We start from the raw sequence: 111,788 nt of genomic DNA, 5'->3' as shown, positions 1-111,788 counted from the left end.
TTCTTGAACGAATTCACAGAACGAATATTAACACTCTTAAAACAGCTTTGGCTGCACCAGAGCTGGCCTGGCTTCTTGAGATCTGCAACTTCTGGACCCAAGAGCAAAAAAAATTTCAAAATCCTATCCTCAAATTAAAATAATAAAAAAAAAGAGGAAAAAGAAAGGGCGAAAGAGATCCAAAAGATTCCAAGTGTAAGAAACCCGCTTCGTGGATTTAAACAAAGACAAATAGTTCGACGCACCCCCAAAAGCTGGAAGGAGGGGGGACAGAGCAAGCTTCACGGAATTTTTACCCCCGGGTAAATAAAAAGAAAATATTGTAAAAAAAAAAAACCTAACATGGTGATGACGTGGCATGTGCCAAGTGACAGACTCCGGTGTTTTTATAAAAAGAAGCCGCTAGTCTGACGGTCTGACAAGATTGTAAGTTATTTCTGATCGTATGATTTTTAATTAATGAGTGTTCTATGCAAAACATACGATGATGATGTGTAACTATGCGGTTGAGATTGTGCTGTCACTAGCACTACTATCGGGGAGAAGCATTTTCCTTTATAAAAACCTAATTATGAAGCTCAAGAACGGAGATTAAGCCTCAAGTTCCGCCCACAAGTATTTAATCATAGCTGTGGTTATTATAACCTGCTCGGACTACTTCTGCGTCATTGACTGACAAGTGAGGCTGTTTCGAAAATTAATTTCTTACAATGCGGCGGGTTTGTTGCAATTCCTAAATTATTCGGGTATAAACTACATCTTAATCATAACACATTATAGATTTAAGTGATTACCATAATCACTTTCCGATTATCGGCTCTAACTTGATATCGGAGCCAAATGTATTGGCCTCGGTGTTCGTGCGAACTCAAGTTCTGCTGTGGAGACTGTTAGGTTTACATTCTTGCTCGCCTAGAGCCGTGCCGATTGCACGTAACGTCTGTCGTGTGAATGGCACTGCCCAAGCACATTCTATCCGTCATTTTAGTATTGTACTTGCGTCCGCCATCAATCACGTCTTCGAGACTTGGAGAAGTCGCCGTCGAGCTTGAAGTCTAATTTTAGTCTAATGGATGAAAATTTTGATGTCGAAGGATTGTAAATAATACATTCCATCTCGATTGCACATTCCATCCGTCATTTAAGGATGTGCACTTTTTTGCCTTTCAGGACAAATTTGATCCAAATTCCTTAAAGCTATATTCAAGAAGAAAAAGCTGTCTCGAAGTTGAGTTTCCTCTTTCGATTCTATCTTGTAAATGATAGGTTATCGAATTAGGAAAACATATGAATCCATCTCGATTGCAATATGTGTCTCGCTAAAATTCACACAATTGTTTTACTTACTTTAATGTTATCCTTTCTATCTTGTCATTTAAATATTTACGTGATGAACTTTCATTACACAATTTCATGTTCAAATAGTAATACTGAAATGTGTTTTTTTGGTTCTAGTTAGTCAATATTTATTTCGACTAATGAAAAGTACTATGGAACAATAAAACAGGAAAAAAAGGAAAAAATTTCAAAAAATGGCCCGAAGTCCTCTCATTTTTTCAAATAAGGGTCTCAAATGAACCCTATTTCAAATAAGGGCCTCAAATGAACCCTATTTCAAATAAGGGCCTGAAGTATCATCATTTTCTCAAACAAATGTCCGAATTGAATATTATTTCAAATAAAGGTCTCAAGTGGCTATAAAATATCAAAAAAGAGCCTAATTTTAAGGGCATTTTCGTATTTTCTTTTATTTGATTTTCTTTTTATTAGGCTTTTCTTTTTTCTGTTTCCTAAAAAATTAACAAAAAAATAATAATTTAAAAAGAAAAAGATAACATACACAGGCGACTCAAGTTTTTCTTTCTCAAGTTCTTCTTTCTTTACCAAAAAAAAAAAAAACATACACGGGCGGGAGGGTTGACCCTCCCGCACGTGGTCGCCGGCCCACCGCCAAGGGGTAGGGGTGGGGGAGGGAGTGGCGAAGGCCAATAGGGTTACCGACGTCTCGACGAGGGCCTGCGGGAAGAGGATCGGGCCCTATCCCGGATTTGGACGGGGGTCGCTAGCCCCCACCTTAACCGAGGGAGGGCCGACAACCCTTGCCTGATCCTAGGCGTGGGTCAACGACCCACACCTAGGTTTGGGTGAGGGTCGCGAGCGCTCACCCTCTCTCGATTTTCGCGAGGGCCAGAGGCCACCGAGGCGCCGAAGACCTCGCCGACCTTCATCGCCCCCGCCAACCCCATACTAGCGGTGGGCCGGCGGCCACAAGCAAGAGGGACAGCCCTCCTGCTTGTGTGGATGTTTCTCTCTTCTTCTTTTTTTACTTTTAAAAAACAGAAAAAAGGGAAAAAATAGAGAAAAAATGAATAGAAAATCAAAATGGGATATAACGAAAATGCCATTTAGGGCGGACCCTTTTTTGAAATACTATGGCCACTTCAGGCCCTTATTTGAAACATATTATGCAACTTCGAGCCCTTATTTGAAACAATGTTTGCTTGAGATCCTTATTTAAAAAAACAATAGGACTTTGGGCCTTTATTTGAAATTTTCTAAAAAAAAAAAAAATGTAATAAGCATTCACACATGATAAACGTTGTCTAATGAAAGTGTTGCCACATTTATTGTTAGTCGTAATCAAATACCCTTAACAAATTAAGAAACGTTTTAGTCAAATAATCGCTCAATATTTACATGCTTTTATAATCTTATATCAACGGAGTGGTTAAGACGACCCCTTTTTTAAAATGATAAACCTTGATCGGGATTTTGTCTCCCTTAAGAAGGAGATACGCATTGACTTATCGGTTCATGACTTAATAAGCATAATCTCTACCGTTTACCTTGCAATAAAGTGTGTAATCAGATTTAGCTCCCATTGGTTAGCTATTATAAAATATCATGATTAACAAATATTATGCATGCCATGACTAGATAGCACATGGAAAAGAATTTAACCCCCTAGGTTTTTTATTTATCAACGGGTTACAAATATGGATATCATCCGCTATAATGGTTAAATAAGCTTGCATGTTGGTTAACTTTCATAACTTGTAACTCACGTTAATCAGAAGAATGGCTGGAGAAAATTTTGTCATATATTAAGGGAAATATGTTCTCGACAGAAGGAAGTGCATGACTGATTACGCATCTTGTGATTTCTCTAAAGGAACTGCAATCGAAATAATATCTAAACTAAAAGAACAATAACAAAAAAAAAAAAAAATAGCACAATTTCCGGCGAACAATCAATAAATCAAATTCTAAACCATAAGGATATTATTATCGTTAGTGGTACTGACTAATCATTGGGAAGAAGATCGACTGTTTTAAGGTCATCACGAATCCGTCTAGGACGTTGCATCACCGTGCAACTCGATCTGGAAATCAATCCAACATCTCAAACGTCACGAAACTAAACATACTCGATACTTCACACTTTCTAAAAAAACAGAGTTTCAACTACGCCCGACGACTTGACTAATCCCTTTAATTTAAAACCAGGAGTAGCGAAGAAGTAACATAAGCAAGGTATCAATGGCAAAGAAGGTTCATTGTAAGACTTTGATGGTTTAGAAAGCGTTGACTCGAGGACTAAGAAGAGCAAAGTCAAAATGGTTGGCGTTGAGGAAACAGAGAGATTGAGCTGATTGATAGTCAATGTCTTTCATTAAATTATTGGAATGCATTTTATAGTTTCTCAAAGCAAGGTCCAATTAAATGCCAGGTAAGTCGGAGTCGGTACCCAATTAATATCTAGTAGTTCTTTTTCACCAACCATTGACGCTTTGGCACGTCGAAAAGCTCGAGGAAACTACACAACAACCAACGGATTGGTTTCCCTACTAGACAAACCTTCGACAAAGAGTTCAAAAGCTTCTTTCAATTATTTTCCCCTTTTCTTTTAATTTTCCTGATTTTCCGTGTCGCCGATGTGCCACAAATTCAAGTTGTTTTTCAATTCGTTGGATGAACTGTATGAAAAAGTTCATCCCTCTATTAAATCAAGTTCAAGGATAATATTGAATATTTTCATATAGCTCATGAATTAAATTGAACATGTATCAAAAGTTCATAAACCATGTTGAACAAATTAAAAGTGCATGGATTACATTATATATTAGGCTAAAGTTATGGGAACCATATTGAACAAATTAAAAGTTCACGGGTCACATTGATTATTGTGTCAAAGTTAAGGAACCATTTGTGTCATTTTCTCTTATTATTTTCTACGATGCACTATTAAGATTTCTTATCTATTTGCTTTATCTCACATAAACGCTTAATCAAAATTGCTCTCTCTCTCTCTCTCTCTCTCTCTCTCTCTCTCTAAATTTAGATGATCCTGAATTTGACGACTGATCGATGCACAATGATTTTGTGATTAGTTGGAAGAGGCCGTAAAGTGTGCCGCTACGACACCTTAATTTACCAATTTTAGAGGATTTGTTAGGCAGGAATAGTAATTCATTGCTCAGCACAAATGCATCGTTAAAACACTAAGAAAAAAGAGGAAATTATGAGCTGGACATGGACGTGTGTGCATGCATGCATGAAGGACACATACGACACAAGCAATAATCATAGCTGTACAAGGAATGTTGTCAAAGAAGCAAACTACTTTAATGTCATAAAAGAAGCTAAGCAAATTATGTGATTCATAAGTATTAAAAATGGACATGCAACTTAATTTCGAAGAGCAAACCAAAAGTTTTAAATCTTGATTGCATTTTTCCGTCAATCATTGGAAGACAGAAGGACTCGATTGCACCAGTTCGTCGAGCTTTTCAAGACCCGATTGTAGTTGTCGAAGATTTCTAGACTTAATTGTACTTTTGTGACAAGTTTTAAGATCTTCCGATTCGCTCTTATTCCTTAAGAAAAAGGATATGGAACACGCCTGACCGAACTGAGTGGCTCTTCTCTTCTCTTTGTCCTACAGCTAACGATGGAAGCGTGAGGGGAAAGTACATGGGAGAGGTTGGGATTGCAAGGTGCATTTGGGGATGACATTGGCAAGAGACGAGAGAATCGAAAGGAAAGGAAATAAAGTGGAGAGTTTGGTAGCAAATTTCGCAAAGTGTTGAAACAACTTTTCCTCTAAATCACACGAAGGAACACGTTTCAATCTGTGGAAGATTTGCAATTGCATCATCTTTCTTCTCCCTCTTTGAATATATTCCCTTCGAACAGTTCCACTTTGTCCTCGTCAAGAGCTTTTCGGTCCCGCACTGGTTCATAAGCTTACGTCTTTTCACTTTTAACTTCAAGGCGAAAAAATATCATAAACTTCTGGGGTTCTATTATATGTTTTTTTCATAGTTTTCTCATATGTGACTACTATCATACCAAATCTAATGACCTTATTACACGAGCAACCTTCTTCAGGTGGCATTTTGGCGTGATTTCAAGTTAAAAATTTGACTAACGGTGAGCACCGAGTCCAGTTCAACACGGGAATCAAACCGAACCAACCTCCAATTCCCGGTTCCGCAAACCTTGAAGTGGCTCAAGACCGGTTCGATTCGTCATTTCGAGCCTGAAACCGCCGGTTCCACCTAGGAACCAATTCAAGTTCCAAATCAACTTTGAAACCACTTTTAGGGGGAAAAAATGCTCTTACAGTGATTAAGAGTCGAGTAATGTTCATTGACATGAATAGATATCAACATAACCACTTTACCAACAAATGCTTTTGTAGTGAAATGGTACGATTTTATATTTTATTATTATTATGTGGTCTCTTACCTAAAATAAATGGGATGGTTCGCAGTTAAAATGGGACGAAGTTTGGCTAGAACCGCGAACTAGATCGAAACCGGAAGTTTCCTTAAGAGCCCAGTTTGGTTCCTAGTTCCAATCTTATGGAACCAGGCGGAACCGATCCACTCCGAAGCGGTTTCCCTTTAACTTTCATAGAAATTTGTGCAACGATGTCAACTACACGAGCTATATAATCTTTTTTTTTTTTACACATCTCACATTTAATACCATTAATATGAGCAGCTTTGGTTTTTGCAGTTATTAGGTCTATTACCAGTGTAAAGAATTTTCATGCATTCATAGTTGGATTGATGCCACGTGTACTTGCAAATCGTTCCGTAAAATCTAGTTCATCCATGTGTAATCCCTCCAATATTGAATGTGTGAAAAAAAATTACGCCGGCAATAGATCCGATATAATTTCAACTATGAGATGTGAAAATGTGTTAAAAAAAAAAAGTTACACAAGCTATATAACTGATAATAATCTTATTCATAACATAAAATTGGTCATGGGGATGAATATTTTTACTGCTAATGTTCCACTAGAAAATTCTTTCTTTTTTATTTTTCAGCAGTGAATATTTGTACTGCCAAGGACCCTTGTTCCGTACAAACGTTTCATCAATCACTCGTGCATAAAGGGAGCTTGTTGAAAACTTTGACTTAATGCTCCTTGGAGTGCTCTTCAAGCAATGCATAGAATCCAGATGTTTGGGAAAGGAGCATCATTATCGTAAATTCGTAATTGTTAAGTAGGGACTTCGAGGGTACTTACCAGTAGTTACGTCATAAAAGAATTACAATTTCCAATGAACTAGTGTAATTTTCTCGGATTATGAAGATACCGGACTAAATAGTATTATAAAGTGTGCTTAACCAAAGCTCAAACGTCACTATTAACACTACACGATTGCACGTTGACCGTTGAGATGTGCAGCAGAAGTCACGATATCTTCACTCGGGAACACCTCGAAAAGGGAGATTGGTTCCGAGCTCACCAATGCATCTAATTGGACTTAACTTCACTCGAAAGTTGAAAGCTTTGAATTATAAGTTAATTAATATGTATATATGCTGCTCCATATCATATAAAATTTCTAATGCGAGACCTCTATAATATAACTCACTCGCCTCAATGTTGATTAGTACATGCACGAAAGCATTAGTTAGATTGAAACATGCATAGTGATCATTTAATTAAATCGTCTCAAGGCAAAAAAAAAAAAAAACCGAAAATCAGCAGTTTCCTATTTTGAAACATCTTCTAAGCAAGGAGAGTTTGTCATTTTCAAGTCACCGTCTTTCTCACGTTATAACAAGTCTATGAAAATGTTCTTTTATAATGGTTAACAAGTGCCCTAAAAGCACTCTTTAAGAAAGACACTTTTTTTTCTAGTTAAAAAAGACACTTTTTGAAAAGTATATTTCTTATATATTAACATCTCCAACAATTAGTACACATGTTACGTTAGAATTTCCCTCATGACGAAATACATTTCACCAAAATTCCTTCTTCGATTTTAATTAAAAGGAAATGGGTTTTGTGGCGACTTTGGACAGCAAATATCACAACTAATAAGAGAATTGACAACTTCAATCCAAACAAAACGATACAAAACGTAAACAGTACTGAAATTTAATCGATGACAATTCTTGGAAAGTATAGCTACTTTAATGGAACCAAACGTAAATAAACTAGATCGGAATTTAATCGACGATAAAGTTTAAGAACGTAAAGATGCTATGCTGGAATTTAATTGACAATGCAAGTTTGGAGATTAAAAGTTCATTGTACGAAAGTAGATATAACCGAAAGATAGTAAATTTATTGATTTGTGTGGGGGAGGGATCTCGGTAGATGATCGATGGTATTATAGTGTTCATGCTATAACTGCCCCTGAGCAGTTTTTCAGCAGTTGTATCCATGTTCCTTCGTATCCGAAAATTTTTTACCCTTGCTTTTACGATGCCATGATCTCGTATCCGAACGGCCATTCCTTCAAAAACGTGCGCTTGTGGCTCTACGACTTCGATCGATTTGATTTCTCGTAATTTGAAACTCACAGTCGTATTCTGATGCCCTTTGTGCCTTCGACTTTACCCTAACGCCTCGACAATCTATCAATCTCATCAACCGACACTTTCCTCAATCTTCGTTAGCCATACATCGTCGTATATCGACGATCAATAGGCAGTAATCACCGGTGTGGACAAATACTGATGTCTATCGTTGTGGTCGTCGGCAAGGGATCACATGCTCGATAGTATTCACGTTCTAATCACGTGTCAACCCACATCGATAACTTGGCCACTTTTTGGTGCAAACAACACCAAAACAAGATCATTTCCTCTAGTCCTCGTATCAGTGCCGTGATGTGCAGAAAGTTACCAACTTAAAATTGAACATTTTGGGGTGTGAAACGAAAAAATCAAGGCAGAGCGACTTTTCTTTTGTTTTTTCAGACGGAGACTTTTTCAACATTGCAAGAGGAGACAACTTACATTAAAGAGACATCAATGCGTTCTCGACACTCCGTGGATAATCAATAATTAACTGATCAGTCACTTAATTAATTAATTCGCTTCCTAGGACAGAGAAAACGTAGGATTTACACCCAAGCATGAGCCCCCGTGCCTGCCGAAGAGCATGATCAATCGCAAGTTCATTAACGTGGTCGCTATCTCGCTCGATATCGTTGATGTAAAGATTCCTCTGAAACATTTGAAAATAGGAATGATGCTTAATATTTTTAGCAGATTTTACTCATCTTTACACAAAGTACAGAGAGAGAATCTCACCAGTTCCAAGACAAAGGAAGAAAAATCATAAGTTCGCGGTGTTCGAACACTTCACTTAGTACATCGTACGTAAACTTACTAGAAGCAAATGCGAGGCTTTATGGGATCAAATATTAGTTGAATGTGTGGTTTTATTTAACATTTAAATATTATATCACTCCCCCTCACGCTTATAGTGGTCTTTTTTGCGTAATACTAAGCGCAGGGATATTTCATTAGGGAAACATAAGGGCTTGAAAAAAATTTGAATTCAGAACCTTTTGCTCTTATACTATGTAAGATTTGTAGGACCACTAATACTTGTTATAAAAGTTTAAACGCTAAATGAAGTGGTGGTTTAACATTTAAATATTCTATCACGAAGAAAAATCGCTTTGCTTACTTGTCTGTAGTCACCATGTGAAGTTCTTATGGCCCTCCAACACGGATGTTTGTCTTCAGCCAAGCACCACAAATCAAACCTCAAGCTTTTGAACTCCGCAGTCTCTCCACTTCATTTGCAGAGTGCATGCACACATAGAGATGAGAACAATAAATAGAATATGGATCTCTCATAAGTTGCCCCTAGCCCTAAATATCGCGATGCTTAGGACGTGACATTGTGGTATGTAATCAAGTAATGCCGTATCGAGTCGTAAGTGCAAATGAACACTAGACATAATTACGAAAAAGTACACATTAGTCCAATCATTAGTAACTCCATACACAACCCAATTTTAATGCATTCCAAATCCGACCTAACCCATCTATTTGACATCTTTGAAATTCAACATTAGGAGCTGGCTTATCGGAGTTCGATAACTATTTTGTACATTGCATTTTAGGCAGTTTTCGCAACGTGGTAAGAACTATTTTCGTTGCTTGCAGGAGCTGTACACACACACACACACACACACACATATATATATATATATATATATATTTGCGGGCAAATTGTGAAATGTAAAAGTGAGATAATTGGGGTTTTGGCTTAATATTTGTATAGTCCGTGTGAGAATATGGAAGAAGGCAACCATCCAACCATGACATTCTCACGTCTTATAAAATTGCCCCACGTATTTCTATTCTGTGTACTCTCATCTTTTATATGTAGACAAAATTGATTCCTGTAACAAGCGAAGATCTCATCTGTATGGTTTGTTCTCTCTTATGTATTGACAATTCTCTAAGATTGTTTTATGTAACTCATTACTTTGGATATAACTTGTTATATGACGTTAGGAGTGCGCAGCAGAAACTCGATATCTTTAACCAGATAGATCGCCAAGAGAAAGCCCAAATCCGAGCCCGTCAACATATCTAGTTGGACTCATCTTCATTCAAAAGCTTAAATCCATAAATTATGGGCAAACTTAAATATATTAAGCGATCCGGACCACATTGATTATTCAATGTAGAACTTTTCTAACACAATTCACACGTGCATCCTAATAATCTCCCATCACGTATGAGCTCCAGTATTAGGTTTGCTCTACCTTAATTCAAATATCCTTTTGCATCAACTTATCTCAATGTGAATCTCTAACATCAATGGCTAACTTGGGATTGCATAATCTATGGTCTCTATCTCGCGTCACCGGACCAACTGTCTATGGTCTCTTCTTGTCGGACCAACCATTATGGCAATTTTTCTTTCAAAACAAGCGTCGATCATGAGATTTCTTTCTTGAGATGTCACCAAACACCGAAATAGATTAGAGGCTCACCAATCAACCACTAGCTCTGATACCATTGTTGGGAGTATGCGGTAGAAACTTGATACTTTCAACCTAGGAGATCATCAAGAGGGAGCTTAAGTTCAGGCCCGTCATCATAACCAGTTGGATCCACCTTTACTCAAAAGCTTAAGCAAATGAGTTATAGGCCAACTTGAATATATTAAATGCTCCAGACCATATCGGTTCTATGATATATGACTTTTCTAATACAACTCACACATTTATCCTAACATATGAGACGGTAGTGATAAAATTTATTGTTGAATTCTTTTAACTCTTCATTAGTCTTATAATTAAGCAGCAAAACTAAGATGATTTCAAATCTCTAAACCTTGTAATGAAGTGTTTAACCCCATTTCGATCTCACAATTGGTATAAATTAGCTTTGTCGGATGACGAGCAATTTAGTGGTTGGTTGTTTTTACATAAAAATTACCAAAAAAATCCTGAATTTATGCAATTGTGCAAATTCAGTCTTGAATTTTTTTTCGCCAATTGAATCCTAAATCATTTGTATTTATGCCAATTCAATTCATCTGGCTAACTTTGGCCAACAAACGCCGACGAGGTAATTTTTAATATTTTTAAATTTTTTTCTTCTCCTTCTTCCTCCTATTAGTTGTCGGATCAGCAACCGACTAGAGGCGATGGTCAACCGCCTTGTCATCAATGGGCGAGCTCAACCTAGCCCAGCCATGCCAAACTCGGTCTACGTGACATCCGGAATTTCACTTAGCCAATTAGAAGCGATATTGGTACTAGAAATTATTTGTTTGACATTAATTGGAATGTCTCACGTGGTTAATTGAGGGGCAATAGTGCTAATTGAACCTCTAGAGTGAAAAATACCAAGAGTGCAGTACAATTTATAGCTTAATTTGAGGTTTAATGTCCATAATTAAATTACTAAGGGCAAAGTGGACATTTTTCCCATTATGGCCAAAAAGCGCCCTCCATATCCCCATATTTTTACCTAATTTCACCTTATGATTACCCCATAGAACCATCATGTCATGCCACCCATTGTGCCTAATGGGAATTCTCACTTGTTTCGCCCTCTCACTCAATCTCTCTCTCCCTCTCTCCCTCTATGCCTGCTAAAAACCTCCCCCCTCCTCACTCTCATTTTCAAATTCACTTACACTTTCATCTTGCTCTAAAAAATACTCTCAAGAAGCTGCAAAGGATTTCGGTTGTTCTTGGATTAAGGCAACTCTTTCATCTTCATCTTACATTGCTTGATCTTATGGTTACTTGATTCGGGATTTGTTTGTGACTTGGTTAGACTTAACACATATTGAAAATAGAAGTAATATGATGCTTATGGGGTTGCATGTGGTCGGTTTTTGTCGCAACCTAAAATTGGGAAAACCTTACATTAACGGATTATCGGGTTAATTAAATTAACTAACATAACTTGGACTCTCCCAAGTCATGCTGAATCGCAACTTAAGTTCAATTTCATGTAAAATTATTAAATCAGAGCCATCACTAATCGTTTTTGATAGGTCGATTAGAAATCTAAATAAAATAGTGGGAGAACTATTTTATTTTTGTGAACTAGAAAAAATGAGTCTAGAAACCTGGTTACATTAATTTAGAAAAATTGATGCCCTTTCGGTACCAAATTTCATGAAAAATCCCTTTTGATTGATAATGTGACTTGAATGAATTCCTTTTGGGTTTTCTTTAGAAAAATGCAAATGCAAGCTATAATAAATGACATTGCAATATGCATGAAACATGGCAAAGTATGCTCTAGAGTATATGATACGCAAATGCCAATGAATTTTTTTTGTATTTTCGGATTAAGAAGTGATTATTATGAAAACATGCCATAAAGTGCAATAACATCCAATTTTAATTAAGAAAATGATTTTTCCAAGTCTTAACTTATGTTAGATGTTATTTACAACATAAAAAGGTGTTTCTGACATGTTTTACATAAAAAAAAATAATGAACAAAGATAGACAAAAATACCCCTAATATACCTTAATTTCGATTATTTTTTGATAAATTCGCTCATATCCAAAGATTAGGGTCAGAGTAGAATTTTATCTGCTACATACTTTTAGATTCAAGTCAACATGCAAATAGAGTATAGAATAACATCATCCCTTAATAAAAATGGTAGATTATGAAATTCCATACAAATTACCATCCCTTTCTATAATATCATGGCTAAGGAATGTAATTTATTTTTTCGAAAGGTCTAGGCATAAGGGAGTATATATTATGGGTCTGTTTGTTCATGAATGTGCAAACTTTGTAGTAAAATAAAACAATCAAACAAACATGACCAGATAAGAGTGAGAATCAACCAGAGTTGTGATTTTCAAAAAATATAAAGGGGTGGCCGAAAATTGTGATGTGAGGTTCACTTTCCCCAACCAAAGTTCAATTTCAACTTGAGAAATTATCCTTTAGGATTTGGAAAAATTATTTCAAATAATTCTAAAAAAAATATTGGATATTATCCAGTTCAAACAATATATTTTCCAAAGGTTAGATAACATCCAATACTTACCAGATAAAGCCATCCAATCGACTCAATGGTCATGAGATAATAATTCAAAGTAAAGTTCATTCACAAATCAGATATTATCTAATTCAGTTAATTAGATATTATCCACAACAATGAAATGCCATCAAATAATCAAAGGATAGATGCAATTTAACCAATTCAAAGAAGGAATCAAGAATTGATTATAAGGAGACTTTCACTCCAAGATCGAAAATAACTTCTGCTCGTACTCTGTTGGCTGTTGCTTTTGTCAGAATCTGGCCTCTCTATTAGCTCAATATGAAGAATTATTTTCTTTATGAGGATCTTCTAGAGGAAATCTTTGTGCATCCACTACCTGGTTTTGCCTATGCCCTTGGTCAGATTTGTCGTCTTTGGCGACTCTTTATGGCCTCAACAAGCACTGCGTGCTTGGTTTAAGAAGTTTATTGTTGAAGTACATCCGGCAGGATTTGTTCAGAGTGGGGCTCATCATGCTATGTTTGTTCATATTTCGTCTTCTGGCTATATTATCCTTCTTTTTTAAGTGGATGGCATAGTCATTACCAGCGATGACTCTGATTATATTGCACATATCAAGAGGCATATTCGGCAACATTTTGCCATGAAGGATCTTGGTCCATTGCGTTATTTTCTCAAGCTTGAGATTGCTCGCAATTCTTGTGGTATTCTTCTTTCTCGGTAGAAGCATACTGTTGATGTTCTCTCTAGGGCTGCTCTTTTTTATTCCCGTACCTCGATCGGTCTTGTTGAGTTGAATTAGAAGCTTCGCCCCGACGATGGGGAGCCTCTTTTTGATGTAACTAGTTATCAAACTTTGTTTGGAAGTCTTGTGTATCTCACTATTTCACGGCTTGCATTATTTTTGCAACTCTCGTTGTCGATCAGTTTGATGCTGCCCCTATGTCTACCTATTATGTTATTGTTTTGCGGATTTTGTGCTACTTATGGGGTATTTTGACGCAATTTTTATTTTTCTGTCCTCTTCTCCTCTCGAGTTGCATGCTTATTTCGATACTAACTCGGGCTTCGATGTAAGTGATCATTAGTTCATCACAGGATTCTGTATTTTCCTTAGCGATTCTCTCATTTCTTGGTGCACAAATCTCGCGCTTCTCTACAAAGTTTGAGTATCATGCTATGGCTGACACTACTGTTGAAATTGTTTGGCTTCGACATTTGCTTGCTAACATAGGCGTTTCACTCCAGGATCTCACTCCTCTGTATTGTGACAACAAGAGTGTTGTCCATATTGGGGCAAATCCTGTCTTTCATGAGTGCACCGTGCATAGTTTTGGTTTTTCTTTAAATATCTCCCTCTCCCATAGATTATTAGTCTTTGGAATTCAAACGATGGGCGACGGACAATCAAACTCTCAATCGCGTGCCAATAAGAAAGGATGAACAAGAATCGCAAAAGAAAAGAAAAAATAAAAATTTATGCAACACACATTCGATTGAGTTTGGCCACATCAAATCACCCGTTGTTGTTGCGACAAGGTTGGGGAAAAAATGGATCAAAAGGCAATGCCCAAAAGGTGGGAAAATCGCCTTCTATTAAAGGCGAGCTCTCCCAAACCCTTAAATTGAACAATATTGGACTCATTTTAAGTTTCAATTTAGCTTAAAATATTTTATGTAAATTGAGAGTGCCACTAGCCAATTGAGGTTGGCTAGGAACGAAGTGAGACACGGGAGGATTTCTTACCTCCTACGCAATCAAAGATTTTATAGGGTCGAGAACTTGGTTACACTAATAATTTCTATTGGTGCATTTTTGGTACCTTTAACTTGGTTGGTATGTTCATCTAAGTGATCCAACAGCTTTTGTTATCAACTATGAACCCTAAAGGTCTTTCAAGGATCTATCTGTTCACTCCTTGGATTTGTTATGGTCCGAAGGATTGTCCTAATCATTCTACTAAAACAGACAAATCACGGGACAGAAAAATAGTATAAAAGAAATGCAGTCAATTGAACTGTGAAATTATGAAAGAACAAGTAAAGATTGAAATGTAATAAAGTAATCCGATATAAGTCCGGCAAAAAATATTATACGGCCTTGTTATTAAGCCACAAGATAGCAAACCCATGAACTTATTTCAAATCAAATTCAATTTTCAAAGCAAACTAATTTTCATGTATCTAAACTAGAGAAAAATCATGAATTTTCCTAGACCATGTGTATATCATCTAAATGAAACTAACCTAATTCTAATACTAAAGTCTAACAACCTAATCAAAGGATCTTTTTCTACCTATTTTTTTATATTTTTATTCTCAGAATTTTTGTTTTTATTTGTTTTTTTTTATTTCTAGTAAATGGAAACTCCGGTCGGGCCCTTGCTGCCGATCCGAGTATGCGGACCGCATTTGGACTTTGCGAGTCCGGGCTACGGACACAAGTGGAGCTTTATCACATTTTTTTTTTAGAGAGGTACTAAATGAAGTCTAATTTATCAAGTCTAATTAAGCCCAAAACTCACTTGTCCGATTATCAACAAAAATTAAATGCATATGTATCAAACCAGATTAAACCCAAATCTCACCCATGTTAAGCTAAGCCCGTCTTATTGTTTCCTTCTTTTCCATCATTTTCCTTTTTATCCACCTTTATTCATTACTTCCTTTTAGTTTTCCTTTGTAAGCTCAGTTTATCATTGTCGCGACCTAAATTTTCATCTAGGCTAATGGATTATTAAGCTAATTAGTTTAATTAACCTAGCTCAGACTCTCCCAAGTCCATACCAAATCGCAACTTAGGGGTTCACATCTTAACATGCAAAATATCTAACTTAGAGTGGCCTCTAATTGGCTTACAAGGTAAATTGATTAGACACCTAAGTAAACTAGCGGGAAGACTAATTTACTTCTACGAATTAAGATTATGAGTTCGGAAACTTGGTTACGCTAGACTACTCTAACGTCCTTTCCGTACCATTTCATTTTATGAAAATATTTGATCAAGCAGCTTGATTGATTTTAACCTAAGTCAATAGCATAGGTTATCATGCAAGTGCGCAATCAATTAAATGAATACCCAGAAATTCAAGATAATATGCGGGGAGCATGCGCCAGACAATTATTCACTCGTTTGATTTTCTATTCATTTAACTTAAACTATATGCAATGCATGAATTTTATTCTAATGCAACGAATTAACTAAATGCTAGTTATCCTAAGCTAATGCATATGAAATTAATTTACTTAACTACATGATAAACCTAGATGACATGTAATTAAATTAAACTACTATACAAATGATGTTATGGTCTAACTAAATCGATAACATGATGTAAAAATTAATTAAAAGACCTAAGCATGCGATTCTATATGCAATGTTTCCTATCATGCAATCTATATGACATGGCAAGAATGGTTCATTTTTTATTTTCGGATTTATTACTGACCTAAAATCGACTATGCCTAAAAGATACCTATTTTACATATTTTGGGATTTAAATTGACCTAAACCCTAACCTATTAAAGATAAGTTATTTTAGGTGTGAAATTCTACTTAGACATGCATATTCTATCCTAGAATGCAATCTAATTTAAATATGCAATCTAATCTAAGTGCAGTAATTATCTACATGTGTCGCTACCCACCTTGATCTCTATGTATCAAGTGGTGGGCTAATGGATTAATAAGCCTCAAGGACGAGCTTAGCTCGAGCCCTCCCAGACCCATACCAAATCGCAACAAAAATATATCAAATTTGGTTTTAGTGTGATCAGCGACATGTGTATGTATACATGCATAGGAGTCGCCACCGATCTTTGAGGAAGGTAGACCGCAAACCTTATTGAGTGCTTTGGAGAAGCCGATCGATTCTATGCAGCTAGAAATTTTGGTTTCAAGGACTTTTTTACACTAATTAGACAATTAATGCCCTTACGGTACCTAACCGCTTAATGTTCCTAAAGCAACCATGCATTCCGCTTATCAATCAAAGCCTATCAGGTATTAAATCAATGCTAAATGATCATGTATAATAGTTTTATGTTATTTTCATGCAATTACCTACTTAATTCTCACCCTAGTACCTAGGAAAGCAATCACTAGGCAATTAATCAAAATACAAAGTTGTTATCAAACACTCAAGTGTTTACGGAAGCTACTTACTAACCGAAAAGTAAACATGCAAGTCAATCAATATAGGTTACAATCCCAAATAATCGAACCCAAGACAAGATCGGGCATACAGCAAATTGAACCGAATTGGACATCGGTTATCCTCCATCGTGAAATAAAGGCCCGAAAATACAGATTAGCCAAAAATGCGGTAAAATTCATTTTTTGAATTTTCCAAAATTTTCTCAATTTTTTTGGAAATTTTCTAATTTTTTTAATTTTTAATTTTTTTGTGATTTTAAAAAAATGTTTTTTTATTTTTTTTTAAATGAAATGGCGCCATTTCGGTTGCGCCTACCCAAGACCCAAAATGGCGCCGTTCGCCCGCCCCAAAAACGTCGTCATTTGGCATTGTTGGTTTTTCTCTCTTTCGGGCATTTCAGCAAACACCTCACCCGTAGAAAAGTGTCAAGAAATAGCCTTCGGAGGAGTTTTCATGGCCTACAACCCTTGACCTTGAGCACAACAGGCGTGTACTACTACATAGAGAAAATAATATTAACTAAAAAAAGAACAACTAAAATGGGCAAAATCACAACGAAAATCCACCCTAAAGTCGCGGGTCCGACATTTTCAAAAAAATTTGGGTTTGAACCCGGACGAGCAAATAGGTTGCACGCTAGATTCAAGCTCCGATATTTCTCACATGCAGCAATACACAAAAAACATATCAATTCAAGTGAAAGTACGTAACACAAGGTTCCAAAAACATCCAACGGCTTGGGAAATTATCAAACGAACGCCTCAAATCGGCCTTTGAAAGTGGCTTACACACATGTGTGATGGGCCGAGGTTTTCCTGGCTAGACCGGTCGATCTTATGGTCGGGAAGATCCCAAGACTTGTTGTGTCTTGATCCTCTAGGATTTGACTAAGCTTTTATACTACTTTTTAGAATATTCTCAGGGGCGGACGATATTGTATTTGTCCCTCTTTTTAAAAACTTACTATTTAATGTCGGTGGTTAGGAAGATGGGAGGTACGATCTTAGCCATCGGATGAGATAGAGATCAACGGTTGTAATCCAAAGCCCTCTACTATATAAAAAGAAGTTACCATTCTCATTTGATCCATCCATTAAATGAAATACAAAGAAGTTCCTCCCAAAGTCTCTCTCCCTAAGAAATCTCCTCTCCGTAGACGATATGGGAGAAACATTAAAAGCAGGCTTGGCTTAGGCGCTCCAACGATACAAAGGAAGCCTAAGTCATCGCGCGGATTAACCCTCAAGAGTCGGCTCGTGATAAGTGGTATTAGAGCAACATAGAGACAAGCTGTTCGTGAGGTTGTAGAGCATTAAACTGGTCGAAATAATGTTAAACTTAGATGTGGATCATGCTGATGCCGTGGATGCAGAAATTCCCCATGAGCAAACCTCGTAGGAGAAAGCCCGAGGAAAATCAAAAAGAAGAGAGGCATCATTGGATGCATTGTCTACTCTCAATGAAAAGTTCGAAAAGATGAAAACCATTGTGTACGACCTCCTCGATGGCCTTGAAGATGCGAAGGAGCAAATCGGAAGAATGGATAGGACGATTCGTGCTGACTTCTCCATCATTCTCAATGGAGCAAGAGCCCCACTACAAATGAAGGATAAAGCTTTGGAAGTGTCGGTTGAAGCTTTGAAGTTGGATGTCCAAGAGAAAGAAAAATCCCACCAAGTCGAGATAGAATCAACGAAGGTAGAGATATAAGAACTCAAGACGGAGTTAGTCTTGTGCAAAATAAGCATCGCGAATGGTGCAAACACCATGCAAACGGCGCCAAAGATAGAGGTGCCAAAATCAAAAGAGTTCAAAGGCGAACAATCCGCCATGGAGGTGGATAATTTCCTCTGAAGCATAGAGCGATACTTTGAAGCCATTGGTATCCTCCGAGATGAGATGGCCAAAGTACGAAATGCTTCTATGTTTCTCTATGAAAATGCTTTACTGTGGCGGCAATTCATGTACGATGAAGCCAAGAAAGGCGCATCAGATCCAATCCATACATGGAATGATTTTGTAAGGGAATTTCGGGATCACTTCTATTCCAAGTTCGTTCCACAAGATGCCCCGAATGAAGCTCCATCACCTTGAGCAAAAAGGCACGATCCGGGAGTATGTGAAGGAGTTCACCAAGCTCAAACTCCAAATTCCCAATCTTGGGGAGGAGGAGGTTCTCGGAGCATTCATGGATGGACCGAAGCCGTGGGCACAACTCGAACTAAAGCTAAGAGATGCTCGAAGCATCACGAAGGCAATCTCCATCCCCGAGTCTCTCACCGACTTCTCCAAAATCGATTTGTCCAAGTCCAAAGGGAATGGATGGCAATCGGATTGAAACATGGATCGCAAGGATGAAGAAAGCGATTCCAACGGTGGTAGAAAAGACCATGGTGAAAAAGAAAGGAAGTGAGTGGAAGGACCGTCTAAACCTCCCTACCAACAGTGGGGAAAGCAGCCCCAAAACACCTATAACAGCAATGGAGACAAGTTCAAGAATCCTTCGCTGTCTCCTTGCTTCATCTGCAAAGGTCCTTATTGGACCCAACCGTGTCCACCGAAGAACAGGATCAGCACACTCATTGCTAAGGAGGGTGATGAGGAGCCAAAAGAAACATAAGAAAGGGTAGTGCGACTCGGAGGTATTAGGAAACTCAACTCCACACGAACTTGATCACCGCCAAAGAAATCCTTGAGTCCGGTGAGGCTATACTTCGTGGAAGTCAAGGTACGAGACAAGCCGCTCTATGCCTTGATTGACACGGGGAGCGACAAACCTCTTTTTCTCGAGCGAAGTGGCAAAGTGGTTAGGACTTCGTGTCGATCCCATTGAACGATGGTACAAGATCCTCAATTCCGATGACAAGCCAGCTGTTGGTACTGCTAGAAGCGTCCCCGATTCAAGTCGACGGATGGAAAGGAGAGGTCGATTTCAAGGTAATATCGCTCGACGATTATGACCTAATTCCGGGCATGGATTTCTTTGATAGCGCTAAAACGATGGTTGACACGAGAACCAAGTAAATCATCATCACCGATTTGGAATACCCATCGATCGTGACCATGTTCACTGGGGTGAAAGAAACGGAAAACATCAACACAATCCGACTCGTGGTCAAGAGTTGAGACGCTGAATGAGTCAAGAAGCATGAAGACTCGACTTTTGGAGAAGCCAAAGGAAGAGTGGGAGTTGCCCATACAAACAAAAAATAGCATACCGATCAATGTGCTGTTCCCGGAGGTGGAAGACATTGGAGCTGCTAAGACAAAGAATGAGTCATTGATGACTCAAGATGCGCTTCAAGTCCGAACAAACATCAAGTCTCAAAGCCAAAGAAGAGGCGTTCTTGTGGACAAAAGAACAAAAATCAGAAGAAGCCGTCAATCCAGGAGAAGAATGTGAACGGCAAAACAAAGATCCACCCCGAGTTGGGGGCACCGAGGACGACACTCAAATGGGCGGGGGAGAATGTGATGAGCTGAGGGTTTCCTTGCCGGGCAGTTGATCATATGGCCTAGAAGATCCCCAGGACTTGCTGTGTATTGGTCCTCTATAATTTGCCTAGTATTTTCTACTACTTTGTAGAATATTCTCAAGGATGAGCGATATTATAATTGCCCCTCTCTCTAGAACCTTCCTATTTAATATCGGTGGTTAGAAAGATGAGAGATAAGATCTTAGCTATCGGATGAGATAGAGATCAACGGTTGTAATCCAAAGCCCCCTGCTATATAAAGAGGAGTCATCATTTTCATTTGATCCATCCACTAAACGAAATACAAAGAAGTTCCTTTTAGGTCTCTTTCTCTAAGAACTCTCATTTCTCTACGAGATACGGGCGAAACATCAAGAGAAAACTTGGCTTAAGCCCTCCAACCATACAAAGGAAGCCTAAGTCACCGCGTGGAACGATTATCAAGAGTCAACATGTGACACATGGATGACACTAGCCAAACATGAACTAGTGGGGATCGGCTGAGCTTTGGCTCAAGTTGCAAACACTTTCATGGTCCATGCAAATGTTTAAAGATTAAACCAAGATGATCTAAACATCATTTCTACTCTCATATAACGTGCATCAAGCTCACTAAGATAGGTTATGCATGAAAAGGGGCACAACAAGACAAACATGTAGTGCTCTTGAAACCGGTTCAACACTCGGGAAAATTCCAATCTCTGAAATCAGTTCTTTGGGCTGGTTTTTCTCTCAATTTTTCTTGATCAAAAATTGGTCTAACTATAGAAATAACACATCCAGGATACTCACCTTGCTTCCTAGTTGATGTATCACGCAGATCTTGGGCAGAGTAGCCAAAAAATCATCTCTCAAAGTCACACAAAGTTGGCCTCTTCAAACTGGGAAGTGGGGGAAAGTTGTGAAGACGAGAAATTTTCGTATTAAAAAATATGAAATAAAGTAGTATTTCAGGAATTAATATATAAGTCAATGGCAAGTTAGTTTGATAAAGGATAAGGATGAATGTCTCTATCAACTTAATAGAAGCATAGATGTCATTTTCAAGCACTAAGGAATAAGATAAAATTTCATTAATAAAGTATTATATCTTGAATTGACTAAGAAGTTTTTTTCAATGCTATAAAAAAAATAAAAAATGGCAAGAAATTTGCAGAATCGACAAGATAACGAATTGATTGACGAGGAACACGAGAGGGACAAGCAAGGGTGACGACCGGTCCAGGACGAGGCACGCTATATTTATCTTCTAGAAGTTAGCTACTTAGCAACATTTTTAATGGTCCACCTAGCCATTTTCTAGAACCTAGCTACTTTAATATATATTAAATTCTCATTAGCTCTCCGGGCTGATGAGAAATCGGTTCTCCGGGCTAGTTTTTCTCTCTGTTTTTCTTGGTCAAAAGTTGGTCTAACTATAGAAATAACACATCTAGAATACTCACCTTGCATCTTAGTTGCTGTGTCACGCAGATCTTGGGCAGAGTAGCCAAGAAATCATCTCCCAAAGTCGCACAAAGTTGGCCTCTTCAAATTGGAAAATGGGGGAGAGTTGTGACAATGATAAATTTTCGTATTAAAAAAATGAAATAAAGTAGTATTTCATGAATTAATACATAAGTTAATGGCAAGTCAATTTGATAAATAATAAGGATGAATGTCACTATCAACTTAATATAAGCATAGATGTCATTTTCAAGCACTAAGGGATAAGATAAAATTTCATTAATAAAGTATTATATCTTGAATTGACTAAGAAGTTTTTTTCAATGCTATAAAAGAAAAAATAAAAAATGGCAAGAAATTTACTGAATGGACAAGACAACGAGTTGATCAACGAGGAACCCGGGAGGGACGAGCAAGTGTAAACCGGTGCGGGACGAGGCACGCTCGACCAATGACCGGCACGGAAGGTGCTCGATTGGCACGTACCTGGCTAGCACGTGACCGGACTAAGGCACATTCGTCGGCTTGCTTGATGTGGGGCCGCCACGCTCAGGCCACGCCGTTGGTTGGCGTCGGCCATTGCCGACACCAATTGCTCCATCCTCTACTCTATTTCGCTCCATTGTCTACGAATAGTTGATTGTTGATGTTTTTTTCCGGATCTAGAAGATTAATTAGGTTAGGTGCTTACGAGATAATTTAATTAAGCTAATGAGAATTTAATATATATTAAAGTAGCTAGGTTCTAGAAGATGGCTAGGTGGACCATTAAAAATGTTGCTAAGTAACTAGCTTTTAGAAGATAAATAGGTAGACCAATAGGATGATGTTAGGTAGCTAACCTAAAACTTAGGGTAACACATATTAAATATAGAGTGCTAAGTAGCCTAATCACTAAAGGATAAGTAGCTAGCCATAATTAATGATGATAAGAATCATTTGCCTATAAATTAATAATGGTCCCCCATTTTGGGACCACACATCATCATCTTCCCTCTTCCCCCTCTCTCACCGACCCCCCCCCAATTGACCTCTCTCTCTCATGCTACCAAACCACCGCCGGCACACCGCCACACCGCATCACTTTCACACCGTCACCTTTTATTTTCATCTTGCTTTCTTATTCGCCTGTTTGCACGTTGTATAGTAAACTACTGTTGTCCAGGCATAGGTAAATGGGATTACTAATTCTAAAGTGTTAATGTTTGTTTATTGCTTGATGAAGTATTACATTGAAAGTGTAATTACGTGTGCAAACATGTATGCATTTGCATCAAGTTGCATTGATTGTACTTCGATGGAGGAGTCAAGGATGCCAAGTGAGACCGAGGATGAAACCAAGGCGAACGAAAGAAAAAACTAGGTCGAATCGAGCAACGACCGATCTGGACCGGCTAGAACCGAGTCCGGCCCTTTGGACCTCATCCGATTTTGGTTTGGTTTGGCCCTAGGCCCATCGGCGCCTGGTGGGTCGGCTCGGGTTCCGCCGAGCCGACTTCGTTAGGCGTAAGATGGCTCAACCGGTCTCTTGCCCATCTCACTTCCATCAATCCAATCCCATATATTTTTATGTTAAGAAAAGATGATAAACAAACAAGTATATGCGGAAGAGTGTGTATGCATGCAAACATGAGAAATGAATGCTTACTCATTATCGCCCAAGGAGCTACAAAAGCCAGAGTTGGCTTTTATATGGGAATTACGTGTCGTCAACAAGGGTCCGAGTTGGCCTTGTTACGAGAAATGATTACGAGTCGTCATTTTTTGTGAAGGTGACAATGCAAAGGAGACATCGTCTTTTCCCAAATGACGTTGAGCCTATGAGAAAGCTTTCCCGAGTAACGACTACAAGACTACAAGATTACAAGAATGACCCGACGAGCTCATGGCCCTTACGAGCAAACAAGTTACATAATAGAATCGATGCACATGCATACTTGATATGTGTGGTACATGTCATTTTTACAATGGATCACGAGATAGATTTGCATTACCGTCACCACTGCGTTGAGTATTGGATTGATATTCCTACTTTAGGCCTAGTAATTTCATTTACCGGGCTGTTAGCTCGTCCTTTTACTATTCGGGAAACCGAGATGGATCCGCCATATGACCTACAATTTGGTATGCCGACACACCAATAGGAAATAGTTGATGTAGAGATAAATGTGGTATATTCTAGAGTCAATACTACTGTTTGGATGGATATTAGTTTAATGGTGCAGCTTCCCCTTACTTTTGCCTCTCGGTTCCAATAAGTTAATGGTAGACTCTTCGGCCCTATAGGTAACTTTGATGTGCCACCGGGTTTTCGGAGTGAGATGACACCATAGGTCGGTGCTCGAGTCATGATGAGGAAGGAGTCTTAGTAGTCTAGCAATAGTATGGAGAAGTACCATGGTAGTTATCGAGTAATCTTCCCAAATTTGGAATGTACATAGAAATCGGAAGTTATGATGTATTATAAAGTGTATGAGACGCTCATGTATAAACATATTAGTATGTTTGTAAAAATCTTGAAAGATGTTATATTTGTTTAATCAGGTTGCCTACCGTTACGCTTTCGCATCAAGAGTAAAGGATGGTAGAAAATAAGTTGAAATATTTAAAATTTGAGCTCGTGGGGTGGTGTGTCCGGGACGTCACAACTTTTGTAGATGAAGCTCATAAACAATTTACTCCAAACAAATCATTAATTTTATACATCATGTATAATCAAGTCCCTCGGGCACAATATCTAACCAGATTCAACCAATGTAGGGTGCATTTGGGAAGAGCATTCCCAAGAGGCTTTGGGTGTCCAAAGCCCTTTGGGCCAAAGTTTTGGTGTTTGAGAAGATTTTTCAAAACACCTTTAGGCCAAATATCTACATTCAAAAAGCCAAAAGCCCAAGGCAGCCTTGAAGCCGCCTTGGCTTTTTGGCATTCTCGGCATGCTGCCTAGAATAGCTAAATGATTTTTTTATTTTGTCCTTTTTGTCCTCAAATATCTTTATAATTCCAATGTTGCCCCTTCCAATATAGAAACCCTACATCCGCCTCTTTTTGTTTTACCGGATCCGAAGCCGCCTCCTCCTCCTCTCTTCGTCTCTCTTAGGTATACTCTCACTCCATCGCTCGCTCGCTCTCCATCTCCAAATTCGTCCGATGCTTCGGATTTGGCCTGCATTTCTGGTGAGTTTTGTTGTGGATTCTTTGAATGATTCTTCATCATGCTTCGTTTTCTCTCTTATTTTTGGAGAATTGAGGAGATCTAGTAGTAGCTCTCAAGTTCTAGTTTTGTGCCCTTAGTTCTCTCTCGTTTTCTTTGTCCTATTTGGGTTGCTTGATGATGGACTTGTGGTTGGTTACGTAAATATGGCCAATGAAGGGGTATCGTGTGAAATGGGTCCGAGTAATTTTCCACTTTGACCCGAAACGAAGAACATGCGAACCTTTGAAATCGTGGAAAGTTGAAGTTCTTGGGCTGGAATGAGAGATTCCGAGGAAACCCCGCAAAGTGAAAGAGGGAGAGGAGATTTTTATGGACTTTAGATGCTCCATTGAGAAATTGGTATTGGAGGTTTATTTCCGAGGTAGAATCACCTCTCACTTTCGTTGTATGCCTTTGTTTTCGGCAATTTGCAATTACCCCGAAAAATTTCACAAGTAAAAAATAGGTGTTGTGCAAGTGGTCCAGTGGTGTTACGTGTGTATCTAGAGTGTGGTAGAGTTATTGGAGCAACTTATTAGTTATAGGACTCACATATTGTTTAATGAGATTGTAGCTCCTTGATTCTATACTTGTTAACACTTGTTCCGCACCTTTGCTCTTATCTTTTCGTGTTGACAATAGAAAGTAGCTTTTTTTTTTTTTTTTGGCTTTGAGTTTCATATTTCAATTTAGAGTTAGTGGTTCATCGGTTCGAGTTGATAATGGGAAAGAAAGCGAAGAAGAAGCCTTTATGGATTTTTTATTTTTTTTTCTTGCATCCCCTGCCTCTAGGGATGTATTTCTTCATGGCAAAGTGACCCTTAGTAAAAATCTATCTAATTTATTTGCATCTCTCAAATGATTGTTTTCATTTTACTAGAAGATGGCAAGTTCATCAAAGAAAAATGCATTTTGGGGCCCGGAAGATGTAGAAACTTTTTGTAAGTTGTGCATTGAACAAACTGTTTGAGGAGCCGAGGGGCAAAAAGTATGACAAAAATCAAATGAAGAGTAAGTGGGATAATCTTAAGGAAGAATACAAAAGATGGAGGAAATTGCTTCTCAATGAAACAGGACTAGGATGGGATGCAAGGAAGAAGACCATAGATGCAAATGATGAATGGTGGGAGAGGAAAATTAAGGTGTTTATCTCTTATTTTATTTTTTTACTTTTATGCAAGTTCATCTTTTATGATACAACTTACAAAAATGTTCGATTATAACAAAAAGATCATAAGTTTAAGGCTTTTCGAACGAAAGGTACGCATCAAAATCTTGAAGTGTTATTGGATAGAATGTTAGGGGAACAGTTGCCACTAGAAGTGTCGCATGGAATCCTACACAAGGTTTAATCAATAATGAGGAGATTGAGGCCCCTCAAGTTGATAAGGGTGATGGTGCTGGATCTATTAATGATAATTTAGAGGATAATGCAAGTGAAGATATTGCTTGACCAAGTCCAAGTAAGAGCAATAAAAAAGCAGCGCATAGGCAAGCCGGAGGAAAGAAAGGATAAAAGTTGATTAGACCTGCGAAGTTAGCATCACAAATTGATAGACTTTGCTTAGCTGTTGAAAGTAGGAGTAGTGCATCATCTCTTGCAAGGGAGTTTGATCCTTATAAGGAAATTATACAAACATTGAAGGCCATACCCGAGATTAAGCAAGAACGAAAGTTGTATTTTCACTTTGCTGAGAAGAAAGACAATCGCCAGATCTTCATGAACTTGGATGGAGATGAAGAAAAAGTGGAGTGGCTCAAGTTCAAGTTGGAAGAGCACAATAGTCGTCACTAGGATGGTAGCTTCTTGTTTGAACTCTTTTATATTCTATTTTATTGTAATGTGAGACTTATTTGCAGTTGGTATGATTTGCACTCTATTTGCACTACGTATGAACTATATTCCAATTTGTGATCTAATGTGAGACCTGTTTTTACTTGGTATTCTTTTGGTTGAGTGGATTTTACATATATATAATGGATAATTTCTATTTATGAATGATTTAGATTATCTATCTATTTTCTAATTGTAACTCTATATTTTGTTACTTTGAACAGTTATTATGAATGATTCTCCCGAAGGAGAAAATCATGACAAAGAGGAAGAAGAATATTGACAAATTGTGGGAGTCGATCGGGCTGCAGTGGCTTATCGGGCAATGTACGGGTACAAAGGACCCTGTATGACATCTTCATATACAGGAAATAAATGGTTAAAAGAGTCGATGGGCAAAGATGATAATCCGATAATGTGCTATCAAATGTTTAGAATGGATAGGATTGTGTTTAATAGTTTAATGCATGATTTAGTAACGAGTTATGGTCTTTAAGGATCTAGGAATATCGATGTAACAGAAATGCTTAGAATATTTCTTCTTATTTTAGGACATGGTGTGGGTAATAAGTTAGTACAAGAGTGCTTTCGGTACTTCGGGAAAACCATAAGTAGGTATTTTAGCTTAGTATTAGATAAAGTATGTGCAATGGAAAAAGATTTGATCCAACCATCTAATCGGCAATTTAGGGAAGTTCTAGAGAAGATCGGGAATAATCGATGATTCTATCCTTATTTTAAGGTATATTTCACTTATGAAATATAAATGTAGAACTAAACATACATTTCGATTATACAATAATATTTTCATTTTCGTGTTAGGATTCTATTGGGGCTATTGATGGCACACATATTCCAGCAGTGATATGTACGCATGATCAGATTCGTTTTATCGGTCGAAAAGGAACACCGACTCAAAATTTATTGGCGGTGTGTAATTTTAACATGGAATTTATTTATGTTTGGGCTGGTTGGGAAGGGCAAACTCATGATGCTCATATCTTCTGTGAAGCTATGGGGAGACATGATGTACAATTTTCTCATCCTCCTCTAGGTTCATGAATTAATGATTTTTGTAGAGTAATATGTATACATATGTCTACATTGATTGAATTTACATTACATTTTGTAGGTAAATATTATTTAGTAGATGCTGGATATCCAAATCGAACAGGTTATTTGGGGCCATACAAAGAAGTTAGATATTATTTGGCAGAATTTCGGTAAGGTCCCACACCTATAGGTTATCGGGAGATATTCAACCGTGCTCATTTCTCGCTGCGATCAGAAATTGAGCGAGCCTTTGGTGTGTTAAAAAAGAAGTGGAAGATTCTAAAGCAAATGCCAAATTACCCGTTTGAAAAACAAGTGAAAATTGTGATAGCAACAATTACTTTGCACAATTATATACGGAGAAACGTCGTCAATGATACACATTTTGCAAGAGCTAATTTGTATCTTGATTATGAATATTCAGTTAATCTTAATGATATAAATGAGGGGACTAGCGCTTCAAATGATAATTTATCTTCCGGCATGGAACTTCTACATGATCGAATAGCCATGAGTTTAGTAAATTTTTAAGGATGCTTGTAATTTTCAATAATAACGTAAATCTTGTATCGATGTATATGTAACTATGTTTATTATAATGGAAGTACTCTATTTTTAATTGCGAAAGAAGTCCACTTTGATATCATTTTTTTATTTATAAATTTGTTGATACGTCTCTATCATATTATTCTCAATGCAAACATATAAATGTGGCCGTCATTGTTTTCTTTTTCTCATTTCAAGCAAATTAAAAAAAAATCTAAATAGGTCACATTAAGTGACTTTCCAAATATATATTTACCAAATAGCATTTTCTCGAAAGTCTTTCTCAAGGCACTTTTCAATTATAGTTTACCAAACAGTTTTTGCATTTCACTATACTCCTTCAAACTAAAGGTATTTGCATTTTTTCAAAAAATTTCCCCAAAAGTCTTTCCAAACGCAGCCATAGTAGTAAGTGAAAGCGAAAGTGTAATGTGGACCCACATAAATACCCAGTGTGTGCTCAATACAGTGCATGGACTAACGGCTTATTCGTTTAGGATTAAATAAAAGCAAAAGCATATTATCCAAATTTCAAAAATTCATAGACAATACACATATGAATCTACGTAAAATTTAGATTGTGCGAAAAGTAAAATGTAAAAGACTATCCGTGTATGTCGTAAAATTCGATTAATTTGTTTTCTAATGCTCATGTAATATCACATTAACTGGATTTGGCTGGATTTTGTGCCGAGGGGAGTTTGCTTTTCTCTCCCTTCCATGGGAGCTTCCTCCCTTGATTCAATCAGAGATTTTTTTTTCTAACCAGTTTATTGTGCATCCAGTCCTCCATCATTTTACATCACCCCTCTCTGTGTTTCTACCAACTTCACAACACGCCGCTATAACTTCTTTTGTTGTTGCTCCTGCTTTCACTCAAGTCTCCAAGAACATCCCTCCGCCGTGGCGTCTCTAGCATTCTGTCGTCTCCACCACCTCACGCTTCACCTCTGCTGCAGCAACATTTGCGTCGTTTGCTTTGTCATTGGTCCCTTCTCCAGTGCTTGTCGAAATTTCCTCCTTGGTACTGACCACCTGTTCAACAAAATGCTTGAGGTTAGTATTCTTCCATTTAGCGTCTCTTAATAATTACGTCGCTTAGCCACCGGGTTACAAATGAAAATTTTGTGTTGAAACTGTCGAGGGTTGGGCACCCCCTTGACAGTTCAAGCTCTACGAGTCATGGTAGCCCAAAAAAGGCCTAATGTGATATGTCCTTTGGAGACTAAGAATCAAGAACCAGTTGTCCATCGTTTGAGGAGACAGTCGAATTTTCAATTCAGTTTTGTGGTGAATCCAGTTGGGATGGTGGGGGGACTAGCTATTCTATGGAATGGTTTAGTTTCATTAGAGGTGGAGTCAACTTCAAAGGAAATGATCAATGTAACCTGCGAAGACCTTGATAACAGGAAAAGAATGAAAATTACCTTTATCCATACGCCAAATGATTTCAGAGAGAGACTGATTTTGTGGGATAGATTGAGACAAGTAAGCTTGATTGATGATTTACCGTGGGTGTACTTGGGGGACTTTAATGAAGTCATGTCCAAATGGGAGAAAGTTGAGGGTCGCATGGCCGTATGGTTGCGTTCAGGGATTGCCTAAATGTTTATTCCCTAATGGAAGTTTAATGCAAGGGATGTGCGTTCACCTGGATGAATAATAGAAATGAGGAGAATTTTGAGAAGGAAAAGTTAGACAGAGTAGTTTGTGACATGGTATGGAGACTTAACCTTCCAGAAGCCAAAGCTTATGCCGTTCCAGCAGTAGGGTCAGATCACAGTCCCTGATTACTGTCCCTCTGTGCGCAGCCCATTAAGAGGAAGAGAGAATTTTGCTTTTAAGCTTTCTAGGCAGAAGATACAGAATGTATGGAAATCATCCTAGAGGCATGTATGTCTCCTAATATGTATAAGGCAAGCTCAACTGAAAAGTTACGATCAGTATCAAAAGCCTTGGCAATTTGGAGTAAAAAGAAATTTTCCAATAACCATCAAAGGATTGGGAAACTCAACCAGGAAATCCAAAGCATTATGAACAGTAACAGCCCGTATTATGATAGAAACAGAACAGATTGCATTAAAGAGGAACTCGAAGACATCTGGAGACGTGAGGAGATGTAGTGAAAGTTGAGATTAAGAATTAATTGGCTGAAATGGAGGGACAAAAACACGAAATACTTCCATGCCACTACTATTCAGAGGAGAAGCAGAAACAGAATCTCTATGCTGAAAATCTCGGATGATGAGTGCGAGATGCTAAAATAATCAAACAGGAAGCTATAAACTACTTCCATGAGCTTTATAAATCAATGGGCCCAAGAAATATTCAACTTGTGCTTGATATCTGCCCTTGTATTGTTTACACCGAGATGAATGAAGCTTTAACAGCAGAGATTACCATTCAAGAAGTATATAAGGCAACCTTTCAGCTGGGATCAACCAAAGCTCTAGGCCCGGATGGATTAAATGGTATTTTCTTCAAGAGCCATTGGGACGTTATTAAAGAGGATGTTTTTGAAGCTGTGAAAGGTTTCTTTAGCTCAGGTATTCTAAATCCAAACTTGAATCAAACTCACATCACCCTTATTCCTAAAGTTCCTAATCCAGAAAAGCTTGAGAACCTTCGCCCTATTAGTCTTTGCAATTTTGTTTATAAGATCATCTCGAAGATCATGGCTAATAGACTAAAGAGATGGACGCCTAAGATCATTTCAAAGGAACAGAGGGCCTTTATAAGCGACAGACAAATTCAAGAGAACATTTTCATTGTTCAAGAGGTGTTGCACCAGCTGAGGGTTAGAAGTCGAAAGAAAAAGTTTCAGGCAATCCTCAAATTAGATATGCAGAAGGCATACGATCCAGTAGAATGGAATTTCCTGGAAGCTTGCATGATTAAGATGGGATTCAGTGACAAATGGGTAAGCTGGATTATGCAATGTGTTACAACTGTCTCTTTCAGTATTAAATTGAATGGCGAGCCTCTTCCATTTTTTAAGCCGACAAGAGGCATCAAATAGGGAGATCCTCTTTCCCCTTGTTTATCCTTGTGGCTAATTTTTTTATCATCTTTAATGGAGAATGTAGTAACAAATGGCAGCATAAAACGAATTAAATTGAACACTTTCTGCCCAACTTTATCTCATCTTCTGTTTGCAGACGATTCCATATTCTTCTTAGATGGAACAGTGTTGGAATGCCAGAATATTTCAGCCATTCTGAACCACTATTGCTTTGTTACAGGACAGGCGGTAAGCCTGAATAAATCTGGCATTTGTTTCAGCAAGGGATGTGCTCAATCTTTGAGGGACAGTATGGCGAGAGAATTAAGGATACCTGAGATTAGCCATACAGGCAAATATCTCAGTATTCCCTTAGAGTGGGATGCTTCGAAAAAGAATATGTTTGGCTGGATATTGGGCAGAGTGAATATGAAATTAGAAGGCTGGAAAGAGTATTTGATATCGAAAGCAGGAAAGGAAGTTTTAGTAAAAATAGTTGTTCAAGCTCTTCCTCAATATGCCATGTCCATCTTTAAAATACCAATTTCAGTGTGCAAAGCAATTGAGTGGAAGATTGCAAATTTCTGGTGGAAAAACAATGATTCCAAAGTTGGTCTTCATTGGAAACAATGGGATATTCTGAAGATGAGAAAGGAAAGGGGTGGCATGGGCTTTCGAGATCTAATTCCTGTCAACAAAGCCATGCTGGGTAAACAAGCATGGAGATTGGCTCAAAATCCTGATTCATTATGGGGGAAAGTGTTAAAAAGTATTTATTTTCCCAGACAAAACTTCTGGAGAGCTGACAAAGGTTCAATACCTTCGTGGGGGTGGCAAAGTCTATTATCTGGCAGGGAGGCTATTTCTCAGTCAGTTATGTGGTCGATTGGCAATGGAGAAAAAGTGAATATAGGGAATGGCAAATGGTTGAAAAGAGGTCTGATTGGGGGTCCAGAAAATAGAAACGATCCTGTAATGATTTCTGAATTAATAAACTTTGGATAGGAAGCGTGAGATATCCAAAACCTGAAAGATCTCTTTGAGGACCATATTATTCAGGAAATTCTCACAATCCAAGTCAGACCGAAGAGTACAGTGGATAAATTATGCTGGATAGGAACAAAATCAGGTAATAAAGAATGGCTACAATCTACTCAGAGATGCTGCAGAATGAGAGCAAAGATCTGAGAATGCTTCTTCTTATCTCCAGACCCCCATATCATTATGGAAAGCCCTATGGGATTTGCAGATTGACTCCAAAGTTAAGATCTTTCTTTGGTCTTTATGTCAAAATGCAACACCATCAAAAGAAAATTCACGGAAGAGGAAGATTGTACCTGAACCGGTGTGCTCTATTTGCCGGAACAAAGCGGATTCGGTAGAACATATCTTCTTACTCTGTCCTTGGACTCGCTTCGTCTGGTCTGATCCTAGCTTGAACATCCAAGCAAATTGTCAGTGCATCTCTCAGTTCGAAGTCCGGCTGCAAAAATTCATGGAGACAAAAGCTAACTTACCGGCTTCGAAAAAGGTGGCGGCAGTTCTTTGGAATATTTGGAAATCGCGCAACAACTCAACGTTTCGAGGTTGTAATCCAAATGCTCTTGAAACAATAACCTCTGCAAATCTTCAATTATAGACCTTCAGAAAGTGGAATACCCAAAAAAAATCAATTATAGACAAAAGCCATCCTCTTTGTCTTTGGCTTCCGAAGTACTTTCCACTTTAACTCGTGTACTATTGAGTCCTGATTGATCTGGTGCAAGCATTGATAAGCGGAAGTGCAGATCAGTTCAACTGGGAAGATAGACTACTTGTTATGGACTGTCCGAAGCTCTTATCAGCCCATCCATAAATCCGCCTGGCCCATTGTCTCGAGGCTTCAATTACAGTTGCGGATTAGGTCGCGAAATCTCAAGAGGCTAAATTAAATTGTCTTGCACAAAATTGGCTTTGTTCCCCACCCCGAGCCCTCTGGGCTTTTGGAGTCTGTATGGTAACATTTGTGTTTCTGGAAACATATTTGGAACGGAAATATTTTGTTGTGTTTCTGTTCTCGACTACGATTTTCGAGAACGAAAACGCGTTTGGCAAGTACAAAAAAAAAAACACTTCTTTCATCAAAAGGAAGGATCTACAACCGCCGGCGGCGGCGGCGGCCGCTTCAACTCCTCGCCGACGGTGGTGAGCGTTGGTGGTTTGCACAAGCTCGCCCTCAAGTTGTTTCTAAAAAGTATTTCAAAACTTAGAAACAAGTTTTTTTTTATTCTCATTTTTGTTTCAAAAGTGTTTTCGGAATACTTTTAGAACAATTTTTTATTATACGCGTTTATATTTCCAAAGTATTCCGGGAACACTTGAGGAACAAAGACATTTTTCCTGGAGTGTTATCATACATACCCTTAATCTATCCGGATGCTCCCGAGTTTGGAGTTATATGACCATACCCAACAGTAGCCATCCGAAAATGACGTAAATTCTGCTTTTCCTATTATCGTCCCATAAGTTAAGAGAAAATGTTTTTCTTCCATTCATCTCAAGAAATACCTTCGAATTTTACGTCTCAAAGTTCAAACGAAACAGTTTAAGGACTTTATTCAGGTCCATCGAAACAAATTCTTTTCCGACCAAAAAAAAACAGAGGAGTGAATTTGAGAAATTGGAAAATACGGGGATTTGATTAAAAAGTAAATAAAAACAAAAAATTTCGAGGATGATAATCTGACAGGTGACGTGGAAAACCCGCAAGCAGTCCAATCAATAAAGCCAGAAACCCTAGAACGCGCCTAGCCCGCGGTAGAACCGGATAAGCAGAAGCCACGACACTCGAAGAAGAGACGCAGAGGGCGAAGCACAGATTCAGCGAAGCAAAATGGAAGATTTGAAGAAGAGAAAGCTCGACGAGGCCGCTGGAAATGGCGATTCTTCTGATTCCGAAGAGCACCTCCGTTCGCTTCTCGAGCCCCTCGCTAAGCCCCACCTCGTCGAGCTCCTCGCTAAGCTGTGCGTTCTGCTCTTGCCCGCCTTTCGCTCGTTTCTCTTGCGCTGTATCTTTACCGTCTTCTCTCTAGCATTTCGATCTCGCAGTCGGCGTAAATTAGCAGTTTTAGATGATGGGTCATCCAGTTAGTTGGTCATCTACGACGAATTTCGGTCGACAAATCTCGAACAGTCGTGAAGGAAAACATCAAGCCACGAGCTTGTTTAAATTTGATCAGCGAAGTGGGTCGGAGCGGGGCGTCTATTGATGCGAAATTTATCTGGTATTGTCATAGGATATTCCGCTTTTGGGATTTCATTAGTCGGTATTACTGAATTTTTCTGGGTAATCTGTTTCAGGACCTTGTAAGTTTTCCTGTAGTACTAATTAGTTTGTCTAGTTTATTCGCCATGGCTGATTTAAATGGACTTGATGGAACGTGAGTTTAAGAGCTAATGCCCCATTACGCTGGCAGCCTGCCGTAAAATTTTTCTGAGGGGATACAAAATCTTCTCTTTTGGTTTTTCAACATGTGCCAGTAATGTCAAGAACCAGCTGCAGCTGCTATGTCTTCTCAAATATTTGTGGGTTTTTCAGTTTTGGCCAAACCAGGAGTCTCTGTCTCTGCTTTATCGATAGGGTCTAGCCATATTCGCGCCTCATTTCTTAGAGGGTGTGCTTATATTTTTCTGTTAATTTGTCCTAATATATCAATGTTTAGTGCTGTTCTTTTGATGGTAACATCCGAGCCCGGACGAGTCTAGTTCTGACTTGGCAAAATCCATTATTCAAACTAATAGAAGTCTGATTATCTGAAAATACGGTTGTGGCACTCCTCAGTTTTAACAATGCTGCTTTAGTTTTATAGGATCGGACCCTCCTTGATTCAAGCTTTTGTATAAAGTTTCGTGGATTATAGCAAATGAGGAATGCTTCAGCTGGTAGCTTTGCTCTTTTTCCTTATGTCTGCCTATGTGCAAGGGCACTCTTGTTTCCATACATGCTTTTACCTGAGAATGCAATGTTTGTGCTAGAGAACTGTATGTTGTGTGATTGACCCTGTGCATGTGTGTTTGTTTGCATGTTGACGAATAAAGAGGATCCCAATACCCTTCAATTGCCGAAGAAATAAAAAGTATCGCGAGTGCAGATCCAGTCCACCGAAAGCTTTTTGTCCGTGGCTTGGCCTGGAATACTACTTCAGAAACATTGTGTGCTGTGAGTGCATTGCTTGCTGCTTGCTGATTGTGTCCGACTGCCGTTGTGTTCGAATTCCCCATCGCGAGCTTTCACAATTGCGAGGGAGAGATATTTATTCCTTAAATATGCTTCGCTTCTAGATGTTTTCTCCTTATTATTGAAGTTTCAGGAGATGTCCTATGCATAGAGGTTTTATCTTGAAGCAATCAAGGACATTTTTTTTGTTCCAGGCCTTTCAAGTTCATGGAGAAATAGAAGAAGGTGCTGTCATTTATGACAAAACTACAGGGAAATCGCGCGGTTATGGTTTTATTACTTACAAAAACATGGAATCAACTCAAGTTGCACTGAGGGCACCTAGCAAAATGATTGATGTATGTATATGCCAATTTCTCACTTTCTGCAGCTAATGGTGTAGTGCTCTCTCTCTCTCACTCTCGCACGCGCGCACCTCACTGTTTCAGCAATTCGCCCTTATACATGCACTCACACACGCTTTACTAAAGTTCAAAAACTCTCTGTTGAAAGGCAAGATCAACTATGGAGATTGCAGTATGGATATGATGTTTCATTAATGAGTATTTATATCGTTTGATTGAAGACAAGATGGAGGACGTAAATCTTAACTTGTAAAATCAGCTTTTTTGAAATATGTTCTATGGTAATGGAGGCAGTTTCTAAGTGAGATCTCACAGCTTCATGATCAAGAAAATTTTTGGATAAATGCTTCGTAAATCAAATTTGAGGCATAATAACGTACTATGCATTGGAAGATCATCTTTACTGCTTAGAAGCAGATAAGTCTTTAAGTCTGCTATGTCATAATTATTTGCGGAAGCAATAGCTCTGGGCTTTATTATGTTCAAGGTGGTTTCCTCGTGTCGAAATTGACAAGGAGAATTTAATGGCTATCTATTGTTAGGTAGCCATATCAGAATAGAAGCCAGGCTGTTTGTCGAAACATGTAGCACTTCCTCTTGATGCTTCTAGTTAATAATTGCAGTTCTTACAAACTTTCGAATTCAGGGAAGGATGGCTGTCTGTAATCTGGCATGTGAGGGACTGACTGGGACAAGTGGTACACCTGATTTGGCTCAGAGGAAGCTCTTTATTGGTGGGTTGTCACCAGATGTCACTAGTGAGATGCTGCTCAGTTTTTTTGGAAGATATGGTGATATTGAAGAAGGTTCAGTTGCATATGATAAAGATACAGCTGAATCACGGTTAAGTGTCTTTCTTCATCTTCAGATACTAATCGAGATTATCTCAGTTACTTTCCTGTGGATGGTCATTAAATTGGTCTTGTTTGCAGTGGGTTTGGATTTGTTACTTACAGGACATCCGAGGCTGCCAAAAGAGCCATCGATGATCCACAAAAGCTACTCGGGGTAGGCAAATAATGAACTTATCAGCCTCTTGCATTTGTTTGATACACATCATTTTTTCCAACGCTCAGGTTCTTGCATAAATGAAGCCTTACATGTCTTACTCGTCAATGCGTAATCTAAAGGCTTTATGTGATTGATGGAATCATCTGACCGACGCCTTATGGAATAGATGGATTCACTTGATGAGGCTACCTTTGTTATTTCAGGGACGGAGCATAACTGTCAAATTCGCAGATTCACATGGACGCAAAACGGCACAGCCACAGCTAACTGCTACAATGGTTCCAATGGGTGCACCAATGGCAGCAGGATATCCTCAGTCAGGATATCCTCAGACAGGAAAAGCTTATCCTAGCCTGGATCCTGCTGGATATCCTTATTCTCAAGCTGCACCTGCTTACCCAGGTGCCACCTACCCTAGCCCTCCTGCGGTACCTATGCCATATGCGGCACAACCCCAGATGATTTACCCTCAACTTGCTGTGAAGAAGGACCAGCTTGGCGTCCCTCCGACACCGCCTATGGGGATGGGTGGCTATCCTTATTACAGTGCCAAGCAGTGATCGACCCAGAAATGGTGTACCATGAACTCCCTCCCTCTCTCTCTGTGAATTGGAAATTCAAAGTTTTGAATGCTTATTTCTGTATCATTTCTAATTTATTGGTGACATCTGGGCTGCTTTGATCTTTCTATCGAGTGCAATGGATTTCGGAGTAGAGTTTGTATCAGGAGATTCTTAGTTCTCTTTCTAGACTAGTACTTGCGCGGTCGCAAGTGTTTCAATATCTTGGCTGTCTTGTCTTCCTCGCCGAGCGAACGAGAGAAGGTTGAGCACACCGGAGAAAATACAAATCTTGAGTTCTAAATGCGAGTCCAACCATACTGGAAGTTATATCTCCAGCATCACATCCCTGAAAAATTATCAACAAGAGAAGCCGATAAGCACGCACGACCGTTCTAGCAAGATGAAAAGGGCATGAACAATCGACTGATGATCATCAAGTAATCCCAGAATAAAAACAGAAAAACAAAAAAAATCGCGAGAGGGGAAATCCTTAGAAAATCGAACTTCACTTCATAGATTAAGAAGGGTCCATTAAGCTAGTCGGAAGATATTTGAAAATTTAGTAAGAAGGTTATATGTGGTGTCACATCGAAAATATTTTCATCATCGACAATGATTTTTTTGTGTTTATATTTTTAAGCGATACAAATAATTATATTTTAAATTATTTATTTTAAATTATTTATTTTCCGCGAAGCAGATGCAACACTCTAACTTATGAAGATTTTCCCCTATCTTATTTCGATTTCGCATAAATTTTTTTACAAAATTGTGATGAGGTCTAGCACAAACACGACGAGCGGTACAGTAATGGGCCGGGCCAGCAAGAAGCACAAACCGGGCCGGGCCAGAAATTGGCCACAGTTTCCGACGCTCTTGCTCTTCGTCCTCTCCACCGGTGGAAACGGCACTTTGACAACTCCGACTGTGTTCTTCAAATGGAGGGGCCAAAAGAGCCGCCAAAAGCCACCATTAAAGCCGCCAACTGAAGCTTCAGACCACTGAAAAGCTCAAGAGTCGCCACCAAAGGTACGAGAATCATCCATCTCAGCCAGCGGGAACTCATTTTCTTCTTCTGCTCAGAGCTTGAAACTGACCCCTATTTCGTTCCCGTCTTCTTCACCCCACGGCACTTGCAAAAAAAAAAAATACTCGAATGGTCACTCATGAGACAATTACAGAAACTCGGACCATCGTCCATCCTCAAATGGGTATCTTCAAATTTTCTCGAAAACCGCTCGCCGTCCTTAAAAATTCGATATTGGCCTGCTGGTTTCGTCCATGGCGCTCTTAACCCTAGACTCTACAGGACCAAACGGCCCGTGCCAGCAGAAGAACTTGCCTGTATAGCGGAATCTGTGAATAAAATTCCTGTCGCTGTTCGTAAACCAGCGCAGGCTGCGTTATCGGATTACTTACATTCCACTAGAGGCCTACAGTTCTTGGACGCCGACCACATTAGTAGGAACTCGCCCTTCTTTCTTGGAAAACTTGTTAAGAGGATCGATGTTGAGGGCGATGTCGAGGGCAATGTCGCTCGGTTGGTTTCGCGATTCTTGCGTTACCATCCTATTAATGAGTTCGAGCCTTTCTTTGAGAGCATGGGTTTGAAACCCTCTGAATATGCTCCATTCCTTCCACGCGACATTATGTTCTTGAGCGATAGTGATTTGTTGCTGGAGAACTACCATGTTTTGTGTAACTACGGGATCGAGCGCACTAAGATGGGAAAGATCTATAGGGAAGCGGCCGAAATATTTCATCATGACTGCGGGGTCTTAGTGGCTAAGATTCAAGCTTATGAAAAGTTGGGGCTTAGTCAAGACACTATGGCCAAGTTAATTCTTTGCAGCCCCTATATTTTGACTGGGGATGTAAATTTGGATTTTGTTGAGGTGATAGAGAAGTTGAAGGTTTTGGGATTTGAGTTCAGTTGGCTAAAGGAGCAGCTTTCTGAAAATGGTTACTATAGATGGAATAGGATTCTCGAGGCTTTGCTTGTATTGAGCAAGATGGCTTACACCGACGAGCAGCTTGGCAGATTAATTAGTCAGCATCCTGGACTTCTGTTTGAGGATTCAGGGAGTTGGATGATTTCCCTGATCGGGTTGCTGCTCAAATTTGGATCTACAATGGATGAGTTGCATAAGATGTTTCTTCAATTTCCTCATATCAAAGTTGAAAAATTTGTTTCAAACTTGAGGCAGTGCTTCATCCTTTTTATGGAGATTGATATGGAGGCAGAAGAGATCGACAGAATTGTGCGTTCTCACCCATTACTATTGGGTTCGTTGACCCTGAAAAAAGCCAGTAGCTTGCTTACTAACTTGAATGTAGGAAAGAAACGGCTTTGTGAAATCATCAAGGAAAACCCACAGGCACTGAAAAGCTGGGTTATTGGGTTAAGAGTCAAACCGTTGGCTAACTCTGTTGAGGCTGAAATTGTGCATAAGACTAAGTTCTTGTTAAGCTTGGGATTTGTCGAGGGTTCAAATGACTTGAAACGGGCCCTCAAGCTGTTCCGCGGCAAGAGAGGAGAGCTTCAAGAGAGATTTGATTGTATCGTGAAATCTGGTTTGGATCGTACAGATGTTTGTGAAATGGTCAGAGTATCACCTAAAATTCTTAGCCAGACGAAGGATGTCCTTGAGATGAAGATTGATATTCTTCTAAATGACTTGAAGTATCCATTGTCAAGTTTAGTGAGATTTCCGGCTTATCTTTCTTTTAGTATTGAGAGGGTTACGACTAGGATTCCAATGTATAATTGGTTGAAAAAGAAAGGATCGGTTGATCCTTTTTTATCATTGAGTACTATAGTTGCATGCTCAGATAAGGCTTTTGTTGAACTATATGTAAATCGCCACCCTGATGGCATTCGTGTTTGGCAAGATTTGAGGAAAACAATTATTCATGAGTAAGTTATCATTGCTTGATACTTCTGTGGTTTTAGTCCTGTTCGATACGATGTCTCTGAGCTAATGTGAGACATTTATCAAATTGAATGAGGCTTATTCTTATTTAGTTTATCAGCTTTACAACATGTACGCACAGACAAGGAAGCATTGGATTCAGATAGGGGATGTGTTTTTTTGAGTCTCTATGTATTCCTGCTGTAAAGATTACTCGGGGCATTCTAATGCTTTTCAGTTGGTTTGGTTATCTATTGTGAAATTTGTATGCTTTGCATGATAAATGAGCCTTGTGAATTTTGAAAAATTTCCTTCGTACATGGTCTTAAACTTGGGAAATCATCTGGCATTCTGTTAAATGCATCTATTTCTCCTCTTCATTTATTTGTTTCATTTTCAGGTTATCCAGATTAGGCTATAAAAATTGTTACACATTTTTGCAATTTTTTTGCTTCATATGGTTGAATGCTAGGTACCAGAAAGAGATGCTTCTTGTGTTAGTTGTTTGAAGTAGAGGTGACAAAGGTTGACCAAAACCCAATGAACTCGCCTCCCCCTTTTGAAGCTGACTTGATCCAAATCTGAGAAGATTCTAGTTGTTTTTTGCTTCATATGGTTGAATGCTAGGTACCAGAAAGAGATGCTTCTTGTGTTAGTTGTTTGAAGTAGAGGTGACAAAGGTTGACCAAAACCCAATGAACTCGCCTCCCCCTTTTGAAGCTGACTTGATCCAAATCTGACAAGATTCTAGTTGCCAACATGAATCGATAATAACCAAATTGGAACCAAATCCATCCAATACAAATTCTGCATTCCACCTGAGCCTGAAGCGACCTGAATATGAGATAGCCTGGATGCAAGAATATATCGAACCCACGAAGGATCTGGAATTTAAACCAGATCTGACTTGGATCTGAAGATGGAAATCCCTGGTAGAAATCAAATTCAACAATTTGAATCTGAACTGGTCCTGTGACTGGAAAAAAGTTGAAATTAAACAACCTGTTGCTGAAACTGACCAATGCCCTATATAACTTGACAGCATGTTGCTGAAGCTGACTAATGCCCTATATATAACTCAATCGAGAGCCAGTCCCTGCCACGTACTATGTCTATTTTGAAGTGGGATATCATTTTGTCACATTAGTGTTACGGGCAAAGATTAATTTCCTCTGCCGAATATTCTTAGTTACTCTATCTGCTTTGTGGGCGGGTGGTGGTTGTTTGTGTGTGTGTGTGCGCGCTGCGCGCGTGTGCGTGTGCGTGTGCGTGTGCGTGTGCGTGTGGTTTTTTGGGGGGTTGGGGCAGGTTGGAGAGGAGGGAGGGAGGGAGGCCCTTGAAATGGAGAAAACTAAGGTCTAGGAAACAAAAAAGAGTTCGAAGGAAACTTCTATTGTAGTTATGTAGAAAATTTTTAGCCACAGGAGGAACATCAGGGAAGAACATGAAATTCAAAGCTTCCAAGAAAGTCCTCTTTGGGCATCCAGGTTTGCATATCAGATGATCGGTCGATGGCTTTAACCCCACTCTGAATTATACTTGATTCTGCTTTATCCCATTAGTTATCGAACCCAAGCCGCACTTAGTGGGAAAAAGGGATTTGTTTTTGGCTGTTTTATTGTTTGTTACCCAGTTCAAGGATTAAAATGCGATGGTTTAGGTTGAAGCATGACAACAGTAAGTCTGCACTAAGACTGCTAATTCTTCTATCAATTCATCGGCAGGCTGCTCTGGTTTGACATATTGAATTCTGTAAGTGAATCTTCTCCAATTTAATGGCTATAGTCATATTTTTTCTGTTTGATGGTTAACTTTTAGAACATGTAATTATATCATCATGTGCATAAGCTTCGCTTAATTGTTTGCCCCAAGGAAATCCACTTAATTTACCGGGTCCTCTGAATCCTCATGCCTTGTAGCTCAGCTTTGTGGAGAATTTCCTGTTGGTTTGACTATTCTTCTTGTCCTTCCGGTCCTGTTAGCCAAACTCAAGTCTCAAACAGTATCGACTTTTGGAGATTGACTAGTAATATTGAGCATTCTTATGTGTGGCTCCACTTTCATACTCGCTGTGTTGAAAAAGTATGTGCAGCATCACCAATGTTCACTTGGGTTCTTGGCTGACGCTAACCCAGCTGTGTGGAGTTTAAAGTTTCCATCTTGTTTGATTCTCTAAATCGCAATGTTCATTTGAACACCGTCAAGGCAATATCGAAATGTCATTGGAGCAGTATCCTTAACTAGATGTGGAGTTTATTGCCTCTTGCCTCTCCATTGAAAACTTTTTTTTTTTTTTCTTCCTAAGGTTGGTACCAATATTCGCTAGAACTGTTCTATTTACATCGCCGATGTGCCACATTGCAATTTTTGCATGTTCAAGAATGAATCTATATCTTTCAAATTGTCTGTCTCCATTCTCTGCTGGCATTAGCTGTGGAGAATCTATGACCTGAAAGTCCAGTTTCTAGCTTTTTCCATGTGGGTATTACAATATTCTTCCCGGTAGATCAGCTTGATTGTTACACTGAATTTACCAATTTAAGTGAAATTATTGACTTGCTACTTGTCAACTGTATGTATAAACTCTGCATGTCATTTTATGCCTTGATGAGCCTTTTTCTTCTTCATATGTTATCGGGAAAGAGATTAGATGTGCTTTATCAGGAGCTGCCGGATAACTGCAGAAGTATGTTCTTGGCAACCTACCGACCCAACTGCAAAATTTGAATGAGCATGTAGTTATCATCGTGGTTGACGTTTCTGGTGCAATTGAAAGGAAGGGCTTGCATGTATGTGGGTATCCATTAAAAATCCTGTTGAGGCTTCTGGTACCTTGTCATTACTAGGAATTTGAATTGTTGAGTTTGCTCTAGTTTGAAAAATGGGATATACCTTCTGCTTCCTTTTGCACTTTTATAGGACAGTTACATGCCCAGATGATAAAAGGGGTACATCATGCCGTGATCCTTCCGGCTGTCATAGACCTGCTAGTTTCTGATTTAGCATAATTTCTCATGGAAGAGTGCTGGGCACACTACACTTTGGTACAATCTTTACTAAACGATGTGGCAATACACATCAAGACATACTTTTGTTTTTAGGATTTGAGCCTGAGACAGAGCAGCTGGCTTTGTTTGATTCGTCACTTTGTCAAGTATACCCTTTCGTCTAAAAGTTTTTCCTCTCCTTGGAAGTTAATCACCTTTCACAACATATTTTCCAACCATATTTTTCGGCAGATGTGACTTTCATTCTCTTTGTCTGCTGCCAAGCATAGTCGATGGCATTGGTCTGTCGCTTTCTGTTCTTGCAGAATTTAATGCAGCGCCTAGACCTCTGTCGTGTGTTTTGATAACATGCCCCGGTTGCAGGTGATCTCCGAATTTCTGAATCTTGCACTGGTTAGAATCAGATGTATCTTGAATCTTGATGACTGAGAGGCAGCTGGTGTAAAGAGGAGAAATGAGTTATCACTGAGCCGAAATTAGGTCTAAGCATGGTTTCAGGGTAGAACTAGGAACCAAAGAACTAGACTAGTGGGAACCGGTCAGATTCTAGGTTCTAGGATATGCATGGTAGGTTTTTGGTTTCAAAAATTGGGCAATTGATTCTAACGGATAAGCTTCGGGTTTTAGGTGGAAATTGGACCGACCTTGTAATCGCTCATTCCTGGCCAAAATGTTCTTAACTCTTCAGCCATCATGCTGGTTCTGGTCATTCCCTAACTATGGCTGGGAAGTCCAATTCTAATGGTCGTGAGAGAATGTTCTTTCATGGATAAATCTCTGTTTTGCACTGAGATTTCGTCGCTCATCAGTGATTGCTTTTGGTCGATTGGGGAATTGGTTCTATGGGATGTCTCTTGTCTTCAGCGCCTCATGGATTCTCTGAACTTCCTCACCAGCCTCTATCCATTATTTTCTGAGAACCTCATCTTGGAACTGACCTACTCCTCTTTCTTTCTCTTCATTTATTCATAACTTTGGGCCAGACGGAAACCTGCCGTGGCAACCCGTTACTTTGATCAAACACGCCTAGGCGGGAATAGCCAACTCTTCGTCGGATGGAGCATTTCCGGCACCTACAATGACATCATCAACTACAAAATTGTTGAACTCTACCGACTTGAGTGCTGATAACCCATTGGATAAAAGGAAATTGAATCTCCTGTTTTGTATGATAATTACTGGAGTGATGAACAAACTTCAGGTCAGAGGAGTTCAGGCACAAAGCTATGAAATTAATAAAATGCAAAGGACCCACTGAAATTAATAAAATGAAAAGGACCCACTTGCAAAGTTAACTTTGCCTCGTCGTCAAGAAACGAACAAGACATGCATGATTAGAATTCTTGAAAGCATGGCCAAGCCAAGAAACCCTAATGCTTCGTTTTAGCATCATTATGATAATGATCTTTACCACCACACAATCAAACGTGCATGGATCAAATGGAGTTAGATAGGTAGGTTGGCTGCCGATTGCATGTTTGTATCTTGTGCGTGTCCATATATGTGTTCCCACATTTCAAGCCAAACTATAGAGATAAATAAATAAATTTGTCGCTCGACACGTGGCACATATATATGTACGATAACCTATTTAGTGGTGGGAGGGAAAGCAAGTTAAATCAATTGGCAGTTGATGGAATAATGTATTCCATGTTGATGATGTGAGGAAGTGCTTTGCAAGAAATGCTAGCAACTTGAAATTTGATGGAATTCTTTTGCTACAACTTGCACTGGAAATTTTGTGTGTCCAGATTTAAAAAATTGAGCGTGGAAGTTTGAAATGTCCGCCAACGTGCAGGAAATCATCCTAGTTGATGCAATTCCTGCTATAGAGTAGCTACATATCCAAACAAACTCCACAAGTCATGTTAAAGCATCTGCATTGCTTGTCTACGATTTTTATAAACTTCTGAATTGAACTTTCTAATACGGTAGTAGAATCAGGCTTTGCCCTGGTTTATGTCCCTTGTGACCTCCCATCTTCGGCAGTTTATCAAATTTGACATGTCTTTTCTAATCCGGCTTTGCACGTGAGAGGGGGATTAAAATATCCCGCATTCCTTATCTATGGCGTTTATATATATATTTTTATATATGTTGTCTTCATCCACTTATTAGCCGAAGCTTTTTTTTTTTTTATTGGACTTTCTAATGAGGCGGATTCATTATTTTTTTTTTCTTGTCGGTTGGAAAGTTTGTCAAATTGATCTTCACCTATGGTTTCAACTATTTTGTCTTCTATTCCAAATTTAGGATGGCTTGTACTCAGAGGTAGCAGTTCCTTATGGCACACGAGAGTGCGACTTGGACAAGACTCGAGTTTACAAGAGAAATGCGAACTCTGCGAGGATAAGACTTAACTTGAAATCAACACGAACGGACACGTTTTTATCATTTATAATCATATCGAAACATTTTTTATGGCAACACGAACTAATGGAATAACCGATACGATTATAACAAGATAAAAAAGAATTATCAAGCGGATTCGAAGGCATTTTTAATTCTGTTAGAGCAGTCGAAATTGTCAAGTTTCAAGGAAGGAGACGAAAGTTTAGTGGAACATTATACGACATTAAATGAAGGAAATAATTTATGTTTAGGTAACAACTATCATCTTGGTTATAGGGTAGGTTGACTTATTGAAATTGTCGCTAGGTGAAATGTTAGTGTTAATGAAATTAGCCCTTCAATTTTCTAGGCATCTCGTCTTTCCATAGGTGGGGGTCCACAAAAAAATGACCAACTTATTTTTGTTTGTCTTGTATCTTTTCCCCCGCCAACTAATATCTCTCGTCGAAAATTACATCCTCAAAGGAAAGATAAAGAGATAATCAACTTTTGGGTTATAATTGACAAGTGATAGACTTAGCCAACAGTAGTAAAAATTGGTGATCGGGAGAAGTCAGACATCGATATCAACATGTAACTCTAGTAAAAATTTTGGGTTCTTTTAGATAAATATTGCTAGATATCGGTTATCTAGGATGAAGTCATTATCATCATTATCGACGTGCAGCTAATGAGAGCAAATATTAGTTATTTGGGGATGAAATCATCAACGTGTAGCGATATTTTCCAGGCTCAAATGTTGTTAGATAATATGAGATTGAGAAGTTGTTTACTTATTTGAATTATGCAACCTCGTTTGTAATAGATGATTGAAGGCTTTTAAATAGCCACATAATACTTTTATAAAGGTTCTCTAATCAATCAAATAATTCAATGTTCTTGCAAATTTATCCATTTTTACTTTTTCATCATTTATCTTTTTTGTGACTTAAATATCTTTGAATTTCCATACTTAAGTTCTAATTTCATAGTTCCGTCATGGATTAAATTCCGGCGTTGTATTTCTCTATAATCTCACTTTGTCGATGATAAATTCCAACAAAGTGTTTTGTATTTAGTTGTTGATTAAATTTCGACAAAGAGTATTTGTTCCTAATTCATTTGTTGAAATATTGTCCCACATCGCTTAACAACAGATTAAGTTTAATCTTTTGTGTTGGACTTGCTAACATGATATCGAAGCCATTTAATAAATGTGTGTGGTTAATATTCCACTGTGGTCATAAATCCTCTTTTCCTAAGTTGAAATAATTCCCGTACTTTAGTTGTAGTTTCATATCTTTATCACTAATTAAGTTATGGCTATATCTCTCTATCATCTCATTTTGTCATCAAATATTCCAGCAAAGTGTTTTGTACTTCGCCTTTGATTAAATCCCGAAGAAACATATTTGTTCATTATGATTCATTAAGATTTCTATCCGAAATCATCATAAAACTCATATCCTCTTAACAAAAATCAAAGAATGAATTTCAGTAAATTTCATTGAAAATCCAATTTTCGGTGAAACAGGAGCAAATGATGCTAATAATCCCTGAACATCAATTCAACATGCAATATCATCTTTGGCCTTCTAATTTGTTTATTGCGGTTCAAGAACTATTCCTAAATGTCTGGAAAATTATTGAATGAGTCCTAAGTCTATTCTATAGATGCTAATCCAATCATGAACTTTACAATCTTGCCAAATTAGTCCTAAACATTTTAATGAAATTTCAATGTAATTTTTTCGGTCAATGTTTGCCAAAAATTGCTAATGGGGCGATGTGCCACGTAGGACGATTAGACCGCCATGTCAGCTATTTTTGACAAAAATTGACCTAATTGATAATATTAGAATTTCATACAAAGGTTTAGAATTGAATTGAGAAAATTGAAAAGTTAAGGACTGATTAGCATCCGCACAATAGGTTTAGGACTAATTTGCTAATTTCCCCCCTAAATGTCTAGTGTAATCCTTTTGTTCGATAAACAAAAAATTAGATAATATTTGATGACATAGAATATTAAATGTTAAATGGGACTTTTGAAATGTTGGATTAATATGATATAAGAACATGTGATCATGAATTCAATTATGTTAACTCAAACTAACGAAAGAACGACAATGAACTTCTTAGCATAGTCTAATAACGACATTGAACATTTAGTAACGTTTCAAAAACCATATTTGATAAATAGAAAAATCATGGATGGCATTGTACGTTAGGTCAAAGTTTAGTGTTATTTTCCTTAAAAATTATTATCATGTCTTACAATTCGACGGTACAATTTCGCATCAATGTACGAAGTGTAAATTACACTTTCAAATATATAAATGGTTTAGAAAGAATCGAAATACCTAAAATAGATTATATAGAGAGATAAGTGAAATAGACTGAGAAATCTTGATAAAAAAAATCTCGATGAAAGGTAAGAGCCTCTTAGTTACGGAAGAACGTATGAACTCTACATTTTGCACCAAACGTTGCTTTCTCTTGCTATTGCGATTCAACATGAACAACAAAATGTCATGTGCCTATATTGTCTGCAAATCATTATTTCTTTATACAACCGCAAAACCATAGTGCTATAATATAAATCACGAAATATGAGAAAAGAATCGGTCAGCTCGAGAGGCGTAATATAACAACCTATGAGTCGATAAAATTGAAAGTTCAAATAGATTTACTTATGATTCGAATTTTCTTTTACATTCACTTAGTAGATATGTATTCTTTTTCAATCTTTGAATCGAATTGGCTCATAACATAAGAATTAAAAGTCAAAAGAGGTCCACAACTATATTTGGTAGATTCCTACTTGTAAAGCATTTCTCCCAAATAAGGGAGTCAAATAAACCAAAATAACCTAAAATTGCTCAGTTGTGGGAGATTCGATCTCATAGAGTTCAATTCCCGTTCTCTTGGGCAGGGGCCAAGCCATAAGGTTAAGCCTAACTCATTAACCAAGCACAACTTATATAGGGCAGGGTTAGATCGAGCTTTCTGACTAAATATCCTTATCCAAGCTTTACCCTTTCAGCCTTATTGCCTCAAGTGAGTCACGGTGCACCCATGGATAGCTATACCCATGATCAGATATATCAATTCGATTCGTAGGGTATTCGCGATCTTACTTCTCTAGAGGGGTGTTCACAATCATGAATGATTATGTGACTGTCCTTATTTCGCTATGAGATAACAGTCTATTCTTGGTCAAAAAATAGAAATAACAAATAATCAAAAATTATTGCGGGATCCACTCATCCAAGAATTTGTGGCCTACAAAATATTATTATTATTCTTACAATCATCAAAAGACTATTATGCTAGTAAAGTCCATTCACAATCTTATCTGTTAAGATAAAAGATCATTGGAAAGTGCCTTATCTTCTAGCTATAGTACAAAAAAAAAATGAGAGGGGCCATATCCAATCGCGCGAGGCCTAGTTAAAGTGAGGGAGAGGGAAAGAAAAAGAGAAGCATCTTTGGCATCAATGACAAAATTACATTGGCCAATTCCCAATAGGGCTTATCATCGACTCTAAATATTTGAAAAAGCATATAAAGGAGAGCTGTAATTAAGAGTTCAGTTAAGTTTTTGTTTCATTTAATGGACGGTTCACCTGCTTGTGGAAGCTGCTGAATCAAGTATCATCATCGCCGTACATTGATTTGAACCGTACTCCCTCAAAACATTTAAGGCCGTGCATGAGAACAGCTCTATTTGCCTATTTTTTTATTTCTCTGTTCTGGAAAACGGATTTAGAATAGAAATCCGTTTCGTATGGCAATTTCGTTTTTTTATTTTCGGGAAAAAATTTTGACCCAGAAACAGATTTGGAATAGAAGTAGAAATTTTTTACTTTTTTTTTGTTTTTGAAACGCAACAAAAACAGAAATAAGAATTTTTCTCGTTCCTTATTCCCTCTCTCTCGCTTGTTGTCTCCCTTTCTCGTGTCCCCGATGCCGATCGCCATCCCTCGGTGGCCGGTAGCCGCTCACTAGTTGGCGATCGCCTCTCTTGCATCCTTGCTGTTCGCCATTTGCCAATTGTTGTCCGCTGGCCGCCAATCCTAGTTCGCAAGCTGCTAGTTTCCAATCCTCGGTTGCCCAACCGTAGAAATTTTATATAGTTATCAAACGAATTTCTATTTCGGGAACAAAAATCTTGTGTTGCAGTCAAATGCGTATCTTTGCTTATGAACTCGTCCAGGGGATAGAAATTGGAAAAACTATTTCCAGCAAAAAATAGAACTCGGGAAGAAAATGGTTGTCGTTCGTGCTCTTTCTAGCTTATGGATATACATGTGCATACATCTTTTGTTTTTTAGGAGTGAAAATTGTTGGAGAACTAAGGCTTTGTTTGCTTTGCCAAAAATGAATAATGTATAAAACATTTTCTTAAAAATAAATGCTTATATCGCTTACAAAATGAATAAATAGAAAATATTTCATAGTTCACACAAATATTTATGTATAAATTATTGTCCATAGTGGAAATATTTTTCATTAGCTAATTATTTTGAGTGATAAAAATAATTACTTTTAGGAAAATATTTTTCAAATCATACTTCTACAAAGCAAACAGAACTATTTGGTCAGATACGATAGGATATAATTTCATATTTTATATGATACATTGCTAGAATAAATATACCTATGAGATAATCGCATTTATAACATCTAGACGAATGTGTTGCAAGCTTTTTCTCGACAAAAGAAATCTCTCCCTAGTCCCTCCATCGCCACAACCATCAATCCGTGTTGTTGTTGTCGTCCTTGCCGTTTCGTCATCTTCATTGCTTTAGCTTGCCATCATCATCATCTCACTCTCTGTCTCTCCATTGCGACAATCTTCCACAAGCCATCGTCACCATCGTTGTTGTCGCGTCGTCGCCTCCATCGCAACCGTCATCATTGTTGCTCTTTCGTCTTTGGTGCTGTCGCTGGTTGTCATCGACTTTATTGAGTTGCACGTATGAGTTGTATTAGAAAATCCAACATCGGAGAATTGATTTGAGGCTGAACAGTTAACATATCAAAATTGACCTATAATTTATTAGTCTAAGCGTTTGAGTAAAAGTGAGTCCGATTGGATATGTTGATGAGTTTAGATTTGGGCTCTCTATTGACGATTTTCCCTTTTAAAGGCTTCGATTTTCGAGAAAGTGGGCATGGTCTCGATGGCAGCCTTCATGGTTTAGCATCGGGGGAGCAAAGCTATCACATTGGAGAGTTGACCCATAACTCATTGATTTAAGTTTTTGAACGGAAGTGAGTCCAATTGAACATATTAATAGACTTGAATTTGAGCTCTCTCTTGACGATCTTTCTAGTTAAAAGTATAGGGCTTCTGCTATATGTTCTCAACAGCCGCCCCTCTCCTCTCTCGCAGATCATTTCGATGATTACAACCTTGTTAAGGTGGAGTTGTTCAAGTGAACAAAGGAGAAGGCAGAGATATTCATATCAAATGAAGATAACATACATATTATGATTACTAAAAAAGGAAAACTCAAGATAATCTTGTGAAGTTGATAATGTGGATGAGGGTGTGTCTACATCATTCAAGACAACTCAAGATCGATGCAACGCTGCGGATTCAAAAGTTCAGCGTTTGAACTTGGGAGAAAACATAATACGAGAGCTCTGGTGCTGCTGTGGATGCGGGCCCCATTGGGCTGCTCGAGCTTTTAGGAGGGGCGCAGGGAAAAGCCAAACTCCACATCTATAAATTTCTCCTAGATAGACAAAAACTGCATCTACACACGACCTTTTGCAGTGGTTGCAAAATTTCTACTCGGTTACGTTTCAACCAATTCACCCTCTTTCTTAGTTGCTATATATGGTCCAAATGACAGCCGGGGTTAGGATGTGATGGCCATGTTATGAGGTGGGGGATGTTGAATTTGTCGGGATTCGGCACACAATCATAACGAAGAAAAACTCACAAGCGAAAAAAAGACATTGAGACACGAGATTTTATCACGGTTCACCTTTAAACTAGAACTACATCCAGCAGAGGATTTCATTATAATTAGCACATCGCACCTCTCGTTACATCACTCAATCACAAGCGAAAAAGAATATATATAACAGTAGATCAAATTACTAATTAATAATTATAGGCTTAAATCCTAAAGGCCCTTTGGTGTCCAGGGGGCGATTTCCCTGGACCTCGGCCCGCTCAACGTGAAGCAAGACCTACGTGCTTTCCTGTCGTTGGAGAATATGAACCACACATTCGAATAGAATTTGATTGTCTTTGTAAGTGGATTTTTCTTCATATTTTTGCAACATATCAACCGCTTAAAGATAGAGAAAAATACAACCAAATTTTATCTATTGCAATATTTCTCGAACCACAGACTCCATCAAATATCAAGTAGAATGAATTATCCTGGGATTTTGTCCGCAAGTGTCTATTTAGGAATTTGTAAGATAATTAATCGAGGAAATTATGCAGTTTCCAAATACAATAACCCCTCTCATGTCGTGTCGTGCATCGTCCCTATTTTTTCAAAATCGGGGTTTTTCTCTTTTTCCCCAAATCCAATATACTTAACAAATGCCAAATACAACCCGTAATTATATCCGGCCCACCGAACGCAACCGCCGTCGTCCCCGGTTAGGTGTAGAGTCATGCCGGAGCTCTTTATTTGCACAAAACCAAGAGCAGATACTTTGCCCAAAATGAAGGTAGGGTAGGGGAGGGGGGGACTAATGCTTTGTGTTGAGAATTCAGCGCCTGTCAAACTTCTGTCCAGCTGTTGATCTGGTGCCTCTTCACTATAAACAGTGAACCCCCCCTCCTCTTTCTTTTTCAGCTTTTTGTCCTTACAAAAAGAAGTGGCGGTCAATCTTAATGGCTCCTGACCAGTAAAAAAAAAAATCTTAATGGCTGGCTCCATCGAATCTTCGTTTTACATTCACTAACCCAAAGGGAAAAATAAACAAAGAAAAGTGAGAAAAGGACTGAATTGCCTCGCAGCACAGCATGAAGTGTGAACCAAAAGTCTCCCCCACCCTCGCTTTTTCTGTGTTTTTCTTGAGGGCCAATCCCACGAAAAATCTTAAATTGATATGACTTGATAAATTTATTCTGATTTAATTTCTAGCAAAATGACACAGATAGTCTTTAAACTTTAATCTAATATGCAATATAGTCTCTAAACTTTTAATTTGATCAATATAGTCCATAAACTTTTGAAATATATTTAACTCGATCCTCGAAATTGAATCAATAGAAGGACTCTATTGAATATCTTTATATAGTTCAAAGATTAAGTTGAGCATATTTTAAAATTTCATGAACCATATTAGTCAAATAAAAATTTCAGGGACCACATTGCATATTGGATTAAAGTTTAGGAATCATAGTGGTCAAATTAGAAGTTCAGGAAATACATTGCACATTAAATCAAGTTCGGGGACTATTTTTGCCATTATCCCTTAATTTTTTACCACAAAAAATCACAAATTGGTAATCCCGTGATAAATTTATCCTAAACTCATTTTTTAACCAACAAAAATGTCAAATTTGTACACTTACGATAAAGTTGTCGTTCTTTAATTCCGTTAAATTGGATTGACACCCACCCGTGACAAATGTAAAAATCCTAAAGTGGTACACCTATTAATATCATCTAACTCGGTAATTTGACGATAATAGAATTGGAGATTTTGAGTGATCAAAAAATTAATTTGAGATAATATTTATCACATATATATCAATTTAAAATTTTTCGTGGAACCAATTCAAACATCCACAGTCCAACACACAGTTGTCGTGGAAGAGTCACATGCGACCCCTTCAAGCTTAATATACCAACAATGGACTCGAATTCAGATGATCCCAGAGACATGCCTTGGTATTTTATTGCTGTCGGTTTTCGTTTTCTTACAGTGAGCTTCGCTTCCACCCACGAAATCTCGCTTCTTGACTTCAAGCAAAGCATGGCCCCCCCTTATATGGAAAGAGAAGCATCTTTTTAACCCCTCTTCCTCTGTCTCTGCTGCGCTCTATGGCTAGCCTCTCATGCCGGACGAGACGCTCTGAAGAAGACACCTCGAAACTCAAATCTTTTTTGCTCGCCTTCCTCTAAAATCTTCATCTTTTCTTTGCTTTCTTCTGTCCTCTGATCCACCGCCTTTCTCTTGTAGTTATTGTTTGTGTTGCTCCTTCAGCAGTTTTCCCTGTTTCCATATCTCTTCTGCTGTTCCCACAGGTTTGAACCCATCAGAGCGCACACCCAGTTGGGCTTGGTGATGGGAATAGTTTCTTGATCGGGCACCCAGATTCAGCGGATCAACTTAGGATTTGAACGATGCGAAAAGCAGTTGTTTCTTCACCCTCATAAGGAAAACGGTCAGCTCTCTATCTCGTTTCTTACGCTTCAAAATGGCTATGTGGGAAGAAAACATATTGAATCTCGAAGTTCGTAACTTGTAGATCAAACCGATTTCGCTTTTGTTATGCTTCTATCTCGTGAGCTTGGCTCAAACTTCTGCTCGGGTGTTTCTATCAGTTATCCACTTAGCCACCAGAGACGGGATCCTTTCGTTTGTGTTTTCGCCTTCTTTTGTTTCGAATGTTTTGACAGTATTTCGTTCTGAAATGACTTCTTGTTCAAGTTCTGCTATGAGCCCTCGGCTCTCCAAATCTCATTTTCGAATTGGTATGTGATTAGAACGAGCAAGAACCGATTGAGGGTTGGATGCTTTTATAATTTTTTTTTTCCTTGATTGTGGCTGTTGAGAAGATGATTTTGTCCATCAAATTTTTTGCTCTTGATTTGTCTGATAGGAAGCTCATTTTGTGAGCAACAGACATGAAGGCGTTTTACACCCTCTCAATACTCTGTGATTTGTGACAGGGCTCTAATTAAGTCGTTGATATTGTTTAATTTGCTTTAGAATCTCTTGCTCTTTCAGTGGCTGGCAGCTTATTGCGAAGTGCTTCATTTCCATTTTTTTTTCACCTTTCGTGGGATTATTTCGAGCTGAGTTAAAGTTTTATATGCCTATACATGAAATCTTGTACCTTTTGAGATTTGCAACATCATGGCATTCATTGGGTTCGAGTGTGTCCCCTTTTCCCTGAAAGAAGAGATTGTGTGTTTATACGTCTAGTAGTAGTGAGTGTGGCTTCTTCCTGGTTCTGCAGAAATATTTCAAGACTGGGTATTTGGTCCTGCTAAATTGTCCAATGGGTAGAGTCAGAGGTAAAGGGAAGAAGCAGACGCTAGTGACTCGTGAAGATCCTGGGAGCGGCGAAGAAGAAAAAATTCCGACAATTAGAAAACGCGGAAGGCCACATAAGCCAGTGAAGGATGAAGTTGAAGACAACGGTCATGAAACTGATAAGGTAGAAGAGATTGCTGAGCTCACCAAAGATTCGCTCCCTGGGAAGGATGTGAAAATTGAGGCTGCCCCTGAAAATGGAAGGAAGAGGAGGAGGTCTGCACAAGCCAAAGACACTATAGATTCTGTCAAAGAGGAAACTGGTATTAAAACTAAACCAAGCGCCAATGATGCAGCGAAATTCGTTGGATACCGAACAAATGGGAATAGGCGAAAGAACAAGCCTCGCCGTGCTGCTGAAGCTGGGGTTGAGTGCAAGTGAGATTATACTTGACTTGCTATAGTTTCTGATCTTCTTCCCAGATTTGAATTTTCGATTGCTTTCATATGATTTTGTTTTATGTTTACAAATTCTCTTCTTCTTTTGGCCAGTTTCATATTTCAGAAATGGATAATTTTGACTCTAAGGTTTTGAAATGGAGAATTCCACTGCTGCCTGTTTCATTGATCTATTCTACCATAGCTGTGCTTGAGGAGTAACTATCATATTGTAGTCCTGTCATGCACTCTGGTCTGCAACTTCAGTTCTTGACCAAGTGTGTTATCTTTCATTGGATTCAGTTTATTCATTCGTATGCATGAATTAGGAAGTGGTTGAACTCGGGATTAATGACTTTAATGCTGAAATCCACTTGAATTCACCTAGTCAGTCGTAATAGGACAATGTTTGAAGAAGCTTCTGGGCCAAATAAGTGGCATGGATGAGTGTCTGACTAGAAGAAGGAATTAGAAAGTTCATGCCCAGAAGTGGAGTAATGCTGTTGCTGTTGTGAGTTGCTAGATTTTCAATTGCTCGCATTCTTCTTCTCGCAGACAGCCAAATTATTGCTTGAGACGTCACAATTTCTTTCTCTCTTTTAGGGCGGACATGTTTTTCGGTTTCTGAATTTTCTCATATGGCTATTCGCTAGGCAGCTGCATTCGTAGTTCTGTCATCAGCAAACTAGAATGTCTCCCATACTCATTAAGCAAAAGACAGAATCAGAGGATTAATCGTGGCGCTTTAGCATAAATGTTCTTGTCTCTTGCGTCATGTGAGGAGGATTACAATGGTCACATTAGAGTTCCTCTCTCCAATGGACTGAATGAAAGTGCTATTCTGATTGAAAGTAATTGTACCTAGTCTTGTTCACTTTACTATCTTGCTAAGGGGCTCTTTGCTTTCATGTGCTTTCTTATGATGTTAAGCCTGTGTTTATGGATGGGAACTCTCGAAATCACGCCACTGGTGTGGAGCAAGAGAATGTTTGGAAGGCCAGAACACAACACATGGGATTAACGGCCACTACTGAATTTGAACATGAGAGTGATGGGAATCTGCAGGCCGAGTAAATGCCTCAGAGCTCAGATTGCATCAGTTTGGTTTGTTGGCGTGTACCCTTTTTGGTGTATCGGTCAGATCCTCGCCTCAGATAGGGGGTCGAGTAGGTCGCCAATTGGCGAGATGTGGCAAGAAGGCACCTTGAGTTTTGGCCCTCCAAATGTTTAGGATTGTACTGAGTAGTTGAATTGGCTTCATCCAGACAGAAGGTGAAGGTGAGGCAGCATATGATAACATGGACAAATGAAAACTGGATAAGGACATAATACATGTACATGTATTGACTCCGACGGTTCGTACACAGGAGGAAATGTCTAGGATTGCTTCTATGAATCAGTTAGCCCTAGCCATGGGCTGCAGAAATGCAATGGTTGATGTTGCTTGTTTTGTGAGGACATGGACGGTTACCTGCATCTTGTTTCATTACTGAGTTCTCCTCGTTGGATTTGGAGTGGGGCTAGTGTGTCGAGTACCCTTCTTGGGGATTTGCAGTTCGTGCAACTCCAAGGGCGCTGTAATGGCCGAGCTCTTGTTGCCGCCATTACCAAGGCAACATCGCTTGCTGGTAAGCACTTAGTAGTCACATGATTCCTCTGTTGCTTTGGTTTGATCTTACGGATGAGGGGGGAAGTACTGGCCTTGTCCATAGTCAGTGTTGCCAATGAGATGGATTTCTGATCTATCTGTGGAAATTGCAGATGAAGGAAGCAGAAACTTGGAAAACAGAGCGATGTTGATGTATCATTAGATCGAGAGTGCGAGGGAAGCATGGTCATATGACCGAGCCCCAGCTTCGACAGCTTCCTTGAGACTGCTCCTAACCGCCTCATTCTGCGCTAGATCAGTCGAGTGCTGTAAGAGTTTTCGAGGGCTCAATGTCGCCATCGATGGGAACGAAGAGAAGTAGGGTAAAAGATTGGATTTACAAATTATCCTTGATCCACTGATTGAGCAGCGGAACTGTAACTTGGGCTTCAAATTTGACTACCTGAGCAGTCAACCTGCAACCCATGCGATCAAGCAGGTGCCTGAGACTTGCATGTGGTAACTCTGTGAATGCATGCATGAGTGGGTTGCATTTACCTATCCCTGATTAGTTTGACAAAATCTAAGATTGCCCTTGCCAAAGTGATTCAGCATAGTATGTCCCGTAAAAAATTATTAAGTTGCGATTGGTCGTCCGGATAAAAGCTAGGAGAAGATAAATTATCAGAAATAGCCCAAGATAATTTTACCATTTTGCCCTTTCAAACCAACTTCAAATTCAAATGTTTTCATTCCGGAACAAGCTCTCTCTCTCTCTCTCTCCTTCTCCCAAGAGAGATTTTCTACTTTTAACTCCTTCCATGAATTCAGGAAAGTAAAAGGTGTAAAACAAAATCAAAGAAAAAAAAGCAAAGTGTGAGTGACACGGTCGTCGTGGCCCTCACTGATTCTGAGAGACAATTGAAAGAGGGGTAGAGATGGAAAGCCAAAAAAGAAATGTTTGGTGGGGTCGGGTGGGACCCACGTCGAACACCAATTATCATTGTGTTCCCCGAATGTCCTGCCGTTACCACATCAAATGTGTTACGGACCAAACATGTTCGGCTAAATGTTTGGAAATCTTATTGGATTAAAAAAAAATTATTAATATGACGTCAGGGAAATTGCAAGTGACTTTTCTTTTTTTCCCAACTTTTCCACTTCTGCAATTCTACAGGAAACTTCACTTGATAAAAAGTCTGCTTGGGGTTCTAATAATATAATTTACAACTGCATTATCACGAAGTTACATCGATTCCATTATAAATAAGGAAGATTTGCATATTAAAACTATGATCGATTTTAATTCAAACTAACAAAACTTCATGGAAATATCATACCCAATAAGTGCATTTTGTTACCGTTCCGTCCCATTTAATGGAGAAATAACTTTATGCCCACACAAATATATACATAATAGTTTTTTATACAGATACTATTTATTTTATTCCCAAGGAGAATGAATATTTATAAGCTCAACAATGTAGGGGAGGCAAAATGTATCGGAAATTACGTAACGTATATTTTACGTGATATACGAGTATTTCACTAACAAAGCTTGTCAATCCCGAAATTTATGAAATACAGGAGAGAGTGAGATGTAGGCATGATTCATCAGTACAATAAGACCAATTCAATATATCTTCTTTTTTATATGTAGAATAAATTATTGCAGAATAAAATCATTAAGGAGAGCTCCATCTCCCAGAAAATAACCCAAAAAAATAAATAGAGAGAAAAAAAAAATCCAATTGTCCTATACCAATCAGTGCTCCTGTAGAAGTAAACCCATCAACCTTAAACCAAAGTTGTATGGATCGAGACTCAACAAAACAAGGGTCAATCCATACAAACCCTTCATTTATTGCAAAGATTTGGGGACAATTATAAAAAAAAAGTCCTAAAATTATTACAATTGTGATAATTCAATCCTAAACTTTTTTGATCAATCAAGTTCTACACTTTTTTCATTTGTGCCAATTCAATCCATTTGATCGGCCGATGTTGACGTACATTATTTTCAATAATATTTTCATTATTTTTTATTTTTTTCTTTTTTTTCTTCCCATTTTGGCCGGCAATGGGTGCCGGAACTAGCCGGCCATTGTGAGGGCGGCAAAGTCCTTGCCCGTCACCCAACGCCGTAAAGTCGTCGCCAGCGACCGGCAAGATCTGGGCATTCTAGGGGAACCCCCACAGCTCTTCTCTCCGGTGGCCCTCTCCAAGCATAGGTCACCGGCCACAATGGGAAGAAAAAAAAAAAGAAAGAGAAAAAAATATAAAAAATTATTATAAAAATTTGTTCGCGTCGATACCGACGGGCTTAATGAATTGAAAAAAAAAAGTTTAGGATCCAAATAGCAAAAAAAAAATTAAAAATAAATTGGCACAATTATAACTTTTTTAGTAATTTTTTTTCCGGAGACCTGTGACATTATATTAGGCAAAAGTGACCAGAATGCCCCCCAAGCAATGTGGTACAAGTGGCATGACAATGACAAAGAACGGGAAAAGTACACTAGAAGTGTCATAACTTTCAAAAATCGTTCACTTGAGTGCTACGTCAGAGTAAAATCGTTTAGTTGAGCGCTATAGTAACTTTTCCAGCATATCATGTCGGTTTTCCGGCGTGCTACAATAACTTTCCACGCGTGGCACGTCAGCTTTTCCGGCGTCCACGTCAGCATGATGCTCAAGTAAATAATTTTTGAAAATTATGACACTTAAGTAAACGTTTTGAAAGTTATAGCACTCAAGTGAACGCAAGACAAAAGTTATGGAAACCCTCACGTCAGCTTTTCCCGACAGAGAACAAAGTAGAAGCTACAAGTCTTTTTGAAAGGCCAGTTGTCATGGAAACCCTAACTTCATTTTCCTCCACAAATAAATGGATGGTTGGATTCCAATTTCCAAGCTTTACTCCATAAAAGTCACCTTCAAACGTTTTTTTGCTTTCATCTCACCAATAGCCCCTTCCTCTGCATGCCTCCTGCTGTGGCCTAAGAGCCGCAAGACATGCTCCTAGACTTGCCCGTTGAAAGAACAGCAGGAAGAACAAATGGCTTCGAGATTCACATTCTTGTCTACATAAAACTCAATCCATTTAGAATGTTTCACCAACGCTTGGAGCCAGATTTGAGAGTGGTTTTAAATTAGAGGTGATCATTTCGACGCACCCGTAGTGTAATATTTCACTTTTAAACTGAGAAGATTGTTTTTCAAAAGATTTGGCACTTAAGTAATCCGGCGAAAACTTTCAACACTAAAATAAACGTCGTACACAACTTCTGGTACTTTTGATATCTTTCTTTCTTTCTTTCTTTTTTATTCCTTGAGAGTGTTGCTGGAAATTTCATTCTTTAGTTATACAGCACAAATGCTTCTACAAAACCTCTGTATCTATCAAGGAAATGTGAAGAAGCGGGCAAAGCAGAGCAGAGAGCGAGGGAGAGAAACCAAAGGTAGAGGCAGCAACGGGAAAAAAAAAAAATACAAGGTGCAAGGTAAAGCTAAAAGGAGAGAATTATGATTTCTCAATCCGGTTATTCGGTTCAGTTCCCCGGTCCAGTCTGGTTCCACACTCAAAACCGGGATTGGTAATAGCACGTTTCAAAATTTTGGCAACGGAAACAAGACTATAACCAGCTAGGTAGGGTTGGTTTGTGTTCAGGGTCTACTGTGGACCGTTGCTCACCCCTACTTCATGCACACTTTCAGCACTAGATTGAGACAGTGATCTTTCATCCCCTGGAGGCAGGATCATCCTTTTTCTGGGTTAGAACTCAACTCCTGATCATTGTAGTCGTTAGCTTCATAATCCCGCGGCAAACGTGCTTCTAGGAGTTCGGCGAGACATTATATCCTCCCGTATTGGTTAGCATAGAAATGTTATGTGAAATTTTGCTAGGTAACGGTAGCCGGAAACTCAATGTTGCAATTGGTAATTAAAGTTCAACCGAGGGTGATCGATGGCTCATCTAAATTAAAGCGATTCTAATATGCCTTGAAGTCCGAAGAACTTTCCAAAATTTGAATTACCAACGACATGCAAACAAACAATAGGTTAAAAATAATAAGGAATTTGAAGGTGAACTGCTAATGGAGATTGTTAGAATAATTAAATATTGAATCACGTCTTCATTTAAAAGCATAAGCTTTTAGAACAGTTAGCGATGGTGCCACAAAATTTCACATGATATTAGAGTATGAGGTCCCGAGTTCAAATCTTTTACCCTTAATCTAATCTGATATACTATGAACGGTCTTCTCATCTTCATATCAAAATACTGGTTTTAGAGACGAGTAGTTTGTTCTTGCGATCTCATGCTGCTGTTGTGGTTTCGTGATTTCTCTCCTTGATTCTTCTCACCTTTAAACGGACCATTCCCGCTATGCATTTTGAGTTTCTTCTGCAAGAATCTTCAACCATCTTGGGCTGCGGGCCACTCTGGAGACAATTTGCAACTCGTCTTGATTTCTTAGCAGACGGTTTTCCCCAATCGATGGATCCTCCTTAACTTGGTCTTTAACTCGTGTATCATGCTTCAAGTTTGCCGTTGGAAACTCATGATCGATGAATTCGCCGGGCATTCCATCGATGAGTCGTTTGGTTCAAGTGAATTGTCACAACCCGATTTGGCCCCAATTTTGGGTCTGGTATCGACAATATTCAAGAGAAATAAAACCACCAAAACGACTCTTTTCTCTAGCGCGACCATTGCTTCAATTCGGATGCAATAGCAATAGCACACCTGTATAGTGCATGGATGCCGGTGTCGGGCTCGTCGGAGCTAGGAGCGACGGAGGTTTGGCGATGCAGAGAGAGAGAGAGAGTTATGGTCGAGAGTAGCTTTTATCTGTTTGAATTAGACACGTCGTGTTCGTAATGTGTCAACTTTTCCTCGGAGAACAATGGAGATGAATAAGCTTGAAAACAACCGTGTAAGGTGAGACAATGTAAATATAAAGTGAGAACATTCGAAAATTAACATGGTCATGAAGCGGTTATATGGAAAATTACTCGACTAGAGTCATAAACTTATTTCACGAAGGTCAATTCAATTCTAAATTTTTAATTTTGTCAATTTTGTCCTAAACCTTTGTACAAGACTCTAATAGGAAAAATTTTGCAAGAAATCCTAAACCTGTTGTACTATGGCTAATGTAATCCTAAACATTTTAATTAAGCCAATTGAGTCATAAATACTTTTAGGAATGTGCCAATTTATTCCTTCCAGTTAGTTTTGGTCCAAAATTGCTAATGTGGATGCCGACCATTCTACTTTGCACGAACGACAACGATATGAAGTTTTTTGAAATTTTATTATAATTTTTCTTAGCTTTTTTTGTTGTTAAGAGTCGGTAGGGGGCCGCCGACCACCCGCCGATGCTCGATGACCCTTGCCGGCTACTAGGCGAGGGCTATGAAGCCCTATTGCACGACATCGAGGACCTCGGCCCTCGCCTAGTGGCCGATGCGCCCTAGCCGGTCCTTAACAATAAAAATCAAAAGAAAAAAGTTCAAAAAAATGTTTAAAAAAAAAATCCCATCCGCTTGGATTGTGTTACATAGGATGACCCGATTCACGTCATCAATTTCCAGTCAAAATTAGCCGGATGGACTATATTGGCAAGTTGTTATAAGGTTTAAGACAAAATTGGCAAAATTAAAAAATTTAGAACTGAATTGATAAAAGTATAGTAGGTTTAAAACTTTTTGGACAATTTTCCCGACTCCAATGCGATCCTTGTTGGGATTTGGTTGCAAGAAATCCCATAATAAGTGAATAAGAATGAAGGATGGAGAGTCTTACATGGGAAAAGGAGTAGATGGAAGATGAGTTTAAATATTGGAACCTCACAAATGGGTTTGGGCCCCAAGGGGCACCCCACTTTTGTGGAAGGGAGAGGACCTACGCAAAGTTAGGTCGGCCCACACGCGCGCGCCGTCGCCGCAGCCCGCCCGCTCGGCTCGGTTCGGTTCGGGCCGGGCCCGGGTCCGCGCGTTCCATTGTTTTTTATTTATTTTATTTTTTGCTCTACTTCCTTTAAACCGAATGGACACGATTCGAACGGACACTATTGAAATTTTTTTAAACTTCCTTCGTCCAAACGGATGTGTTTGTTCGGGAACTTTTCTTTGTTCGAAATGAGGTGTTTCGGTTCGTAATCCTTCATAGGCGAAACCGTACGGTTTCGTGACTTTCGTGACTCTTCATCTATTTGATTCACTCGTGACTCTTCAATTGTTTGTGACTATATATATAACTGTCGGTTTTTCCGAAAACATACTTCATCATCATTTCTCTTCGCTCTCTTTCATTACATTCATTTGCTGCGATTATTTCTGCAAAATTGCGTTTGGTGGAATCCTCCGAACACGTACCACTTCGGAGGAACGAGATCCGTTCTATCCTGGGAGACAATCGTCCAATTTTCTCGGGTACTAATTGAGGGGGCGAATTTTGTCTTAAGGACACAACGACAATATGTTGGGCTCGGATCAACTTTCTGCATACTCATCCGCATTGGCTTCGGGTTAGTTGTTCGTCGTTCAATTGCAATTTCTTACATACGAACTTAGCCGACTACAATCTTAAGACAAAATTCTCTACCTTTTTCTTGAAATAATATTCTGTTTCAATTCTGTTCGGTTCTGTTCGTATAATGATCTGAATTCGGTGCGTATTCTTATGCGTTGTTCTTTGAGTTGTCTATCAAATATTTATCACGTCGTTCGGAAATCTTGTATATTCCATAGTCGAAATTCTGTGACTTCGTTCATATAGTTATTTCATAGTATATACATTCTGTTTTATAGATTTTGTGATAGAAATGGCATCAACATCGATAACGCCTACACATATTCCGTCGATTTCGACTCATGGAGAAAAGCCAGAAAAGTTCAATGGGACCGATTTCAAGAGATGGCAACTGAAGATGTTGTTCTATCTCACGACTTTGAATCTGGCAAGGTTCCTCAATGAGGATGCTCCTAAGTTGGATGAAGGAGAGGTAGACAAGGAAAGGTTTGCTGCAGTAGATGCGTGGAAGCATTTTGACTTTACGTGTCGTAATTACATCCTTAATGGTCTCGACAATTCCCTCTACAATGTTTATAGTCCGCTGAAAACGGGTAAGGAATTATGGGAAAGTCTTGACAAGAAGTACAAGACAGAAGACGCTGGATTGAAGAAATTCATCGTCGGTAAATTTCTGGACTTCAAGATGGTAGATCATAAAACCCTCTTAAGTCAAGTTCGGGAACTTCAAGTGATTATGCATGACATTCATGCTGAAGGTATGATTTTAAGTGAATCATTTCAAGTAGCCGCTTTCATTGAAAAACTGCCACCGTCTTGGAGAGATTTCAAAAATTATCTCAAACACAAGAGAAAGGAATTGTCACTTGAAGACTTGATTGTTCGATTGAGGATTGAGGAAGACAATAGACTCTCCGAGAAGAAAGTTGGCAAGAATCTGGAGAATTCAAGGACCAATGTTGTTGAAGAAGGATCAAAACCCAACAAGAAGAGAAAAATGCCTAGCAAGTCCGGAGAGGGATTCACCCAAGGCTTGAAGAAGTTCGTTGGCAAGTGCTTCAACCGTGGAAAGTCCGGACATCGAGCCAAAGATCGCAGAGCCAAGAAAAGACAGAAAACTCAAGCGAATGTGATGGAACAGATTTCCAATGGCGTTGATGATATCAATCTTACTGCCATGATATCTGAATGCAACATGGTGGGAAACCCCAAGGAGTGGTGGATTGATACTAGAGCAACTCGTCATATCTGTGCAAACAAATCGATGTTCTCGTCCTACACTACTGTCGGGGGTGATGAAAAACTCTATATGGGTAATTCGTCAACCTCTAAGGTTGAAGGTGTCGGAAAGATTGCTCTGAAGATGACATTTGGAAAGATTGTGACACTAAATAATGTTCTGCATGTGCCGGATGTTCGCAAGAATTTAGTGTCTAGATCTCTCCTTAGTAAGAATGGCTTCAAGTTGATTTTTGTATCCGATAAGTTTGTACTCTCTAAAAATGAGATGTGTGTAGGAAAGGGTTATTTGAGTGATGGTTTGTTCAAGCTGAATGTAATGACTGTTGTATCCAAGGATGATATGAATAAAGTTGCTTCTACTTATGTACTTGAGTCTCCTAATATCCGGCATGCTAGACTAGGACATGTTAATTATAAATCAATAAAGAAATTAATGAGTATGGGACTATTGCCGAAGTTTGACTGTCCAAGTAAAAAGTGCCAAGTGTGTGTTGAATCTAAATTTTCTAAACCTCCTTTTCATTATGTAGACAATAGAATCACAGAACCTTTAGATTTAATACACACGGATATATGTTATATGAAATCAATACCGTCAAGGGGTGGTAATAAGTACTTTATCACATTTATAGATGATTGCTCAAGGTATTGCTATGCTTATTTGCTTAGTAGTAAAGATGATGCGATTAATGCTTTTAGAACTTATAAATCCGAAGTTGAAACTCAGCTAAATAAGAAAATTAAAATGATAAGAAGTGATAGAGGAGGTGAATATGAATTTCCTTTTAAGGAAATATGCTCTGAGTTTGGCATCATTCACCAATTCACCGCTCCCGATACACCGCAATCGAATGGTGTGGCGGAAAGGAAAAATCGATCTTTAAAAGAAACAATGAATGCATTATTGAATAGTTACGGTTTACCGCAGAATTTGTGGGGGGGAGCTGTTTTGACAGCAAATTTTATTTTAAATAGAGTACCCCACAAAAGGATACAACAAACTCCCTATGAGAAGTGGAAAGGTAGAATGCCTAACTTGAATTATCTCAAAGTGTGGGGGTGTTTGGCTAAGGTTGCGGTTCCTAAGCCTAAAAAGGTTAAGATAGGACCAAAGATCGTTGATCGTGTTTTTATCGGATATGCTCAGAATAGCAATGCATATCGTTTTCTTGTTCATAAGTCAGAGATCCCGGATATACATGTTAATACGATTATTGAATCAAGGGACGCTTCGTTCTTTGAAAATATATTTCCGTATAACATAGTATATGAACCAATTGATAATAATAAGAGGTCTCGAGATACTATATCTAGAAGTGATCCAATGGAGGATGAACCTATACGTAGTAAAAGACAAAGGATTTCCACATCTTTTGGACCTGATTTTTTAACGTATCTCTTAGAAAATGAGCCTCGGACATTCAAAGAAGCTGTGACATCGCCGTAAGCCCCATTCCGGAAAGAAGCTATCAATAGTGAAGTCGAATCCATATTATCAAATCATATTTGGGAATTGGTTAACCTTCCTCCCGGTAATAAACCACTACAAAGCAAGTGGATTTTCAAGAGGAAAATGAAAGCAAATGGTACTATTGATAAGTATAAGGCTAGGCTTGTGGTAAAAGGCTACAAGCAACAATAAGGCCTTGATTATTTTGACGCTTATTCACCTGTCACGAAAATTACATCTATACGGATGTTAATTGCTATAGCAACATACGTACGAGGCTTGAAATCCATCAAATGGATGTCAAAACAGCATTTCTAAATGGGGATCTAGAAGAAGAAATATATCTAGAACAACCAGAAGGGTTCATTGTTCAAGGACAAGAGAAGAAAGTATGTCGGCTTATCAAGTCACTCTATGGGTTGAAACAAGCACCAAAACAATGGCATGCTAAATTTGACCAAGTAATGTTGTCAAATGGTTTTAAAATTAATGAGTGCGATAAATGTGTATATGTCAAGAGCACTCATAATAGTTTTGTCATTTTATGTCTCTATGTAGACGACATGCTTATAATGGGCAGCAACAATGAAGTTGTTAAGGCAACCAAACGCATGCTCACAAGTAAATTTGATATGAAAGATATGGGAGCCGCAGATGTTATTTTGGGAATTAAAATCCATAAAACATCTGAAGGATTAGCACTCTCACAGTCTCACTACATAGAAAACATTCTTGAAAAGTGCAAGAATTTAGACATTGTACCAGTAAAGACCCCGATAGATGTTAATTTACATCTTTCAAAGAATACTGGTGAAAGTAAGACTCAAAATGAGTATGCTAGTATACTAGGCGGTTTAATGTATGTCATGAACTGTACTAGGCCGGACATAGCTTGTGCTGTGAGCAAGTTAAGTCGATTTACAATTAGTCCAAATGAAAATCATTGGAAAGCTATGAAACATGTATTGGGCTATTTGAAGCATACTCAAAACTATGCTTTGCACTACACAAAGTATCCAGCGGTACTTGAAGGATACTGTGATGCAAATTGGATAACCGGCACAAAAGACACAAAATCAACAAGTGGATATGTGTTCACACTTGGTGGGGGAGCAGTGTCTTGGAAATCATCCAAACAAACATGTATAGCAAGATCTACTATGGAAGCAGAATTTATTGCTTTGGATAAAGCCGGTGAAGAAGCAGAGTGGCTTCGGAATTTTCTGGAAGATATTCCTAATTGGCCCAAACCAGTGTCGGCCGTCCGTATACATTGTGATAGTCAAGCGGCAATAGGAAGGGCAAGGAATGTCATGTATAACGGTAAGTCTCGACATATACGTCGAAGACATGATACTGTAAGACAACTTCTTTCTAGTGAAATTATTACAATTGACTATGTGAAGTCAAAAGATAATATTGCGGATCCATTAACGAAAGGCCTAACTAGAGAGATGGTTGTGAAAACATCAAGCGGAATGGGGTTAAGGCCGATAAATAAGTCGTCATAGCGGAAACCCTACCTTGTTGATTGGAGATCCCAAGATCTAGGTTCAAAGGGACAACCAAGTTATGATGACAGTGTAAAGTACTGTAAATTTTTCTCATTCCCGAATAAAGACAGTACTAATATATGAAGGCTAAGCGAAAGCTTTTAATGATTCCGAATTGAGAGTGCAATATATCGTACATTCAGAAATCACCTATGTGAGTGTGAAGTGAGGGCCGCTTCTGTGAGAATTGAAAAGGCCGAATTCTCTAAAACACTCATGAGACCAAAGCGGTGTTCATGGCCAAAACGAACACAACAAGTGAGAACCAATTTTGTTTGAGGGACAGTTGTGTGATCTTTATTGTCTAGGTTTACACCAAAGGTCGACAGTTCAAAGACATCAAGTCTACTGATTGACCGAGTAAGTCCGATAGATTTCACTAAGGAAAGTTCAAAGTCTCAGACTACTTATCATGATGCAACGTTCTCTCGTGAAATAATCGCACATTGCATCTCATGCATATACGAAGAGTCATGATATTTGAATATCTCATTCATGTGGGGGATTGTTGGGATTTGGTTGCAAGAAATCCCATAATAAGTGAATGAGAATGAATGATGGAGAGTCCCACATGGAAAAAAGAGTAGATGGAAGATGAGTTTAAATATTGGAACCTCACAAATGGGTTTGGGCCCTAAGGGGCACCCCACTTTTGTGGAAGGGAGAGGACCTACGCAAAGCTAGGTCGGCCCACACGCGCGCGCCGTCGCCGCAGCCCGCCCGCTCGGCTCGGTTCGGTTCGGGCCGGGCCCGGGTCCGCGCGTTCCATTGTTTTTTATTTATTTTATTTGTTGCTCTACTTCCTTTAAACCGAATGGACACGATTCGAACAGACACTATTGAAATTTTTTTAAACTTCCTTCGTCCAAACAGATGTGTTTGTTCGGGAACTTTTCTTTGTTCGAAATGAGGTGTTTCGGTTCGTAATCCTTCATAGGCGAAACCGTACGGTTTCGTGACTTTCGTGACTCTTCATCTATTTGATTCACTCGTGACTCTTCAATTGTTTGTGACTATATATATAACTGTCGGTTTTTCCGAAAACATACTTCATCATCATTTCTCTTCGCTCTCTTTCATTACATTCATTTGCTGCGATTATTTCTGCAAATTGCGTTCGGTGGAATCCTCCGAACATGTACCACTTCAGAGGAACGAGATCCGTTCTATCCTGGGAGACAATCGTCCAATTTTCTCGGGTACTAATTGAGGGGGCGAATTTTGTCTTAAGGACACAAAGACAATACGTTGGGCTCGGATCAACTTTCTGCATACTCATCTGCATTGGCTTCAGGTTAGTTGTTCGTCGTTCAATTGCAATTTCTTACATATGAACTTAGCCGACTACAGTCCTTCCCGACAACTTTCGTTCAAAATTTCTTACAATGCCGTCCTACGAGGCACGCCACCACGTTATCAATTTTCGGCGAAGTTGATCGGAAGTACTCCATGGAATTTCTCACATAGGTTTAGGACCAAGTTGATAAAATTAAAAAGTTAATGACTAAATTGGCATCTATACAATAGATTTAAGGCTGAATGGACGATTTCTCCTACCAATGAAGACACCGGTCGTCTCTTATAATTTATAGAAGTTTAATCGATATTGGATATTCCGGTGCACGCTCAACCTGACATGGAAGCTTTGCCATTGTTGTTATGAGCAAGTTTTTTTTTTTTTTCCCACTTTTCAGTATTTTTCATTTCTTAAATGGGGCTTAAAGTTCATTTCAAGGACAGATCTTCGTGGCCCAACGTAAAAGGAACTATCTTAGTTGCATTGGCAGGACAGTAGTGATTTCACAAAAGGAAAAGTTTTGTCTCGTGGGAACGAAACAAAAGTTTTTTTCTTTTTCTTTGGAAGCATTGTTCAAAGCAGAAAGTGGAGAATTAGATTTAAAGGTTTGACTGAAGAGACAAATTAGAATATTGATTAGCATCGAGGAGGAGGACGAGCATGAAAATCACAATTTTGCAAGAGATTTTGAAATTTGTTAAAGTACCCATTTTAGATGAGTTATTTGCTTCAAAAGAAAAAAACTTGAAAAAGTACCCACATTCTGGGTCTCCTCGTATGATTTTCGGCTTAATTCCCCTGGAAAACCCGCAGCTTTATGTCAAATCTCAATTCTACCGACAACTTTTTCTGGCCACAAATTTTAAGTTTAGTACTAATTCTATCCCATCCTTTTTCGTATAGAATAAAACCTTAAACTTTAAGTTCAGTCCCAAGTTTGCTCCGAGCTCCTTTTTTTTTCCAAAAAAAAAAAGAATTGCTTGTTAACGAAACATTGACAAAGGATGACAAATGTGTCACAATGGACATGACTTAAGACATTTTGTGGCTTTTTTCCCTTATCTTTATCCGTAGTAATCTGTTAACAAGTTTCATGATAAAAGTAAAGTTAACGTGCAACTTGCGAAGAGAGTACAGAAACTACTATTTTGAGCGTACTTAAATATCAACAGAAAACAGAAAAAGAGTGCTTAAATATACTTCGTAAAGTTTCCTATTGGTGATTAGAGTCGCACATAATAGAATAATTATACTTTTGATCTCAAATCTTTCCTTTGAAAGGAGATTAAAAACAAACGAATAAAAGATAACAATCGATGAGACACTCTCCTTTTGTACAAGAGGCGATACGAACCTTTTAATCATTTTTTTAAGACAGAGTAATAGGACCTCCTAATCTTATATTAATAAAACCCTTGAGCCCTACTAGAATCTAACTTTTTTGAGGGCTCGGGTGTTCCCCTCCCCCCCCCCCATCATCCACAACCTATAAAAGTGAGGATAATTACAAAAAAAAAAAAAGTCTTAATTTTATTATACATATGTCAACTCGATCGTAGACCTTTTAATTATGTCAATTTAGTTATAAATCTATTATTTGAGGAATTAGCCGAAATGACTAAATTGGTAATTCATTAAAAGATTTATGACTAAATTGACATACATGAAAGGTCTAAGGCTAAATTGACATAATTAAAAGGTTTAGGACTAAATTAGCACAAATGTAATAGGTTGAGGTTTTTGTCGATAATTTTATCCAAAAGTGGTATAAACCTATTTTACATAAAAAAAAAAATTTGATGGACAAAACCAATCATAATATCAAAATTTACGCTGGATTCATATACTTTGGTTGAAAAGAGTCCATGAAACACACGTTGAATAACGAAACAAAAGTAAATTAAATGAATTCAAACGAGAAAGGCGTGGCAAAGCAAAGTGGATAGGACAGGACACTTGTTTAATTTGGGTCCTTAATCGTTTCCTTAAATGTGATTAACCCGATTTGTCGAGGGAGGGGGAGGACTGTTTTCTTTCTTTTTCTTGAGAGATACAGAGATAGAGAGATCCCCCCCCACCAAGAAAAGGGAGACGCTGTCTTCCCATGATTTTCTCTCTCTCTCCCTCTCTCTGTTTATGGGGGTTAAAGCAAAAAACTATTCCTCTTGTCTTCTCAGTTAACCCCTTTCTCCTACCGTACCATCTCTCTCTCTCTAAGTCGGCTTTCGTCCCTCCATTAAATTTTGGAGCAGACAGAGCAGAGCAGAACAGAGTCCTCCCTCGTCCTCCCTTCCTTCCTCCCTCAGCCTGTCATGTCCCACTTCTTGTCCTCTCTACCTCCACTGCCATAACAACTCTCTCCCTCTCTTTCTCTCAACACCCGAACCAGCACAGAGAGACAGAGAGACGAGTGATGACCCTATAAAGCCAACCCAACCCATCAATGGATGGGCTCGAGTAGTCCCGGTCCTCCTCGCTGCTCATGCCGAATGGATTCGAAGCGGCCTCTCACCCACTCAGCCTCCTCCTCCTCATCCTCCTCGTCGGCCCCGGCCACTCCCAACACCAACGGCCCCAAGTTCGGACACGGAGAAATCCACTTCGGGGACGTGGGCCCCGGCCTCCGGGCCAACCCGGGGGGCTCCATCTCGTCGGGGACGCCGCCGAAGAAGGCGAGGGCGGCCGACGGCGGTGGCGCCCAGCAGCCGCCGAGGTGTCAGGTGGAGGGATGCAATGTGGATCTGAGCGAGGCCAAGACCTATTATTCGAGGCACAAGGTGTGCGGGACGCATTCCAAGTCGGCCACTGTCGTCGTTCGTGGCCTCGAGCAGAGGTTTTGCCAACAGTGTAGCAGGTCTCCCCCCACTCAGCCCTTCGGTCACTTCTATGTTTGGGGTGGCCTTTACATCCTTTTCTTCTTTTCGTTTGGGTTCTTCTTTGGGAAAAATTCGTTGGAAAGTTCAGTTCTTGAGAGACCCTGTTTATGTGCATGGGTTGTGTTCATCAACTCACTTTCTTCTTTGAAGGACCGTTAACTCTTCAGAAAAAAGTTTCACTTTTTAGTAGTATTACTTGTTGTTTGGGAAGAGGTAGCTGAGTTTGTATTTACAGTTGGATCATTTTGGGCATTGGGAGATTCTGCTGCTTCTTAATAGGATCAAGTCTCATGAATAGTTGACTAGTGTTCTTCGTGTCCTCTGTGTTGGTTCTGTTTGGCCTGAGCCTGGGCGACTCTTCCTTTCTTTTTTTTCTGATTCTGATGCTTGTTTTCAATGTTTTGTTTCTGTTTGTTTGTGTTCTTGGGCTGGTTTTCTTGTTAGGTGGGTGGATCTTTTCTTGGTTGCTAATGGTGATTTGTGTGCAAAATGCGATTGTTTCTTGGTAATTGTTTTGTCTCCTTTTTGAAGAGTGAACTGCAAATTTTCACTTCGGCAGTACGATGAGCGACCCTGTTTCAGCTATTGGCTTGTCTGGATTTCAATCCTAAAATGTGATGTTGCAGAATTCAGTTGCTAGTGAAATTTGTGCTTTACTATTGTGTTACTGTAATCTCAAAACGTATACGAGCCTTTGTTTGGTCAGTGGCTTCTGTTTACTGAACTGGGATTGCTGCGAGGTAAGGTGCCCGAAGACATGATCTGAAGTGTTTTAGCCTTCTACCCTTCTTCCATTGCTGTTGGAATCTGTCGGCTTCTAATTCTGGCGCATTTAACAGGTTCCATCAGCTTCATGAATTTGACCAAGGGAAAAGGAGTTGCCGCAGACGGTTGGCCGGTCATAATGAGCGCCGTAGGAAGCCACCTCCTGGATCATTACTCTCCTCTCGCCACAATCGCTTCTCTTCCTGTATTTATGGTCAGTTATCCCCTCTCTATCTGAGTGTAGGATTAGTTTATCATCTGTGCTTATATTTGATGCTTTGCAGATAACAGCACTGGAGGTGCAGGGTATGTGATAGACTACTGTGCATATCCGAGGCCTCCTCCGAGGGAAGCATGGATCGCTGCTCAAGCATCCAATCAGGGACCTGGAAATCAGACCAACCCTGGCCGGGAAAATCTCCAGTTACATCCTCTGTGGCAGAGCAGTCCCGAAAATCATCAGTATGACCCCTTCCTTCAAGGTCCGTCTCCTTCAGTGGGAGGCACCAGCTCTTCCGGTCCAGGGTTTTCTCCAGGAGACAGCTTTAACCCCAGCTGTGCTCTCTCTCTTCTGTCAAACCAACAATCGGACTCTGCAAGTCAAGCATCGGGTCCTGCACTTAACAGCGATGTCCCAAGTCCTGAAGCCTCAGTTGGGGCTCAAGTAATAAGTCCTCTTGATGCTGTCTGCAATTTTTCTAGCGCCTCATGGACTTTGAAGGTGAATGAGGCTCCCGGCATTGCACCGGATATAGCCCCTGACCTTGGTTTAGTTCATGTCTCACAGCCTCTCGATGGTCCGTTCTCGAATGGCCTCGAGTTCTCACTGCAGAGCAGGAGGCAGAACACGGACCAAGATCATTCTCAGGATTACAACTCAACTCAGCAGATGCACTGGTCGCTCTAAGCACCCAGTTCTGCAGAATTTGCAAAAACGAAAGGATATTAAAGAATTCGACATGATTCCTGCTTTCTGGATTTAGCTCATCTTGTATCGACCTACCTTGTTTTTTCTGTTTAAGAACAATGAGATACAATGTAAGGAAGTAAGATGCTGGACCGTTCAGTCTTGTTCAACTGTCATTTTGCTGCAACCGTTTCCAGTTCTAATGCGAGCAGTCAATTCTCTGTGACTAGGATGTAGTTGTCACTAGATACCAGGCAGCGAAAATTGAGTTCAATGCCCAGTACTTTCCAGTTCTGAATTTGAAGCTAGCATCCCTTAACTGATCTTGGCACAGTTAAACAGGATGCTCATCAGGATAAAATACTAGGGTTCTTCTGCTAACCAAACTTAAATTCAGATTGGACGCTCAAGATCACGCACCATAAATCTTAACACCAAAATCTGAGTGCCAGTCAAGAGAAGTAAGCTAGGCCCACTTTGTGGTATATACAAATGAATGTTACATGAGTGAGATGTCGACTGATTACAAGAAACCTATTGGGAGAGCAAGCCCTGTCCGATGCTCCAACGGAATGGAGCATGTGAGTAGAAATCCTAATGACCTTTCTTCACCTGCCTCAAACAAGGCAAGTAATCCAACCAGGCATGGTCGCACCACCTCCGATCCACGTAGCAATCACAGACAAACGGGATTTCACAACAGACTAGCCGTTGCTTCTTAGAGGTGCATCAGAGTTATAAATCCAATTAATCCACCAAATAAATCGATCCCAAAAATCTCTGATTAAGAGCAAGTTTCTTCCTGTCTTTTCTGTATCACGAGCTGCACCACTCAAGTTTGTGGCAAGTGGACAGTCATTTCGTCCTGGCATTCTAATGGTCATCTTCTTCTGTCCCCGGGCAGTTGGATAACAGTTCTTCTTTGGATCCATACTGAGAAGAGAATTGTACCCACATGTTAACCTTACTAATATTCAATGCCCGACTACTTACAGCTTACATTGCTGGCCTACAATGTGATATGATGTACTCATCTAATCCAACAGTAACCAAAGGAAACCACTACATGATGCTAACTCACCCGACATCCACAGAAGAGGCAGTAGTTATACTCATCTCGTAGTTTCATCAATACAGCCACCAAATTCTGTATACAGCAGAAAGCAATTGGTCATTCATAACTGTAGTGCCACTTATTCCATGAGTCATACTAAAAAAGATTCAACAATGAACTTCGCAAACATATGCTTATGCAACATTTTGTATCGAAGAACTCGAGAGAAATAAAAAGAGGCAGAATCTGAAAAATTTTCCTCACAGATGAGCTTCCAAAAATTCTGTTTTAGGATGAACTGCAAAGATAGGCAAAAGCAGTTGCATAATTAACTGAACCTCCTCAATCTTCAATCTGATGAACATGGTGGGTGACAAACTAATTTCACAAGTTGCGAAAAGAAGCATTCAATTGCACGGCATAATGAAATGTAGAAAATCCTCTTAATGATCTCACTCATGCACTACATCACTAATTCACTGTCATTTCACCAACATTTCACTGCCATAGAACCAAGGACGCAACAAAAGCATATGAAAGTTTGAAACTAAAACCTCACTCCATTAAAACAACAAGTTTCACCATTTCTAGGAAACAAAATGAATGAGACAAAGCCAATTAGATGTAATGAATCAAACTGAGATTTAAAGAGAACCTGGATTCTGGTATACGACGTCAAAGAACATACCTCTTCCGTAATGTCTTCTTCTTCCTCTTCATCCTGTTCACCCTCCTCCTCCTCCTCATTCTTCTCGGGCTCTGGAAATTCCTTGTTCTCTAATTGATCCAGTGCAGCCTTTGCCTTGTGAAAATTTACATATATCCTCCGACTCCGCCACTGTGATTTTTGCCAGGATCCAAACTCTTCCATCAAGGACTCCTCTGTCCTTCTCTTCTTCACTGACCTTAATTCATCCTGCTTTTTCTTCTCTTTATGCGGGTCCTCCCTTCCAATACCAGCTCGTGAGCGCCGAATCTTGAGCCCCACAGGTTCAGCCTTCCCCGCACCCTCCTTCCCCAAGGCCGAACCAGGTGTGTAGCCCATTTGCTTCAAAAGCTTGAATCCAATGTTGGATTCTGGGATCGGCGCCTCGATTTTGGCTAAAGTCTGCTCGTCCTCTTCTCGTTGCTTCCGCTCTATCTCAAGTTTCCGTCTTTCTTGCCAGTTAAGGAACTTGGTTTTCTTGTTGGAGGATTGAACAGGCAAGGGTTTAGCATTCAAAATCTGCCCCAAAGTCCAGAGTAACAAGTCATTACTCTTACCAATCTACTACTCAATGAACACCTACAACATATATCCGAAAAAACACAAACAGCCGGAGTGATTGTGTCACGATAAGCGGCTAATCTGCATGGGGGAACTTTCTTTACGTAGAAAAGGAAAGATAACATCATTTTCAGCCCGCAACGAATGTCGTCGGTGCCGGCCGCTCATGAAGTTGCAATGTTAAGTCAGTGACGTAGAGTTCTGCGCACACATTCTTAAGAAATTGCACGCCATACCATCGACTTGGCTATACCTAGAGGCAAAGCGGGGGCGAGGGAGAGAGAAATACAGAGAACAAGAGCAGGTCGAGGGTCAGGGCGGCATTGACGACCGAGGAGATTCTATGCCTCGATCGCTGGCTAATACAACGCCGAAGGAAACGAAGTGGGAGAAAAGAATAAAGAAACTTGGACGCCAAGGAGCGATATGAACACCGAGACGAATCGTGATCGACGAGCGTAGACGGTTCGGGGAGAAGAGAAGGCAGTACCTTTTTGGAGGAGCGTTTAGGAGGGTCAGGTTCATCGGAAGGAAGGAAGCGAGAGAGGTCCCCCATGTAATCTGCATCTCCTTCATCGTCTCTCCCGTTTCTACTCGCGTCCTCAGCTGATTCCGCCATGAAAGGGACGAGCGAGCTCTTTATCTCTAAGAAACGGAACTCGGCAGGGAACAAGGCGAGGAAGAAGAAGAAGAAGAAGAAAAATGAGACGAAATGGGCCGCCATTTGGGCTTCAGTCAAGTGCAAACCCAATCCGGCCTTTTGTCAATTTTGAATTTTAATTTCCATTTTTTTTGGATAAAAATTGAAGTTTTATTCACCCTTTAGAATTTTCATTTATCTTCAGTTATTTCACATAGTTGATTTCTTTTTTCCTCCCGTGAACGTGGAGAATATGCTCCGTCGCTTTTGGGCCGGCTGTGGCGGTAGAACTTCGACACGGTGACAGGCAGCCCCCAACCCTGCCACCGGGTAGCAAGTATTCGGCCCCGTCGGAGTGGGATTTGAAGCAGCATCACCACTCTGCAGATGGAAGCCATCCTCTATGCTTTCTTTCATGTGCCGCCTGAACAGATTTGTTTCACAACCGATCCACACACAGGAACCATACAATAACAATGGGCAATCGTGGCTTCTGCAGTGCGTCAAGAGAATCCCGAGTCGAAAACTCTTAGGTAAGTTAGGAGAGCCATTGTGCAAGGAATCTTCTAATGAAGAGAATGGGCCAAAGCTCCTTTCTTTCGAGCAATTACTCGAGCATATAGACACGCAAGTGAGAGAACAAATGTGTAAGTTGCAATGGTAAATGGTGAAGTATGTAGTAGAACCTCTGTGAAAAAGTACCACAAAGAATGCTACATTCTAAAAGAAAGCGCTTCCTGACACCTAACTGAAGAGTTCCACTTCACTCTCACGACATCTAAGCCTATGCGCCAATTCCGGTATTCAACAAGGTATTGATCTCTCCGATGATGTTAACAGGTCTTCCGTTGAACATGGATGAAAGTGTAGTCTCGCAAAGTTTCTTAAGCTCCCTGGTTTTCCGAAGAGCAGCTTCCTGTAGTCAACACCAGAACCACTCAGAATTACTGGACATCTGAAAATCTAATTTTGAAACAAAAAAAAAAGAAAAAAAGAAAAGACAAGGAGGTTTTGGAGTGGGGGTCACAACTGTATTAAGACAAAAAGGGATAGGACACACCAAGATCTCTACTCCCGGTACTGACTTAGAACATGCATCAGTCAAGAGACAGAAATAGAAACATTGGAATGTCAATGCTAGTCACTGTTGACCAAAAAAAAAAAATGCTACTCACAGCATATAGTACATGCATGACATCTCCAGTCTATACCTGTTATCTGACCAAACTAATAAAAGTTCAACAGTTCTGGCCAAAAAGGAAAAAAAAGAGAAAGAAAAAGAAAAAGAAAAAGAAAGAAAGTCTACTAGAACAACGGAGTACTATTCTTTCAACACAGGCCGAGATACTTACAATAACATAATTCATGTTCAAAAGTCTATCATGCAGCAATTTTCCCCTCACAAGACGAGATATCACCAAAGAACTTACTTGCTTTGGCCAGGACGAAGATAACGAGTTCTGCAGCTCCATGTGTTTTGCAGCTACGTCCTTCAACCCCTCTTTCAACTTAACTTCATGGTTCCTTTTTTCCTCAAGGGAACTCACCAATCGGTCCAAAAATCTATGATTCGTGGAAACAAAGAAGTTATAAAAGTATGTATCCTTTGAACCACAGGAAATAGAAAGTAGAGCAGCAACTCTCCAACTTCATAAAGTGGAAGTGAGGAGCTTTATACACTTTCAAAAACTGAAAATAAATTGCAATGGATAGACCATCAATCTGAAAGAATATCTGAAAGCACCTTTTGGAGTTCAATATCATGATTAAGTCTCGAGTTTTCCTGTTCGTCAACAGAGAAATGGCCAATGAAACGTCTGAAACCATTGTCTCGATTGCATCTGCAGCAAACTGCTGAAGGACAAAGGGAGCAACTGACTGGACTTGATGCTGCAAAGATAATGTCTCTTGGTTCCTCAACTCTGCTAACCGCTGATAGAGAAAGGCTTTGATCTGATGAGAGTACCAAATTACATAAGAACAAGAGACATTGTCCAAAACAACGTACAGAATAATCTTTGCAAGAGACGGTAAATCTGGGAGGTGACCATGAGATGAACCATAAATTGGGAAAGAATCATTGAATAAGACAACAAACTAAACACTACCTCATAGAGATCATCGAGAATGTTATTTCTATACTCTGTATCTAGAAGCTGGCTTCGACCTTCCTCTGTTTCTGCAGCTTGTGCAACAGTTGGTGAATTAATTGCAACTACATTGGGCAAGCTAACATCATCAATGACATCAACTCGAGGTGTTTCAACGCTAACATCCCAAGATATCTCTGACACCAATGTGTCCTGTCCAGCATTGCTTGGTTGATTTGGATTAGGTTCGACAGCTTCATTGGCCTCACTTGCTGTGACTATTTCATAACTACCAAAGCCATTACCACTTTCATCAGTTTCTTCCACAGTCCCAATATCCCAATCAATTGCAGCATTGTCCATTGAGATATCCCAGTCAATATTATCTGCAGCAGCATCCACATCACCTCTTGTCTCATTGAAACCTGATTGAGCATTTGCAGAGTCTGTGATATCAGAGACAGCAGAAACGTTCAAAGATGGTGGATTTTCACGAATGTCTATCAAGTGTGGTACGACACTCTTAGGACATATCTGCAAACATGTTTCAAGAAATTAATCTTTAAAATCACACCAAAAACCAATCAATGGATCTGCAATAACTTCTAATTTACCGCCTTACATCCTTCTCTGTGTGAGCATCTTTCACAAAATTTGAGTAATACTCAATAGCTCGAGACATTGAGTCACTGTTGATCACTTCCAGAATTCTGCTAAATGTGCTTGGAAGTGATTTTGCAGTTTCCAAAAGTTCAAACCTCACATTTGATCCCTGAAAAGCAGACACGGATGCCCTTTAATCCTATCTTAAGAAAAGGTTGCTGCTACTCTTTAGATTGGTAGAAGCACAGATTCAAAAGTTTAACCTGCAAACCAAGCTCTTGACAAGCCTCTACATATTTAGCTGCTGACAGAGCTGCATTTCTTTTGATATCAACTTCTCTACGCTCTAGCTCTGCTAGTTGCTGCTGAATCTTCTGAACTTGTTTCTTCTGATAGGGGCTTCACATGGTATTACTTATCAATGATATGATTATGCCTATCACAGAAAAACTTATTGCAATGTACTCTATACATCCTATGCTCTGAGCAAAACATATCAAGAAATAGACTTACATTTCATAATTGACATTTTGGATCATTGTCTGAGCAGCTTCACCTAGGAATATATGATCTTTCTCGAAAGAACGAACAATTGTTTCCCAAGAACCCTGCCAAAGTTATAAATAAATCCAATCCAAGAATTATTCTTTAGATCACAGAAGAGTGTGTGCACGTGCTGCAGAGAGAGAGAGGGGTCTTACAGCAGCACCTGATAGCCGGCCAAATATGTTCCTGCAATCTGGAGTTGACTTTAAGAGAATATCATATATCTGTTTGGCCTCTAAGTATCCGATCCCTGAAATGTACAGGCTATCGTCACACAATGAAACAGAAACACTCCTTCTCAAGCATACAACCAGAAAATTGACAGTAAATAAAAATGGGTTTCATGATCACAATCACAAAATTCCCAAAGAATACTCGCTAAATGTTCCAGATTCAATTTGTACACAAGCATAAAAGTCACATTATCATTCAAATGTCAAAAGAATACACGTCCACAAACTTTAGTGATGCTATGTAGAATCATGAAGAGGTGCTCAGTGGTGCTTTTTTGAAGGCTCGCTTCTGCTAGCAGAACCCAATGGTGCTTCCAATATAATGTTCGTGCACTCAAAAGTAGAAGAAAGAATTTGAATTGTTAAAACTTACACGGGCACTCATAGGAAATAGTTGCAGCCCCCGTCTTTCCCAATTTTACATTACTTTTGACATTTGAAGGTTCCTTCAGTTACAATAAAAATTATTTAAGAAGATCAGTATCACTTATCAACAACCTATATTTATTATAACATTTGATGCATGAAACTTTCACCTTATCAAACTTGGGTATATGAAACATTTAAGTCACCATGGCACCCTAAGTTGATTCCCGAAATCGCTAAGGAAGTCATAGCTCCAACTATATATGGAAAACTACAACAAAACAAATCCCAAAGCTCTACAACAATGCTAAACAATGCTAAGCAGATTGGAATCTGACATAGTCAGAGAGAATCTTGAACTAAAAGGCTTTTCGCGTCATTAAAAAATGTTGCATGCATCTATAGAAAATTTGATTCCTTATTGTTATATAACAGCAGAAGGTCAAGCTAAATATTCAGAGACACAAATATTTCATTTGCTAGATAAACTTAATTTAGACTCAGAAAAATCGCAGGTAATATGCTCACACAGATGAAGATTTGTCGACCAAATGCTTCCTAAACAGAAAGCTACAATGCTCAATTTCAAACTTTTCACCTATTCCCATGAAAAAATAAGCACATTGCCGGGACAATTAATTGACTCTGATGGTTTCTTTATAAATAGGGGCCAGGACATGGGGAGTCCATGAGTGCAACAGACCATCTCAAGGTCCATCTAGAGACCTATTTTCTTTTCTGTTCTTACTTTTCTTTTCTGCCACAGGAAGAGTGGGAGGTACTCTTAGATATGAGAAACTTCCTCACGTTGTATACTTTTAAATGACCTAACTTGGCTAAGCTCAATTAAGATGTTTCCCACAAATGGGTTTTCCGTTATTTTCAGTTACATCAATATTGCTGTGACATTCTACATTTTGCAAAGCCACATCCTGCAAAGCCTTGTCATGACTAGATTATAACTAGATAATGCAAATAGTGGCTTCCACAATGACCATCAATCCGATCACCTAGAGAATCATCATCTTGCTATGACTATATCAGAGTACATTGCATCAGACTTTGACAACACGCCCCCAAACTTCTGTTTTACCTCCAGTATAAGGCCACACCGAAGCAGCAATAATGAATGTTTCTCGATCAAAAACAGTACAAACAAAGATCGTGCCTTTGCCACCTTAAAAGAGAACACAAAATGAAAGAACAAAGGCACAGTCTCATCCGGTCATCAGAGCATGCCAAAATATACCACCGTGCACTCAATTTTTTACATGGAAACCACTTAAATCAATGGTTCAATTAGCCCAAGGGTGGAATAAGCCGTCCACGGAAAAGATGAGACATCGAAAGGAAACCTTCGGGGTCCAGGGTCTGAAAATAAGGATCCACATCCTTGGGAAGACTTGGGAACTGCTTAGAGACGAGAGCTCTAATCGCCGCCAACCGCTTCCGCCAATCGGCCGGTATTCTCTTCCGATCGACCAACCATTCTACACCGCGAACGGCGAATCATCAGGGCACAACACAAAAACGAACCCCGGAATCGACTAAAACCCACATGCAGAACGGACTTCGAATCCAGTTCACAATTCAAACCCGCTAAGAGGAAGAAGACAAAAACAAGGAAATCGGGTGGATTCCGACCAAGCAAGCGAAATCGTGATCGAAACGAGCAGAACCGGAGCGAGGGGGAATCGATTACCTCCGAGACGAGAGAATGTGATGTCGATCGGGAGATTGCGGACGTCATCTGGAGCTTGCATTTTCTCCTCTGCGGTTGAATTTCAGAGAGAGAGAGGAAGAAGAAGAAGAAGAAGAAGAAGAAGAAGAAAGTTGAAGTTCGTGTTGGAGGTGGGAGGGTTCACTTCTCGCTCGGCCTCTTCGATTCCGGGCGTTACGAACTTACGGCGGCGTCTCAAGAGCTGACGTCTGCTCACGCCATTTATTTTTTTCTTTTATAAAAAAAAAGAAAATGTTTATACCACCAAAAATAATTTTAATTTACTTATAACACTTTTTGTTTCAAATTAATTTTTATTTGAAAATTGAATATTAATACCAGATAACACATTTATTGTAATCTTGAAAAAACAAACAAACAAATAAACAAACAAACAAAAACGCATCTTTTTACTCATAAGTATCCATTATATTCTCCATAAAATTTGCCTCTGGAAATTGACATGTTGAAATTTTTTATCACACCATGGTCGGATCGATGATTGCACAACAGCTCTACGAGAAGCCTCGTAGGCAAAGAGTTCATTGGAGGTACTTAATCTCATGTTCAAAATGCAATCAAGATTTGAATTCAGACGATGCAATCGAGTAATAAGACTTGCTTGTTTGTTTCTCTTTTTTGTCAATGAGATTTGAATTTTCTCGAGCAATATTAAATTGCAAATTGCACTATTTAAAAAAAAGATTTAGAATTTAATTACATTTTTCAATTAGTAAAAAATTATAATGTCATTATAATAATTAAAAGTCTTGTTACCCAATCACTCACATTATTTGAATGGTTGAGTTTCAGCAAATGATCCGTGTATCTTGATTTCAAGATGCGACTACATTAAATTCTCTAGAAATATCTCAAATGATTATTTTCAGCATCCATGAATTAAGATTAAGACGGGGTATATATTTTGAACCCATTCTAGAAAAATATTTTAGATGCACCCAGTTTAGATAAACGAGGTGGGATCTATTTAATAATAAAAATTAATACTACGAAAAACTTTAAATTGATATATATACAATAAATTTACAAAAATTTAATTTTTTTATCACAAAAAGTTTCAAACTATTATATTTGTGATAAATTTACCCTAAACTAATTTTTTTATCGCAAAAAATCTCAAATTAGTACACATATGACAGCTTCATCTTCCTTTAGTTTCCATTAAATTAGGTTATTCAAATTGATACACTTGTGAAAAATTTATCACAAACTATTTTTTTTTACCATAAAAACTTCAAATTGGCACACTTGTCCCAAAAATATCCAAAACTAATTTTTTGACCACCTAAAATCTCAAACCGATACATCTATTATAAATTTACCATTCTCGTTAGTTTCGTTAAATTTGGTTAACATCAAGAAAAATCTCAAAATAAATGAAGGGTAAAAATCTCAAATTAATACACCCATTAGCTTCTATGTGATATCTAATGCAGTAATTTGACGGTAATATTTAACAAAAATTAACGAAGGGTAAATTTATCAAAGTTATACCAATTTAAATTTTTGGCTTAATTTAAAATAAATTTATCAGAAGTATATCAATTTAAAGCTTTTCGTAATATTAATTCATAAATTTATGGTAAATATATAAGTTTGGGGATCAAAGTTGTACCGGTTTGAATTTTTGGTTTGATATTGAAACTCGGTACTTATCTCTCGACCCCAGAAGGCAGAAGTTATTAGAAGCAACACGGGGAGCGCACGTGGGCCCGCATCAGCATCGAAATCACAATCATTTCGAGGAACATATCCAGCCCTGGAGCCACGTGGCAGGAGCCCATTGCCCCTCCCGAATTTTCTCTCGGACTCACTCCTGAGGCTTCCAGACCCAGCAAACCTCTTGGCATCCCACTGAAGAGAGCGCGAGAGAGCGAGCGAGAGAGAGAGAGAGACAGAGCAGAGAGACATCCTCCAAAGAAGAAATGGCAGGGACATGTTCAATTCTCTCTTTCAAAAGGTGAAGTTCTCTCTCCCCTTCTGTGTTTTTTTTTTTGGTTGCCCATCTGGACCAACGGAAGTGCTTGCTTGGTTTGAATTTCTATTGCCTTTCTTGTTTCCTCAACCTGAAAGTGTGAGCGAATTGTTATTGTTGGCGCTCTTGAGGGAATTAGGAAGTTTCTTGCTTTCCTTGCCATGGAGGGTGTGGTGTGCCTCTTTGAAAACTGGGTTCCAAGTTGAAACCGACTCTCTGTGCACTTGTCTGGTCTTACCACTGTATATCTGTCGTCTCTAGGCTGATCTCATTGCCCAGTTGCAACACCGAACTTGATAATGTAAGTACGCCTTATTCAGCGCCTCGCTGTCAAAGAGGCGAATCCGGGCTGCCTGCAAAATTGTTTCCTGGTTACAGAGAAGTTTGGGAAAGGTGAAAGATGAAGAAGATGGTGAAAGAAATCACAGTCCTCTCAAGTTCCATTCTTTCTTTGCTTTTGAAACCAGAAGTGTCACATAAGGTGACTCGGGGCCTAGGCTACCAATATGTCGGGTTTCGTTAAAAGCCGGCCATAGTAATGTGCCAACGCCGCATTGCTTGATGTTCGGACTTTGTAAATCGTTCTCGCAACATATGGCATCATTCTTTGATAGAAAAGTACCCTGAGGGTGCTTTTGTGTAAGTGCATTCGAAAAGTTACTTTGCAGTTTTCAATGTATTGACATTCCTCGTGATGTGCGTAATCCAAATCTATGCTTTAGGGATCGAGTACTTTACTCGGTAGTATGCCTAACAACTGCCTTAGGACAATTGTCAGCACGACCAAATATCTCGTGAATTGCAACACTTTAGGCTTTGCATAAACTGTCTTTTCCCTAAAATCGTTAGTCAAAACTAAGAAGAAGTGATATGAGCTGTCTACTGCTGGAACCTGCTGCTTTATTGGGACTTTGAATGGAAGGATCATCATGGAACTAATATCATTTTCCTCATGTTATGCATGTATTGGTACATTTTGATAGTTATAGAACTGATATTGTACAGTCGAGTATGTGCACAGTAATTGAAACTCGACTTTAGATGAACGTGGAGTAAAGGATCAAAATGTCTTTTCAGCAACTTTCGGACATCTTGGTTGGTCTTTGACACTCACCGTGGAGGGAATTTGTCGGGAAAACCATTCAAGAGGAAACATTTGGCGGTCAGAGCAGAAGTGAACTTCGTGAATGCGGAAGAGGCGAAGAATCTTACAGCTGCAGAGGGATACGCAATTCTGGACGTGAGGGACAAAACTCAATTTGAGCGAGCACATATAAAATCCTGTTATCATGTGCCTCTGTTTATAGAAAACCAAGACAACGACTTTGGTACTCTTTCTTGCTTTGCAACTAGGTGGCTTGTACTTGTCTGAGCTCCTTGAAGTTTTAGTTGCATATGCTGTATTTTGTCTCTAATTTGATTGCATTAAGCTTGTTTTTTCCTCACTCTTTCTTCAACTTGTTGTGTGCAGGCACAATTATAAAGAGACAAGTGCACAACAATTTTGCAGGATTGTTATTTGGTTTGCCATTCACCAAACTAAATCCTGAATTTGTGCAATCTGTCAAAAGCCAGTTTTCACCGCAAAGTAAGATCTTGCTGGTTTGTCAGGAAGGTTTGAGGTTAGTCCTAGTGTCTCCTTTTCGCTCAGGCTATAATCGAAAGCAATACTAAAGCACTCTTTTGACCATGCCAATCTGACTCCTGACTGAGATATTCGATTTGAACTCAGTGCAATGGATATATTGATGGCTTATCCCATCTAATAATGTCAGTTCCATTCAAATAAAACTGCTTGCCTGTACTATTTGAACATTTGAACCGACAGACACACAACACTCGAACCCAGCTTTGGAGATCATATCTGGCAACTAACGTACACCATAGCACCAGTGATCATCTGAGTCATGACCTTTTCTGTGTTCGAAGATAACTCTTCTCAAAATACTTTAAGAAATATCTCATGAATCTATATCATTCCTAATCCATGTAGAACGAGAATAACTGCCAAAGGAACAGATGCTCCTGTCTTTCAGTCTTCAAGTCAGATTATGTTTGTATCTTCTGTTTCTACTCTTGTCAGGTCTGCTGTGGCTGCTAATAAACTTGAACAAGCTGGTTACGAAAACATCGCATGCATAACATCTGGGCTTCAATCAGTAAAGCCAGGTAAGTTGGAGCGCATCCCTGTTTTCCTAATTACCCTTCTTATCAAAACCACAAAGATGAAGGGCGGCAATCGTTGATTTTGCAGGGACGTTCGATTCGGTAGGATCCACAGAGCTGCAAAATGCAGGAAAAGCAGGTCTGGTCACAATTCAAGGCAAGATCTCTGCAGTTCTTGGAACTGTGCTAATCTGTAAGTTTCTCATGAACATTCTTGCGCCGAGCCCTTGAACATATGCTTGACGTACTTGCTGATTTTCTTCTTGGCTCGCTAGGTGCATTTCTTTTCATAACCTTCTTCCCGGACCAAGCAGAGAAGCTCTTCCAGTTGGCCCCTGCAAGCTAGCCCAGAGAACCCGAAATTCTGCAACTTGTCTGTACATTTTTTTCTTCGATGTAAATTGTGATTTGCATATTACCAACGACAACCCTGAAGTAGTGATTCTTGTCAATGTTAGTAAAATAATCTGGTCAATATGATGTCTCGCATATATATATATATATATATATATGCATTATCTTCGCAGATTATATTGCAAGTTTGAATCTGATGTGCTTCTGTTTGGCATGGGGTGCGCAATTTGGATGACCTAATTCTCGGAGAATTTCATTTGCCTCCGCCCGCACCTCATTACCGACACCATCTATACATAGGGAGGTCCTCAGAGTTTTCTTACTTTGAGCCTCTAGAACGACTAGCCGAAAGACGATTCCAGTTTCAGACTATGTAATTAAAGACGGGAGCAAGCTGACTTTCTCTGCCCTTAAGAAGTTTCTGACCAGTTTCAGAGACGCTGTGCGCAAACGCATTCTTCCCAAGTTGGGACTCAATAGACCCTTCAATGACCTGCCCACTCACCACAAATTTCATCCTCTTCTCTGAGCATCAATAAAATGACATCCCATTTGCCTCAAGTACCCCAGAATTGGCACTGTCGCCATCACTGGCCTTACATCTACAGGGTCAAGTCCGTTCCAACAAACTGAAACAGAGCATAAGTCTCAGAGAGAAAGTAAAGGCTATTTCTTTTATTTTCCTGTGCTCAAACCTTTGCTAGCACACAAAATTACCACTTCGATATCAGCTCATCAAATCATGTCTAGGGATCCAAGGGAAAAATGAACAGGAAAAGATAAAGAGGAGAAGTTGATGGGCACGAGGAAAATTCCTGTGTGTTCTCCATAATGACAGACCAATGAATTCGCTGATCTACTGTAGGACAAGACCGCAAAAGGGATAATACTTTCACAAGGCACAAACCTCATTTGACCGAATATTTAACAAGGATTATTTTTGGAAGAAAAAATTTTACAATGAAATGAGCGAGTACAATCCTATTTGCCCTGTATGCTGACTGGGACAATGCATTAGAAGGTGCACTATTCTGAAGTAAGATGAATTAATCCTAGCTGCCGGCGATACTGGCAGAAGCAAAGAAATTGGTGAAAACACGAAGCGTAGTCCGAGAGCACCAGTATTTACTTGCATTAGCGATCCACTTTCACCATGATCAATCACCTTGCAGGCAATAAAGCTGACGGATGTTTCCTGAAGCTGCAAGGAAATGCGGGGTCAGTTACCGTTAAGCGAATCTTTGAAGTTGTAAACATCAATGAAAATATTGACGAGGTATTTGGTTAGAAAGTTTCCTGTCAACAACTTTGAAACAGTTTTTGAGGACCAAAATAGTGATAAGACAAGCTTGGTAACTGCCTTGTTTACGATTTTCAGCATAGTAAAAACAGTCTCACAGAAACCTAGAGAATTATCAATGGTTGCCAATTGGAATAATAAGAGGGCTAAAATGATAAGAAAGTTTTCATGACCGACTTCAAAACAAGATAGGCCAAAAATCATGAAAAGAAACTGTGCAACTTGTTCCAAGAAACTGAAAAATGTTGCAAATGAAAATCTCATTTCAGTAAAAACAAAACTGAAAATGTTCTTTGGGACCAAATGCAAGTAATAAATGACAAATACCACACAAGTAAGTCTGGTTATCCCTTAGCTTTTAAAAACAGACAAGAAGGCTCTAATTATGGATCCAGTATCTTCGGCTCTAGAATGAGTCAGTTCAACTTGCATGGCTAATGCACCTCATATTTAGTAGCATATAACACCAAGTACTCAATTTTCCACCAGAGGCATTACCATACAACCAGTCTTTGAAGAATACATGAAGGGCACTAGATAATTCGCGTTTCCGATTTTCTTCAAGAGGCACTTCCCTCAGCATTTGCTTGATCTCTCCTAAAGTCTTGTGCTGAAAAAAAGTGTATATAGAGAGTTAGATGTATAAAAAATCAATGCAAAACTGCTAATAAAGCTTAAAGCATCTCTTCCATGGACCAGAAATGAAGACTCCATAGGCCACAAATAAACTCTAGATGTCCATGTCAATTGTAACGCTCTCTGAGTGCACATACATTTCTCTGCTGACAAGTCATGTAAGTATCTGGCAATGGAAATGGATTGTCCTTTGTTGATCCAACAGATTCACTATCGAACCAATTTGGAATCTGTCCATCAAAGATACAATAAGCAACAGCAAGAAGTTACTAAAATTTTGAATGGCAATAGAGCAAGTCTGAAATTACCAAAAAAAAAAAAAAAAGTGAAATGAAGCATAAGCTAGAAAATGAAGGCAAGGAAACAAATGCAAGATTATTTCAAGAAGTGATATGTTAAAATCAATGCATGCTCTTATTTAATATTGAAACGTGCATAATATGTCATACCAAAAAGTTTGTAAACTGGTCGGGATCTAATCGTGCGGCTGATTCGGCTTGAGCATCAGACACACCAGCTGGATGAGATAATGAATCATGTGGATCAACCATTCCCAGTGCAAGGGGCTCATCCCATTTATTAATAGTTGCTTCAATGCCAGCTTCAGTCATATGTTCCTCCAACTGTGAATAAAATGTATTGTATGGCGCAACCTAATGAAAATCGAAGACTCAATGTTATCGTCGATTGATGTTGAACACTAATTTAAGAGGGAAAAAAAGACCATTAAAATCATGTTGGAAAATGCCAAAAACAGAATATCAGACTCATGTCTTCTCATGAAAGCCAGGATACCATCCATGTAATTCGTCAAGAGCATAAAAGGTTTATTATGTATCTCCTCAAACTCATGGATAAAAGATTTTCGTCAAGAAAGCAATTCCCTCCTCTCCCTTCTGCCACGTGATGAAAGTCAAAGAAATTCTTCAAAATTGCCACACATGGTAGGAAGCATAAGAGTTCAGAAGATAATCAATGTACCGACCTGCAGCTTGTGATTATCGCCCACAATAAGAGGTCGCTGGTTCACTCCCAAAAAGAACACACACTCACGACAGCTGGCAATGCAAATTCTTTTTGCTGCTGCAATAACATGAACCCTCTCACAGTGTTCTATTCTTACAGCCTGTCCAAAAATATGAAATCAACAAGTAAGAAACCATTCTCGCTAAACGTTAAAGAGAATTTTGCCAACTATCACACTTGAGTTTGCCTCAAGCTGACATAAGAGATGTTGAGATTGTTTTTTCTTCGTTTTTTTTTTTAGATCAGAGGATGAAATTGTTGATAAGCACATCAACCATCCGAAGAGAAAGCACCCATCATTGTTCTGCACGATGGGTGTATCAAATCTTTAATTATAAGGAAGACGCAAATACCCTTAAAGCAGTATATCCATCCTTTAAAACTAACTTCAACTTCCTGATATAATGAAATAGTAGTTTCACCAAAGGTTATGATGTCTGTCCTATGCTAGGAAACAAAACTGACGGCAGAAGGCTTTTCTCATAAGACAGCAATCCCAGACATTTTTCACAATGGAAATAACCATCATTCTAGTGGTTTGTAAGAGAAAAAAATATGACAGGCTTGCCTGATTCAGAAACTTCTTCGATTTCTCGTTATGGCGGATTCTTAAACAAGGGGGAACCTTTCTGAAAGCAAATTAATAGAGCCGATTTTAAGAATCCCACTTGTAATTAATGGAGACATCTACAAACTTAAAAACACTACAATTCACTTGTAATATTACCAAATGACTCTGAATGGTTGGAACAATTCACTGCAAGTCACATAATCATTTTGGACTAACTGACAACTGCTTCCATTAATGAGCTAATTATTTTCACCTGAAGAAGGAGCTACATGCCATAACATACAACATCGGCATCAATGGAAAAGAAACCCAAAAAAGGAAAAAAACAAAAACAAAAACAAAACAAATGTACCACTCCCATTGGAAAATAAATAGTGTTGAGCTAAAACAAGTTAAGAAAAAGTTCTTGTTAACAAGTGCCCTCGCAGAATGTGGCTAAAATCGTACCGTCAATGATTGGAATAATAAAAAGCGATCCGCATGAAGCAAAAGTGAACTAGTGTCTGATTCAGTTACTATTCATGTATGATTCCATTTGATTCACGATTCATGGATGATTAACTGAGTCAATTAATTTGTCAAATATTTCAATCAAGTGTAAATGTGGGATTCATCAACATCAACACCAACATTACCTTTATCCCAAACTAGTTGGGGTCAAAATGTGGGATTCATAACAAATACAACCCCACTTTGGGTAAAATCATGAGTTTTCGGTACATTAACTTATTGAACCTAATGACTTGCAATACAATCTGTAATTGAACCTAAATAGGATTCGATTGTCAAATAGACTAAAACCAGACCAAGGCACAGCACTAGTTTTGGGTACCTTAACTTAAACATTACACAATATTACTATATCCATTTGAATTATCAAAGGACGTCTTCTCCATTTTAATCTTCGTCTTCCAACTCTCTGTTATTCTTTAACTAAATGAAGGAGTGGGTGATATTAACTTTGTGACTTACCTAAATGAAGGAGTGGGTGATATTAACTTTGTGACTTACCATAACAATAAGAATTAGAAATTCTACATTATAAGGGGAAAAAACAGGGAGGGGAGAGGTTGGAAGCATGTAATTAGGGAAACAGGAAAAATAACACTGCGACGATAATTGACTTTATTTTGTGAGGTTAAATGCATTGATTGTGATGGACATTGGACAATGCACAAGATTCTCAACAACTAGATGGTGTAATGACCAAAAAGTATAGCGACTTAATATTGTAACTAGATACTAGAATTTTCTTTTATGCATTTTTTATATCAATACCTAATCCAGTGACTTATGCCACTATTCTAGGCAATTCTAGGACTTGTTACTGAATTGACAGATTCATGATTCCATAGAGCACTTATTCAGCATACTTTATGACGGATGTTTTCATTCCCAAAATGTTCGATTACACATAAAACAAGAAATGTATCGCATAGGAAACTATATATTCCTTTATTTTGTTGCTTAAATAAGTGCTATAGGGGCTCACTAAAAAACCTTAAGAAAATATAAATGCCTCCTCATCACATTTTCGTCCTTTTGTACCATTTCTCTTGTATTCCAAGCTCACATGATGAAGTTGATGCAAGCAACAACTAATGATGAAGCACATACTACAATCTTCAATGTTACCTTTCCAACAGCTCCAAGGACAATAGTAGTATCCGAGCATCCATAGACGGTGGCATATTTTAACGGTGATAAGATGTAAATGACGGAATCGTGGCAATTTAGCACCTGAATCATTATCAGAAGAAGATCATGTCAAAAGCATCCATAGGAAGGAGAAATGGGTATCGTGTTGACCATCTTAGACATATTGTTGAGCATTTTTCAGTTTATAAGCAGCAACTCTCGGTGATTCTAATTGCAAAGGTTGAAGCAGGTACAAATTCTTGATAATTTTATCAAAGCAACACCCCAAAACAATTGTCTCCGAGAAGATAGCACAGTATATTGGACAAAGATCATCTCCTGGAAATAGCTCAACACGATTCTGATACACTTTTGTAACATCAAAATAAGATCTGATCCATGAAAGAGAAATCTATCCTAAAATCAATTCAAGCTAAGTTCCTCAACCTTCCAAAAACGGGTCAAATTCCTCTTCTACCACCATTGATGTTTCTCAAGCAAACATATATAGAGGAAAAAGCTGGATTTTTCTTTCCTTTTTTCTTGGGACAGGAACATAGGCCATCTGTTAAAGTTCAGATCAAACAAATACCTATCAACCTCCAAAAGTAAACCATTAATCAAAGGTAAAGTACGTATAGGACCAGAGATACCAAGAAATCAATGAGGAAGCGCAAACAGCAAAGGGCAGGTAATGGGTGCTTTGGGAGAGCATTTTGCATGGTCTTTGAGCCCATAAGGAACCTTGACAGAAAGAAAGGGTGTCTGTTAAGACAAATTCAAAGTCCTTTGCTCCAAAGTTCCATCTCATAAAAATGATTTAGCATCCTTGGAATGCTAGTGGTGGTAGTTAATGAGTACTTGGATTTCCTATCTGACCTTGTATTGCCCCTTAAAACCAAACCACACTCAGTGATGGTTTCGGCAAGCAACGTTTCCGGTTCCCTTGGGATTCAACAGAGACATTGTCGTCACCTTAAGCTATAGCTGGTCAATGACAACTAGCAATGCCACCGACCCAAGTCGTGCACGAGGATAATTGATCAATGGAAAGATATTATATAGACTTAGTTTATATAGAAAGACCACATCATAGCCATTAATTGTGTGAAACCACAGTAGAATCCACACGATCAACAGTTATGATGGTGGTGGTCTACATAGGCTAAGTCTATTTAATAGCTTCTGTGGTGTTAATAGATAATACCGACAATTGAAGAGCAGTCCTTTTCCTTTTTAATTTTCAGTCAATTAAACCATATATTTTGATATGAAATATATATTACTCGTTCAAAATTTACCTTAATTCTCTTTAATTACAGCTAAAAATATCAATCTATAAAATAGCTTAGAAAAATCAATAACCAAATTGAGATGACCAAGGAAATTTTCAAGAATAGTCTTACCAAAAAACTGTTTCGATAACTTTGAGTCGAACCCTTTCTCTGAGTTGGCTTTGCAAATGACAAAGCGTTTCTAAACTCACTCATGACTAGTAGAAGTTTAAAATCCCAAGGAACAGCATAAAACCAGGCAAGACAAAGCTCAAGGTCCAGAAACCAAGACATAAGCTTGATGCCAAGAGGTAGTCCAACAGAGCACAGACATACGCTATTAAACAAAACTAACATTTGGATTTTGCTAGCGAGAATAGTAGAAGTTTAAAATCCCAAGGAATAGCATGAAACCAGGCAAGACAAAGCTCAAGGTCCAGAAACCAAGACATAAGCTTGATGCCAAGAGGTAGTCCAACAGAGCACGGACATACGCTATTAAACAAAACTAACATTTGGATTTTGCTAGCGAGAACAGGCTTATCTACATTTTAATGTACTTGAAAATGTATAAAGGTCACTTTCCATCTTTCGATATCTTGCGAGATATAAGAATATTTTATTTTACTCATTCCTTCAATGTCTCAGAAACATAAATTTGTATAATATAATTAGCTTTAACAAGTGCCACTGGTTGACAAGACAAGACCCATAAAATATTTCTATCTCAAGTATACATTAGATAATTTGGACAGAACAAATCGAAATATAATAGCTGCAGGTCCCAATGCTTCAGCTTATATCTTGTTACCAGTCCACAAGCTTGAAAATGTGCTCAGTTCTATCATCCTGGAAGAAACAAGACAGTAACCAACATTCCTCAATGGAAAAATAAGGTGACATATAAGCTAACCTTTACAGAAGAGCCTTTAAGGTCAGATGCTTGTTTCACAAAAGATGATTTAGATATTCCCTCAATAAAGCATGCTCCCCTACCACCTGGTGAGGACTTGATTGAAGCAGGACATGCCTCGGTCATAGCGACATCTGGATCAGTACTATTAGCTGGACCATTCTCTTTCGGAGATACTCTTTCTGAAATGATTTCCAAAGAGGATGAAATATTCTGCAAAATCCAATCATGAACTTGTGTGGCTGGAACGGGAACAGCAGGCATGTCTGGGTCTGAATTTGCAAAAAAGGGAGCAGCTTGGTTTATGGGTATTCCTTCAGATCCTTTATCACCAAACTGAATCAGCAATCCAAGGTGCTCAAATCTTTCCATGCTAAAAACCTAACACAATAATTTCACTTAATGTAAGCAATATCCTTACCCAATCTTAAAGAAATGTAACGTTCAAAATTAAGATAGTATACAGCTGAAATCAAGGAAAGTAAGCCAAAAAAAAAAAAAAACTGCCACTAGCATTAATCAAGGACAAGGAGCAGCCAGAAATGACCATAAAACTGCCAGTTCTGGCCCTGTCCACTTCAATGAAGACTCTAAAATGGACAATGGCCGCAATCTAGACATATCAATGGCTGTTTCAAGTTTAACTTCGTCGATAAGCTTTTGAAGGAGCAGAACAAATTAAACGTTCATCCAAATGTAAGGCGTAGCCGTTAATAATTAAATAGATAAACAAACAAAAGGCCTATAAACAGTCGATTTGACTGAATTGTACCCACTGAAGCAACATATACAGCAACTACATTTCCCATTGACAGCAAAACGGCAATTGGATCATTTGAGTAACTTTCTGACAAGTTAATTGTGATTATCAAAGGACTTCCAATGTGCACAGATACTTGTTGATAGGGTGTAAAGGTAGACAAACAAATATGAAGCCAGAAAGTTACCAAAGCAAAAGAGATACTCGAGCATACAGAAGAGATTTTGCAGTAATGCTGACTGCTTAGAAACACGTTGCCACTTTCACCATCATTATAAATAATGTTTAAAATATACAAGTTACATTATAAGGAGTCATTTTACATACCAATGATTCTTCTCCTTCCCCCTCCACAGGCTCTGCCAGAAGAGAGACTATGTTTGCCAAGTGCTTTTGCAGATAAGATAGTTGATGAGTCTCCTCATCCGCCTGAGATGGCATAGATCGCCTGCTATTGCTACGTGCAAGCTGCAGGAGCAAACAAAAGATCATCACTAACAGTTAACCAAGCACTTAAGTAAGAAAATCAGTGTGCTTGATTTGTCAAAACTGCAAACATGTGGGCATAAAAAAACTTCCGCATGAAGCCCAGAAACAATATAAATGCAGTAGAGTGAAACCAAAGCGAACAAACTTATTAAAGCAGGACCGAACCAATAAAAGTTGGTGTTAAGATGTCGAGATAAATTTCATCAAAACCCTCGGAAAAGATAGATACTAAGTAGAACAACTTGCATTAAGGAAACTTCAATTTCTAAAGACCAAAATTCGTTATGCACTCGAGTTTGTTGTTCTGGAGTTGCACAATAGAAGTCAGAATATGCATGCCTATGTATAACACGAACTTAGGGAATGTCTGTGCATCTACAAATCAATATGAAGTAAGCATCAGAGTTAGCTGGATGCTCGAGCAGGATTCACAAAGTCTCATCAAGATCATTGCACTTCAGCAGTTGAGTCCCACAAAAGAGTTGGCACGTTGATGAGATTCTCACGCCCTAAATAATTTTGCAAAAGCATCCATTATGGCACCACAATTCAAACTATTGGATAGACCCTCATCGTGAAAACTCTCAAATTCCTCTGCGTTAGATCAACAACACCTACAAGCACAATATAAAACGAACACCTGACCAAAATTGCAATCCGCTATTATGGACACGTCGAAAGGTGTAGAGCATCACCTGCAATGGAGACAGGGCCGACAAATATCCATCGAACGCGGAAGTGGAGGGCCAGACATCGGCAACCGCGGCGGAATCCTTATGCGACCTGGGTAGCAACTTCTTGTACGATTGGATATACAAAAAAAGGACCAGATCATTCACGTCGGCGCCGACGGATTCGACCTCGTCGGGCTTGGCCCTGACGAGGGGGTCGGAGTCGGAGTGGAGGACGGAGGCGAGGGTGTCAAGGATGAGCCTGGCGTGATCGGGCGAGATCTGGAGCGACTCGGCGAGCGAGGCGGAGGCGACGCGGTGGGACGGGGACTGTCCGAGGAGCTTCTGCTTGAGGGGGAGGAGGGCTTGGATCGGGTCGGTAAAGACGAGCTTGGGGATCGGGAGGAGGCCGTACTCGAAGGGCTCGCGGCGGGGGTGGAGGAGGGAGCCAGGGTTCGGGGCGGGCTGCGGATCGCGCTTCGACGTCGACGGGTCGGGCGAGTCGTCGGCCATGGCCGATGAGATTGGGAGGTCCGCAAGTTCGAGAGAGATGGAGATCGAGAGTCGCAGATCCTTGGAAATGATGAGAGAGAGAGAGAGAGAGAGAGAGAGAGGAGAGGAGAGGAGAGGAGCGAGCGAGTAGAGAGAGGAGAGTGAGGGCTGTGATCGTGTGTACCCGGGTGTATTGGGTTCAGGTGACGTGGCAGTCTGCTATTGGGTCTCCGTTGGTGCACTGAGAAAAAAAAAAGACCGAATTAAGCCGATAATAGAATTGAATCCCTGGGTTGCACGGGATATCGTAATGTGAATTATTAATTAGAATAAATTAGCTATTGTGTTCATATTTATATATTTTAATGGAATAAAAAAAAATAGATCAAAAGAAAACAACTGAAAATGTCACTCGAATAAATCTCATTTATACCATTTGGCACTTGAAAGGATAAGATATACTCAGGTGCGTTTGTTTCATGGAAAACGAACGATCCGAGAAATATTTTTCTAAAAAAGATCGTTTGTGTTGCTTTTAATTATTAGTCAATGAGCAATATTTTCGTTATCGATAATAATTCACGACTTAACATTCGCGCGATTGATGAATTTTTTTTTTCATCTTAATTTTCCCGAAAATCATTGCTTGTATCACATACAAAACTAGGATGAAAAAAAAAAAATAAAAGTCCATCAGCCAAGTATGTGTTTAGTCATAAATTATTGTCGGTATCGAAAACATATATTCATTGACTAATTATTTAAAGCAATATAAGAGATCATTTTGGGAAAATATTTTTCAAATGCGTGAACCTAATTCTCTGAAAATGGCTGTAAATGTCTCATTAAAAAAGACTAAGAATATCTCAAAAAATTAGGCATGTCAATTCTAGAGCGAGTTCCGACCAAAAATAAAATAAAATTCTAGAGCGAGTTATTTAACCGATTAGAAGCGTCGTTAATGGTTTTACATTTAAAATTCTAAAATGGAGTCACTATTATATTCTCGATTAGATTGACCATAATGTTAACCGATTAGAAGCGTCATTAATTTGTAAGAGAGTTAATTTCTTTTCTATTGAGCGAATAAATTACTTTGTCTTACACTATTTGTTTCTAACTCAATAGCCGAAAACTCAATTTTTCACATGAAGCATATACGTAAAGTATTAACACATGTATATATTTTTCATATTCTGATAGATAAAGTCAATCGCATGCTTATTCCACAGGACTCGAAAGTCGTGAGTCTCAAGTAATAGTCTTAAATTTATTCGAGAAGCCAATCCGTCGCCACTTCTGACTTTTGACAATTCGGGTGCGGCAATATTCATAGACAGATTATAAACCTAACGGATTTTTCTCGACCGATTAAATCCGGAATCCTACTTTTGAATTTAGTTTTAACTCGATTATAACCGGCGCTTTGAGCGGGATTGCTGTAAAAGTAGGGCACTTACAATTATACATCAAGAAACTGTATTTCCGCATTATATTAGAAATTAAGTAGTTAAACCTGGATGCTAATGGCGATGTACTCGTTGAATGTATATTTGTCGGACAACTATTTCGACAACTAATTAACATGATTAAAAACAATTAAGTAAAAAAAAAACAACTTAAAAAAGTAAGCTTATATAAATAATACAAAGGAAAATGATCAAATCTCGAAACACTTTCGACCTCTAAATTTTCACTTAATATCTATTTGTCGTATTTAGTTATGTTTTTTTTTTTTTATAAAATATTTTAGGCTGACCTAATTTAAACCAAGCCCATCGGGCCTGGCCCAGCAAATCAGGAGAGATTTCTCATGCCGTTCCACCAAGGTATGCTTCATTTTTCCAGCTGCTAAAATCAAAAGTAATCCCTCTCTTGAGTTGAGCAAAATTGGTACTGGTTAGATGCTTTAACAAAATCAACTGGGTAGAGAAGATTTGGGTAGTGATGGCCGGTTCGACGGAACCGGCAGTTCCTGTTCCAAAAAAAGGTGGAACCGGAACCGGCCCTTGAAGAGCCGGTTCCGGTTCCGGTTCGGAACCGCCGGTTTCAAAGCCCAAGTGCTCTTTTCACTCAACTTACTTCCTTTTTTTTTTTTTTAATTTTATAAAACCGGGTTGGAACTGGCCCTTGAGAGCCGGTTCCGGTTCCGGGTTGGAACCGTGGGCCCGGTCAACGGGCCGGTTCCGGGCTCACGGGTCCATTTGGCCACCTCTAGATTTGGGGTTGAGTTTATGGGGGTTTTGTTTTTTGGCAATTCAGATTCAACTTTGAGCGGTAACCATAAAATAAGTTTCCTGGATCTGGGATCGCAGTGAGACGACTCTTTTTTTTTTTTTTGGGTTTTCTATCGCAATACTGGACTATTGATTGATGAAAATACGCGTTTGAGTTTGGCCTTCGCATGTGAATTGGATGAATGTCAAAAATAGGTGCACCATGGTCTTGGCCCCAAGGAATTATGGGCTTGACTATTCTATAGGGGCTTGGTAGAGGTTTATTCTCTCATTAGCATCATATTGACAAGCACCTTCACCGTCGCCTACCGGCAAAGATGACAAAATGGGTCCATAGCCTACTTTTAAACTCATATTTGATGGACGGAATTATTTAGAAGTTACCAAAATGTAGAAAAAAGCAGGTTCGCACCTAGACTAAGGACCCAATTCAGGGAGAGAGGGAGAGAGAGAGAGATCCGATGTCACAGTCACCGGTGATATAGCGGGGGCTTCGGGTAATGACTCTACCCTAAGAAACGGCTAACCTTTACATCGGAAGTCATCGAATGAAACAATCTCGCATGCGAGACTTGTTTTGAAGCCGGCACCCCCGTCAACTTGAGGGCCCAAAAAATCATAGAAGATGCTAAATATAGAAAAAAAAAAAAAACAAGGTCAATAATTTCCCCAAAAAAAAAAAAATAATAAAAAAGTCAAGAAAGCTGGCTCACGAAATTCCACGCCTAATCCCCATTTTGACCTTTTTCTTTTACCAATTTGGAGTTGCCCGTTTCAATGCTTCCCCATCCCTTCAAGAGCTAAAAAAAAAGAGAAGAGGTGGGGTCGACAGCCGGTGTTCATGTATCTTCTTTCTCATTGCATTAATTTGTTTCAGTCGTTTAGCGTAACAAATTTTGCCCTTCGACACAGCCAAAAAAAAAAAAGAAGAAGGAGCACATGGACGACAAAAAATCCTTTAGAATCTAGCTAGAAATAGCTTTCTTATATTTATAATGGACAAACTTTAGATGGATATGTTCAAACAAGATCTATATGTACGATTATTTCAAGTAGTAGTTTGTTTAATAAAGTCGACCATTTTCTTTAGATCATTCGGCTTCGTCTTAACCAGTTTTCACATACTATTTAGGCTTCATTTGTTTCGCGAAATATGTGTTCTTGAAAAACATTTTCCCCAATTTCTAATATTCATGGGGAGGGGGGGACAGGAAATATGTGGTCAAGGAAAATGTTTTCTGGTCAATGAAAAATATCATTCTAAATCCGAGGAAAATGATTTCTCTTTCTTGGAAAGGGAAATCATTTCCCCCTCGTTGTCGACTTATGCTTCACTCTCTGGAAAATCACAATTTGAAATAAGAAAATCTCTCTCTCTCTCTCTCTCTCCCTCTTGCTTCCTCCTTGTTCTCTCTTTCTCATAGGCGCCGCGATCGTTCTCTCTTTTTCGAGCACGAAACCCGGATCCATGAAGCTCTTGAGCTCCTCAAACTCAAGCTCCGACAGGCTCTTGCTATTCTTGCTCGTCTTCTTCTTCCTCCACATGTTCCTCGATTTCTTATTGCTCCCGCTCTGCGGTGACTCCTCTGTTTCTCCGTCGTTCTTGGTTGTCGGGTGCTCGCCCTCGAAGTCCGACACTTCCTTGCCAGAGAGGATCGTGCGGAGCTTCGGAGTGGCCGTGAGGAGGACCGAGTACGGAGAGAAGGGTTGGATCTCTCTCCTCGCCAACCTTGAGCTCGGTCGAGCCTCGCGGCCTCGCTCGCCGGCCGGTGGCGAGGCCCGGTGGCCGTTTGCCGTGCTTGGTGGTTTGTCACATGAAAGAAGAAAAAAAGAGAATTTAAAAAATAAAAGTGAAAAAAATCAAAGAAAATAGTTAAAGAATCAATTTAAAAAAAAATAAAAAAGTATTAAAAGAAGTATAATGTGAAAATTTATTTTCCTTACCAAATGGCGGAAAATATTTTCTAGTTTGTTTTAAGATTTTAGCCAAATGCCTGAAAATATCGTCATTTTTTTGAAAAACAACTTCTTGAAAAATATTTTCCAGAAAAATCATATTTTTCACGAAACAAATGGAGCTTTAAAGGTGACTATTTCTAAGGTGGGTTGGTTCTCGGCATTTTACTGGGAACTACCCTCATGACCTCTGCTTTCGGTCCGGTTCTATTTGGGAACCGGCCCAATTTTGTTTTTGTCTAGTGTTTTTATGAAGTTGTTTGATGGGCGATTCGCTAGCTTATTCATCCTAGGCTTGAGCTTGGCCAAATGTTTATAATAAAATATTAAAGTTGTATCGTTTAATTTATGAATATACCTTTTGGTGACGTGACATATAATTATCATGTTGAAGTTTACGGTTCATTTCCTAATGGGTGCAAAAATTTTTCTTTTACGGTTCATTTCTTAAAGACTAGTTGAAAATCGACTCAGTTTGAAAACAAGATTGGTTAAACTAGTTCCTAGATATTTGCAGCAATTTTGGCCATGGAACCGGAAATCGAACCAGTAGTAAGCTTGTTCTAGGTGCGTGAGGAAAGAATTGAACTAATTCTTGCTAGAATCAGCCTTTGACCGGTCGATCTATGCTGATTTAATCCGATTCACAAGTTGAACTAGCGTTGGGCGCAACCCTAGTGCTATGTATATTGTTATAAGAAGAAAATGGAGCCTTATACTTTTGAGGGGTCTCAATCACTTTTTCTTTCCAAAATATCAAACTAGTTATTTTGCAAATATTTCATGCAACAGGGAAATGTGAAGATTAGGGGTTCCATTTTTATCTCTCACAGCGTATAAACTATTCGAAGATGAAATTTATAAGATTTTTAATCGTTGAATAAATATTTTACACACTTTCGTTTTCCTTACATTGTGTAGTCTTATTAATAATTTCTTTTTATTATTTAACGTTTTGATATTTCATAATAGGAAGTGAATCTGCTTAATCAATCTTTTGACCTTCTGTCTCTTGCGCGCGTGCGTGCTACATATGCATGTTCGCTAGTGTCACGGGTCGATACTTGAGGTCGCATCACTTGGGATCCAAATGACTCACTCATCCCTAACTTCTTTTTTGGGTCATATTTCATCACTATTTTTTTTTTTGGTCGAAATCCCTTACTTGAGTTGCCTGAGTTCGGGCTTATCGCTCGCTCGTTCATTTGGGCCACCTTGGATGATACAAATGAGAGGAAGAGACCTTTGCATATATAGATCTTCTCTTGATATGACTAAACTCTCTAACTACCCATCTACCGCTATTAAAAATACAATAGTTCTCTAGAAAATACACACACATGTATTTCTCATAATATCTCCAGAAGTATTCTAGAATACTCATGAAAATCCTAGACCCTAGAAGGTTCAAGGCACGCCCTGTCATCTTGGTCATCTCCTCGGCTCGTTGGCCCTAAAAGCTTGCGATCTATGACACTGGCGTAGCCCGCAGGATAAATTCAAGAACATGCTTTAGATCGATTATTTCTCCCTTCATTAAGGCTTCATCTTCATCTTCATCTTCAACTTCATCTTCATCTTCAAAAGCTGCATTCGTTTAATCCTCCCTTCTTGCTTTTCCTAATCGATTATTTACCATCTCACAACCATCTAAGTCAATCGAGAGATGATATTCGTTTACAAGTGAGATTGGAAACTTAGATTCCACAACTGATAGAGACTTGTGCACTTTATCTCGGTTAGTAGTGTTGTTCATCAGTGGGATTAGATTCCTTTACCAATAGGCTTATTCATTCATTAGATTCCATTATTCAATAGTAGAATGGACTTATTTTTGGAGGGTGATGCAAGAAAGGTTTTTATTTTGGGCCAAATGGAAAAAAAACGTATTTTCTTTTGTTAAATTTGCGTCTTAATTCTTCTCTTCTGTAGTTAATTGGTACGCGAACCGGCAGTGGTTAACAACTCAATATTGGGATTGTGCGAGTACAAGTCTATTAGTTATCATATAACAGAGTGACACGTAATTAAAAAATGTCATGTATGAGGCTCACCGAGTAATCTTTCTAATGTTAACCCGTATATATAGTTATCTCTTTGGCTATATACATATGTGTAGGGATTAAACGAAAACATTTTCTAAAGTATTTCGTGGGGTTCCATTAAAATATATACATGATAAATCGAATGAGCAAATGGTTCATGCACAACATTGGTAACTTTCTTTATGGTGGAACAATAAAAAAGATTTAGAACGAATGGTAGCTCTATCGAATTTCCCGTTCTTCGTTGTTAAGACATTAGCTTTCGCCGTTAGAAGGTTGGATGTAAGGTCCCTACAGGTCCTTTCTTGTTCCTAATTCAAAATCTTGCCACAATCAAGTGCCACTCTTGGGGATACACCTTTGCAATATCATAACCCTACGAAGGTTAAGAAGAATTAAAGGGTGACAGCACAAATAGTCTCTAAACGTTAGCTCAATATGGGAAAAATTGTAAAAAAAATCCAAAACTTTTTGCACTTTTGCCAATTTAGTCCTAAACCTTTTCAACTTTTGCTAATTCAGTCCTATTGACAGGAAATCACCGAGATGGATGTCGGGCGTTCTATGTGGCATTGCCAGTGCTAATGTGAAATTTTTTTAATAATATTTTAGTATTTTTTCAAATATTTGTATTTAGTTTTCATTTTAAATTTTTTTCTTTTTTCCTTTTCTTTTTGTCCTCCCTCACCCGACCTCAACCTTTGGCGGCCTTAGGCGAGGGCAACTCTTGCCAGATTTGACAAGGGTTGCCCTTGCCCAATCCGGCGAGGGCGGCCTTGGCCGAAGCTTGGGTGGTGGTGGAGGGAACAAAGAAAAAAAAAGAAAAGGAAAAGGAAAAGGAAAAACAAAAACAAAAAAAAAAGAACAAAGGAAAAATTAAAAATTAAATAAAAATATTCAAAAAATATTAAAATTAATGAGCTTTGACTAGGTGCAAAAATCGAGTCAATTGCACATCGGATGGGAAAGTTATGCACGGTTCATATAATCATTTTGTTAATAAAAAATTCTTAAAAAAAAAAACATCGGTATCACAACTTTGTTATAGAAAATTGGAGGAGTACCAAAGTTTATAGGGAAGAACGAATAAAAATCTTCAATTGAGTCTTTAGCTGAATACACTTTTGTATTACTTCTTTTTTTGCTATTTTGGAGAAAAATGGTCCTTTTTAAGCCAAGTTAAAAAAAAAATAAAGAATATAAAGATAAAAATCTGAATTAAACAGAGATTAACATCTCATAGATCGTTAATTTGCCTTAAAAAATGTTAGCAAATATAATAAGGATAATTTGGTCATCCAAAATATACTATGTTCATAATTATGACAATTAGATCCAACATATAAATAAAATTCCTAGAAAAAGATGGAAGGGAATAATTTGGGGTTCACCTCTTTAGATATCGATTGGATGATTACGGGTACTTTTGTCCTTTCATGGAAAACGATGTAAATTTAGTCATAAGCAGAGTCAAAATTGCCCTCCACCTTATTTAAAATTTGAAGAATTTGAATAGTAGAAGCAAACTGCATAGAAAATCTTTCGAATCAATCTGGAAGACCATGGAAGGAATCAAGTTAGCTGCAACCACTTGGTTCTTCAGTCTCCTCCCACGTGCTATAGCTAGACATATATGCACTTCGATTCATTTTGACTTTTTATTTTATCATAATGCACATTAATTAGAAAAAAATCTAAATAAGAGCCTGAAGTGTTCTCATTTTCTCAAATAAGAGCTTGAATTTGACCTTTTTTTCAAATAAAGTGAGAGGAAATGGGAAAAAGAAAAGAAAAGAAAAAAGGGGGGAGAGAAAATAAAAAAAAATGAAATGACGAAGACACCCTTAGTCGGGTCCTTCTTTAAAATAAAGATGGCACTTTGAGCCTTTATGTGAAACAAGGTCCACTTCTGACTCTTATTTGAGAGAATGAGAGCACTTTAGGCCCCTGTTTGAAATTTTTCCCTTTAACGATGTCTTCCTTAATAGTAATTTTCTAAATTAGTCCAAAAAAGGAGGGAGAAAAATACAAGGAAAAATCGAAATTAGTGCCTCTCCCCAAATACAATATTGAATCTATCATCAGTCCAAGCTCTATCAACGCGGTCATTGGTGGATTATGCAGAGGAAATAGATCAGCCTACAATTAAGAATTTTAGCATATAGTAGATGCACAAAATGCAAGTCAAGGGCATGCGGGTCTGCGTCAATAATAGTTTAGTTTGTAAGACACATGGCGAAATAGATTTGAATTTACCAGAGGCAGAGCAAATCACGGCCACACACACACACACACACATACAGAGACAGATAGAGAGAGATCTGGTCTGTTGTTTATGTGAAATTAGGGTTTCGATTGGCCAATGGGTGTCACTATCAAAGTTGGAAATGTCAACCCAGCAAATCAGCAGAGTTGGTGCGAAACCCTAGCTGCCCGGATGGCTCAAGATCAAGGACAAAAGGGCCATCATCTTCGCCACGTTGATCAAATCCATTTGCTTCTTGTTCATGTCATCTGGTACACCTAACCCAAAATTTATTTGGTTCTTTGCTCTTTAAACATTAATTATCTAGCTTTGGTTTATTTATTTATTTTTTTTGCAAAAAAGAAGAAAGATTCAAGTGGGAAACGAGTATTTTGGGAGCTTAATTATGTCTCTAATTAATTATTCTCTAGTTTTAAATTGATATCTGGTGACCGAAAAACTTCTTAGATAAGGACAGTAGCTTATTAAAAAGGATCAGTACTTGACGCATTTTTTCCATTAATGACTTTGGGTTGCTTATTGAGCTAAGCGCAAGAAGTCAATGCACAATATTTGCCTGGTTAAAAATTGCAAATGATTAGCTCAAGATTCGTGGACCGGATACATTGCTCATTGACCCCCCAACTTTTTTCAATTAATTTGGAGGACACCCGTTATTAAATATGAATAGTGCTACATGAATTTATGAATGGATATCCTCCACCTTTATGATTGTAAGGATGATTGACTTTGGGTATGATGGTTGAAAGTGTATGATTCTGTTGTGCCATTCATTGGAAAATGGCAGGAGATGCTCTTCTTTTTTAGAAGGAATAGGACCCTATGATCCTACACACTTGGCCAAAGCATGTGGTTGGTGAGTAACATGCTTGAAAGATTGGAGCTCTTGATTTCAGATTTAGAACAACAAAAAAGTTTAGTCTCTCCACATAGTCTTTCTTCCTCATTTGACTTCTTTCTCTATACATTTTGTGGAGGTTTAGTACACCTTTGGTCTCAAAATGTACATTGTATCTGAATCCTAAAATTATGATTTTAATTCCATAACAAATACACTTTTCAATCTGTTTGTGAAAGTCAAACTTTTTACATAGCGCATGCATAACGGACTACCTCAAAGTTGACTTCTTCCGACATTTATTGTTTATTGATCCCTAGGAATGCATGCCTTTTCATCATCTAATTGGGGGTGTTGCCAGATTTCCAACTTTGGAACTAGAGGTCACCCATTTAAACCTTACCAACTGCGTGCAAACCGTAAGGCCATGAATGTGGCACATCCGGGAACACCATAACCAGAATTTGAAAACGCTAGATGATAAAAGAGAGAAATTGGTGCAAACTTGGTTTGGAGTCTACCGTAGCTTGGTATGGATGTTGACGATTTTGAACTCAAGCGCTTTCCCTCTATTCCCTTTTTAGAACACCGACTAAATGAAAAAACCACCCAAGAAACGAAATGATACATTCTTATTTGTGCATTAGAAGATTAGAGGAGGGACTTGCGCCTATTTATAGACTTTTCAGCCATGGGCCCTCTCATCACAAGTGGGACCGAACTCTGCTCACACTAGCCAGCCCATATTAAGCTAATTAAGAATATGTATATCATGCCTTAATAGACCAACCCCATTAAACGGTTAACATTAATTAATTGAGCCCACATTAGAAAAATTCTTACATTATCCAACTTTGGCTATATTAATTGAAACTGCACTATATGTATGCACATTTATGTTGGTCTTGTGATTATTCTTAATGGTTAATCCTATCCCATGAAGTTTCAAACATCGAATTATAGCGGTAACTGCATCAATAGACATGGAACTTTTCATGGTCACGAATACCTTTAACTCTACTTATGTGGATTCATATGGTAGTGTGGCAAATGGATAACACTTCACATAAGAGTGACACTTTACGTGTTATCCCCTTTGTGAGCCATATTCCCTTTTCTTAAGTGTCATGAAACTTGATGTGTCATTGGAGAGTATTTTTATTGTTCCAATGAACCTACATATATCTTATCTTTATAATTTTTTGATAACATTATTTTTATAGTTAACTTCACTTTACGTGTAATAAGATATATCCTTAAGGGTAATAACTAAATTTCCTTAGCTTTTTCTCAAAGTTTACACAATGCCTTGGGATTTTCACCAAATATATGTATTCAACTTAATAACAATGCATTCATCAGTACTTTATTGAATGCAAAAGAGTTAATACATATCAAAATATTATAAAATTAACCAATACATATGTCAACATTATTAGAGCAAACAACTAAACATCTTCCACTGAACAATAGCATCCAATGATGCTTCTAAGTCCATACTGATGATGTGTCGCTCAAACACACAAGGGCAAAGGCTTTTAGTTAGTGGATCTGTAGCCACATCATTTGTACAAGTATGTTCTACTGCAATGTCACCATTTTAAACTGTCTTCTTTATAGTAAAAAACTTGATCGTCAAATGCATAGATCCTTTGAGACCTATGTTATTATTAATAAACAACACCGTAGAGTTATTGTCACAATACAACCGTATGGGCCTCTCCACAGAGTTACATACGCTCTCTCTATGATATTGCGCCTCCTACTAATATAAAGATGTATCATGTTGTCAACCTCATATCATCCTAACAATCGAGAAAGGTAACATCCGAATAGCCTACTACCAATAGATCTTGATTATGTTTGTAAATCAACATATAATCCTTTGTCCTAAGTATCTTAAAACCTTCTTGGTAGTAACCTAATGATCGTGTCTTGGATTTGACTGATATCCGCTTAGAATCCCGTTGCAAAAGCATTATCAAGTTTGGTGTAAACTTAGGAATACATGATACTTCCAAGTGCACTTGTATAAGATACATTCTTCATTTGGATTTTCTCAACATCAAAATGAGGGCACTGTAATAGACTTGATTTATCACTCTTAGTGACAGGAGCAATTCCTGGCTTACAACCCCGTGCAATGAATCTTTTCAAAATACGATCAACATATGCCTTCTAAGATAAACCCAACATATTGCGAGAATGATCTCTGTGGATCTCAATACCAAGGACAAAGAACGCTTCACCAAGGTCCTTCATGTTAAAGTTCTTTGACAACATCTGCTTTGTCTCATGTGTTGGGGCTAACAATGCGACTTATAGGGTGATGAATAGATTGTTTCGAAACTTTTTTAATTTATGCAAAAAATCAAAGGTGATATGAAAAACATCGAGTGAGCAAATGTTTATCAACACGATATTTGGTGTATGCAAAGCTGAGTAAAAATTGAGTAAAAACAAGCACACTAGATATATAGTGGTTTGGCTTATATACCAAACCTATGTCCATTATACACAACTAATAACCACAACAAAGGCCGTAATGCACTAGTACACCATTTCACAAGTTACAAATAGTAAGTAAGCCGATCTTTCTTACGATAAATCATACTATCTTAATACAGCCTTACTACTTAGAGATGTACACTTGATTTTGCATTACAATGCACAAAAGATCATAAGATCTATCAACAACGTAAGCTTTTCAGTATAAACAAATTCTAAATCGATTCTTGGATTGAGAATATGTTCGTTACTCTCCTTGGCTTTCAAGATCTTCCCCTTTTATAGGTAGCAACATTATTACTGTTGGAACATTCTTCAAGAAGCGAAAGAGCCGTTGGAGGTTGATTGGATGACTTGTCTTCAAACTAGAGCTACCTATACAACTGCTTTTTCACAGGCTAGATTTTTCAAAAATAGGTGCATAGCTTTTGTTCCACGCCGACAGCCTTTGCTAGACTTTGATAGGAGCAGGGAACAGTTCTTGGCCGTAGTTTTCCCTTCGTGTTTTCCTATCAAGCAATGGCTACTTTAGCCATTCTTTCACAGTTCCACCAACTTGATCTTTCAAGTTATGATATCAATTTATCAATGATCGGATCTTTTACGGTCCTTAACTGATGTTTTCACGCTCCAAACTTCATGCGATCTTTACCTAATGGTCATCACGTGAATCTAGACCATACACAAAACATCTGCACAACAAAAGAAAAATAATTACCGAAGGAATGTTTGAAAATCATAAAAAATTTTATGAGATGTTTCTCCAAAATTATGCAGTAATCTAAGATTGCTACTCGCGAGCATGATATTGCATACATAAAGCATGAGAAAAATAAATTCCCTTACATTGACCTTGCAGGATATACATTGATTCATTTTCAAGTACCATTATCTCGAAGCTTGCTTGAAGCAAATTTCCTTTTTAGTTTACACACAAACTTATCATTTGTTGCAAAATATTTGGGTTGCACCATATAGACTTCCTCATCAATGTCTCCATTCAAAAAGGCATTTCTAACATCCATCATGTGTAACTCCAAATCCAAATGAGCTATTAATGCCATAATCAATCTGAAAGAATCTTCAGAAGAGATTGGCGAAAAAGTAGCTTCATAGTCTACTCATCTCTCTGAGTGAAACCCTTAGCTACCAATCTAGCTTTAAACTTCTCAATCTTTTCCTTGGAGTCCCTTTTAGTCTTATAAACCTCTTTTCAGCCGATGGGTTTGCGATTTTCAGGCAATTCAATAAGTTCCAAAATAATATAATATTTCAAAGATTGCATCTCATCTTTCATCACATTCAGCCACAAATCTGACCGAGGACAAAAAATAGCATCTGTATAAGTTCTTGGATCAACTATAGGACCGATATCATAGTCATGTTCTCCCGGATAGACTATATAGTTTAGTGGTATAGCTGATCATCTCTCCTTCATGGATTTCCCGAGTGGAGCTACAACAACCTCATCCCGCACTCGAAATGCTTGAGAAACATCATCATGAGCTGTCTTAATAATAGGATCCCGGATGTCAATACATTCAGTTTGTTAGTGTGGAAGGCTCTATTATCCTCTATATAGGAAGAGAAAAAGAAATGCTAATACTCACCATACTATTATATTCAATAGTCTCCGAGTAGCTACCCTTTTTGGCCACATCAAACTCTGAAAACTTCTGTCCGTGGTTCCACAATTCTTATTTATCCATTGGGATTATAAAATCGACATCCTCTGAATGAACTGGGTAATATACGAAATACCACAGAGTGATTATAGAGTCCAACTTACACAAAATTAGATTGTATAACTTCACTTCAGCAGGACATCCTAAACCTTAAGATGGTTCAAGTTAGGTTTACATCTAGTCCATAACTCAAAATGAGTAAATGGAATCGCTTTGGTAGGCACACAATTTAGAATATACACAGTTGTTTTCAAAGCTTCAACCCATAGAAAAAACAGGTAAATTAGTCCTACTGATCACACTCCTCGTCATTTCTTAATGGTACAGTTGCGCCTTTCGGTTATACCATTTTGTTTAAGATATTAAGCATAGTAAACCGAGCTACTATCACAAAATTCTCCAAGTACTTGGCAAATGACCCTTTAAGTCGTCCAGCATTGTCATGCCTATCAAAATACTCACCACATCGGTTTAACATAATTACCTTTATGAATTTTTCCAATTATTTCTCGACTTCAGTTCAAAAAATCTTGTACTTGTCAAGAGATTCAAAATTTTTCTTAATCAAGTATACATAATAATATTGAAAATAGTCATCAATAAATGTGATAAAATAATTTTTTTTGCACAAGGTTGTTGTATATGGTCCACTGATGTTAGTGTGAATGATCTCTAATAGGTTAGAACAACGGACTACGGTTTTTTTTTTTTTTTATCTTAGTTATCTTACCTCTACAATAGTCCACACAAGTCTTTAGGCCACTTTTAAGAGCAGGCAAGATGTCGGCCTTTATCGGCCTTTCCACTTTTTCTTTAGAAATGTGACCAAGATGTTTATACTACAATGGATAACACTGTTCCTTAGATAGAGACCTTTTAAAAATAATCTTTTTCATTAGTATAAGCGAAGTAGATGTCATTAGGAGTTTTATACAATCTATACAATCCATTGGACATGTTACAATATCCAACCTTATTTGAAAAAAGAAAAGAAAAAGAAATAACATTGTTCTTTATTTCAAATGAGTAGCCACATGTATCCAAACATGATATAGAAATTAAATTTCGTCCAAAAGAAGATACATAAAAAGTGTTTCTCAAAATCAAATTAAAACCATAATCTGTGATTAAAATGACATCTCCAACATACTCAATGTTTACTTTCTCGTTATTTCCTACGGTGAGCTTTGACTCATTCCGATTTGACTTCCTCCGATTTATGAATCCATATATAGTAAAAGTAATATGATTAGTTGCACCACTATGCAGCCACCATGAACTAGATGGGGCTTCTAATTAATTGGATTACCCGCAAGCTCACGCTTGGACAATCAAGTCTTTGACTTTTCACAATCCTTCTTTATATGTCCTTTCTTCTTATAAAAGAAGCAACAGTCACCATTATTCTTGAAGGATACTTTTTTAGGACTCAAATTGTAAGAATGACCGATGGATTCAAGATTATCTTTATAAGTATATTTTCTGGACCTCTTACTCTTCTTGTTATTGGAACTTGAGGCATATAAGGCAAGGTGCCCTCTTTCTTTCTTTAGTTTCTTTTCCTCTGCCACATCCGTAGCTATTAGGTCATTAATTGATCAAGTCTCATCTTGGGAGTTATAATTGGCCTTTATAATTCCAAAATTAGGTGAAATGGTGTTTAGGGCTTGATGCACAATACATGCATTGGAAATAGAAACTTGAAGAACCTCAAATCTTGTCCGAAGGTCTAACGTCC

The 111,788-nt window shown here is 38.7% G+C and overlaps 8 protein-coding genes and 1 pseudogene across 13 annotated transcripts; 6 read left to right on the top strand and 3 right to left on the bottom strand.

Moving 5' to 3' along the window:
• Window positions 1–25,927: 25,927 nt before the first annotated feature.
• LOC125316019 lies at window positions 25,928–26,839 on the top strand (annotated as a pseudogene).
• A 7,404-nt stretch (window positions 26,840–34,243) lies between these two features.
• On the top strand, window positions 34,244–57,876 carry LOC115737664 (UBP1-associated protein 2A-like). 3 transcript variants are annotated; one of them, XM_048282714.1, is made up of 7 exons: window positions 34,244–34,481; window positions 35,556–35,676; window positions 35,889–36,032; window positions 36,685–36,881; window positions 36,971–37,046; window positions 37,253–37,653; window positions 57,843–57,876. In XM_048282714.1, the coding sequence occupies exons 1-6, from the start codon at window positions 34,351–34,353 to the stop codon at window positions 37,607–37,609; spliced, it is 1,026 nt and encodes a 341-aa protein (XP_048138671.1). In that variant the 5' UTR covers window positions 34,244–34,350; the 3' UTR covers window positions 37,610–37,653; window positions 57,843–57,876. The 3 variants fall into 3 exon arrangements, with proteins under 3 accessions (XP_048138671.1, XP_048138672.1, XP_048138670.1); XM_048282715.1 differs by lacking the exon at window positions 57,843–57,876 and adding an exon at window positions 54,243–54,253; XM_048282713.1 differs by lacking the exon at window positions 57,843–57,876 and having other exon boundaries at window positions 37,253–37,791.
• LOC115737663 (transcription termination factor MTEF18, mitochondrial-like) lies at window positions 38,519–43,570 on the top strand. Of its 3 annotated transcripts, none has more exons than XM_048282706.1 (4): window positions 38,519–40,996; window positions 41,152–41,737; window positions 41,840–42,011; window positions 42,249–43,570. In XM_048282706.1, the coding sequence occupies exon 1, from the start codon at window positions 38,779–38,781 to the stop codon at window positions 40,531–40,533; it is 1,755 nt and encodes a 584-aa protein (XP_048138663.1). In that variant the 5' UTR covers window positions 38,519–38,778; the 3' UTR covers window positions 40,534–40,996; window positions 41,152–41,737; window positions 41,840–42,011; window positions 42,249–43,570. The 3 variants fall into 3 exon arrangements, with proteins under 3 accessions (XP_048138663.1, XP_048138662.1, XP_030525767.1); XM_048282705.1 differs by having other exon boundaries at window positions 41,840–43,280; window positions 43,346–43,570; XM_030669907.2 differs by having other exon boundaries at window positions 41,840–43,570.
• LOC115737801 lies at window positions 53,775–55,759 on the top strand. The gene is made up of 2 exons (XM_030670155.2): window positions 53,775–54,237; window positions 55,036–55,759. Exon 2 carries the CDS (start codon window positions 55,078–55,080, stop codon window positions 55,492–55,494), a length of 417 nt encoding a protein of 138 aa, XP_030526015.1. The 5' UTR covers window positions 53,775–54,237; window positions 55,036–55,077; the 3' UTR covers window positions 55,495–55,759.
• Window positions 57,877–71,357: 13,481 nt separating the features above from the next.
• Window positions 71,358–73,933, top strand: LOC115737802 (squamosa promoter-binding-like protein 9). Its single transcript, XM_048282711.1, has 3 exons — window positions 71,358–72,016; window positions 72,878–73,017; window positions 73,088–73,933. Exons 1-3 carry the CDS (start codon window positions 71,610–71,612, stop codon window positions 73,708–73,710), a joined length of 1,170 nt encoding a protein of 389 aa, XP_048138668.1. The 5' UTR covers window positions 71,358–71,609; the 3' UTR covers window positions 73,711–73,933.
• A 187-nt stretch (window positions 73,934–74,120) lies between these two features.
• LOC115737630 (G patch domain-containing protein 11) lies at window positions 74,121–76,694 on the bottom strand. Its single transcript, XM_030669834.2, has 4 exons — window positions 76,522–76,694; window positions 75,453–75,989; window positions 74,792–74,857; window positions 74,121–74,643 (listed from the first exon to the last, which is right to left on the bottom strand). The coding sequence occupies exons 1-4, from the start codon at window positions 76,648–76,650 to the stop codon at window positions 74,584–74,586; spliced, it is 792 nt and encodes a 263-aa protein (XP_030525694.1). The 5' UTR covers window positions 76,651–76,694; the 3' UTR covers window positions 74,121–74,583.
• A 544-nt stretch (window positions 76,695–77,238) lies between these two features.
• On the bottom strand, window positions 77,239–82,410 carry LOC115737629 (CDK5RAP3-like protein). The gene is made up of 10 exons (XM_030669833.2): window positions 82,212–82,410; window positions 81,865–81,999; window positions 80,066–80,160; window positions 79,878–79,972; window positions 79,628–79,763; window positions 79,384–79,533; window positions 78,780–79,295; window positions 78,416–78,624; window positions 78,102–78,234; window positions 77,239–77,587 (listed from the first exon to the last, which is right to left on the bottom strand). The coding sequence occupies exons 1-10, from the start codon at window positions 82,270–82,272 to the stop codon at window positions 77,456–77,458; spliced, it is 1,662 nt and encodes a 553-aa protein (XP_030525693.1). The 5' UTR covers window positions 82,273–82,410; the 3' UTR covers window positions 77,239–77,455.
• A 1,648-nt stretch (window positions 82,411–84,058) lies between these two features.
• On the top strand, window positions 84,059–86,888 carry LOC115737631 (rhodanese-like domain-containing protein 9, chloroplastic). 2 transcript variants are annotated; one of them, XM_048282722.1, is made up of 6 exons: window positions 84,059–84,210; window positions 85,303–85,553; window positions 85,697–85,847; window positions 86,309–86,394; window positions 86,480–86,548; window positions 86,667–86,888. In XM_048282722.1, the coding sequence occupies exons 1-6, from the start codon at window positions 84,176–84,178 to the stop codon at window positions 86,735–86,737; spliced, it is 663 nt and encodes a 220-aa protein (XP_048138679.1). In that variant the 5' UTR covers window positions 84,059–84,175; the 3' UTR covers window positions 86,738–86,888. The 2 variants fall into 2 exon arrangements, with proteins under 2 accessions (XP_048138679.1, XP_030525696.1); XM_030669836.2 differs by having other exon boundaries at window positions 86,480–86,584.
• Window positions 86,889–87,635: 747 nt separating this feature from the next.
• On the bottom strand, window positions 87,636–100,297 carry LOC115737803 (TBCC domain-containing protein 1). The gene is made up of 10 exons (XM_030670156.2): window positions 100,208–100,297; window positions 96,048–96,731; window positions 95,191–95,331; window positions 94,104–94,484; window positions 91,914–92,018; window positions 89,667–89,807; window positions 89,131–89,334; window positions 88,819–88,911; window positions 88,544–88,655; window positions 87,636–87,946 (listed from the first exon to the last, which is right to left on the bottom strand). The coding sequence occupies exons 1-10, from the start codon at window positions 100,295–100,297 to the stop codon at window positions 87,903–87,905; spliced, it is 1,995 nt and encodes a 664-aa protein (XP_030526016.2). The 3' UTR covers window positions 87,636–87,902.
• Window positions 100,298–111,788: the final 11,491 nt, after the last annotated feature.

The sequence above is a fragment of the Rhodamnia argentea genome, chromosome 7 (genome assembly GCF_020921035.1).
Source record: "Rhodamnia argentea isolate NSW1041297 chromosome 7, ASM2092103v1, whole genome shotgun sequence".
In the NCBI taxonomy this organism is placed as follows: Eukaryota; Viridiplantae; Streptophyta; class Magnoliopsida; order Myrtales; family Myrtaceae; genus Rhodamnia; species Rhodamnia argentea.
This window is presented reverse-complemented; position numbering and strand designations above follow the sequence as displayed.

Excerpts from the sequence above, each read along its gene's own strand:
- LOC115737664 (XM_048282714.1), top strand. The coding sequence starts at position 34,351 with ATGGAAGATTTGAAGAAGAGAAAGCTCGACGAGGCCGCTGGAAATGGC. Across the intron at positions 36,033-36,684 it reads CACCTAGCAAAATGATTGAT|GGAAGGATGGCTGTCTGTAA; the intron begins GTATGTATATGC and ends TTTCGAATTCAG. Across the intron at positions 36,882-36,970 it reads AAAGATACAGCTGAATCACG|TGGGTTTGGATTTGTTACTT; the intron begins GTTAAGTGTCTT and ends TCTTGTTTGCAG.
- LOC115737663 (XM_048282706.1), top strand. The coding sequence starts at position 38,779 with ATGAGACAATTACAGAAACTCGGACCATCGTCCATCCTCAAATGGGTA.
- LOC115737801 (XM_030670155.2), top strand. The coding sequence starts at position 55,078 with ATGGGTAGAGTCAGAGGTAAAGGGAAGAAGCAGACGCTAGTGACTCGT.
- LOC115737802 (XM_048282711.1), top strand. The coding sequence starts at position 71,610 with ATGGGCTCGAGTAGTCCCGGTCCTCCTCGCTGCTCATGCCGAATGGAT. Across the intron at positions 72,017-72,877 it reads TTTTGCCAACAGTGTAGCAG|GTTCCATCAGCTTCATGAAT; the intron begins GTCTCCCCCCAC and ends CGCATTTAACAG. Across the intron at positions 73,018-73,087 it reads CTTCTCTTCCTGTATTTATG|ATAACAGCACTGGAGGTGCA; the intron begins GTCAGTTATCCC and ends GATGCTTTGCAG.
- LOC115737630 (XM_030669834.2), bottom strand. The coding sequence starts at position 76,650 with ATGGCGGAATCAGCTGAGGACGCGAGTAGAAACGGGAGAGACGATGAA. Across the intron at positions 75,990-76,521 it reads CTAAACGCTCCTCCAAAAAG|ATTTTGAATGCTAAACCCTT; the intron begins GTACTGCCTTCT and ends ACTTTGGGGCAG. Across the intron at positions 74,644-74,791 it reads GCCTCTTCTGTGGATGTCGG|TATGGATCCAAAGAAGAACT; the intron begins GTGAGTTAGCAT and ends TTCTCTTCTCAG.
- LOC115737629 (XM_030669833.2), bottom strand. The coding sequence starts at position 82,272 with ATGCAAGCTCCAGATGACGTCCGCAATCTCCCGATCGACATCACATTC. Across the intron at positions 79,973-80,065 it reads GCCGGCTATCAGGTGCTGCT|GGTTCTTGGGAAACAATTGT; the intron begins GTAAGACCCCTC and ends TAACTTTGGCAG. Across the intron at positions 77,588-78,101 it reads CTTCGTCCTGGCCAAAGCAA|GAAGCTGCTCTTCGGAAAAC; the intron begins GTAAGTTCTTTG and ends TGTTGACTACAG.
- LOC115737631 (XM_030669836.2), top strand. The coding sequence starts at position 84,176 with ATGGCAGGGACATGTTCAATTCTCTCTTTCAAAAG. Across the intron at positions 84,211-85,302 it reads TCAATTCTCTCTTTCAAAAG|CAACTTTCGGACATCTTGGT; the intron begins GTGAAGTTCTCT and ends ATGTCTTTTCAG. Across the intron at positions 85,554-85,696 it reads AAACCAAGACAACGACTTTG|GCACAATTATAAAGAGACAA; the intron begins GTACTCTTTCTT and ends TGTTGTGTGCAG.
- LOC115737803 (XM_030670156.2), bottom strand. The coding sequence starts at position 100,297 with ATGTGGAGGAAGAAGAAGACGAGCAAGAATAGCAAGAGCCTGTCGGAG. Across the intron at positions 88,912-89,130 it reads ACCAGTTTACAAACTTTTTG|ATTCCAAATTGGTTCGATAG; the intron begins GTATGACATATT and ends TTTGATGGACAG. Across the intron at positions 88,656-88,818 it reads TGACTTGTCAGCAGAGAAAT|CACAAGACTTTAGGAGAGAT; the intron begins GTATGTGCACTC and ends ACTTTTTTTCAG.